Source organism: Epargyreus clarus, unplaced genomic scaffold (assembly GCF_041222505.1).
Source record: "Epargyreus clarus isolate Ecla_fem2 unplaced genomic scaffold, WU_Ecla_fem_2.2 ptg000017l, whole genome shotgun sequence".
Lineage (NCBI taxonomy): Eukaryota > Metazoa > Arthropoda > Insecta > Lepidoptera > Hesperiidae > Epargyreus > Epargyreus clarus.
The window spans coordinates 9,584,324-9,728,502 of NW_027332225.1; the positions used below are offsets into that span (position 1 = coordinate 9,584,324).

A 144,179-nucleotide genomic window follows, 5' to 3' on the forward strand; every position below is an offset into this window, starting at 1 on the left:
AACACTTATTTCCTACAATACTGACCGGTACCGAATCCAACAATGTAATGTCCCATTCATTTACACAAACAAACAAACGGTTATAACTGTGTGCGTGGCCGCTGAATCGCATGCGCGCAGCATCTGTGTTTCTTCCCCTATCTATACGTCACGGAGCGGAACGTCACAACTACAGAACTTGGCTTCGACTTTACGCGCTAAACGCAAACGGGTGAAAATCGTTAGTAGCTTCGTACGAGAGAAGCTTTACCATGAAACGGTATGGCAATAAGCTTACAGGACTCTGATTTTTTAGATGTCTCTCGTTCGCGCGGAGGCTGGCACGTATCTCGCGGTCCGTCGGTATTACGTGACGATAACTGCAACTGGCCGAAGTGTTGACGAAATTATTGGGAATAGTGTGTTCTGTGTGAGTGATATACCGGCTTATTAGTGAATGTTGAGACATGTTCTGGAATTTTATAGCGCGTTCAAAGTAAGTTTTACAACTTTGTTTATTTTTTCTGGAGATAAAATTTGGAAGGTGTTATTCCAAACATTAATTAAGGAAATTTTCAAATGTAAATGTGTTTTATCAACAATATATTTTCAGTATTTTATATACATTTTTGAACATATAGAAAAAACTATTGTTAAAAATTTTCGATCAAATAATTATAACGTTACAAATATAAATGTTAAGCACTTTTATATTTTTATAAAGAAAAATTGCGGGTAGTTTAAAAAATTGTGGAAAAAGTAGTAACCAAAAAAAGGTATTCTATATAACATTGGAGACAATGCCAACTTTATAAAATGGTTTGGGGTGTTCCAGCGAAGGCGCTAAACGCAATTATTTAAATAAGAATCAAATAAAATGACATACAGTGTTAGTGTTGCATAGTTTATGGAAAAAATCTAGTATTATTAGTTTTTCGTACTTACTTTTAGTAGTTTAGTAGTACTTAGTTAGGTACTATTTTTTTCATTTATAAGAAGAGATATTTTTAAAGTTATCACCTGCTAAAATTAAATAATAGTGATGGTGAGTGACAGAAAATATATATTTTAGTTACAGATGTCCATCGGTGGTAGTGACACGATGGACTGCATGGTTATTTACTATATCATAAAAAATCGATAAATTTAATTCAAATGTAAGCCAAATTTTATGTAAAAGAAGTATTTTAAAACGCTTATTATTAAATCTAATTTTGGTTGTCCTTGTTTTAAAAATATTACAAATTGAAGTGAATAAATGTAAACTTTCTTCGTTTTTAATTGTGAAGTTTTTCTCTACAATTAAACCAATTTCTAGTATTCGCTTAGCAGTCCAATCAAATTAGTGGACCTTTTATAAAATCTCAACTTTTTTCCGAACATTTAATGAGGTAGTCGACTTCTATTTCTCCTCAAGAAAATATGAAGACTTATTTCTTCAGTGTTGAAAGTTTTTGGACATTGAATATGTGTGTAACTTTATACTTGTGTGCATGTAGTGATGAGCTCAGTATGAATATGGAGATTCAGTGGTTCAGGGATCGAATTCCAGGAACATCTAATTGTATTTATTTGAAGCGATACGTACTTAGTATTAATTATTTTTTGCCATAACAGGGAAGAACAATATCATAAGGATATCAATACGATTAAGATTTTTTCATAATGACTTCACCAGTACGCATTTAGATAGCGTGATGGTTGTGCGCCAGGTTTGTGGGGCGAAAGTAAGATTTGCAGTCATAATGCTTAATTAAGACTTTTATTGTTGTAAAGTACCACCTTGGTTGTTTGGCCTCGGTGGAAGAGTGTGGATGCTCTTGCGTAAAGTACTTCCTTCATTTTACTAGAAGGGTGACTTATCGTCGTCAACCACTACTGTACTGGGCACGGGTCTCCTCTCAGAATGTGAAGGATTCGGCCATAGTCCACCGCGCTGGCCAAGTACTAATTGGTGACTTATCGGCTGACTTATACAAGAGGCGACCGTCTTGGTCCTCAGGAGTTCAACACTCAGGAGGCCTCAGGAGTGGCCACGTGTCACCGGACGGATTGCAAGTATTTGTTACTTCGATCAAAAAAAATTATATTTCCAACCAAGCTTTCAATTTTTATATTAACAACCTCATATACATAGCTACGATAAATTGGATGATATTCGCTTCAAAGCCGAAACAAACGCAAAGAATGCTTCATCCATCAGTAGGTATTTGTTCCTTAAAAAGAGCAATCGAAAATCTAATCAGCGCAAGCAAACAAGTTCTTGAAGCCCACATCGGGCTGTTTTCATTTCAATCCCCCGAGAATCGGTATTGGTTGGTAGAGATTGTTTATGGCACAGATCGTTCGATGAATAAAACTGTTCAAAACCAAGTGCAGATTGCGAGTTTCTTCGTGAATATTCCTTGCTGGTAGTTTCTGGAATTGGAATTTTTATGAGGCTGATTGTTCTTCGCGATTCAGGCTTCGAACATCTTCAATGTTGTGTTCGTGTTTCAAGAATGTTTTATTTGATTCGTCTAGTTGTGTCTACTTGTAGTTAATTGGATGCTGGTAAATAGACATAGAAAACAGGCAGTCAGATGTTATTCAGTAGTACCTGCCGTTTATGTGACATTTCCTAATAATATATCTGATCATATTATGTCTTTTAGACTAGGACGCACTTTTATTTGAAGAATGTGAAGAATTTGAATGACTTTATACAGATTTTTACCTACTTAAGATTTTTCGTAATCGGATTAGGTATATACTTCATTATTTTTATAAATGAAAAAAATGTTTATTTTTTTAAGTTTACGTTCTTATTCGCCTATATTAAGTTCGTTGAATATAACTGTAGTTCAAAACCAAATGCAGATTGCGAGTATCTTCGCCGTGAATTTTTATACGGGTGATTGTTCTTAGCGAAATTCAGGCTTCAAACAATTTCAATGTTTTCGCGTTTTAAGACGTATGTTTTATTTGATTGGTTTAGTTGTGTCTTCTTGGTGTTAATAGGATAAGCAATTAAATTAAAAAAAAAACAGACGTACATTCAAATCTATATTTGGTTGTAACTGCAGGTAAAAACTGTTTTTTAATAAAAAAATACATGTTGGAAGTCATCAATATCTACAATTTTAAGTCAACAATATCTTTAATTTTACAAAATGCATAAACTACAAAACTGATCAAAGTATACAAAACTATATTATTTTTTCCATTAAATTAGAACATGCATTAGAACTGCATTTCGCAATTCTAATAGACAATTTCTAATTTTCAAATTGACAACTAAAATGACATGAATAATTTCAGTTGGTTTAAAAATTATTGACCAAATAAAAAGAAACAAGTATTACAACCAATCAATTTTCATTTTCTATGAATCTCATTATGTTATGTATAAAGCGTCGATATTGCAGAATGTCAATACATTGAGCGTGGCTTTCCTTCGAAAATAACTGTTAAATTGTGCCACACAAACAAAATATGGCATGCATCTTATTAATTTTTACAACTTTAGAGTTAAATTTAAAATATGGAGTAATATACTTGTCTATATAAAAGCTATGCAAACCATAATTTCTCCGGTTTCATATGTTTATTGAAGGTGGTAGAATCCTCTATAGTTCGACTCCAGCGGCACCACCGCCACACCTATTTCTGCTTTATAACATCAATGTTAAGCAATGATACTCCTCAGTCGGATAAAGGAGGATAGGGAGTTTTAGGCAACAGCCCACCGCGCTGTCTAAGTGTAATTCCCTCTCGATTTTTTTTCATCGTTTAAGTGAATGATAATTAATTTTAAAAACGCACATAACTTTGAAAAATCTGATGTGCCTTTGAACGTCGGACTCTCCGAACGGGAATCTGAGTTTCTAAACACTATTCCACCTCTGCTTTATTAAACTGAATTTTTAGTTATTATAATTAAATTACGTTTAATTACTTGATTAATACGAAAAGTCATTCAATTTGTTAAAATATTTAACATTGTCGCACACAATGAAGTAATATCCGTTGGGTTCAAATGATCCTTGTTAATCCGATTATGATTATCATTTTATATAGCTGTTGTGAAATCAAATAATAGATTCAGAGTAATAGGAATATAGTAATACTACGTAATAACACGTCCAAATGGCTATAGCAGTAAATAGTAACGGTTTTTGTTCCGCCATTAGCTGTTCTGTAAATACCTTTGGGACTTTTAAGCTTAAAATAATATGAAAATTGAACACCGAATTCACTCATTATTGTTATATGGAGCATTGGAGCATTGTAGTTTTATACAAAAAATAATATACAAATTAAGTATGAAATTTGAATACTGAATTCATTATTATTACTGTTATATGGAGCATTATAGCTTTATTTTGAAATATATATTTTTTAAGTAAATACATTTTTCACTCAAAATGATCGAATAATCCGAAATTCGTAATGGAATTTGTACCATTTTCGTGCGATCTGAAACAATTAATAACATGTCACAAACATGCACACAACACAAATACAAACACTCACGCATACACACACATTCAAACAATTTCCTTCCTTCAATTTATACTGAGTAAAATTCCGAACTAAATTGCATCTAAACATAGTATTCAGGTTTCTCATTGTAAGTAACAATGTACTGTTCTTCTGAGTATGTCATATGAGACATATTTTGAAGGTGGTAGAACCCTCTGAGGCTTGACTCCGGCGGCACCACCGCCACGCCTATTTCTGCCTCATAACAGCAGTGTTAAAGGCTGCAGTGTTCTGGTTTGAAAGTTGTGGTAATAGAGATATACTTTACCGAGGCGTTCCAGCTTAGGAGTAGCAGCTCCTCAGGAGTAGCGGCACATTCGTGGCCGACCTCAGGTAGGATATCTAATCCTATCTGAGATTGATTACAGATATCCATGGGCGGCAGTAGCCACTTACCATCAGGTGAACTGTATGGTCGTCTGCTACTCCTATATTATAAAAAAAAAACATTATGAAGCCGAAACCGAAACCAAAAGACAAAACCATAATCAAAACTTACATTTCTCAGTCTTTTATTTTAATATCCCACTGTTGGGCAAAGTGCCACTAAAGTGTGGAAATGCTAGAAACATGGAGAGCGCTATTTTATAATAAAAATTAATGAAGAAGAATTGATGAGGACCCCGAATTAAGAAGATTAATCATTTGTGATTAATATATTGGACAGGTCGGCCGTTTGGTGGGTTGACGTCGCCATGCCTAATTAGTATGAAAATATAATAATATATTCAAAACTTTCATATTCTCGTTTGTAGAGTTGTAAGATAGGTATAACATGAAGCGTTCTAAGTAAAATCAACAGTAACGGCGAGGTAATTATGATTAAACTCAAATTGGATTCAGGGACTCTCCTGCACCAACACTGCTACCGACAACATAATACGAGTAGCAGATGGGCCACCTTAGGTCTCAGAGAAGTAGTAGGTATCTATGTGACTAATCCTGGCTTCTATTTCTCTTGAAATTGACATTGACATTCAAACACTACGAGTTCGACTGACCACAATATTTTACCAGTTAACCTGAAATGGTGAAGGTGAACAATGACCGGTGAACGTGACTCTGAAACACATTTTTTTTATTGGAAATATAAATGTTATGCTAGTTAGAAAATTGATTGTCGTAGGAATGTTTGAAAAAATCCCTTTTAGGTTACTTTTTAATATTTTTTTGGATAAATCGAAATTTAATGCATTAATTAATTTAATAATAAATTATGTAATTAAACAAGGTATTTTTTTTAATTATACAACATTATTTTGTTGGCAATAACTGAACAAAATCAAAATAGGAAGATAAAAAATACAGTAAATATAGGAATGGCCTATTTTGTCTGCTAGTATACACTATTATACTCAGTATACAAAACTATGTCTCACATATCTTTGAACGTATCCGAAAATTCCGTATCAAGAGAATTCAAAGAACAAAAAAAGGAAAGGATAGTAACACGATCACTTCCCGGGATTGAAAATTTCCGACTAAGCACTCCGTTTGGCTATCCCGCGTCCCGTCAGAAGTTAAAAGGTGAACCTTCGTTCACACTCAGCATTTTTCCATCCCACAATGGGTTATATCCGATGTTTTGTGTGTGTAAAAGTGTTTGACCTGAATGGCTTTTATGTATTAAAGTTGCAAATAGGGCACGAATAGAGAAAGGTGGTAGAGCATAGTTCAACAGGGGAGATACCATCGCCATTAGTTATTTCCAGCGTGAAATAGTTTTGCGTTAGGGTGTGGATATCGATTGTGTCTACCTGATGGTGAGTGTCAACCTTCGAATAGAGACCTGTCTGAAGTCCTATTTGGCGTAGGTGTTTTACTACCCTTGAGAACTAAGTTGCAATGCCAGTACATAAGTATCTCTTAACACACTTTTCAAACCAGTACGACAACAAACATTGCTGCTGCTGTGCAGAAATAGATTTTATTTGGTACTTCTTAACACTAAGACATAACGTCACATACTGTAATTCTAAAACGCTTGATATAAAAATATGACATGACAAAGACTGCTTATAATATTATTACGAATTTGCTATAGAATTTATAACATAATGCATAAACCGGTCCAGTTTATCGCTCGTATACATCACCGCGATGCAATAAGCGATACAGCGACACGCCACTTTGATGACCGACACCGCCGCAATGCGCTGCCCATAATAATTGTTATTCACAGTTACACACAATGCATGTATTGATTGGCTGCATGCTTACGTCACGTAAGGTCCCTTTGAAAGCCATGTACCTGTATGTTGTGAAAATCAGACATCAACCGGGTCAAGAATGATGATATAAATTCATCCTTTTAATCACTCGGGGATTGAAACTAGAACTGTCTATTGACACGTGAGCTTTGACAGCCGACTGACAAGCGACAAAGACATCATCAATAGGACGTCAGTTTTCCTGGGGATTTAATCTACAACTGTTTTCGCAGAGCAAAATGGCCACGTGAGCTATCTTAGCAGACTAACAAGCGATAGACACATACATATTGAACTTCAGAATAAATAGTCGATCGTAATGGGCTACCTTCGGTCTTTGTTACGTTTTCGTCGCTAAAAGCACTCCGATATCTTAAAAGAGTTGTTACAACACTTGTTTTTGTTTCACCTGACATAATATTTTGCTAGGAAGAATGATATTTGCAGCTCTGTATTATATATTTAGACGTGGATACGGCAGCTGCAATCTACAAAAAAATTACAATTGACAATTTAGCAAAAAAATGACACACAGCGAACCCCAAATAACTTTGCCGCGATATCTAAAAGGTGTCGTAAGATTATTACTCAAGAAGCATTTCTTACTTCTCAACGGCATACGCATCTTGAAATGACACCCTATAGAATATCTGTCCTATTTTTGGTACACAGCTGTTCTGAGCGGTAGTAACCACTTGACATCACGTGTCACATTATTGTGACACGTGATGTCAAGTGATGTCAAGATAAGGATTATTCCTTATCTTATCTTTCCTACTCCTATTATATAAAAAGTAAGGACTTCGATAAAATTTAATATTGACTGCACAATGTCCTTTCTGAATTTGTTACAATTCTCCTATTCCTAACTCTTTTATTTGTGATATTTAAGAATATTGGTGCTATAAGTTCTAATAATAACTTAAGAAGAAATAGGTGCGACAGTGGTGCCCCCATCGGATTATGAAGACTTCTACTAAATTTAACGTATAACTTTTGATAGTTATGACTAAAGCCAGCCAAACTACTATAATTACGATTATAAACGACAAACACGTTCAAGTTTATACATTAAACGTGATAAAATACAGTAATTTACGACACGAGACAGTCATGAGTGTTTGGCGCGACCAGTTAACCCGTGTCAGAACTTTTTCAATTATGTTACCACGATAACATACGGCTAATGCCAGAAAACATATTTATTATAGAAGTTCGTTACCGGAACTTGTTCAAGTCTTGTTAAATGATCGCGATGGTACAAGAAAAGAACTACACACATGTTCTGAGGGATTCTGTTACTTTTGAGTACAGCATAGCGTTGTTTGTTTGTTTTGCTCTTGTCTTTATTAACAATGATGACTTTTTCAATTATATTATGTGTATAGATTCAATTTTTGTGTCTGACGGTAAATAGGTTTCAAGGATTTTTTTCAATGACATTTAGTATGGTTTTCAATAACTTGTAAGATATGACTAGAGCTAGGGAACAAAGTTAATTTGGATGAGAACAAGAAATTGATACTATTTAAGCATCTTCTTTATCATCTTGCAATTTCTTGAAGACTTTTTAAGTTTATTTTAATTTTAATCACGAGTGCCCCTCCACTCAAATGGGGAGACTTTGGGTCATTCTTCTTTTCACCTTGCACCTTACACTAAGATTTGGTTAGAAAAAAAAATCTTCGCGAAAGGTTAAAAGTTTAATTTGTAGATTTTTTATCATAGTTGAAAATAAGTTTTGTAAGTTGTTGTTTTTTTCTTTTTAATGAAATTTGGACAAAAGCACATACAGTATTTTGCTTAAAAATAAATTATAACACTTACTGTATACATACATCGAACGTCACACGGTATCCTAATAAAACCTATCCCATTAATGTTCAAAGTTACACAAGCATTAAATTATCCATTTCCATCCGGTCTATTATCAAACCTACACGTAATTACCGAAACGATGTTAGCTCGGTACACAGTGGAAATTACTCACAATTACAACCACATGTCTTCTCTCATATGACAGCGAGATACGAGGATATGACGGCTTTTGTTCCCTCGCTAATTACTCACGCACATTCGTTATCATGCATTAGGTTTAAGAATTTCAGCTTTTACCTTCATTAGGATTCTAGGCTGAAATATTAGATTCGGTGTTATTACGAGTTTCATATACGGTTGGTTATGTTATCTTTGTGTTGGCGATATCTACATTATGTGTGGGAGAATGCATAAATGTAATTTGTTTGTCTGTCTTTTCTATGTTATATAGTTTTTATTGTAGGCTATAATATGGAGGATTTGTGTGCTAAACATAAAATAACGGTCCTCATTACGTCCTCATAACTCTTTAAACATATGTTTATGGCTACTGTAATATGAAAAGTCAAACATTTTTTGATAAGATTTTCAATGATAACCACTTGAAAAAATGTGTACGTTACACGGTATCCTAATTAAACCCATCCCGTAATGTGCAAAGTTACAGAAGCATTAAATTATCCATTTTCATCCGGTCTATTATCAAACCTACACGTAATTACCGAAACGATGTTAGCTCGGTACACAGTGGAAATTACTCACAATTACAACCACATGTCTTCTCTCATATGACAGCGAGATACGAGGATATGACGGCTTTTGTTCCCTCGCTAATTACTCACGCACATTCGTTATCATGCATTAGGTTTAAGAATTTCAGCTTTTACCTTCATTAGGATTCTAGGCTGAAATATTAGATTCGGTGTTATTACGAGTTTCATATACGGTTGGTTATGTTATCTTTGTGTTGGCGATATCTACATTATGAATAAATGTAATTTGTTTGTCTGTCTTTTCTATGTTATATAGTTTTTATTGTACGCTATAATATGGAGGATTTGTGTGCTAAACATAAAATAATGGTCCTCATTAGGTCCTCATAACTCTTTAAACATATGTTTATGGCTACTGTAATATTAAAAGTTGAACGTTTTAGACAATATTTTCTTTGAAAACCACTTGAAAAAACGTGTACGTCACACGGTATCCTAATAAAACCCATCCCGTTAGTGTTCAAAGTTACACAAGCATTAAATTATCCATTTCCATCCGGTCTATTATCAAACCTACACGTAATTACCGAAACGATGTTAGCTCGGTACACAGTGGAAATTACTCACAATTACAACCACATGTCTTCTCTTATATGACAGCGAGATACGAGGATATGACGGCTTTTGTTCCCTCGCTAATTACTCACGCATTTGTTATCATGCATTAGGTTTAAGAATTTCAGCTTTTACCTTCATTAGGATTCTAGGCTGAAATATTACATTCGGTGTTATTACAGGCTTGGTATAGGATTGGTTCTGTTGCCTTGACGTACTAGAAACTTCATTACGACTAAATGTAATTTATCTGTCTGCCTGTATTTTTATAGTGCGTTATATGGTATGGTGATTTTTAGGGTAAGTTACTCAAAGGGTAAATACGGAACTTTGTTACTAAGCCTGCGCTGTCCGTCCGTCTGTCACAGGGCTGTATCTCGTGCATAGGTAGATACTTGAAATTTTTACACAGTATGTATAACGCTATAATATTATATCCTATTTTTTATACGTTTTTGATGGAAATACGATATAGTTGTCGAAACACTTGAAAAAATGTGTATGGGGTATTCCCATACGATAACATTGTCATTTTCCTGCCAAGAAAACTTAAGATTGTCACAGTAAAGAGAGTTGTTTTCCCAAAGTTTTCCATATATTTGCATATCTGTATTTGTATGGGTAGTGTATTGTGATAATACTTTTTCTGCCAAGTAAATTAGAAATTCTCATAGAAACAGTTGTTTTCCCGGAGTGTCCCCGTATATTTGCATATCGATATCTGTACAGGAACTGTAATATTCAAAGTTGAACCGTTTTACAAGGGTTTAGTTTGAAAGTTTTGACATAGTTGTTGGTAAATTTGGAAACATGTCACGGGGCCGTTAGCGATTTGAGCCGCGTACCGTCATAGGATAACATTATCATTTTCGAACCAAGAAAACTTACTAGAGGTACTGTCGCACCGCACTGTCCAAGTGCGCGGTAGATTTCACACACGTTTGACAACTATTTTTTTTAAATAAAATTTTATGCAATATAAATCCTATATAATAAAAAATAAATTTAATTAAGATTATAATGTACGTATATTTCGTTTCCATAACATTAAATAAGGCTCACGAAGGCTAAATTTAATAAAACGTCTAATTTAATTTATATCAGAATAATCAGAAGAGAAAGTATGTCTTTGTTAAAGTAAAGGGTGCAAAATTAATTAGGCAGGAAAGAGGGGGATGAGTATAAAGACGGCGTACTCGTGATAAGAATTTTAAATAGTCTACTTCATTCGTGACTTGAAGCTTTTGCTTGATCAACTACAAATCTCACCATGTTAATTAAAAAAAGTTTTATGAGGGTACTTGGGATAAGCTCGTTGGTATGAGAACAACGATTGATATTGTTACGTGATAGAATTCGTGATGACGAAATCCGTTAGAAAATATTGTCTTTAAATAGTTTTTAGGGAGGGAACAGAAGCGACATAAACGATAGTTTGTATCGGCGATCGTTGCCGAAGTTGTTGGCACTTGCTGGGGACTGTGTGGTATGGAAGACATACTTTTCCGAAGCATTCCAGCTTAGTCCTCAGGTGTAGCGGCGCATTTGTGCCCGACTTCACGTAGGAAACTTAACTTATCTGGGGTTGATTACAGATGGGCGGCAGTGGAGTTTCCATCAGGTGGACTGCATGCTTGTCTGCTACTCCTATATTATAAAAAAGATTAACCAACCACGGCTGTCGACTTCAAGCGTCAGGGAGTTATCGGCGTGGGCTAGTGTAGTGTGAGCTCATAGATGTAAAATGGACAAGTAACGGAATCTTTGAACCCGATTTCTATTCCCATTAAACGTTCAGTTTCATTCAAGTTTAGTTCAAAATTTTTAAGAATTATCAAAAACCGATGACAATACACGATTTTAAAAATTTTGTACCATTGTCCTTATCAACATCCTCAGGATTAACGATTTTATCGAATCAATTAAGGAACAGTAAATAGTATAATTGTGGAAAAAGTGTGGAGCGCTTTTCCAAAACTGATAAATGGAGCACCGCACGCTTTTTCCACAATTATACTATTTACTGTTCCTTAATTGATTCCTAGATTGAAAATTATTTTCCACTTTTTAGTTGATTTTATCATAAAAGCGTGTTTTTAAGTTTTATGAACTATATTTATTTATAAGTGAATACTGCAACTACAGATGTTACTTCTTACTTCTTCTTACTGTTTCCTTACTATTATCTACAGCACGTCAGTTTTGAAGCCTTACGTAATATTTGTCATAAGCAAAAACATTATAACGCTTATTAATAAAAAATCACTCAACTTGAATTTGCTTTCGCGACCAACGCGTGGGTTTCGACTAAAACAAAGTTTTGTCCGCAAATAATTTCGAACCAGCCTGTAACCCTGATATTATTAATTAACTGCGGAATCGTCACAATTAGCGACCTCATTTTCATCCGGGCTTCGTTAAATAACCAACTGATATTGATTGAATATTTCTCGGTAATTACATATTTTGCGTAAATATTGGTTTATAGGGAGGCTTGGTATTTCTTGTTAGGGAAATAGTTTTTTTTTTACTTTTAGGCGAAGTTTTACTGGTTTGGTAAGAGATGTGTGGCACTGTAACTTAATTTCCTCGAATAGAAATGCATCTATGTCTAATCCTTCGTACATAAGATAGAACATATATGGTTTGAAACTTTTTTTGATAGATGAAATAGAAATTTGGACAGATATTCATGGGCAGTGAGACTTACATTAGGTTGATTGCTTGATTGGCCCTTAAATTTCATAAAAAATGTACATTATTATACTTTTAAACACACTTTCACAAGGAGTTCCAACTTAGTCATCAGTTATTACATGGGCTCTTCAAAAAAGGTGCAAAAAGAGCTCTCATATAAAGCCGGCGATGCATTGGCGACTCCTCTGGTGTTGCAAATGTCCATAGGCGGCGTTGTCTACTTTCCATCAGGTAGCACGTCTGCCTAATCCGTAGGTTAAACTATAAAAAATAATAATAATAAAAAAAGTTATCAAGCCTTTCTTAAAAACTTTCGTCCCGCCTCACAATCTCCGATTAATTGACGCGTGACGTATATTTCAGAACTATCTACAACCAATTAGTAATAAGAAGTGGATTTAAATATAGTTAAATGGCCAATATATAACAAACATGATACCTCTAAAATCCTATCAGATTTTACTAGCAGATTTAATTATGGAGATTTTATATTACTTCATATCGGAAAAATATCCTTAGGGAGGTTTGAGTAATTTTGCCAAATTTTACGACTCTGTCGGCATTTTATTGACACGTCTCCCAAGGGATTCTGTATGAATTATTTATGAACTACGACATAATGGTACCTTCGTCGATTGGTATTATATCCTATTATTACGGTTTGGTGATAAAAATTAACTGAATGGAAAATGTTTGCTTTTGTTTGCATTTTTTTAGCTTTGAGATTTAAAAGTTTTAGGACTCTGTGTTGTTCGAAAGAACTAATATTAAACCTTTCTAACGGCTTTACAAAGGGAAGTTCGTAATGTTTTCCCGAGAACAGAGAGAGAGTTCCTGGTTTGATCCCCAGTCAGGTAGATTTTTGTTCTGCATGTAGATTTTTTTTATAATATAGGAGTAGCAGACGAGCATGCAATCCACCTGATGGTGAGTGGCTAATGGCGCCCATGGACATCTGTAATCAACCTCAGATAGGATGAGATATTCCTACCTACTCGTAAGGTCGGCCACAGATGCGCCGCTACCCCTGAGGACTAAGCTGGAACGCCGCGGAAAAGTCTGTCTCCCTTATGATGTTTTTTGTTTATCTACGTATGTCTATTATAGAACCTACGTCACAGGAATTATATTGTAATATTTTAGTAAACAAAGCGTCATAAAAGGTATGAAAGTCGTATGTCTTTCTTCTAAGCAAATTCTCTTTTATACCTTTAACTTAACTTAACTTTATAATTAACTTAAGACCCCGCAAGTCAGCACAGACTTACAGTTAATATTGTTGACTAAATTTGCCACGCTTTCACAAAGGGCTAAATTTGCTTACACGCATTTCCGTATCACCACTAAAGGCAGGAAGCGTAGAATTTGCAATATTTATCAGCTAAAGACCATATATTTGGGTTTAACCACTTCCCCGAACACCCACTAAGTAATTAGCTCCATAAGGCGGAACCAATTTAATAATTTACTTTGTTGTGCGTGTCAATGGCGTCTAACTAATAATTAACTAGTATTCCCCGCAGCTTTGATTGCGTCGTTATATTGATAAATAATACGTATCGAAAATAGACAGCGTCTAAGAAACCGTTTGTTAGATTAAAGTGTCTCAGTAAGATATTGCGTATGTATAATTTGAAAGTTATGTAATTATAGCATCATTTACAAAGTTCAGTAGCACTACCATGAGTTGGCATAGAAACGCCACTATAGAAATGGTAAATAGAAAACTATTGTCATTTTGCTAGTGAATAACATAACTACTATCGTTACGGTATTTCTTGACAACGTCTGTCAAATTAATGACTCATGGGACCGAATTTGTATGGCAATAGATCATAATGACATTCGCTAGCGATTTGATTTCGATAGGTTTTTTACGTATCGAGTTACGTCACTACGGATTTTAGTTCTACGAGTAACCACCAGAGGCGCTGTACAATTTTTCATACATTTATTTTACGCAGTCGCTAGCGAGTAATACTTTTGTAAACTCATGGTAGTCCTACTGGTGTTGATAAGCGTTGTACTGTATTAGGTATCAATTATTGCTCATAAAAAGTGTCCCTTCAAAATGTGTGTATTTTGCTACTGAAAATATACTTAAGTCTTATTATAAAAATAAAAAATTGACTGCTTTAAAATTCAGCGACACCATTAAAATCCGTCAAACCTTTGTAAGGCGTCCCAAAAATGAGACATAGGTACGTACATACACTCAAAAAACATTACCCTCCGCGGGTAAAAAATGGATAGGTCGAGATTTTTTTATAATATAGGAATAGCAGACGAACATGCACTCCACCTGATGGTAAGTGACTACTGCCGCCCATGAACATCTGTAATTAACCCCAGAGAGGATTAGATATTCCTACCTGAGGTCGGCCACAGACGCGCCGCTACCCCTGATGACTAAGTTGAAGCCTCGGAAAACTATGTCTCCCTTACCATACACTTCAAACCAGAACACAACACCGTTTAACGCTGCTGTTATAAGGCGGAAATAGGTGTGGCGGTGGTGCCGAAGTCGAACCAGAAAAGGTTCTACCACCTTGAAAATCAATATTATTCTATTCGAGATAAATCCACACAAACTCCTGTACAACCAGCAGCGGTAGTTTATAACATGACTAGTAAAGAAATATTAGTGTTCCGGGTCTATTTTTGTCATTACTCGCCTCACATCAAAGAATCTGATGGTTTTATGTTTAAGATTTGTGTGCGCCAAAGTCGCAGCCATTAAGATTAGTAAACTGTTCCAATTAGGGATGCAACGATGTAAACAAATTTTCATAATATCGAAAATTTCGTATCGATATTTAGGCATATTTAAACTGCCGTGCATTAAAACAATTAAAAAAAGAAATATCGATATCGAAACTTTTTTCGCCGTCCTAGGTAGGCGAAAATAATAGGATAGGCAAAAAATTATCGTGAATGTTAACATTTTTTAAATTAAAAAGCAAGGTCTTCGTACTTGAGTATTTAATGAATTATCGATACTTATATCGAAAATATCGCTTACAATTGTTAATACTATCGATTAACGGTATTTTGGCAACATCGATATAAACATAGATATTTATATCAATAGATACATTGGAGATATTTTCAAAAATGCGCAACCCTATTTCTAATTCTACTGCATACTCTTGTAAACAAAGCGTAATTTTGTTCCGCTATTCAGGTCGCCTGTTAGTTCTTAATCATAAGGCGAGATGAATGTATCGTGTTTTGAGATGCGTTGGCACATTCAAAATGAGACCATTTGTATATCCGTTTTCGTTTTATGGAAGATGGAAAAATGGTGAAATATTTTGAAAAACGATTATCGATCTTAGAAAGAGTACTTTGTGCCTGCGACTTCATACATGCTGGTTATAAAATATGTACTATGGAATGTTACAATCTACAACATTTGAATAACATGAAAATAACGTCCTAAACTAATCTTTACCTAAACAATGTTCATCATGTTAAGTAATTATATTTTTTGTGAAAGTAAATACCAAAAATTGAGTAAAAAATGAGTTTGTTGCAATTCTAACTAATTTAACATGTAGTCAAATCTCACAAAATTTTCTGGCGATATCAGTACGCTCAGTAGTGGGAGAGGAATAGGATAACGAATAATATGAAGTATTCATTTACTTATTCAATACATACTATGCTTAGTCCTTCCTATACCAAGACACAAAGGCAGAAGGAATAGTAAATTAGCACGAGATCCGGTTGCTAAAACGTAAGCTCCTCTTTTAATTTGCAAATGGGAATGCACTCGCTAATTTCTGTTCCGGACTGTTTGTGTAATTTTGCCTGCACGCCACTTAAAAGTTAATGTTATTTAGAGTGTTTGTCTAAACAAGATAGCTAAGGAATTAAATTTATTTCCCTTTGCCACTATCTTGCGAATAATTGTGTTTACACTCGGCACTGTTTATATTCGTGGTGAAATAAATTTTGTGGGGGAATCTTGGGAATCGTGTGCGGAGGTATTCACATAGTTTTGCTTGGACGGCTTTGCGTAACTAGGCTTTACTAATGTTAATTGAACTAAGGATCGCTTTCTTATCAAGTGGGTTTGGGACTGATTGCAGTTTTGGTCCACATGCGTGCACCTTGAATTCTATCGTGTCATGTTATTTTTTTGTCATTTTTTGACGAATTTTTATTTTATAGGTTATTTTTTATCATTGTCTGTATTCACACTCATGTAGGCAGCAAAAAGAGTGCATCGAGTTAAATCACGCATGCAATTGGGACACACACGCGGACATAATCTTGCGTGACAAAAAGAATATGCGTGACTAAAGATAGTTGATATCTTTGTGGTTTAACTAAAACGATATAACCATCAATATCGTTTTACAAAATGGGTATTTATGCAGATTTTTAATTTAAAAAAATTACATTTGACTGCCAAGCAATTTACTTGTCACAGTCACGACTAAATAACTTTGTAATGAAGTAAATACAAATTTTACATTTTTTTTACGTCTGAACCAGACTTCATACAATGGATTATCCTGGCTGAAACCTTTGGATTTCAACTCCTGCCTTTGTTGGTAGCCCATGTGCAACACTAGAAGTCATTTTCTAAAAAAAAACATTTAAAATATAAGTAGGAACTGGGAATAAAGAGATTATGAATAATTTATTTTCCCGGATTGTGTGACCATTACGATAAGGAATAAATTATTATTCGGAATAAATTCCTTTAAAGATTTGTCCAGACAGAGTGAGAGAAGAGATGGGACGAGGCGTTTGGAAAATTTGCTTTCGTAACTTTATTAGGATAAATTGTTTTGAAATATGGTTAATAATAATTTTAAATGAGTATTATATACATAGTATGTTTTTTGAATATCAATTCAGAAAATGGTAGAGCCAGCATGGTTCGACCGGCGGGGTATCACCGTCACTCCTATTTCTACGTGAAGAGGTTTTTGCGTTACGGTGGAAGGTGGCTGACTTATATAAGAGAACTGTGAAGGTAATCCTGAGATAACGATAAAACCATTACTAAGAAGGTGGTAACAGTTGTCCATGTTAGTTACCACTATCAATTAAGTGAACTTTTCAAAGATGTAGAACTCTCGACACATCTCTCGGCGACACCACCGCCACACCTATTTCTACCTAATAACAGCAACGGTAAAAGCAGTGCTGCTGTGTTGTGCTGCATACTTTTTCCATTGCAGCTTAGTCCTCAGGAGTAGCGGTGCTGCGGTCGACCTCGGGTAAGAATCTAACCTTATCAGGGATTGATTACAGATGTTCATGAGCGGCAATAGCCACTTACCAGCAGGTGGACTGCATGCTCGTCTGTAACCCTAATACTAAAAGTACATGCTGCTGTATAAATAACATTAGCTTGCGAATTACAAGCGATTTGCTTGATTAAGTACAGAGCGCGGTCGACCCTTAATTGGCTTGATTTTAATCTGCGAAGTATAATATCTACTGAAATCCGCGAAGGTACGGGTGGAACAAATTAATAAACAAAAGTTTTAAGGAACTCTTCTTAGTTTTATACCAGAAACAATAGTCATATCTATTTCTGTATTATAACAGCAATGTTAAGGGCTGCTGTGTTTTGGTATTAAGGGTATTTTAAGGGAGGTACACTTACATGAGAATCGGCTACTATCTATTTTTCATAATCCTAAGTGATAGTTTATATGACAAGACAATGTTTGCCGGGTCAGCTAGTGATAATATAAAACAATGGTATATCGACTGAAAGAAAGAACATATTAATAAAACTAATTAAAAAATAACTCGTTCTGTAAATATTTTCAAACATATCTATAAATCTCATTCCTAAATTCCATTCAAAGATGTTTTCATTTCACTACGTGCCGTGTTTAAAAGTTCTAAAAATAAAATCTGAATACAAAATTAAATGTTTCTAAACGAATCGTCGCAAATGTCTGCAGTTTTGTACCGTTACACTATCTGCTCTTTACGACTACATTTCGTGTAAATTAACATTAGTTCGTTTGTTATCCTGAGTATCTTTAACGATATATTAAATACGTGACTCGTGTACAAGTAAACAAACTGCGAATTGACGAATGCAAACTTAATTCGAATTAAAGAAGTATTCAGTCGTGAATACAGTCCAGTAGTAAGTAAGTTGTCAATGCGTAACATCAAAAATCCACCCCAAATTGGATTGATGCTCTACCTACATCATCCACATGTGTGTCGCTACCTCTAAAGACTAATTTAGAACGCCTGATATTCTTTATGATATTGAAAAAACAAACAGGCTTGCTGTTCACCTGATGGTAATTTGTCACCTTATAAATTTGCTATCAACCTCAAATAGGTAACAAAGAATCTGTAGATGACCTCATCTACCTGTTAGGACTAATTCAGAACGCTTGATGAAACGTATCATCTTTCAAATAGCTATTGACTTGTAATATTTACTTACTATCACTACCACTACTACTTTTTACTATTTACTTGTAATAAAAATCTGGAAACAAAATTAAATGTTTCTAAACAAATCGTCGCAAATGTCTGCAGTTTTGTACCGTTACACTATCTGTTCTTTACGACTACATTCCGTGTAAATTAACTTTAGTTCGTTTGTTATCCTGAGTAACTTTAACGATATATTAAATACGTGACTCGTGTACTAGTAGATAAACTACAAATTGACGAATGAGTAAGGATTGAAACCAACCTTAATTAATTCGACTTGGAGACGTATGCAGTCAATATTGCAGTCCATCTGATAGTAAATTTTCACTGCTTAATGATTGAAATCAATATCAAATTGAATTGATGTTCTAACAGACGTCACGCACGGATGTGTTTGCACCTCTGAAGATTAATTTAGAATGCCTGATATATTTGCAATCAACCCCAAATATCTATATTCTACCTGAGGTCGTATACAGTATCTGTGACTGTTTTGGTATTTGTTTACGTATTTGGCCATACAAATTCCAATCAGCGCCGCTAGTGGATTGTATCAGAACTATAGTGTCAGTAACGTAACATTAAATGTCTAAATTGATAAAATGGCGCTTTATGTGTTGTCTCTCTTTTTTGCGAACATGTGAGGCAGCAAAAAGACTTGAGCACTTACTTATTGTTACGTTCACTCACTCTACTGAAGCAAACGGAACAGAATAATGGATTGAGTAAACGTAACGTAAAATTGTGGGATGTTTTGAAAACAGATGCGTTGCTGCCACTGAGGACTAATTTAGAAATCCTGATGAGACGTATTTTCTTACAAGCAATTATTCATTATTTGTTCACATACTTTACTTTTACAATATACAGGCACGATTACATTTTATAACATATAAATATTTTAATATGCTACAAACGTATGTCATTTGTAGAAGTAGTCGAATAAAGAATTCAGGTAACTGGAATTTTTATAAATCTCCAAGACTTACTCACACCTTTAATTAAAAGTTTACACCCTGAACACTTGTTGGCTATAAAAATTCAAGCTAGGTCTGTTGAGTTATGTAGTTTGACGTCATAACTTTTTATATCTTTACTTAAGTAGAAAGTTATTTCTTAATTTCACAAAGGCAAAAAGTTATTCGTTAAATTTCGTGTTAGTAATAGTGAGTGAAATAGTAGTGAAGTTTTCGTCTCGTGTTCTCGAATATTTTATCGGTATTTAAGATAAAAATACTTAATAGAAATTTACCTCTCTCCCTTATTGGATAATAATTAAATTTGGTTATAACAAAATAGTTTCTACCAAAATATGACTGCGCAAGGACTGTAAATAGGACGGAAAATAAGATTTATGATTCATGACGAAATTTAGTATTGTTTTATTTCAATTACAAATAAATAAGACATAAACAGCCCTAACGTAGCGGGTATAAACCGGACAACGTTTACTTTACAATACACGTATCAGTAACATTCAATTCAATTCGAATCTTATTGCATACAGTTAAAGTCGTAGTGATGCGTCATCGTGAGATGAAGCAGATCCAGGGTGTCGTAAACAGATGTCCCCGACATTAAAGAGTTAATTATATATCTAAGAATATCCCAGGAATGGCTCCCTAGGGAATCGCAGGCGGTTCTCCGGTTTCCTTTATTTTGGTACGTTGAAACATGGCGACGAAGACGTGTTAGAAACGTGATATGGCTTATGTTTTATAGTTTAGTTCGTTAGTAATTTGTTTGATATATTTTTCATTACTTTCAATTTTGGGTTAGATGAATCATTTTTGAGATGTTAAGTTTTATTTTCGTTTTTTATTTAGTAATATTGCTTAACATTGTATTTGATTACTCGTGTATGTTGATTACATTTTTGTGCATAACTAAGATTAATTGATGTGTATAGATCGCCTTTTGTGCAAAAGCGGCCAACACATAGCCTGCTTTGAATCGGAATTATTTTTACACCTTTTTAGAAGAATTAGCTTAAAATGATACGTTTCAAATAATTTTAATTCACCGTACTTACAATATCTGTTCGCATACTTTATTAAATTTTTCTTTAGTTTAAGTGTAGAAAGTGTAGAAAGAACAAAAAAAAAACAAAAATAACCTTACTATTCGACTATTACAGTATTTTATTTTGGTAACGATTGTACCTTATTTTAAAAATTCAATTCTGATCTCCACGGATGCTGACGGCTGGCCTCAGATTATTCTCACGTATCAGGAGATCCCTTGATAATGGCCACAGCACATGTTCGTCTTGCCACGTGGTATAAGGGTGGAATTTCAATAAAAATCCAACTAAGTACTTACTTGAATGCCAATAAAAAATTCTTAATGGGTTTTTCAATTAACAAGTTAATTTTTTATAACACTTATCGTTTTGGAGTTACAAAATTTGTGTAGTATTTTAAAATACAGTAATTATAATGTACCATTGACATTCCTTTATATCTATCTTTTATTTTTTATCTACTATATACATTTATATAATACTAGCTCACCCGACAAAGGTTGTGTTGCCATATAAATGAAAAAATGTTATGGGTACAACTCTCATCACTTAGGAGTATGAAATATACATAGTAGCCGATTCTCAGACCTACTGAATATGCATATAAAATTTGGTGAAAATCGGTAAAGCCGTTTCGGAGGAGTACGGTAACTAACATTGTAACGCAAGAATTTTATATATAAGATATAAAATACTTTCATAGCTCTACATTAAAACTCCCTATATCATGGGTGTTATTGAACCGCACTAAAACAAAGATGCAAAGACCCAGATCTAGAACATTATTGCGTCTGCTTCATCATGGATCGAACCCCGAACCCTCTGCACATCACCGTAACGTCATCATTTATAATTTGATATAAATAGAAAAAACCAATATTTTCAAGCTTGTAAGAAATAATATTGCAGCAAGAACATTTTTGCATACATACAGTAAAGTCGGCATTACGTTGCGTCACACTCAGGGTGCTCACATGTGCTCCCTTCCTTATCCGTTTACGTATACATGACTGAGGGTTGGTATATATATTGTATCCGTGTTTTAGGAAACCAGCTGTTACTTGCCAACCCTGTTAGATTGGATTTGCCTAAGATGGAATTCCTACATATTCAGCACGGTTTCTTACATATTCAGAATAGTCGCAGGAACGCATAGCTTGACTGGCATATATTTTGTAAGACTATGTTTTTTAATGATGATAATGACTTTCATATTAGGCGACCGTCTCCTTCGCTATTTCAATCCTATAAAAAATAAGAAATTTGTAATTTGTCGATTTGAACTTCGTAAATTAATGTAAATTGTAAGGTAAGTTTGTTTTTTTATATAATATAGGAGTAGCAGACGAGCATGCAGTCCATCTGATGGTAAGTGCCTACTGCCGCCCATCGACATCTGTAATCAACCCCAGATAGGATTAGATATTCCTACCTGAGGTCGGCCACAGATGTGCCGCTACCACTGAGGACTAAGCTGGAACGCCTCGGAAAAGTCTGCCTCCCTTGCCACACTCTTCAAACCGGAATACAGCAGCGCCTAGCACCGCTGTTATTAGGTAGAAATAGGTAGTTAAGGGCTTATTTGACAATACTTAACCCGCGTGGAGGAGAGGTCACTATACTGGTCTTATGCGCAACGGGTTCCGAGTTCGATTCCGGGCCAGATAGACATCTGAATGATGAATTTGGATATTTGTTTTGGGTTTGGGTGTTTGTGTATTCGTCTTTATGTGTCCATGGCACCTTCGACACAGGGAATCTAAGTGTGGGGCTGTGTTTTCCAATACTTAACCGCAAGAACTTAACAGTCCTCAAGGATAAATCATTATCTGCGCTTGGCCTTAGCTCTGGTCCTATTTAGAATAGTAATATAAAGCATATACATTTAATACTTGATATACTATATTTTAATTACTGGAAGCAAAATTAATAAAACTAAAATAAGGTCAGATTGCAACTAACATCGATACGAAAATAACTCGCGTAAATATTTTTATGACTGAGTTCGAATTTTTTCGTAATGTTTATTGAAACGATATTTAATATAAAACGGAATGGATTTGTTATATTTTATTTGAATTCTGCTTGACTATTTTACTAGTTTTGCAGAACAAGTCATGTTTTCTATGTATAGTGCCATTAAAATTTATGTTGTCGTGGATGTAACACACATAATGTAACACATACAAAACAATTTCTGTTGTCGTGGAAGTAACACTCATATGTAACACATACAAATATGGGTATGTGCGGGCCTCATAATGGAGTGGTCACCATACTGACCTGACCCCCAAAGGGTTTAGGGTTCAATCCCCGGTTATCTAAATACCTAATATCATTAAAATATGTATTTTTGTTTGTTTCAGATAACCCGAAAGTGCCAATGAATGAAGAAATAATTTTAATGTAAAGATGTTTATTTAAAACATTACATGATTTTATAATTAAATTATACCGAATTAAATTAGGTGTAACTAAAATATATTACAAAAGTTATTAAAAAAACCTTTTTGTCAATGACTTGATGGCAATATACAAATTATTATAATTTTGCAATTTTACCGAAAAATGATCGTGTTATTCGCCAGAAGCAATAAATTTGCAATCAACAATTAATAATCAGTTAAATTAATTTAATTAGTGTCCATATTTCCATGTTGTATCCGTGGTGTAGCCAAATTGGGATTTCATTTTACAAATTATTGACAAAAAATATGTCGAACAAATTCAAAAGCTGAACCACATAATACAACACAACAATATCCAATCAAACAAGTATATAATATTATTTATATAATATTATTTATAAACAGTATATAACTCTAAGGGTTACCGAGTCAAAATATGCCGGACAAAGTCCACCTATAATACAACACAAAAATGACCAAACTGATACGTTGTTTAAACATTTAAGGGTTACCTATAGAAGTTTATTAAGGGTTACTAAGTCCTATAGTGTAGTAACTTGGTTACCAGGGACAATGTAATGTTGCGCGTTACACTCCACGGGTTTGTCCAAAGCAGCGATGGAGCTCCGTAGATTCCACTACTCCAAGATGCTGCTGGCTGTCTACCTCACGCTGCTTCTTTGGATGATTGACTGCGTTGTGGAGAGCACTAAAGGTAAGGACTCAGTATCTCTAAAGTTTTAAGATCTGCTGTAAAAAGTAGTAGGTAAACGTTTTCATCAGTATCTTTAAGCCGGCTACAGACTAACAGACTCACGCCAGAAGTCTCGCCGAAAAATCTATAGTGTGTGAGCCTGTAACCGGGGTTAAAGTTTTGGTTAAAATGTCGTGCTTAGTCGACAGCTAAAATTATTTTTGGTACAAGATGAAAACGCTTATATGAACGTTATAATATCTCTACAATTATAATACATATTATACTGTATTCGATTTCCTGAAAACATTATAATAACTGCTAGGTGTATTTTTACGTTGCTTCAGTGCGGATTGATAAAAGGTAGTCCAATTCATATCGGATTTCAAACCACTTGTATCTTCCTCCGATAAGATTAGATCGATGATTGTTATCAAGCGAGAAAACGTAAGCATATTTTACTCTAACAAGAGAATTAGCTAAAGGAAGGCGTTAATAAGGCTACCGAAACACCCGAGACCAATAATAACATTCAATTACCCAAAAAATAATATTCATAAAGGTAGTTATAGATAGCCAATTGTATCGAAAACCTCACCGCTAATAAGTCCTCCGACACAAACACGTTACAATAACAACCATGACTGACATTAACATTCCTTTAACCTAATTAGTAAGCGGTTTACATAGATTATGGCCGCAGTAATATATAGCACAGCCACTTCTGGTCACTGCGGCATGACCGCAAATACCAGAGGTTATAACACTCAATTAACTTTCAAGCTTTGCTACGTTACAAGTAGTATGAAAACCGAGCATCTATTCCACAGTTAATCAGTATACGATTTTTTGAATTATATAGGTGACAGAACCACATTTTTTACAACACTAATTCGTGGATGACATTGTTGAGAATCAAAGACTAAATGTTTAGTCCAAATAAATTAATGCTCGTTTAAACTTGCCTATTTACACGCTCTAGTTAGTTATTATGAGTTATTATTAAAGTATTTACCTTAAAGTACATAAAATACTAAACACTGCTCTCTTTTAAATCCAGAAACGATTGTATATTTAAATATCGCATTGAACTTACCTCCCATCGCACGCTCCAGTTAGTTATTGCAATTTATAGTTAAAGTAGTTACCATAAAGTGGATAAGAATAGTACTAAACACTGCTTTTATTTTAAATCCAGAAACGATTGTATATTAAAATATCGCATTGAACTTGCCTCTCATCGCACGCTCCAGTTAGTTATTGTGAGTTATTCCCGATTCCCGCTAACTCATCGATTTGCGATCTACGGCGGCGATAAGCAACGCTCTTTTATGCGAACGTCGTTGAGCAGAGACAGCCCATTTGTAATCTGAAAAAAGCTTTATAATGCCGGAAAGTTCACTCTTTAGTTATTTCTTTTGTGCCTGATTGCGAAAGGTTATTTTTTCGAGTGTATTTGTATGTATGTCTAATTCTTTGGCATGCTCTACAGTAAAAACGGCATGACGAATTGTAACATAAGGTGTCGTTAGACTCATTTTAATTGTTAGTTAGATAGTTTTAAGCGTTCGGTTTTTTTTTATAATAACTGCTAGTTGTTCTACGAGTATATAAGTTTTGTTCAATATTTTTGTATGACTCATTTTAACTCGATTTACTACTTAATACAGTTATCCTATAATTAAGCTTTTAAAAAGCTATAATTACTTTATTTTCTTAGATTTTACTAAAATAACTTACGAGATTTACTAAACCACGTAATTATTATAAATATATCTCCGTAAGATATTTTCAATAAATCTATTCTTCTTCTTCACGTGCCTGTTCACTACTCAAGGTTGGCCGTTAGTTTCTTGAACCTCTCTCTGTCCATGGCCAGGCGAAAGAGGTATTGAACAGAGGTGATGCCTGTCCACTCCCTGATGTTTCTTAGCCACGACTGTTTCCGGCGGCAGAGCGCCTCTTCCCTTACCCCTTGCCCATCTAGATGAGTTGTAGCAGATTATACCTATCGTGTCTAAGCACATGGCCAAGGTATTCGATCTTACGCTTCTTGACCATCAAGAATCTTCTTGATGGTACGTGTCAGCTATTGGGTCATGAAGGCGCGCTGGAGAACGATCTCGTGTCTGACTTTCTGTGTCCAACTGATGCCAAGCATGCTACGATAACACCACATCTCGAATGCCTCTAGACGTCTTCGGGTGTCTTCTTATAGTGTCCATGCTCCGCAATCGTACATGACCGTACATAATAAATATATAAATGCACATTATTTATGAACATGCAAAAATGGAAGAATAAAAATACTTGCAAGATTTCGTACAAAAATTACACAATTGGCAACAGAATTCAAATCACAATGCCGTATATTCGACAATTCATATCCTGACTTGCGAAGCCTTATTATTTCCATTCTCATATCCTTATTCGAATTATTTATCCTCATGTTTTGGTGGGAATGTAAAATATACAGGAAGTACGCGTATCGCAAATACATCTTTAACCAATGGCGGTGACACAGAGAGAAAGCAAATGGATGTGGTATTTATAAGAGAAAGATTACATCAAATATTAAAGTTAAGTAGATCGCATTAAACACAAAACTAACCATTTTTTTACGTCGTTTCGTCGTCAATAGTTATAATTGCCATCCATTGCCATTTTCTTCGCTATTGCAAGCCAAAAGAGAATAATTAAATAAGAAAATAGCGTGTTACGTGTACCAATTATCTACATATCGAGCCAACTCCACTTTTTTTTTTATATTTTTTTTAATTTATTTTGATAATAAATAGCGTTGAACGAAATCAAAATAAATTAAAAAAAAAAAACATTTTGACAAAAAGTGGAGTAGGCTGATTTGTGAATTAAGGTATCGATATGTAAAATTAATGAATTTCGGCAAGACATTCGACTAATAAGAAGAGGTAAAGTTTTCTCCAGTAAAAAATAATTGGGTATAGGGAATATTTTTTGGCAATATTAGATATATTGCCAAAAAATATTATTAAAGTATATTTGCACAACCGACATTTTCATTACACCTGAAGTATACTCCAATGTTATCTAAAACTTGTCTTTTTGTATTAGTTTAATTATTTAAATGATTCAAAATTATTTATGTATTTATTTTTCACAAACGTACTATTTTAAAAAATAATGAAGTATGTCAAATGTAAAGAACAATATTTCAATAGAATCTTTTTTGGTCTATACCATGGTAAGACAAGGACACTTCTAGTTACCATCTGTTCTGTGTAAACTATCTTTTATTTATACAAACGCATGTGTTCCGGAAAGCCACAGAATAAAAAATGTCTCGCGCCATCCGTGCAGTCAAATGTGGTGCTTGAAATGGCATTAAACCCTTGTTTGAGTACCAACGAGTGACGAAAAACAGTCAAGGATGAGGTGCACCGTAGCCCCGTATAAAGTTTGCGTTAAAGTTAACTATGACAATAACTTTGACGATAACCAGGGAATGTTACAATTCTGTGTTGCAGCAAGTTATTTGTCATTAACATATTTTGTGACACTCGACGACGTCATTATTGCTGTAATAATTTTAGCTTTATTTATGTAACCGTAGCTTTGAAGACTGGTTAGGCTTTTGTTAACGTTAAAGTTACATGGTGCTGCCAACCCTAAAAATTACAACAAATGTGAAATCACCGCTTATGACAATGTGTTGGTATGCATAATACTAGTTGCGATAATTATATCATGAAATACATTAGTTTAATTCATGATAGTCTAATTAATCATGAAAATAGCAATGCGAATAAGGAAGACCATTATAGTATTTGGATTTATTTGATACTAGTTTTTGCCCGCGGCTTCGTCCGCGTTTAAAAGAAAATAATATAACATACTAACATACATAAAACTGAAATTCGGCACTTGATCAAATGCATAGTTTACGATTCAATCCTTACTAATATCGAATAAAATAATCGATGTTTTGGGTTCAAAAGATCGGTTCTCCGATTAATCGATCTTAGATCGCCATCCCTATTTCCGGGATAAAAACTATCCTATGTCCTTTCTCGGGTCTCAGACTATCTTTGTACAAAATTTCTTTAAAATCGGTTCAGTGGTTTGGGCGTGAAGAAGAGACAACCAGACAGACAGACAGACAGAGTTACTTTCGGATTTATAATATTAGTAAGGATTTAACGTCTGTCAAGTTAAACAATAATTAATATGCAATAATTAGTTTTTGATATGAATGGAAGCCGATTAAATTGATGGCAATATAAATGTATATAGAGGTAAGGAGGTTTAGACTTTACATTACATATTTTCAATAATATAACTGTGCTTTTATTCCATAAGCTTATCTTAATAATCACTCGAATAAAATTATTAAAAGTATCTTATCTTTATTCATCTTTACTTTATACATTTATATTTATATATCTTTACGTTATTAATATTGTATCGCTTACCCTTTGTGTGTAGGCAAAGAGACCGTAGCTGTATGGAAGTCGATGAAATATTAATGTGTATTTACATTTGTGAGTATTTGACGTTACATAATACCATTGTTATTAGTAAATTATGTTTTATTACAACAATTCCATTCTACAACAATTTATCAAACTAAAGTTTTAAAATATACTATTTGTCAGAGTCGGCATAAAATCATATAGACAATATTAATTTACAAAGTGAAAAAAGGTTTTTCTAAATTTAATAATAAATCTTATATATAAAATTCTCGTGTCACAATGTTAGTTACCGTGCTTCTCCGAAACGGCTTTATCGATTTTCACCAAATTTTATACGCATACTCAGTAGGTCTGAGAATCGGCTACTATCTATTTTTCATACCCCTAAGTGATAAGGGTTGTTCACTCTTAACATTTTTTTATTTATATGGCAATACCTCGTTTGCCGGATCAGCTAGTAATTCATAAAAATCATTGATTCAAAAATCAATTGTTCATTTCATGATATATTATATCTCCACTAATAAAAAGACGTTGTAAATGTGTTGTAAACCTTAAATTGCGTTTACAGATTACTTATATTAAGGCAGGCGTTGGGTTGTCGTAAAGAGAGGGTTAACTTCTACACGATTCCAGCGAAACACCAACCTTGGCCTTACAAAAAACAATAAACACGTTTATCGTGTTACGTGGAACGTAAACCCGGTTTTTGCAAATAGAAATGTTACAAAATACGCGATACTTTCGCCGAGGAAAGTACTCAGTTATATGGCTGTAACTCTGCGGAGTTCTGTCTCGGTGCGGCATGTAAATTGTAAGTAAAGGTGACGTTCTTATGACTACTGTTTGACATGATAAAACGACGAACTCGCTTGACTTTGTGTAACTTTAAGGGAAAATCTTGCTTACTCTAGAAGAGCAGAAATGGGGATAGTAGTATTTTTTATATAGTTAAACTAAACAATAAGGTAGATGAGCTACCTGATGAAAATCTGGCTTTGTTATCTACCTGCAAAATTGCTTACACATAGCCAGTTTAACCAGTTTATGAATGAAATTATCTAGACAATATTGATTTATTAAGTAAACGAAATATTATTTTTGTAATTAATGAATCATCTACCTAAACATCAAACATCCATTTCAGGATATATTTTATCTTTACTAACAAGAAAGCGTCAAAAAATAAGAGAATAAAAAACACCAACCTTAGCTTTACAAAAAACAATGAACACGTTTATCGTTTACGTTGAACGTAAACCCGTTTTTTGCAAATAGAAATGTTACAAAATACGCGATACTTTTGCTGAGGAAAGTGCTTAGTTATATGGCTATAACTCTGCGGAGTTCTGTCTGAGTGCGGCATGTAAACTGTAAGTAAAGGTGACGTTCTTATGACTACTCCTTTGTCATAATAAAATGTCTCGCCCTGCTTAGTTTTGTGGAACCGACAAGAATCGCGAATTCAATATAAAAACTTGGCTTGATCGCCTAAAAGACATGTGGATGGTGAATATTTGTTTTTATTTAGCGTAGGTGTTTATATATTTTACTTGTGTGCAACCATGGATGATATATATACAATTGGATGGAGCTAAGCCGGTAGAAAGAATTATTAAAAGATTCGTCCAAAAAATGTTCGTTTCACGATTTAAGTAACGAGAAAATAGATGTATAAATATACACCATACATAACTTTTGAACAATTTAAAGCATATAAAGTCAAATCAACTGTTCAAGGATATAAAATCAAGAAAAATGTATGACGATGTATCAACTTGACGTTTCCCCCGCAAAAGGTGTCTCACCGTAACGCACCGTGGTCGGTTGACTAGTGGCTACAAATCAGAATTGTGACGCGGGTGTAAAACATTCATGCCTCCGACGTACGCCCGGGGGAGTCGCAAAACGTAACGAACCGGACCCGCCCTATGTCCGGGACACGTACCCAACAGACTAGGGACTTCTCCAGATAGATTATTTATGTTGTCTCACCACGTCCTTTGTAACGAAACGGTATGATTGCGCCCAACCCCTGTCAACCGGAAAAAATGCAATTACCCTAAGACTAAACATGACCCTTGGCTAAGAATTGGATTCTGCAAGATTAATGTTCAATATACTGTCAGGATTGCATAAAACATTATTTATCTATAACATTACTCATACCGACTTCGCTGTATTGAAAAGGCGCTTATTTTTCTTGAGCACTAGCGCTTCCATTCATCACTTCATTCATATTTCATTTATATCACAGATTCCGTATCTTCAATCGAAATACGGGCACAAAAACGTATATGAAAAGGAAATCAAACATAAATATTGACTGGATGTACGTTTATTTGCTACTCAATCACGCTTTATCGGATCATCGGATCCGAACACAGCTTTCCACACAATATAGGCCAGGACGCGGCTATAAAACTTTCTAAATTATGGCCAATAGTTCGAATTATTCCTGTACAGTGAAACATTTCGACTTCGGTCACAAACTTTGCCGTCAGCTCTGGGTTTGGCGAAAAATTGGAATGGAAAAAGTAGACGTCTTTCCCGCAAATCGTTTAAGCGGGGACCGTTAAATCAATCACGTTTTCAATAAAACGGGAATTAGAATTTAAAAGAATGGTTTGCTTACCTACGATTGAAAAATCAGTCTGTGGGCAAAGCTTTTTACTAATTCTGAATTTAAATGCATGAGATCGGATAGGTCGGGGCGCGCGGATCGCGTCGAACTCTTCGATTTCGAGTGCTTATGTATTTAGGAGAAAAATGGAACTTCAGATGGTACTTTAATACTTATGAAAGATGCTTACAAAGGGGCGCCATCAAAAGAATAAGGGAGATTTACGTGATATCCGACGCGATACCATTTTGTTTGAATAAAATTTAAGGGGCCTGAAGTATTACAAAATGTATACTTTTTATAATCAACTTAGACGGAAGCTTTTTCTTTTTTGTTTATGTTAGACAAAACAAACCATTTGCATTTGCAAGGGTATGTATTGCATTGCTTATGGAGTTCCTTTCGCTTCTTCTCCATAGCGAAACACCTTCCAAAGCGGTGGTAGTTTTTTGACGCTCAAAAAGAGTTATATATGAATCTATTAGGAATACCTAAATGAGATTTGAATTTGAATTATTATCATGAAATTACTTAGTAACCTTAGCTTTGGAAGCAAAAATACATATACAATTAAAGTTTGCTGTTGTGTTCCGCTTTAAGGGTGGGGTAAAGACATATGACATATGAAGACCCGCGTGGCGCAGCGGTCACCATACCGGTCTGAAGCGCAGAGGGTTCCGGGTTCGATCCCCGGCCAGACAGATATCTAAATTATATATTCAGATTTGCTTCTGGGTCTGGGTGTTTGTTTTTTGTGTATGTGTGTGTCCATGGCACCCACGACACAGGGAATCCTAGTGTGGGGCTGTGAGTGTAGAAAGCGTTTAATTTCAATTTATTCGAGGCATTTCAACTTAGTTCTCCGGGAGGACTGCATGGTTATTTGCTGCTTAAATATTATTACAATCTTGTTAAAACGACTCAAATGCAATGCGAATGATTACAATTAATTATAATTTTCTGCAACTCTTATATTATTTAATGTCTAAGGTCAAATATTGAAATCGACTCAACACATACAAATCACATTTATAACCATATAATAATACTATACAAATACGCAGACATGAATACAAAAAATACATCGCACAACTCAACAACAATACTGTGCTTTCATTATGGTTATTACAGTGTGATTTATCCGCGGTGTGAAAGTAACAGATGTGTAGTGCAGTAGAATGGGTTCAGCAGTGTTTAAATGGAACTGTCGTTGTCATAAAGTGCTATTGTGCGAGCCCCAGGGAACGCAAAAAAGCTCCATCTAATTGTTTGCACATTTCATGTTCCCTTACGTAGGGAGATACCGCTCAATAACTTGCTGTGCTGTAATTATTTTCTCACAATCTTTATATTAATGACCGATGACACGCGACTTTGTTGACAGTCATTGTGTAAAAAATGAAGTGGCGACTCTAAACGGTAAATAAGAATGGACGAGTATCAAATCTAAGAGCTTAACAAATATGTTTTGTTACGAACGGCATGCAGTTGTTTACGTTGCGAAATAATGCTACTGTGTGGTTTTAGACGGTTTGCTTTTTGTTTAAAAATTCCATTAGCATGGATCAATATTTTCGATAACCCTTCCATCACCGGACTAACAAAGAGCGTGCTTGTCAAACCGCAGCTTTGTTTTCAAATCGTGTTGTCGGCCAGAGGGGTTAGTTTTGAGCCATTTTTTCCCAAACCCTAATGGCTTCCCCTCCGAGGATTAAGTTGCAAGCAAGGAAATTGCTTTTTACGAGCTTCGCTCTACGCTCTTAAATTATAAACGAGTGCTTGTTCGTTTCTCGGGATGTTGATCAAATAGATTCTGTTTACAGATTTACCTCAGCTCCCCTTACGTACTAATACTTAACGTGTCCCAGTTTCCCCTACCTACCCACCAAAAAACGAACCACATTTTTTGTGCGCGCACAGAATATGAAAAATAGCTCAGAAAGGATTAGATTGCGATGAAAATGCTACCGTCCATTCATCATAAAATTCCATTTTAAAAACGAATTCAGCGCGAGAATTTCCTTTTCCACTCAAAATACGTTTTATCCCGGTAATTCAAAGCATACGCCGCCGGTCCTAAAACACAAAAAGATTTGACAAAGTGTAAAATATGGGGGCCTATTTCAAACAGTTACAATGGGGTCCCCGAAAGCTATCAGCGCCGATATAGGGAATCTGCACCACGAGGCAATCCGTTTAAGGTGTAATAAATCACCTTGTCCCTCCCTTGCACTGTATCGGGGCTATTATCAAGGGTATTCGTGCGTATTGTCTGAGTCGCACCCCTCTGGGCCGGCGCAGATGTCCTAGGGAGACAATTTGATTATGTCATTACACTGACGACGATGCCGACCCCGCTTGCAGACTATTGTATCACAAACTGCATCGTTAAAAGCGCAAGTCATAACACGTTTCTGTACCCTTACCATGAGTTTTTAGGTTTTGACAAATATGACTGTTTTGGTATTTGTTTATGTATTTGCCCATACAATTTCCAATCAGCGCCCCTAGCTGATTGTATCAGAACTATAGTGTCAGTAACGTAACATTAAATGTCTAAATTGACAAAATGGCGCTTTATGTTTTGTCTCTCTTTCTTGCGAACATGTGAGGTAGACAAAGAGACTTGAGCACTTACTTATTGTTACGTTTACTCAGTCTACTAAGCAAACGGAACAGAATAATGGATCGAGTAAACGTAACGTAAAATTGTGGGATGTTTTGAAAACTCATGGTAAGGGTACTGTTCGTAATTTTTATGAAAATTAAGTTGTAAATGAGCAGTCGGCCCGGAGTTGATTAGCATCTGTAATCGCTATTTATACGTTCGTGTATCTTAATTTCTTTGTGTCCTGATAGCAGCATACTGGCAATTGTAGAGTTTAATCTTAAATAATGGACAAATAGCGAAATATAACCTTCATAATTTCGTCGTTAATTAATACCACCGGTATTATTCCGTGGTTTCGGGTATTACAAATTGTCTTAATGGTTGTTCTTTTTGACGTGATTAAAGATTTTTTACTGAATAAATATGGTTCAAAAAACTAAAAAACACACTTTTATGATAAAATCAACTAAAAAGTAGAAAATTATTCTATTTCATTATTTCATACATGCAGGGTAAGATAAGAAATTATGTTGATCTCTTTCTACTGAAAAACGGAGTTACTCACTGACAAATATACAAGTGAAGCTAATATATAGCGTGTAAAAAATAGTATGCATTAATGGTTTGAGTACTGTCATTAAGTAAAAAAAAATACTTCAATATGACAGGTAATCGATACTTATTAATTATGATACTACAAGTAATTGACGTGGACAGATTCATGTGAATGTTTTCATTAAGATCTGAACATATTTATATATTAGTGGTGCCCGTGGCTTCGCCCGCATTTTATAGAAATAATATGACATACATAAAACGGAAAATTTGTCTTACCGACCCCCAAACCCTCGTGGGCTCTTGGACAACAACTTTGCTAAAGATCATCACTTGATCAAATGCATCGTTTCCGATTATATAACTACTTACGAAAAACCTTTTCCCACGGACTAAATTGTGAATCTAAACCATTCTCAAGTCCCCTTGAACACACACAACAAATTTCATCAAATCAGTCCAGTCTTTTAGGAGGAGTTCAGTGACATACACACGCACATAAGAAATATATATATAAAGATGAACGATTACATAAGACGTAAGTAAAGTTTTTTTGCCTGACGCGGAGGGTAATGTTTATCGATCGCGTGTATATATGTACCTGTATAAGTCTCATTTTTTATATTCCTTGCAGCCCAAACGAATTGACGGATGACATATGAGATGTCGTTTGATTTCTTTGAAAGTGTGTAAGTGACAGGCTGTTTTTTAAGAAACGGGGTTTTCCTTTTTACCACGCTTTACCTGCATAAGCTTGACCTGTATGTATGTATGTAACGGAATCTTTGAACTCGATTTTTACCCACTTTGAACGGTCCGATTAATTTATAATTTTGAACAATTATCAAGATCCGATCACAATCCACAATTTTAATAATTTTATCCCATTCTCCTCATCAGGATTTTCAGGAATCAGGATTAACGATATTCAGGTGGTTTTTAGTTTTTAAACTATAATTATTATTTTAGTTCTATTTATATACTATTTTGACCTACGTGCTTTACACTAAACACTCTTAACACGAGTATAACGACATGAAGAGTCGCAGTACGAAGCAGTATCATGTTCTTTCTTGCCACCCTAATTGGGTCACGAGTTGGGTCTTTCCCAGTATTCTAATGGAGTGTTTTGTGTTTGAAAGATGATATCAGACAGACTTCTAATTAAATACGTGATCCCCTTACCTACATAATGGGTTGTATACGTGATATCTTTAAAATGCCTGCGAGGATTTTGATCTTTATGATACCTTTGATGGATTAATATTTCTATCTCACTTTTGTATATTTTTTATCTCTTACTTTAAGAATATTTTAAATGCCACTATAACGTTTACTTCCCATAAATTTAATTGCATATAGGTAACTATTTGTCTTCTAAAGGTTTATGGAGCATCATCGTCTTTTTCTTTTTACAAGTCTCGGTTAAAATTAACTCATTAACAAGTGAAAACTTTAGATGTAATATTAGGTGTAATATTATAAAATTATATATCTTCGTCATTAACGACACTTGGAATCGTAACGCGGGTCTATGTGTAAAGAAAACGATTACTAACAAGATATTATGAACTTCTTGATACTACTTACTATAGAATTTCTATAATTTTTTAAACCATATTAGCGTCACAACGTAAGAACAAGCCTGATAGATAGAAAGAGAGAGAATACGACACAATCACAAGATTTTTTAAAAATCAAATATATAATTATAAATAATAGACTCTTCTAGTACAATACAACATATGATCGAAAACAAAAAACAGGAAAAGAACAGAACATGACAGACATTAAAAACAGTACGAACAAAACAGCAAAAGCCATTTGAAGCGCGATCAGATGAAAAAACAATAGCAAGCAACGTTGATTATATTTCATCGGGCCGTTATTACTTATGTTAATAAGCTCATTATTGCACGCTTTGTTTTGTAATACAAGAATTATTTATTAATACTTATTACTTACTAGTTTTTGCCCGCGACTTCGCCCGCGTTTAAAAGAAAATAATATAACATACATAAAACTGTAAATTCGTACCTTCAACTTTGCTAAAGATCATCACTTAATCAAATGCATAGTTTACGATTCAATCCTTACTAATATCGATTAAAATAATAGATGTTTTGGGTCCAAAATATCGATTCTCCGATTAATCGATCTTAGATCGCCATCCCCAGTCCCCGTGGGATTTCCAGGATAAAAACTATCCTATGTCCTTTCTCGGGTCTCAGACTATCTTTGTACAAAATTTCATTATAATCGGTTCAGTGGTTTAGGCGTGAAGAACATGCAAACAGGCAGACAGACAGACAGACAGAGTTACTTTCTGATTTATAATATTAGTAAGGATAAAGGATACTTTAGTATTAATACATCATACTATTGTAGGTTTGTGTTATTGATAGTTGTCTACAGTGAAGTAAATATCGGGAATAATATTCTTTGTGCATTTACCATTTTATCATTATATCAGTTAATCCTTTAAAGATATTTCATTTAGTGAAACTATCATATAATAATAATGTAACCAACATTAATAGTATGGAAAATTAAACCGTTACAATTTTTTGTACTTTTTAACATACACACAATCCCTCAAATATTTTAATGATAATATCCAGATAAAAGGCAGGTGGTTCTTTCATTTCAATACCTTATTTTAAAATAACAAATTATTTCATAAATCCCTTTACTAAAGCTACAATATTTGAAGATATTTATGCTAGTATTAGAATATTAAGTTAGATGTTTTTGTATTATTATTATAGTATACGAGTAGCAGACGAGCATGCAGTCCACCTGATGGTAAGTGGCTAGATGGTAGAACCGTTTGTGGTTCGACTCCGGCGGCACCACCGCCACACCTATTTCTACCTAATAACAGCAGTGTTAGGCGCTGCTGTGTTCCGGTTTGAAGGGTGTGGTAAGGGATACAGACTTTTCCGAGGCGTTCCAACTTAGTCCACAGGGGTAGCGGCGCATCTGTGGCCGACCTCAGGTAGGAATATCTAATCCTATCTGGGGTTGATTACAGATGTCCATGGGCAGCAGTAGCCACTTACCATCAGGTGGACTGTATGCTCGTCTGCTACTCCTATACTATAAAAAAAACATACGATAAAGTAAAACTCTTTACAAATAGTAAACACGCGGTCTTATAAACTTGTTTTGATCTCGCGAAACAGAATTGGCACTAGAAAACAGTATTTCAAACTGGCCATTGAAGTTTCACAACCAATTGAATTGTAACAGCAAAACAGTTGAAATAAACAAGCCACAAGTGAATCAGCTTTTGTTCAACTGAGCGGTATGAAGCTTTCAAAACTACTATTACTGTCCAAATTTCGCAATAACCAACGCGTGGAAAGATTAATTTGTGTTTGTTCTATGTTCCAAGGATATAAATTTTACATTTTAGAATATTGAATTTATTACTTTGTACATAAATAATAAATTACAACTAGCTGACCCGGAAAACGTTGTGTTGCCATCACTTAGGCGTATGAAAAATAGATAGTAGCCGATTTTCAGACCTACTGAATATGCATATAAAATTTCGTTTCGGAGGAGTACGGTAACTAACACTGTGACACGAGAATTTTATATATAAGATAATTTCATTTGAATGTAACATTGAAAGTGATAGAATTATTTGCAGTTGATAGTCACATCTGTTTCTATTTAATAACAACAGTGTTATACGTTGCTGTGTTCCGCTTTAATGGGTGCAGTAAGGAAGACATACTCATCCGAGGCTTTCCATTTTAGTACTCAGGAGTAGAACATATCTATAGCTAATCTCAGGTAAGACTCTAATTATATTTGAGGTTGATTAGAAATAGTAGCCATTTACCATCTGGTGGACTGTATTCTCGTCTGCTACTTCTATATTATGAAAAAATACGTTTCTTTATAGTTGATCTTTTCATTATTCCCGTAATTCTAATCCTGTTAAGCTGATATATTTGAGTGAAGGATGTGACAAATCGGTGTACTTATACAATTAGGTCAACTTTCAATAATAGAGGAGACCACTTCTTGGTTAGATCCTTTCTTATGCCCTACTGTTGAGCTGACTTGCAAAACTAATTGTAGACGTCATTACCAAGCTGTAACTATTTATAGACGGCCTAGGCGAAGTCGCAATTGGGCTCTTAGTTGTAACATACTATTAATATAGATGTATACCCACAAACCACGATACGTATTCTATAATTGTTTGAACTTAATTAAGACAATCGTAAATTTCATTAATATATTAATTTATCTCTGCTTGCGATATGAAAAGTATGCTTCAGTTGAATAGTAGTAAAAAATTACGCAGAATGGCGTCATTAACAAAAAATATATTAACATTTTGTTACAACAGACATAAAATGGTTAAAAGTCATAAAATGGTATACAAAAATTTTCAGACATCTTCATCAATGTGAGAACGTTGAATATTTCAAAGAAAAATCTAAGAAGTTTATTAATATTACCTAACATTTAAGTGTGGCAGCAAGTTTTTTATAATATAATATTTTTTGCAAAGGAACTTGCGTGGAAAATTATAGAAAGCATCCCTTCAAAGGGAATTTATTTGCATGAAGCCAATTAAAGTGTAATATAAAAATCAAACCATATAGATTGGAAAATTCCAGAAGTATTTACTTACTTCTATTGAGACAAATTATTTATTTAACTTTATACTAAAAAGTACACATGCCTATCATATGAAGTGCTCATAAAAATCTAGACTTAAAAAGAAAATATTTATTTTAGGGACAAACAATTATTCTAGGTTTAGAATACCCACTATTGTTAAGGGTCAAAATAACAAAATCAAAATACACACCATTTCAAATTAAAGTATAAATTATCTGTTAATAAATAATACAACTGTCATTTTATAAAATTACCAGCTTATTAGTGTGATGTTTATTTTTTTTTATTAACGAGGGGAAAACCTTCAAAAGGTACCCGACGACGTGGGAGCGACGCCGAGTTATGTGGGATTCTTACCGCACTAAACCCAGGTGGCCGTCCTCAACGCTTGTTGGAGAACTCCGGGATCTCCGACGGAACGCAGCCGGAGTCCTCCAAGCGCGATGCCCCGATCGGTCTCTGCCCTGGGGGAGCAGTTTTCGCTCCTCCCGCACCATTTGGTGTAGACGACGCTATGCGACTACACATACCGCCGTCCTTCCCGGGATCGCTTACTGGACGGCTAGAGCTCCCACTCTTGCCGCCCGCAACCCCGGAAGCCCCCTTTTAGTCACCTCTTACGACAGACAGAAGTTACCGTAGCCCTATTCTAGTTCCGGAACTACAGGGACATATTAGTGTGATACCTAAATACTTTGTAATATGATTTAGTTTACATCTTACCCAAACTTTTCAAGAATTAACAATATATTTAAACTGAACAATCGTGTACAAATGTACGTGAATGGCATATTATCCGACCTTTATAATATTATCATCTGAATAAAAGCCTTCCTTATACCTGTTACAAGACGTAAGTTTAAGTAGGGCCGTCCCACGCTCATTATGTCCGCTGAAAGCCGCCGTGATATATGGCTCGCTCATCGAGAATAATGGACATTCAACCAAGTTCGGAATTTATTTAGCGCGCTCATTACTACATTGTGTATCTAAGCGGAAGTACATATCGCTCTGATACGCAAAGAGCTCTAGTCGATGTCGAACGAGTCAGATATTTGCAGAATGAATTTGTAGAGAAATTAATGTACCTATTTGTCTACTTAGACATATAATATCTTGTTCAAAATTTTAAGAGATTTGTGTACAAATCATATACAACGTTACGTAAAATCACGCTGCTTTACGTAGTTTACAATATTATATCTACTGAATAAAAGCCTTCCTTATACCTGTTACAAGACGTAAGTTTAGGTGGGGCCGGCCTACGCTCATTACGTCCGCTGAAAGCCGCCGTGATAGATGGCCCGTTCATCGAGAATAATGGGCATTCAACCAACTTCGGAAATTATTTAGCGCGCTCATTACTACATTGTGTATGTAAGCGGAAGTACATATCGCTATGACACGCAAAGGGCTCCAAGTTGGTGTCTGATGTGGCAGATATTCGAAGAATGAATTTGTAGATAAAATTATCTACATATTTGTTTACATAGATATATTACTTATATCTTGTCCAACACTTTAAGACATTTGTGTAAAAACATACACAAGATTATGTAAGTATCCACTGAATAAAATCCTTCCTTATACCTGTTACAAGACGTAAGCTTAGGTGGGGCCGGCCCACGCTCATTATGTCCGCTGAAAGCCGCCGTGATAGATGGCCCGTTCATCGAGAATAATGGGCATTCAACCAACTTCGGAAATTATTTAGCGCGCTCATTACTACATTGTGTATGTAAGCGGAAGTACATATCGCTATGACACGCAAAGGGCTCCAAGTTGGTGTCTGATGTGGCAGATATTCGAAGAATGAATTTGTAGATAAAATTATCTACATATTTGTTTACATAGATATATTACTTATATCTTGTCCAACACTTTAAGACATTTGTGTAAAAACATACACAAGATTATGTAAGTATCCACTGAATAAAATCCTTCCTTATACCTGTTACAAGACGTAAGCTTAGGTGGGGCCGGCCCACGCTCATTATGTCCGCTGAAAGCCGCCGTGATAGATGGCCCGTTCATCGAGAATAATGGGCATTCAACCAACTTCGGAAATTATTTAGCGCGCTCATTACTACATTGTGTATCTAAGCGGAAGTACCTGTATAATGTATATATAAATTATTTAACGAGTTTACCACATAACACGCGTAGCATAAGGTCTTACACCATTATGGGTATTGGGTTCAAACCCTGTACAAAAGTTTGGCTGATGGACTTAGATATCCTATCTATCTGGGTATTTTTGTATGTGTTCGTGTGTCATAAGAAAATATTATATATTTATTATGCACCTAAACCTTGCCATAATATAAATGGTTCAATTAATTTTTCATAGTTTGAAAGCCCTACTTTCTTTGTGTAGAAGAAATTTAAAATTAGCAACTTTTAAAATGTCATAGTTACATAATTAACTTTACGTTACTTTCTCGTCTGACGTAGTCAACGTATAAAGAAAATTAGTAAACAAGTAATTTAATTAAAAAATCAAAAATCCCACTGCACTAAAAAAGCTGACGTAGAATTTCCAAAAATAGGCGTTTCATTATTTTTATCCTGAAAACCCAATTAGCGGAATTTCTGATTTAATAATGTTTTCCAATTTGTTCCCACGTTGTATTGTCATTTTCACTTATGTTTTAATAATCTATTTAGTATTTTAAATCCAACTATTATTTTGAATAAGCGTCTTATCTTAAACGGTATACTTAAGTAAATATTCACAGATTTATATTCCGCTGAAACACATAAAGTACTAGAACCGGCTATTACGGTTAGATAGCTACATCTTACTCGTCTAGGAAACGCTTACACACATTACGCTGAAAGATGCTGAAATAGATGGCTAGCTCGTCGAAAATAATGGCTCATTCACTGCTTCGGAAATAAATAATGGCTCATTCAACCAGCTTCGGATGTAAACCGTTACTTATACTGTTTTTATTCTTCTAGCATATAATTTAATACAAAATATAAATCAAGTAATGCTCAATGTTTTCTACTTTGTACAACTGTTTTAAAAGTGGTAGAACCATTTGTGGTTCAACTCCGGCAGCACCACCGCCACACCTATTTCTGCCTATTAACAGTAGTGTTAGCACTGTTTTGTTCTGGTTTGGAGGGTAAGGTAAGGGAGACATACTTTTCTGTGGTCTTTCAATTTAGCCCTCAGGGGTAGCAGCGTATTAGTGACCGACCTCAGGAAGGTAACTAATCTTATCTGTGGTTGATTATATATGTCCATGGGCGGCAGTAACCACTTACTATCAGATGGACTGCATGCTCGTCTGCTACTCCTACATTATATATATAAAAAAAAAACTGTCATTATTAATGTTGTGTATTGGTCTCCTAGTTTGAAAGTTTTAAGTTATCATTAGTATTATTTTGTATATCATACGTTTTTTATACAAGCAAACAAAAACAGATTTTAGAAATTTGCAAATTTACACTGACGTAAATACGTAGGTGTACCGAAAAGGCCAATGTTTATTTTCTGAAATGTTTCTCATACAAACAAAATTTGTGTATGTTTATCTAGTACAGCCGTAAATACTTTAAATGACGCACACGAGTACATGAATATCTTGACCTAAAACAAATGTTCATTAAGTAAATTAAGTAAATGTCAATAAAATAATTCTTGGTTCTGCTGAGGCGGGAATGAATGTAAGGCTCTCTTACGGCAGATCGGTTTGGCGACAAGTGCATCTGGTAAATAATTTCCTTGCAATTAATTATATATATACTCAGATGCTTATATGTTAATTATTAACAAGCGGAATTTAATATTGCATGTACGTTGCTGATATCAACATAACAGTCCGGAGTGTAGTCTGGTATTCGCTCATTACGTCAGCTGACAACTTCCCGTGATAGATGGCTTGTTCATCGAGAATAATGGCCTATTCACTGAGCGTTGAATGTGTGAGAATATCAGATACTTAACGCGTTTTAGTAGGAAAAGCAATCAAACGATTTAAGCATCGAGAGGCCTGGTTGCGTTGTGAAGCGGATGTCAATTAAGCCTATAGAGAATTCCGGGTACAATCCCTGGTCGTGCTAGTATTTAAATTGTCGGGCTTTTGTGACGGACTTTTAGTGTAGTGAACGTTATTTTGTAAACCTGGCTACAATATTTTTTGTATCCTGCTATCATTTTTAAGACCTAGTCTGGAATTGACTCTTCTCCGTTGCTCCAGTGATTGAGAAAGATTTCAACTAGATGTGTTATATTACACAAAAATCTTGTGACAAAGTTTAATGATGGTTACGAATCCTATCACACCTTAATTCAAAAATATAAAAAGACTACCGTCATATAGGTACTCACACTTTATCCCATATATTATGTGTTATAAAAGTAAGTACATACAGAAATTTGCAAACCCACAAACCCGGAATAGATACATAAATTTACCCTGGATACATTTAGCTTTCCGTGCGCTCAGGAATCAAATTCGGAACCTATATATACTCGTGTATATATACAAGGTTGACAAGAGTAATGTCTATTATGCCACGTGGATACATAGGAAATGCCCATTAATCCAATCTATCTGCTATCGACATAATGTTACTTTATTTCCATTAAACCCGCTGAAAGCTGTCTACGATGAATAGCCTGCTTATCGAAAATAATGGCTCATTCAAACTTTGTACTTTATGGAGCTCGTTCATTAGGTGCGTACGTATCACAAAATACAAAATAGGCTAAGGGTGGATTGCACCGTAGGCCCGTTAAAGTTTGCGTTAAAGTTAACTATAACATTAACTTTAACCATAGCTTTGGAATGTATCAATCCTGTATTGTTATATGTATATTTGTCATTAAAGTCATTTGTGTCACTGTCGCCACGATTTTTGGTCGATTTTGACGGATACGGCAGTTAACAAAAACAATAACTTTGATGGAACGGTAACGTTAGTTAGTTATGATGTCATGTTAGTTATACTAAAATTATGCAACAGGAATGAATACTTACGTTGATTTGACTGCTGGTAAGGGTTTGGTTAACGTTAAAGTAACATGGTGCAACCCTAAACATTTCAGAAATATGTTCCAATTTTGTTGATAACAATGTTATTATGCGTGAAAACTTGTATCTGACAGCTCGTTAAGCTGAATATAATAAACAATAACGTTGCCAAATATTTCGTGACATCGAAATAAGTGACCCCAATCTACGTAGAAAGAACGACAATTATTGTTTTGCGTTGTATTTACGAGTATTCGTTGCGTAATTAATAGTAATTGATGTAAGTTATATATAAATATAATTAAGTATTTATTCAATTATATTTTAAACTCTTGTTTTTGAAAACATTAATTGGAAGAAAAATATATTTAACATTTATTCGATTTCAATAAATTACTTATTATATTTATACGTCATGTTTTTTTTTATAATTGTCATATTAATTATTAATTACATACTTATTGAATTTGGGGCCGTCTGCATCCAGGCCCAAGACCGGTCGGAGTGGCGCAGACTAGGGGAGGCCTATGTCCAGCAGAAGACTAGTAAAGGCTGATGGATGGATGATATTGAATTTAATGCAGATGTCACTTGACAGTAGAAGCTACTTAACATCAAGTGGACTGCAGTGTATGTATAAAAAGAAAAAGAATATATCCAATTACCTCTACGTTAGTATAACCTATGTATTAAATAAACCTGTCGTATTTATCTAGTCAGTAAAATCCATGCTTAACATCGAAACCACAGACCTTACAAAACAAATACAGGTCTGTGATCGAGGCTAATATTATGAAAAATATATTTTGAGATGATTTTACATACTGCCTAAGCAAATATGATCCAGGTATGATGTATAAAATATAAGAATAATAAACGTTTGATCTCGATTTAAGCAAAAACTAAATATGATATACGGCGCCTCACATTGATCCACTTAAGATAAAGGAAAAACTATTGTTTATACACAGCCTTCCAACTTGACAAAATGTGGTACACGTATCGTATATCAAGTATTCGTAGTTTTTTCAATATTCCCATTTCAATATGTGCCAAGCTCCGATTTATGGCCGGACTGGTTTTTATCCGAAGTTTCGTTGGATCATAGTCTTGGTGATTTGATAACTCAGTATCAAATCTAGATGATCAATACAAATGATCATAACTACATAAAAAATCTATCACTTCATAGTGAAAACTAATTCTTGAAGTCGACACTTGAAAACGACTATTTCCACAACTTCATAACTCTCTGCTAAAAAAGCTAAGTAAATTAATTTCGTAAGTATTTTTTTCTTATTCTTTCTAAGAAGTACTTAAACTTTTTAACTCAAACGTGCTAAAAAGGTACTTTACAAAGTAGACTACTTTTCCTTAAAAAAACAAATTAATTGCAAAAGGGATTTGTACAACCCAAAGCGCTAGAGAGAACGAATCTGGTTGACACAGCTCAAAGGATTAAACGCCCGCGCCGCTCAGCCTGTCATTACGCTGAGTGAAATTTTAATCGTGAGATTCCAAAGTTTTACTTCGTGCTAGACAGTAATTTTAGCTCAGAAGTTTCGACTTTACCATCTGGACAACTGATTTCAAGTACAGGGCAAATTTTTTTACGTTAAATTTCGAAAAAACACTAGCACAAAAACAAATAAACTGTAATTGTACTACTTCAACCAACATATATAATGATCAAGTACATGATTGCAAGTGCAATGAAATAAAGAAACGATATAAAGCTATTATTTTCTTAAATTATAATTAACTTAACAAATAATTGTTACACCGTCTGAAATGCTGGAAGGAACGAAACCGGTTGACACAGCTCAAAGGATTAAACGGCCGCGTCGCTCAGCCTGTTATTACGCTGAGTGAAATTTTAATCGTGAGATTTGAAACTTTTCCTTCGTGACAAGCAGTGATTGCAACTTAGTATGAATGTGGCCCTTCCAAGCTAGAGAACAGGATTTAAATATAAGGCTGATCCTTTGTAATTAGAGGTAAAGTTCAAACAAACATTTGCACAAATACAAATATAGTTTAATTGTGGCTTAAACAGCTCAATTAGAAAGTTATTCTACAAACTACTATTCTTAAAAAAGGTACATAAAGAGTTACATAATCTGAAGCGCTTGAGAGGACAAATCTGGTTGACACAGCTCAGAGGATTAATGCCCGCGCAGCTCAGCCTGTCATTAAGCTGAGTGAAATTTTAATCATGAGATTCGAAAGTTTCACTTCGTGACAAGCTTGATAGCCCAGTAGTATGAACCTAAATAACTTTGCAATTTTTTTAAACATAAACATATAAGTTTAAACATAATTCAGTTAAGGATTGATCGAAGTTTCTACACTTCGATTGCGACCTATCACCACTACACATTCATTTTAATCTAACGCTATGCTACGTTTATGTACACAAAAGGATGATTGAAACGATGATAAAAACAAACATTTGTAAAAATGCTCAGCTCTATTATAGGCACAAATGCCCAGTATCGAGTTGGATAGCCAAGCGGTTGAAAAAACCTAATTATGCCTTCAAATCAGATATGTTTAAAGTTAATTTATTTGACCCTTAATTTGTATACCCTATACCACTGTTTTCCAATTCGAAAAGGTCACAGATATAATTGTCAAGCAGCTCTTAGGGACCAGTTGGCCCAGTTCAAATCTATGGCCATTACATTGATTGATGTAGGTTCGAACTCAGAAATAAATGTACGTGTTTTGTTTACTAACGACATTTTCGAAACGAATGTGCAAATAAAAATAATGATAAACGAGCTATGCAAACCATATGTCAGTACTAAAACTCTTGTTCTGGGTGCAGTACCCTTAGTATGAGTTTTTACGTTTTAATAAAAATGACTGCTTTTGTATTTGTTTACGTATTTGCCCATACATTTCCAATCAGCGCCCCTAGTGAATCATATCAGAACTGATTGGTAGACTTCACACAACTTTGATTTTTTTAACATAAATCTCTCAGATGTGCAGGTTTCCTCGCGATGTTTTCCTTCGCCGTTAAACCAAGTGATAATTGATTTCTAATACGCACATTTTGTTAAATAGAAGTAACAAATGATGATATTCCACCTGATGGCAAGAAGTAACTGCCGATCATGGACGTCTATTCAACATATTGGAGGGGAGCACTGATGTATTGATAACTCTCAGAGTTATTCTTAGTTAGTCTCTTGAGATCTTGTAAAAATGTCTGCCGTACCACACTTTCAAACCCAAGCACAATAGCTTCTAACACGTTTTAAGTCCGAAATAGCAACGCAGTAATCCATGGTCTTCAATCTTCTTTCTTTCTACCGCTTATCTTTTTCGTATTAAGAGACAGTCGGACAGTAATGCCTTAACGATGAGCTTAATTATAAACTCTCATATAGATAATATTCTGAAACCAATCAATCAAAGATCAATTACCGTTCCCATCAGAAGTAAACGTAATTTGATCCCTTTAACTTCATCAATTAAGAAGTATCATCAAACTGGTATTAAAGACACTTGTGGGCCTCATCTTGTAATATCCAGACTAACTTAAGTTATAATTAAGTAAGTATATTAATTGGTTATCAAGCCATAATAAAGCGTCAGTTACAGAAGTGAAGTTATTAGCAAATATAAGATTTTTTCACAAGAAATATATTAAAAAATATTCATAGCATTATATGATTTTAGACTAATATTAGTTTTCTCGGAAATGACATTTTAATATGTTCTCACGATACGTTTTTGATTTTTTTATTGCCGATATTTCTACCCAGTTGCATGGATAGTGGCCACGTCGGTCAGGGAGTTCATAGCATGCATTGTTAATCGCTGCTGTGTTATTGTTTGAAGAATGTGGTAACATAGGAATATAAAATATGACGTCATAGTGCATTTATGTCTACAGTACCCTTATCATGAGTTTTTACATTTTGACAAATATTACTGTTTTGGTAAAGGGTACTGATATCATACGTGTCAGACACGGTCCGTGGCAAAACAAAATCATGTCGTTTTATACAATTTTTCTGAACGTATTTATATCCATAATATGACCGTACAGACAAGGACCGTGCCCGTCAAAATATTATTTTGTCTGACACCACACGTTCAATGTCTTTAGGTATAAATGGTTCCTCTACTTATATCTTAGCGATACATCTATGACTAATCTCAGGTAGGATTATAATTCAATTCGGGATTGACGGCATTGTTACTTCCAATTCATTATAGTTACGGTTTCCCTTGCGGTTTCCCATGACAACTAACCGATTTGAAATATTACAGAAGACCCGAAGTCGATACTGTAGGTACTTACAACAAATCATACATAGATTTTCACATAACTTAGTAATTTAATACCAATACACCATTATACTTATAAGATGAGAAGGTGGTAGAACCCTTTGTGGTTCGACTCCGGCGGCACCACCGCCACACCTATTTCTACCTAATAACAGCAGTGTTAGGCGCTGCTGTGTTCCGGTTTGAAGAATGTGGTAAGGGAGACAGACTTTTCCGAGGCGTTCCAGCTTAATCCTCAGGGGTAGCGGCGCATCTATGGCCGACCTCAGGTAGGAATATCTAATCCTATCTGGGGTTGATTACAGATGTCCATGGGCGGCAGTAGCCACTTACCATCAGGTGGACTGCATGCTCGTCTGCTACTCCTAGATTATTATAAAAAAAAATACGTGTGGCACTCGGAGACTGCCGCGGTAAAGCTATTGCATAGCATTTTTTATCAACTTATGCAATTACAATTATATATTTATAATAAATCATAATGGCGTTTTGATTTTGTACTGTCAAGTCTGTCAGTTGTAATTGTACGTTTAAAAATTACAAACACTCTTTTACGTTATTTTATTAATCCAGAATTCAACATAGCTTATGTTGATAAAACATATTATTTGGATAATGTGGTAATATAATTTTGAATTTTATAATGGGAGTATAAAATATACTTCACGCAATTTTAAGACTTCCGCACGGATTATAAAAAAATGTGTATTACTGCCATCTGTTTTCAAGTTGACGAATTAAGGTGTTAGCAATTTTCGTTACGGAATTTCTCGATTCGGTCGCCGCGCTTAAAGCCCGCGATAAAAGCTATGCAATAGCTTAAAAAGATGCTGAGTTGTCATAATAGTGCCACCACAGTTGAATTACAAGTAATTTAAAACTGTTTAATATAAATTACAATGAAGAGACGAAAGATACATAACATAGCAACATTTTCAATATGATAATTACCTACTGCGATACTAGAAAATCAAATAACTCCTTATAAGTATAAACCGGCCTATTATTCTCGAGGTATGGTTAAACGACCAAGTTTTGATATATATCACTATTAGGAAACGTTGTGTTAAACGTTACTCTTTATGCGTTGTAGGGTAAAAATACTATTCATTTATTGCATACCCCATAAAACTTATGAAAGCGTAAAAGGAAACGGCAAATGTCTCGTACTTGATGCTCCGGGTTAATGGACTGAAGAGCTGCATTAGGAAAATACTATTTTCCTATGTTAGTTACTTTGTGAATGTAAGGAGAGTAACACACGAGCGATAGCCGCCGTCTATCGCCGTTGACCATGGTTAGTTGTGACCGCTCATAATAGGGGACGACAATTCAAATCAAATCAAATCAAAAATCCTTTATTTAAAGAAGTATGTAGATTACAAGGTTTCGGGACTCTCCTGGTAAGTCTATATAAACCTGTGGTAGGAGACTCCGCACATAGACCTTATTTAAACAACCACAGATAAAAATCTGTGGTCGCCTTTGTTTAAATAAGGTCTATGCACTTTGTTAACCATATATACATACACACACACACACACACACAAACACACACACACACACATATTATATATATATATATATATATATATATATATATATATATATATATATATATATACATAAATACATACAATTATGAATATATACATACGAGCATAATTATACATAAAATACCATTCTCATGTCATTCATTTAATAAGTCTTCTGTTTGTTGGTAGGTTAGGGATTTTAGTAGTTGGGTTAAACTTTTTTTGCATTCAGAGTATATCATTTTGGAAATTTTAAGCTTACTATTTATTTTATTATAAATTTTAATAGATTGAGCTTTAAATTGATTTGAGGCTATTGCTGTTTTAGTTTTTATGTGCGATAATACTGTATAATAACTACGTTTTTTAAAACATTTGGATCAAATGACGATTGGCTGCGTTTGCAGGCGGTCGCTAATGACGGGCGGCGACAGTCGAAGAACGTCAACCGCAGTCAGTAGTCAGCGTGTCTGTCGCTAGTGTGTTATGTCCCTAAGGCATGAACGATACATTTATTTTTTGTGTGTATATTGACGGTACATCTTCACTACATGAGTCTCAAATTCGCAAATAGAGCTCTCCTTTATAAGCGGCTGTAGTACAGTTGACTATTCTGATGCTACGGATGTTGTTATTATATGAACTACTTTTTTTTAGTTAATTAGAAAATTATTATGGGAGCCAAACTGACACTACATCGCCTTTGTGTTTTGTTACCTAAAGCTACTACTACCTATTTCCTATAAAAATAAATAATTAGGTATTAAAGGCTTGTGTCTTTTAACTAATTTTCTTGTCCAGTAGGTACTATTAGGTTAGATTTAGATTCGTTAACAAAAATAAAATCCTAAACAAAAAATCTCCTGAACCTACCAAAAGTAATGATCATTATTCATTATATTCATCATTATTTTCAATAAATCTTGTTATCATTATGCTCGCAATCATTCGCGTATCACTAACGCGTTATGAAGCATAATCACGTATTTTGCCTTTCTGTTGCCAAAATATTGCAGATTTGTTGGCTTGGTTTCAATATGGTTTGTAGTAGTAAAACCCATTAGATTGTGCAGATAAATTTATTTTGTGAGTGCCTTTTTAAGTCCGAATGAATTTGTATGACGAATTAAAAGTTTTTAACAAACTAAATTAACTTACTTATATGAACTACAATCTGTCCATCATCCCAAAATAGCTATTTTATCGCAAGTCGTATAAGTTTTAGTTAAGTCATATAAGTATTAGTTTAAGCTAACGAGCGTAAAGTCTAAGGTAAGTCACTGCCTTCCGTGAAAATCTATAACTATATTTAATTCCATATAAAACTGCTACTTCTACTATCCTACTTTAAACAGATTACGGATGAGTTGCCCCCTTTTTTTTCTTCAACGAGGGGGAAATCTTCAAAAGGTAAAGGTGCCGTGGGAGCGACACAGGGTTATGTGGGACTCTTACCGCACTAAAACCCCCCCAGGCGGCCGTGCTCGGCGCTGCGTAGAGGAATCCGAGATCTCCAACGGAACGCAACCGGAGTCCTCTTAGCGCGGTGCCCCGTCGGGCTCCGCGCAGGTGAGCTTGACGCTCGCCGCATCGTCTGGTGCGTACGACGGCATGCTACCACACATACCGCCGTCCTTCCCGGGGTCGCTGGCCGGGCGATTTGAGCTCTTGCCGTCCGCAACCCCGGAAGCCCCGTTTCAGTCGCCTCTTACGACAGGCAGAGGAGACCGTAGCACTATTCTGGTCCCGGAACTACAGGGACAGCGGATGAGTTGCCCCTACTGAGGAAGTAAGTCAGCCAGCATCTATACATTTCTGCCGAAACAAAATAAATGCTTCTTCCCGTACCTCTCCAAGCGATACTGGTTCTATCTTTTAAAAGTTAAAAAAGTTAGGTTTCTTACATAATTACAAAGGCGCTTCGACTACTTAGATATGATAAGGATACAAATATTATTCTATATCAATATTACATACCCAAAAATACTTTAACATCAGATGTACAAACACAATCTAAAGTTTAATAGTTTTCTATACCAGTATAAAATATATTATATCCCAGTATCAATTCCATCAAGCGTTATTTTCAACGGACTTCATTGGCTACTTTATCCCTACTTTTATTAGGGCAATACATCTAACCAAATTAATAAGGTTCCCCCCGATCCGGATAATGAAATAGCCGGGTGTTATTTCGTATCCACAATTTAACACACAAGTTCAGAGGAGCTGTAATGGCGTCGTAAAAATCGTGAACAACGTATAGCAATCAGAGGTAAGATTAGAAGTGTGAAAAGATACAACATGAAAACATCTTGAAGGTGAACCCTATTTGGTTCGACTCCACTACCTATTTCTGACTGATAACAGCTGGGTTAAGCGCTACTGTGTTCTGGTTTGAAGGGTGTGGTAAAGGAGACATACTTTCCCGAGGCGTTCCACCTTCGTCCTCAGGGGTAGCGGCGCATCTGTGGCCGACCTCAGGTAGGGATATCTAATCCTATCTGGGGTTGATTACAAATGTCCATGAGCGGCAGTAGCCACTTACCATCAGGTGGACTGCATGCTCGTCTGCTACTCCTATTTTATAAAAAAAAAAATACCATCAGGTGGATTGCATGCTCACTGCTACTATTATAAAAAAAAAACATACGTTTTCCGCAAAATCTTTTCAGTGCTTTCCGAACGATTGCGATAAAAAGGGTCAACAATTTATAAAAAGAAAGGAACCGGTTGACTGGCGCTAAATTCTTTTCCCGCCCATTAAATTTGTTATGACGTCGTCACTGAAGGATTTAAACCCTGGCGAATGCAGATAAAAAATAATGCTACTTTGAATCGGTTTACGAGGGGCTTAAATTTTTTGCCGCGATTTTTCATCGAATACTGAACTTTCTACTTTTGCTTCGGTAAGTTGTGTAAACACTTTGTAGATTTTTTGTTTCCAATAAGTTTGTAGGAAGTCTTCGTTTAAAGATTAAAGCCCTACTTTTAACGGATTTTTTTTATTTAAAAAATCACCCTTTTTACATTGATAATCCTATCGATTTTTTTCTGTATCAAACGCACCATGGACACAAAGACGAATGCAAAATTACTCCGACACAAAAAAGAATTCTGAAGCCGTCATCTAGATCTGTCTGACTGGGGATCGAACCCAGAACGGCATGGTAACCTATGTCGTTTGATGATTAATTGAATGATGACAAATATTCACGACAAAATTAATATCAACACACCGAAATAAACATTTCTACTAAAACAATCAAAAAATATCGGATCAACTCTTCCAATTTCAAACTTGAAACCCAATTATTAACTCAACTATTCCACAAAAATTATTAACCCAACTATTCCACAAAAATATTTTTCGGGCAACATATATCTAACTCAGTACATAGAACTTTTAGAAGCTAAAAATGCTGAATAGTACAATGTGCGAACATTTAAATAATGAGAGGATTAATCTTACATTAATTTGCAAGAGGGTTCCCTACTTTGTTAAAGTAATTTTGTTTTGCCGTGCTAAGTTTCTAAGCTAATACAACTCGTAGTATAATTAAACTTTTTGTCGGCTGTGAGGGAGAGTAATGTGTTTTTCGTGACTACATTGTAATGTATTTTAGTGTACCTATACTTGATTTAGTTTTATAGGATGATTTTACGTATAGTGTAATAAATGTAACCTTGTGATTTGTGGAGATCATAACTAATCTTTGAAGTTTAGTTTCGCAATCATTTTGAAGGTGGAGGAAGGTGAATGAAGAACCCCCCTTTTTTTTTTGAAACCTTCAAAAGGTACCCGGCGCCGTGGGAGCGACGCAGGGTTATGTGGGATTTTTACCGCACTAAAACCCCCCCGGTGGCCGTCCTCGGCGCTGCGTAGAGGGCTCCGGGATCTCCAAAGGAACGCAACCGGAGTCCTCTTAGCGCGTTGCCCCGTCGGGCTCTGCCCAGGTGAGCTTGACGCTCGCCACACCGTCTGGTGCGTACGACGGTATGCGACCACACATACCGCCGCCCTTCCCGGGGTCGCTTACCGGGCGGTTCGAGCTACCCACTCTTGCCGCCCGCAATCCCGGAAGCCCCCTTTTAGTCGCCTCTTACGACAGGCAGGGGATACCGTAGCCCTATTCTTGTCCCGAAACTACAGGGACAAGAAGGAAGAACCCCCTGTGGTTCGACCCTAATGGGCACACCGGCACACCAATTTCTGCCTACTAAACGGAATGATCTATATTCTCCTTTTCAATGTACATGTAACTAATGTAAATAATAAAATTTTAAAAATTCCTTTCATTTAAACCCTTGGGAATTAATGGGTTAACAACAGTGTTCACCGCTGCTGTATTCTGGTTATAAAAATGTGGCAGGGGAGACGTACTTATCCCAGGCTTTTAACTTGTCTTCAGGGAGCACGAATCTATCGCACATCTCAGGTAGGATTCTTATCTTATCGGGGATTTATTTTATGGAAGGCCACTTACCATCAAAAGGACTGCGCATTTGTTACTTCAATGTTATTAAAAATATAAGCGAAGCGGCTGGATCCTTGAGTATTAATGAGTAAATTTTATGTAGTTGTTGGTCCCACTTCGTTATTATTGTATAGTCATTTTAAAACCTTGTCGAAGACCTTTCATGGACGGCTTAAGTTTGTCTGACGTAGGTTAGGCACCATCTTCCACTAATCCGCCTTGAAGAAAAGTGAAGTAGGTTACTGCTCTCTCCAAGTAATGAGGAGACGTATGTAGTCCTCTAAAGAACAAAAAAGTACCTTGCCGTAAATCGGATTTAGGTTTAAAGTTATAAGGGTTCTTTAAAATTGCTAAAGGTATTATATAAAGACCTTAAAGGTATTATATACTAGAGAAATATCATGTGAAAGAAAGCAATCTTGATCGCTTCAAAAGACTACCTACTTTCATGACCAACTTTAGTTAATCGTCTAGTTAGACGCACCCACCGCATCATTTTCAATCTATCTAGACGAACGCTCATTTGTCTCTTTATTCCAATAGGAACTATGAATAGGAAATCACGGTAAGACCGACTCAAGCCCTCGTTATTTCTTATCGCAATGCGCTTCATTGATGCAGAAAATAACAAGACAGCAATACGAACCTCCAATTTTCAATATTGTAATAGTGCATACTTTGTACAACATTTTAATAAATTTTAGTAATAAGATAGGTTTCTCTGTTTAGGTAGGTAAGATCGATCGTAAACTAATACAAGAGCAATACAATCTCTGATATTTATTGTACATGTGTCTTTTACTACGATTTTTTTTTGTACACGTGTCCGTTTACGTCTTGTTTCTTTTTATAAGTTAACTAGCTGACCCGGCAAACGTTGTGTTACCATATACATAAAAATATGTTAAGGTTGAACAACTCTTATCACTTAGGGCTATGAAAAATAGATAGCAGCCGATTCTCGGACCTCCTGAATATGCATATAAAATTTGGTGAAAATCGAAAGCCGATTCGGAGGAGTACGGTAACTAAAATTGTGACACGTGAATTTTATATATAAGATATTTTGTATACTATCGGTAAAAACTTTTTGTTGGCCTTTATGTATTTAGCTGTAAATTTCAAAAATTGTAGAAATAAAATAGAATAACAGCGTCAGCCGGCGCTGACCCTAGCAGTAGTTAACGACAAGTGGCGAGAGTTGATAGCAGTCGGTGGCGATCGCTGACGACGACTCACAACACTGCAACCTTTTGCGACGGGTGTCGGCTGTCGCAACGTTATCAGAGGCTACGGGCGAATATGGTCGACTGTTGCTAGCGACTGTAGGCGACTACTCTCAACTATCGCCGCCGGTCGTTACCTACTACCGCGGACAGTCGCCGGCGCGATCTCTTAAATATTTGGTACAAGAAATATTCACGGACTCTTTAAACACTATTATCTTAGATTACGGTTGATTAACGAAATCAAAATCAATTAATTTTGATTTCGCTAATCAACCACCTGATGGTAAGTGATATTTGAAGCCGCCCAAAGATATTTGTAATCAACCCCAGATAAGTCTATATTTCTTTCGAAGGTTATCCATAGAAACGTCTTCCTTGTCTATACAGTCTTCCTTGCTGTTTTTTAATATAAACCCTTTATTATTTGTTACAGTGGTAAAAAGTAGCATGCGGTACCAAACCACGTCGCCACTTAGCCGAGTGGGGCCCACAGCGTCGCTCCGAGACGCCGAGCCCAACTTCGTGGGGCCCATCCAGAACGTGACCATCGCGCTGGGCAGAGAGGCTGTTCTCACCTGTTCTGTATCTGACATTGGAGATTACAAGGTATAGTTATTACTAGTTTTTCATAACAGAGAAGTAGGTAGCAAACTTGCAGTCAGATAAGGGACTACTGCCGTCCATGAACATCTGTAATCAACCCCCGATTAGATTAAATTAGTATCTTACGTTGGTAACTTAAGCGTTGCTAAATCTGAGCACTAAGGTGGAAAGCCTCGGAAAGTATGTTTCCCTCATCATACCCTCCAAACCAAAATACACCAGCGTTTAAAACTGCAGTTATTGGGAAAAAAATATTATATTATATAATACAATAAATATTAGGTGTGGCGGTGGTGCCGCCTCATACCTGTGCTATAACTACTTAAGTCTTAGGATGACAGCAAGACGCGTTACTGACTAAGTGAAGCTCCAAGTTCTGCTGACATATATAACTCACGGTGCTCTTAGATTTCACCCATTCATTGTTTTGAGAACTTGCCTGAGCTATTGTGTGTCTTCATGAAAAAGATTCTACATTTTTTTTTAAATTTAAATAGTGAGATCATGTTCCTCTTCAAAGTTACAAAGACGTCTTAAAACTTTTGTTAAAATGTTAAAATAATTTAATAATCGAAGCTTTAAAAACTATTACCGGCAAGGTTGTCACGTAACCAGGTAATACAAAGAGCATTGGCTACACTCACACATGGACATAAGGAACATACGAGTAACATACACATATACTCGTTTTATGACAGCTAATCGCAAAGTCAAAGGTCTGGTTTATTGGAAAGAAAAGCAGAACAGATAATGGATTGACCGCTTATTTCTGCTGCCTTTTGAAATATGGGCTGTGTCGCTTTTAGTTGCAGAGGATAATGTTTAAGTCAGAGTATTGTAGGATTGTAGTATATTTACTTTCATATTAGTATTTAAGTAAATAAGAATACTCAGTTACTTATTTATCTTACACATAATTTTCTAAATTATGTATAAGGATGTGCTATTGACGGATTTAGTTTCACGTAATCAACCCGCTAATATTAGAACAGGCAAGTTTTCTAAAGATTACACCTATTGTATTGAAATCAAATTATTTTGAAAATTACATAATACGATCTACATAATATATGCATGCACAATTTCAATCCAATATGATACCGGGCAATATAGGATAGTCAATGATAGCCTAGTGGTTAAGAAACTCGGCCTCTCGATCGAGAGGTCTGAGGTTCAAATCCCAGGCTACTGATTTTTTCAAAGCTATGTGCGTATTCGAAATTATTTATCATTTGCTAAACGGTGAAGGAAAACATCGTGAGGAAACCTGCATTCCTGAGATTTGTAAAAAAAAACTCAAAGGTATGTGAAGTCTACCAATACGCACTTGGCTAGCGCGGTGGACTATGGCCTGATCCTTCTCATTATGAGAGGAGACCCGTGCCCAGCAGTGGGACAGTAATGGGTTGATGATGATGATGATGATAATGATACCGAGAATTGGAAAAAAAAAACATGAATTAATTATACGTACATTGAAATTTAAATAAGAACTTGTAATATTACATTTGTAACAAAATTTTGTAGTGTATCTTACACAGATTCTAACTAACAACATCTCGACTAAACAACTTTCAACTTAAAATATGTAAGTTAAGAAGCTGACTTGAAGATCGTTACGGTACGCAAAGCCTAACTTAGTTTGCCGTCTAAGATGCTAACGTCGCTTAGTGACCCCGATGCTACATGAATAAACATGACCTATGTAGCTATAAGGTTAATCTACTATCTTTGAAATCTGTGGTGAAAGGGTCGCTTGCTCTGTAGTACGTAATATTTTTAAGTGAAAACTTCTTTACGTGTCGTGTGTTAGGTATTTTTTTTCGGTTGGGAGATAAAATAAAAAAGATAAATACTTTCTTCAGGAAAATTGCAACACACAGTACAATATACAAAATAAATAAACAAACTGCACGGTTATTAAACTAATTGATAATAATAAAGACAATTTAGAAAAGAATCCTTATAATAATTCAGAGAATAAAATACAATACATACCTAAACTTCTTTTTTGTTTATACTTATTAAACTTTATGTTCATATGAAATACTCAAACAGTGTATAATCTTAAGATGTCTGAAATATAGAATTAGCAAACGAGCATATTGTCTACCTGATGGCAAGTAGTTGTCGCCGCTCCTTAACATATTTAACCAACAATAGATAAAATTAGAGTCCCACCTGAGGTTGGCAACATATACGTCACGACCCCTGAGGAAAGTTGGAACACCTCGGTTTAGTATATCTTTCTTAACCACACCCTTCGAACTAGAATACAGCAGCGCTTTTCACTGCTGTTATTAAGGCGAATTAGATTTGGCGATGGTGGATCTAAATCGGACCACATATCGACGGGTCCTACGTAAACTGGTGCAAGTGCGTTTTCATATCTTTACAGTAGAGCGATTTGAATGTTCTGATGCGTGTCACTTTAACATTATTCAACGTACATAGTTAAAATTAATTCTGAAATTAATTCTGAAACTTTGGAAAATAGCTGTACTTGCATTTGTGTAGCTTTTTTTTCTTAAAGTGCTACAACGGGTATACTGGTATAAGTGACACTTACACCAGTTTACACTGTTGCAGGATTTACTTAAAATTATGACTTTAAAATAATAAACCATTACTTGAAATATTTTATTCTTCATCGTGTTAACGTGGTTATGGCCTAAAAATTAGAAACAAAAATATTATTAAATATACTATTTCTTTGAAAATAGAATAAAAATAACGCAAAACTCTTTCCACTTACAGCAGTATGCCATTTTGCTACTTGCACCAGTATACGTAGGACCCGTCGATATAATCGTACTTCCTACTAATTTATTATTCTAAGATCCCCTAAAAGCCAACCAATATCAACTTGCATCTTCGCGTACATAAGCTTAAGTAAGGATGCTATGTACGTAAATGTACACTGTACTGCATCTGGTTTTAACCGGTTTTAAGCGGAACTGGAACCGTCAGCGTTGATCCTTTTAATACCAATGAAGTCTTGATCCGTATTGCACAGAATAATCCGAAGACGAACTGATGTACGTAACAAACTATTTTATATAATGTAACAAACACTATTCTGTAGGAGACGTAGCTTATTTATTAATTAGAGCTTGATATTTCTCTGTTTTCAAAATAATATGATTTTACTAGCAATAAACATCAACCCATTGCTATTGTAATGCTTGTTTTGGGTCTTCCTGGAAAATTACAGTAATAGGATAAAGTCCACCGTGTTAGCCAGTTACGGATTGATAAACTTCATAATTATTTTAAAGAAACTGCCTTGTAGTAAGGGATAATTAATTGGTGAATTTAGGGGTAGTAAATGTAGTAATACTCTAATGGGTGAAAATCAGCCTTTCAATCGGAGGATCTGAGGTTCGAATTCGAAACTTTAATTTTCAAATTCCTTTTTTCCAAAACATCGCAAGGAAATCTACATGTCTGAGAAGGCATTTTTGGCAAGCATTAAAAAAAAATCAAAATTCTCAAGGGTGTAAAATCTACCAATTCACACTTAGGCAGCTCTATGTACCAGCCTAAGTCCTTTTTACTCCGATAACAATAATGGGTTGACGATCACGATCCATTTGGCGATAGGTTCAAAAGATACAAAGGGTAAAAAAACACAAACACTGTCAAACAAGTCTTACGCAACATACTACATACATCGGAAGGTGGTAGAACCCTTTGTGCTTCGACTCCGGCGGCACCACCACCACACCAGTTTCTACCTAATAACAGCAGTGTTAAGCGCTGCTATATTCCGGTTTGAAGGGTGTGGTAAGGGAGACAAACTTTTCCGAGGCGTTCCAGCTTAGTCCTCAGGGGTAGCGGCGCATCTGTGGCCGACCTCACGTAGGAATACGGCAGTAGCCACTTACCATCAGATGGACTGCATGCTCGTCTGTTACTCCTATATTATATAAAAAAAACATCAATCATACACACAAAAGTATATTGTTTATGTACTAGTTTGATAACTACGTATCTATTTCCAAAGCTGCCAAAGTCCTTACGGGAAAAACTATTCCCCGTAACAGTATTTGCAACAATATTTTATTCCGGACAAATTGAATCTGACAGCGCCATCCCGCGCAAACAAGAGACGTTAGAGGTCCCATTGCTAATACATAAATTCATGTGACGTTATTTAAAGGTAATATAGAAACGAGGTATGGCTCCGGTTCTTCCTGTTTTTTGGTCGAAGTTTGATAAAAATATACATATTTTTAATACGCTTTTATTAGCTTCAGACGTATGTATGTTGGTATGTTAGTATGTAACGGAATCTTTGAACATGATTTTAACCCCCTTCAAAACGTCGGATTAACTTGAAATTTGGCATACTTATTAAGGACCGATGAAAATTCAATATTTTAAACATTCTGACCCGTTATCCTTACTAGGATAATCAGGATCAGCGATTTTTGTTTTCCTGAGACCCGGAAGGTCTGCGTTAAGACCAATAAAGGAATCTACCAGGCGCGCCGATCACCTAACCTAACCTAACCTGACATGACCTGACCTGACCTGACCTGATCAGACCTGACATGACCTGACCTGACCTGCTGATTTCTTGCTGCCAAATGTAAAGGCATATATGATTTCAGCTCATCGTCATAGTCACAACTTATATTATTAACTCGAGCTGTAAAATTTATTAAACTACTAACAGTTTTAAAATCTCTGCAGGCAGCAGCAACGCAAAGAGAAGAAATTCTAGAATTATTTTTGATATTAACATCATCATGCTGTAATATTAAATCGATGATTGGACGACGTCCTTTTGAAATGGCTAGATGTAAAGCAGTTGACCGTTTTCCTCTTGAGTATTGCCATCAGCGCCTGTTTTTAAAAGATGCTCTATCATCCTTTTTCCGTGATTACTTTTATCCAAGATAGAGGACCTGGGATATGGTATAAATTATGAAAGAAAGCAGTTAGCATTGGCAATTCGGATGTCATTCAACAACTCCTCTGGGATTTTCACGTTAACAATAAAAATAAACACCAATGTAAAACACCACTTCATACAGCTGTGTTAAACAATGACCCAATATTCATTTTTGCACTGCTAAGCAAAGGTGCTGATGCTGATTCGAAAGATAAACTTGATAATACGCTACGTAATAATCGTTAAAATAATCGCTAAAATAATCACTAAAAAATGAAAAATAAATAATAGTTAAAAAAAACTAAAAAATACGCTTTTATAAAAAATTCGACCAAAAAATGAAAAATAAATAATAGTTAAAAAGAACTAAAAAAACACACTTTTTATAGAAAATCCAACTAAAAAATAGAAAATATTTTTTTTTAAATTTGAATTAAGAATAGTGTAAATAAGATAAAAATATTTTTTATTGTAAAAAAAGCGTGGGGTGATTTTTAAGATATTATCAAAATGATAATCCTTCTATTCAATATCTATCCATAAAATATTTATAACTATTGACACCATGCACCCCACGCTTTTTTTACAATAAAAAATATTTTTATCTTATTTACACTATTCTTAATTCAAATTTAAAAAAAAATATTTTCTATTTTTTAGTTGGATTTTCTATAAAAAGTGTGTTTTTTTAGTTCTTTTTAACTATTATTTATTTTTCATTTTTTGGTCGAATTTTTTATAAAAGCGTATTTTTTAGTTTTTTTTAACTATTATTTATTATGATCATAAAATTATTAAGTATCATGTAAGAACAAGGCACCTCTATTCATTTCGAATGGTTTGAACGAAAAGATATATAATTCATACATTATTTCTTTTTTTTTTCTTTAAAAAAATGTCAAAATATTGACTTTCCTATACAAGTTTTCTCAAAATATATTCAGTGTATAATTATAATAAGTTTTTTTTACCACGCTTTTATAAGATTGGGTTGTATCTATGTATGTGTGTATGTAACGGAATCTTTGAACTTGATTTTTACTGACTTTGAAGGGTCTGATTAATTTAAAATTTTGAATAATTATCAATAACCGATGACAATACACGATTTTAATAATTTTATCCCATTATCTTCATCAGGATCTTCAGGAATCAGGATTAACGATTTTCCTTGTGCGATTTTAGCGTGGTTGTTAGTTTTTTAAAATTTGTTTGGTTTGAGTACAAAAAACATTTTTGAAAATAAATTTGATATATGTAGATTTAACAAAGACACAATAATAATGCGAACATGTTTACATGTCCTAAATTTATTAAGGATCTTAAAATAGTACAATATCGTCCGACAATATCACAGTAAATAAGTTTCAGTTTTCTCCGGAGTGCAATTTGAATCTCATAAGTCTCAGTTGGCAAACAAAATTATTTATTAACATAACCCCATCATGAGCGTTTAAGCGATAAGCGATGTTCAGCTAGAGACAGGAATGTAAGCACGCATTGATATCTCTATAAAAGTTGCTTAAATAGCAGTTTAATGGTGTCAAACATCTCTTCTCTTTTACCAATAGAATAATGAAAGCTCTCATAAATGACATTTTTATCTGTTTATCTGAGGTAAGTAGTAGCTACCGTTCTGGTTACATCTATGATTAATTTTATCCTTGATAGGTCCGTTCGAGTGTCCGTTCGTGAGAGTATAGGCAGTGATAGCCTAGTGGTTAAGAAACTCGGCCTCTCAATCGAGTGGCCCGAGGTTCAAATCCTCTGATTTTTTCAAAGTTATGTGCGTATAAGAAAAGAATGGAGCCTCTGGATTCGAACCAGCTTATCCCGCCACCATATGAAGTGAAACATATTCCTAAAGGTCCTGATTATGTCATTTTAAGCGGTTTAAACCTAACGTTTTGGTCTCAAAACTTGTTTGAAATATGCTTACGTGAAACTTTACAGTTCGTAAGTTGGAATTTAATTTACTTCAGTTGTTGATTTAGGTGAGTCCAACGTTAATACGCTTTTGAAAGATAGTAAATTACTATCCAGAACTGTGGAACTTTTCGGCACATTTACTAGTAATATGAGTGTTTTAGTTTTAAGTAACTTATTGTAATGGGTGTGCGTGTGGTCAGGTTGTTCTAATATTAAACGAGTTTTGATAGAGGTTTTTTAAACGTTTTCTACCCTTAGACCACCATTAGGATTTCTTGTGCCGTGGTTGGCATTGACACACAATGGTGAGAACACAAAGCCAGCCAGATGAGCTCAGTGACGTCATTCTAAATTCATTATGGCGGAATCCCCTCCCATCCCCAAGATGGTAGATCGATTATCTTATGCATCCCATGATAATATGGGTATCAAATAGAATTGAATGGAAATTATGAGAATAATTGGAAAAACGAAATTGTGTTACCGAGTAATAATCTAAAAAGTTGGTTTTTATGAAACGTTTTTCTTATATTTTTTAAATACTAAATATAGATAATACATTTTAAACGTAAAACACAGTTACTGAAAGTTGCATGTAATTCAATATAATACAAATTAGGTTGTCTATCCGTCCGCGGTTCTCAAGAAACTCTCCATATATGTTAATGTCGGTATTGTTTGCAGAGGAAATATATTTCATCCATTATGTTAAACAGAGTCTAGTACTCTACAAGGAATAGTTTGTGTCTAGCTAAATTTATGGTAACGCCGAAACTGTGTATCTTTTATCTTAAGAACAATGGAGATATACTGATAATGGTTAGCAACCGTTTTAAATCATAAATACACCACATTAGAAGTGTTCTATAAAAGATAATACTCGTACATAAGCTAAGGAAAATAAATAGAGCCGAATATAATACCTCCTTTTTTGTACGTTAACTAGCAAGTAACAAGGAAAACCTAAAAATATTGTTCCGAATTGAGTGTAGCATGTTGTATTACTATATTACATCAGATTCCGACGACTCGCGTGGTTCAATCCCCGGCCAGACTGATATCTAAATAATGAATTTAGATTTCTGTTCCTGGGTCTGGGTGTTTGTGTATTTGTCTATGTGTGTGTCCATGGCATCCACGACACAGGGAATCCTAGTGTGAGGCTGTGAGTGTAGAAAGCGTTTATTCATTTAGATTATATTTGTGAGTAAATTGTGATGTTTTCACCGATTAAGATGATGATTTTTTGAGATACCCAATCTTAGGAAGTTAATACACGAGCGACTAACCCTTGCCGCCGACTAACGCAGACAGTCGCTGCTTGTCTTCAGTGACCACTACCATCGTCTGTCGCCAACTAACTTTAGCGACAGCCGGCGGTGAACGCCGACATGAACTAACGCTCCTTTGTATATTGGGTCACTATCGTTAGTTTGTTACTAGCCTTACTTATAGACAACGAGCTTTGGCCCGCGGCTTCGTTCGCGTTACGAAGTGATATTTTCATCCCCTATTTTATCCCTTGGGGGTAAAATTGATCAAAATCCTTTCTTAACATCTACTTGCTTGCCAAATTTCAGCCCGAATCACTATGTCAGTCAGTCACCTTTGAGTTATGTATATTTAGATTATAGTGTATGCAACAGATATAGCACCGTTGTATACCAAGTTAATATCAGTGAGGTTTGCAGTTGCTATCTTGACAATAGCTTCCAATAAGTGACAGCTATCCCTTTCAGGTAACTAACAATATTGTTAGTTACGAGTATGTTTAGTATAACGCTATGTTAGGTGTGTTTGGTAATCTTAGATCCGATTGCATGATTTCGGTTTATATCTACACTCAACGTGTGAATCACGGGCCGTGGCAAACAAAGTCATGTTTTTATCTATATTTTAATATTTTGACAGGCCCATGTCTGCTGCTGTGTTATGGTAATTAATAGGTACACGTTGTTCACAACAATTTATATATTGTTATATTTATTGATATATTAAGATTACATAATATGTGTAAATTTGTTAATGTATATATTTAGTTATTTATATGTATACATATATATGTATATATAATAAGTATTTGTATATATTTTTCGCAATATATATATTTTCATTTCCCTTTTTTTGCATTGTTTTTTTTCATTGTTTTTAACGTAACACCCACCACAACATTTCTCCATCAACAAGGGTTAACTGGTGGAGAATGCGACTAGGCATTAAGTTCGCCTTTTGTAACCACTAGGTTTACAATAAAGTTTAAATAAATAAAAAATAATAAAAAAAACAATTATTTTTTGTCTGCTACACTCTACGGTACGCGTCTGACACACTCTATGTCTGTAGATTTAAAGGAACCCTTATGTATTATGTACCCTATGCCTTTTTATTGAAAGTTCTTTATTAATTAAGAATTATTAATAAATATGCCGGGAAGCTTGACAAAATATCTTATAACAATAGTAACAAACGCTGATGGCATAACGATAACCGAAGCAGCCGCAAAAAAATCAAAAAAGAATATACAAAGCAAAGAAAAACGAGAAAAAAGCCATTTATTTCTCACCACTGGGGAAACGGTTGCAATAAGGCAAAGTCCCGCAGACGAGCCGGCCGCGGCCGCGAAGAAAACAAAATTAATGATCTTTCAATGCGAAACTCCGGCAAACATTTTATCTGTTGGATTTACTCTTTTCACGTGTTTTTGCAGGCCTGAGTGGAAAGTGGTCCGTAAATAACCCTCGTTTATAGAGGATCCATTTAGTGTCCTCCTCCATGACAAACGAGCTCCCTTCCTTTCGGGGATCGATCACTCTAATGACATTTAAACAGTGTTTTACCGATGATCCCGATGACTTGCCAATCGCTATGACGAGGTCTTCGAGAGTCCTTCTTGGAAACTTAATGAATCTTATTTTTCTATACCTATGTATACACAGTTTTAACTCGAGGAATGATAGTTAATTTTTCGAATTAGGGATAATTTACAACTTATTTATGTTAAAGAATAATATAAACTGGAATGCGATAAATATTTTCTAAAACGGTTGAAGTGTAGCAACTTGTATGATAATTAGTATGATTAAGGCTGGACTTGGACACCCTTTTACTACTATCGAATCAACGATAGCTGTTGTGTGAGCTACCATAAGCTACTGAGCAGTTGTTATGATAATTAGTATGATTAAGGCTCATCGCCCGTGATCTACTATCGAGTCAACGATAGTTGTTTCGTGAGCTACCATGCTTAAGCTACAAAGCAGTTATTAAGCCGCTACTGCTTGGACATTCAAATTGTGATTTGAGCGACTGACGAGCTGTGCAATTTACAATCAATTGTCTAAGCAATGTATAAGCTACTAAATAATCGAAGTACAGTTTAACAGCTGTTTTAACAATGGTACTAATCACTACTTAACGCTAAAATTACCAGTTGCTCAAGCAGTAGTAGCTAAAGCCACAAAACAGGCAAAGTAGTAAATAGGTAGTCAGTCATCCGCTGGTATGACAAAAAATAATTTGGAAGTAACTGTCATATTGTATAACAAAAAGAAAAGAAAATAGGGAAAATGCGATCAGTCACGGCAGATTTAGGAAGGATAACGCCAAGCGATTCCTTTAAGATATTAAACTAGGAATAGGAAAGGAATCTTTTCCTGTCGCATATAATATGAAATGGAAGAGTAAGATAAATCAAAAACTTGATGGCGGAAAAACGGAAAATATTACCCTGGACATAAGAAATATGCGATTTCTTAGTTACGAAGATTTGAAATATTTTCTTCATTATTTTGATGAAAAGATCGAGATTAGTTAGTCAGTTTTAAGACCACTTTTTATTTTTAAAAATAGTTAGTTTATATAAGTCGTTTATAAGTTTTTTAACATTAAAGTACCAAATAAGCAAGGAATCCCAGGTGGAGTGGTGGTAATATCACTGCCTAACTGCACCTTACCCTTCCACCGAGACGCAGAACTATTTCACGCTAAAATATATGGTGGTACCTCCCTCGTTACCTATTTATTTTTACGTTACGTTACTCATTTCCTATTTAGTAATTTTTCAATTAGTATTTCAATCGGCATTTAATTACACATTTTTTCTTGTCTGGAAATATTAGCGGAAAGTGATTTTTATTTACTAAGTTAAGTAAAGTATCATTAAATAGAATGCACCGCCGAGTGCAAGAATTATTAATGGCAGTATACTGTCATATCGCGGCTCGAAGGACCATAGCAAACTAATTTCTTATCCAGCAAAAATGCAATTTACAGGAGTACCTAAGAGAAAAGAAGACACTAAATAAATTAACATCGCCGCGTCTACGAGAAAACGAGCTGTTCTTAAACCGAGTATAAAAAATTACAACTACATTTTTCCTTGCAACGTAGCAGTGTATTTCTCGTTGAAGCGACGGAAGTAAGCGTCCTTCGCGCCATTAGCTTTTGTAACAAAAAATTAGCTCGCTCCGATATTTTTTACCGTCTTCGGGACGAATTTAATGCGTTTTATTAAAGCTCTCACTGAGAAATTCAAATAGGATTATGATGTTGAAACGACACTCGCAGGACACAAATTGTTCGCGGCAAATGAATGACACTTGGCCTTCATAAATTAATACTTATCTTTTTGCTCTGGACCCAACGATTTGTTTTTGTGACGCGGGATTAGAGTCTGGCTTGTAATGGGTATGATCACAGTCCAAGTAAATAAATAGAGTCCTAACGCTAGACTTGCATTTTCTCTAAAGATCATAAATAGGTATATGGCGCTCTAAGTCGAACTAGTCAGCTTGCAGTCATTTAGCCCTAAAACTTTTTTTTTTTTAATTACTACGAATTTGGAGTCAGATTGGTAACTGTGCCGTTATCGATTAGGATTACGACATTTTCTTTAAACTTTACATTATAAAATGGTTTCGTTGAAAAAACGAACTGGAATAATCTGCTCTAAAAACTAAAAAAATAATTTAAAAATTTATACATTTGCCGCACCTATACTTTCCTCTGGGCAATAAACTGGAAAGGAAAACCAGAAGCTAATAGGCAGAGACAGGCAGAGCCAAAAGGATATTTATGTGAATTTCATGGACAACTTGTAACAGTAATTCCCAAATGGTAGGAAAAGTAGGCACTATCTCATACCTCATAACTTGAAAAACACGTAAAATATTTTTCACATCCTGAGTTATGGCTTCTGAGAACTCTAGCGTGACCTTATCACGTTCCTTGTTCTTTATGCTTTTGTAACTTGTTCAAACTTTTGAAGAATTGCGGAACAACTTTGGGGTAGTTTGGTTGAGAAGCGAAAATTGAGACACATCCATTTGTGGTATTGAGACTTTTTGGTTATAAAAAATAGATTTTAATAAAATTTCTAAGCAAAATTACATAATAATTACCAATTTTCTAAAGAACTCAACAACTGTGGTGGAATAGAGTACCACAATAAAAGAATAAAATGTTTAAAGTTGTGATAATAATTGTGTTGTAATAGCATAAAAGCGGAAAAATATTGCTAAAATTTTGTTACATTAAAAGAGAAGGCAGTTTCCTGTTAAGTGTGAGAAGCAAAACAGGAAATGAATCAGATGGTATGCGGCATTTCATACATAATCAAAGGAGAACTACCTGGATACTACTATATAACTGGAGATACAGAAAACAGCTATTTAAAGAAGATACAATAAAATGAGAGAATCGGAAGGTGCGGATTCATCGTTATACTCAGCTGCTGTGTAAATAATAAATGTAAGTAAAACGGTGATTTGTAAATCGAGTCGGAATGTATTTTCTTAAATGAGCGTACAAATTCCGGCGTCTACTCCAATTTATTCCCAATCCGTCGAGCCAGCTCGCGCTGTCCGTCGAACCGTCAAATTCATTTGCATTTCATCGGGACGTTATCTCATTACGATTTGCCGTTTCCTTCCCTATTCTTCACTAAATCTACAATATTTCGTCTGTCACTTACAAGCTTGGCCCGCTGTCATCTCTGCTAATATACTTTGATTCGTCACAATTGATTTTTCTCGGTATGAGGAAAATGTGTTACGTCGAGGCAAACGAATGTTATGTAAGTATGTATAAAAGTATACCTTCATTATAGATAACAATCTCACCAATACTAATGATGATTTCACTGTTATAAACAAAGATTGTAATTTCACCAAAAGCAAACAGCAAATTGCAAGACTAAAGATATACAGATAGGTCAACTATTGAAGTCAATGGCATTTACATCAAAGGTATTCAAATGCATAGTAGTATCAAAAGGAGTATCACTATTTGATTCCCATTGAAATCAATACCTCAACTTATGATGAAATAACTTTGATTACGTCATAAGTTGACAATCTAGGAAAACGTAGAACTTCGTATCTGGAATTTGCATTCGATATGCGCGAAGCATAATGCGCTCGAACGATTTGTTCAAAGTATAAGTAAACTGTGGGAGCATGCAAATTTTCTCTTTTCAATTTACCCTCATCTACATTAATGATTGAGCTTCCAATCTACTCTGCGAAACTAGCTTGGTACTCTCCACTTACAGCCATTAAAACTAGTATGAACTCTTTATTGAATTTCTGCCGCAGTATGAATTTAGAGCTTATTTAACGATCCTCGGTATTAAGGATTGCATTATAAAGGTACCAACTCGGTAATGGATTTTGCTGATAGTAACTTTTTGGTAAACTACATTTAAGTGACAAAGTGAATTGTAGTACCTGTTCAAACTATGTTAGGTTATTGTAGAGTATTTTACAGTGGGTTTTACTTTTATATGTCTAAGCTTATTTTTAATATAAAAACTATAAAAAGTTTTACTATAAAAAGTGAATGTATTATTTTGATTTTATGAAATCTGTGCCAATTTCATCATATCGTGGGAAAACTCTGAGTGGTGATGGTTTAAGAGTGAGAACATATTTTAGAATAGACGATACGTTGACATCGTCATCAGGCATAATTATGCGTCTATATGCAGTCGATTATTATGCACCTTAATTAATAGGGCGGTGACCATCACGAGACCTTTTTTTTGTTTACGAGGGGAAAAACTTCAAAATAGCAGTTTTCGCTCCTTCCACACCATCTAGTGTTTACGATGATATGCGATCACAGATACCGCCATCCTTCCCGGGATCGCTTGCTGGACGGTTCGAACTGCCACTCTTGCCGCCCGCAACCACGGAAGCCCTCTTTTAGTCGCCTCTTACGACAGGCAGGGTATATCGTAGCTCTATTCCCAGGACTACCGAGACAGACCATCAGGAGACCCACAAACCTATTTGTTTCTCTACTTTTTATAATTTCACGGTCTATTAAACCGAGTACTCTCAGTAAAATCCTATCTGTAACACAAGCAGGCATGGTAACAACAAACAATTCATTCTATTTTTCCCGGCGCTTGCAATTTTCATCTAGTACAACGGCGACGTTAACCTACAGTTGAATATTAAAAGAGAACTATTATTTACAGTTTCTGCATTGAGCGTATAAAATACAACTGCAGTCTCATCTAATGAAAGAAGTAACAGCTGTTGTCTGGAACAAGGTTGCCGCAAAAGTGTATTTATTTTAAGCTTTACGAAATATTCTAGGATGAAATTTATAGCTGCTATTTCAGATATAAAGGAATGGAGCTGATGGTTTAAAGCATCTGTCTTCTTCTTTCTGTTTTCTATATTAACCGCTAGCTATTCTTATGTTTTATCAGCATAATAAAACGTAAAGTCAGAAAACGCTAACCTTAACCCAATGGGTTTAGCTCCATTAAATTTTGCATGTTTGTTCCTTATATTTCTGCCTCATAACATCAGTGTTAAGCGCTGATGTGTTACGTTTTGAACATGGGTAAGTTTTTCTTATTTACCCTAACCGGTAAATAAGGCAAACTTATCCTATTCCTGCTTAGTTTTCAGGAGTAACAAGTAGCAACGCACTTATAGCCAGCCTCAGATATTAATGTAATCTTATCTGGAGTTGATTACCACGCATAGATGTCCATACACGGCAGTAGGGTATTATGAAGTCGGTTAAAAAGCTATTTATAAATCGCGTGGTAACTAGTTGGTGAATATGTATATGAATAGTTTGTACTATGTGACCAAATTTAAATAATCTAACTTAAATACTAACTTATTTATCTTACCTAATTAGAATCCTAAAATCCAGCCTAAACAGGTAGTATAAGAAGTCATGATGAAATAAAACAAAAAGCAATTTGGATAAGCCGTCCAATATTAAATCGTATTCATGCCTAGTCAGAAGTGTAATGAAACCGTATTACTGTAAATTTCGCGAATTTGTATAAAAGAAAAGGAAAATCTCTTATAACATCTCTTGTATTTCTTCAGCTCAATTAAATTAAATTAAAGGACAATGCCCATGAAAGTATGGACCGCCGTCCAGAGTTGCATCAAATTGAAACTTGTTGTGGACGATGTATAATTAACCAAATACTACCACCAATAATTATTTTTTTGATCAGCACCCGGGTTCTGAAGTTATTTACCGAAATGTTACATAACCTCAAAATCGAAAATATCCGACGATAGATCGGTTAGTCGGTTTTAACTGATAGTAGGTACCTATAATGTAGTTCGATTAACATATTCCATTTACTTTTAAAGGTAGTAGGTAAAAAAACCTAAAATAATCCTAAAAACCTAAAATAGTGAATTCCGAGTATAAAATACCGCCATTTTAATTTTTAAGAATAACAATCAACATTTCGTCTTATTTTATCTTAAATGGAATCCCATGTTCAAAGAAACTATTCTGATCGACAAACTAAGTAAAAAAATCAAAAAATAATTTTAATATTACTTTCATTTTGACCCATGAGAAAAATCATTAGTCAAAACACTAATAGATCTTATTGAATTCCGAGTATAAAATACCACCATTTTAATTTTTAAGAATAACAATCAACATTTCGTCTTATTTTATCTTAAATGGAATCTCCTGTTCAAAGAAACTATTCTGATCGACAAATTATCTAAAAAAATCAAAAAATAATTTTAATATTACTTTTATTTTGACGCATGAGAAAAATCAGTACCAAGAATGGGCATTCTCCTTTGTTTTTCTAAAATTTGGTATTTAGAAGTTAGGAGAATTTCGGTGAAATGTGTTCAATGGCTTAAAATTCAATTGTATAGAAAAGAATAGAAGGTTCAATGCTTAGAAAAGAATAGAAGATAAAAGCGAAAGATAGACATTTCAGGGTTTAACTCTAGAGGAATGAGCCACATCTATTTACGCCAAATAAAAACAATTAAGCGCTGTCATATTCTGGTTTCAAAGGTATATAGACACCAAGCGTTCCAACTTAAGTTCTCATGGGTAACTATGTATTAAAAGTCTTATTTTAAATTGATTTTCATTGGCGTTTAAATAATTTACCCTCTGTAGGATGATGTGTTTGGTACTTCAAATATAAAAATAGAAAATCTTGGGGTTAGTTAATTTATTTGTGTCTTTTCTTCTCAAAGGTGGCGTGGATCAGAGCGGATGACCAGACTATCCTCACTCTGCACACTCGCCTAGTGACGCACAGCTCACGTTACGCTGTCACCAACGACTCCCCAGGGTCCTGGCAGCTCCACATCCGACCCCTCAAGGTTGAGGACCGAGGATGCTACATGTGTCAAATAAATACCAGCACGATGAAGAAGCAGATCGGATGTGTCGATGTTTTGGGTGAGTTTCTTTACTATTTTTGCAACTGCGCATAATAGCTTTTGTTTTACTTACACATAAATATATTCAGCTGAACGAGCAATGGTCGCTTAGAAGTTTAGAACACGAGTCTCTCATTCTGGAGGTTCCGGGTTTGAGACCAGGCTCTGATTTTTTAAAGTTCTTAATTTTTTAATTAGAAGTTTATTACGTCATCCTTGAAAAGTAAAGGAAGAAATGAATTCTTCACTACTTTAAGAACATAAAAACTAACTGTAAAGAAATTAAACTTCTCAGATGAACTAGTTAAGTGAATTTAACTGATATTGTAGTGGTGTTAGTGACCTAAGTCCATATCTTTTTTAAACAAAATTAAACACAAATTCTCAGTATCTATTTCTTAACAATAGACACCACAAACGAATAATTTATCTGTATTGATCCCAGGCGTTATTTAATTAAGAAGTTCAGAAGCTTTATTACAGAACTGAGATTTATGGTTGACAACAAAGTGATTTAGAATAGAAACGGTTTATTTATTCGCTAATACAAGAAAAGTTGTTTTAAAGTATTGTAAACGGCGGTCGGCGAAATTAAATTCTGGGCTGAGACTTATTGACACTCTATTTTAAATGAGATCTTAGTTGTAAATGGAGATGAAAGGAATAGGGTTACCAACTACTAGTTTTGCATTATAATAGCAAGGTAAAGTTGTCTTGTTTGAAGGGTAGGGTAAACCAGAAATACTAATGAAGGACGCTCCAAATTAGGAAGATTATCCACGGGCGACAATGTCGACCATCTCCGTCAGTCGCCGCTTATTGACAGTAACTGTCGTCAGTTGCCATTATCGACTGTCGTCAGTTACCGTTGTCTACTGTCACCATATATCGTTGTAAACTGTCGTCAGTCACCGTGCCGACTATCGTCAGTGATCGTCACCGACTGACGCCGCCTGTAACCACCGACTTTTGCCACTTGTTGTTAGTGTATTTGCTTACTGTCGATCATACGTTACGTTCCTTGATGATCAGAGCTAGTAACATATTTTATTATCCATCTTCAGTACAACTTATGCCATATTAAAGGCACTTAACAAAAGGAATAACGTAATCGTTACCAGATTTTCTCTTGAAAAATAAAGAGAAAAAAATAATAGATTCTAACTTTAGTACATCTATATATGTAGGTAAGAGTGTAATTGAGGTTCTTATTGAAGTTAATAAATCAAAAATTTCAAAGGACGTTTCGCCGTCGGTGTTAGGCACGTGCGTAGTACAAATCTTCGCGAAAACTATTTCTGCTTCCTTCCGGCACGCAACAAAGATATTTTAACTTTATATTCTGGTCTCGCCCTTCGTGGTGCAAACAGTTAATGTTTACTACGACTCTATAATGTATTTTCTTATATAATTCACGTAAAAAGTATATTTGTTATCAACACTAAATTGAAGTTGGTACGATCGTTCGAAGTTTGCTTCGGGAAGCCCCATCGACTGATTGACGACTGTTGATATTTCTCATTTAAAAGGTGTAACAAAGAGACATATTAATAGGAAGCGTTTCAATATCAATTATTACTATACAATTATTTTTTACAATATAGGCATCTGTGAAAAGGAATCCTAACTGGATTTGTTTTTGTAGATTGTAGATAATAGAGTTTAGTAATAATTGATGTTAATAAATAATATTAGATTAACTGAAAATTAATTTGAACTGATAAGTACAATATTAAATTCCCACGTCAAAAGGGCAAGTGAACTACGCTAAAACATGAAACGGAACACCGTGGATATGCAGATAGGCATTCAAATTAATAGTCGTTCTATCGCGTCCGGGTTAGTTCCGACTATCTCCGCTGATTTACCGCCGGCACTTTCTGAGGTTTGAACTAGCACTCGAAATTATGTTTTACGGTTTTTCGACTGAAAATTCGCTTTCCTTCTTTCCTAATACTTTTCTTTCTGAAAATGTTGAATTTCAAAATGATTCCAGCAAATGTAGGTGACAATATGACAATTGTAAACTTTTTATTAAACTTGTAAGTTATTGTTTTAGAAGCCTTATAATAATTATTGCTATATTTGTTTTTATTTTTTATTTTTGTTTAATTATTAATTTCATTCAATTAGTGTTCAAATTAATAAGCATAAAAATTGCCATTCAAATTAATAGTCGTTCTCCCGCGTCCGGGTTAGTTCCGACTATCTCCGCTGATTTACCGCCGGCATTTTAGTCTGAGGTTTAAAATAGCACTCGAACTTATGTTTTTACTGATTTTTCCAACTACAAATGTCCTATTTTTCTTTCTGAATATAACTAACTCCGCGTTGGGATAAGTAGGTAAAAGTCTGAATTTCGTAATAGTAAACTATTATTTAAGCTTGTAAGTTATTGTTTAAGAGGTCTTATAATTATAATCACTATATAAATTGTTTATTCTAATTTAATTATTAATGTCATCGAATCAGTATTCAAACTAATAAGTATAAAAATTAGCCATTCAAATTAATAGTCGTTCTCTCGCGTCCGGGTTAGTTCCGACTATCTCCGCTGATTTACCGCCGGCACTTTGGTCTGAGGTTTGAACCAGCACTCGAAATCATGTTTTACTGTTTTTTAGACTGAAAATTCCCTTTCCTTCATTCCTAATACTTTTCTTTCTGAAAATATTGAATTTCAAAATGATTCCAGTAAATGTAGGTGACAATATGACAATTGTAAACTTTTTATTGAACTTGTAAATTATTGTTTTAGAAGCCTTATAATAATTATTGCTATATTTGTATTTTTTTTATTTTGGTTTAATTATTAATTTCATTCAATCAGTGTTCAAATTAATAAGCATAAAAAATTGCCATTCAAATTAATTAGTCGTTCTCTCGCGTCCGTGTTAGTTCCGACTATCTCCGGTGATTTACCGAGAATACCAAATTACCAATTGCAATTTTTTTATTAAATTTGTAAGATATCGTTTTAAGGGTCGTATATTATTTCTTAATATTTTTTTTATTTTACTGATTTATTTCAATAAATAAGCATTACAACATAGGTTCGTATTAATAGTCGTTCTCTCGCGTCCGGGTTAGTTCCGACTATCTCCGCTGATTTACCGCCGGCACTTCAGTCTGAGGTTAGGACTACGAGTAGCACTTGAAATGACTGTTTTTACTGATTATTGTAAGTGTATGGTGTGGTCTCTTGGTCGCCCCGTGGAACCCCTGCCCACCAGTAGGACATAAAACGGCTTGTGACTAATCTTTAAACTTTAATTACTAACCGTACTTATTTGAACAAGGGCTTACTAGGTGCCAATTACCTTATATTGGTTTCCCCGTAGCGAATAGCCGATTTAGAATTTGCTGCAGAAACCGTAAGAGCAGCAATTTATAACTCTATTACATTTAAGTGTACTACACTTAAGTCGACTTCTATCTTAGAGAAAATAACAAACTTACAGTTAATCCCGGCATAGTGTTCTGTATAGAACCTATTGTAAATAAAAAAATGATTAAAATACCATACACACATCATTTGAAGATGGTAGAACTCTCTGTACATCTAGCCGATTTAAAATTTGCTGAAGAGATTGTAAGAGCAGAAATTAATCTATAAGTCCATTACATGTAAGTGTGCTACATAAGTCGACTTCCTTCCTAACAAATCTACGGTTAATCCCTCCATATACCATTTGAACGTGGTAGAACCCAGGAGGCACCACCGCTATACACATTTTTCCTAATAAATTATTATTGTTGTATGAGGTAGTATTGGTGCTGTTGTGTTCCGCTTTAAAGCATGTGTTAAGAGAGACAAACTTACCCGAGACGTTTCAGTTTACTCCTAAGTACCAACGCATCTGTGGTCGATCTGCGGTAAGAGTGTAACCTTATCTGAGGTTGACTACAGATGTCCATGGTTAGCAGTAGCCACACATTACACAGTTACATTCAGATGGACTGCATAATCGTTTGCTACTCCAATAATATTTAAAAAAAAATGACTTGAGCAGAGCTTGACTTGACTTGAAGGAATATTTTTTTAGTTTAACAGGCTATGTTTAGTGGAAGGCTATAATAAGGCTAAAGCTGCTATCTTATGAAACATGTTTATAAACAAACAACTGAAATCACGTCCACTTGTAAGTCGCTTACATGTAAGTGTACATATAAGTCAACTCCTCTCCTAGAGATGTTCAAATCTAGAGTTAGTGCCTCTATTGCTCCCTGTTCGGCACTCACGGACGAAATGTCTGTACGATAAATCGTGCGCTATCCGGAACAAATAGCCGATGTGCCGTAGAGACGGACGTGAGAGCTGCTATTAATTCTGTACCACTATTTTGTCGGATGCTTTTTGAGTGACAAAGGATCTTAATGTCTTCCGGTATCGCTACTCTTAGGTCCCATTTATGTCTACTTCACAAATCTCATTTTTACCATTTTTTTTTATTAGCTTGACCTGTATGCATGTATGTAACGGAATCTTTGAACTCGTTTTTTACCCACTTTTAACGGTCAGATTAATTTAAAATTTTCAACAATTATCAAGAATCGATGACAATACACGATTTAAATAATTTTATCCCATTCACCTCATCAGGATCGTCAGGAATCAGGATTAACAATTTTCCTTGTGCGATTTTAGCGTGGTTTTTAGTTATAAAACTATAATAATTATTACATAGTCTGGAGATGTAATTTAGCCCTTAATAATAAAACTCACAGTCAATGGATATAAGTCCTATTATTAAGGGAACGGCTGAACTTCTAACTTCTGAAACGAACATTACCATAATACAACACGAATACAATTATGATTGAAATAGACGCGAAGCGGTTTTTCATGTTTAAAAAAACCCGAGGAGGTAATTAAACGCTTTCTACACTCACAGCCCCACACTAGGATTCCCTGTGTTGTGGGTGCCATGGACACACACATAGACAAATAGAAAAACACCCAGACCCAGAAACAGAAATCTAAATTCATCTTTTAGATATCTGTCTGTCCGGGGATCGAACCCGGGACCCTTTGCGCGTCAGACCGGTGTGGTGACCGCTCTGCCACGCGGGTCGTCAATGTTCTTTCCTCCTTTCTCTTTCCTTTCCTCTCATATGAAATTCGATCATAATTATATTGTCATTAAAATTGCAACTCTATACTAACGTAATATCAGCTCATGTTAACAATATCATATTTGTCGCTAATTATTCCGCGTACAGCTAGGAATGGCGATCTGTGACTGATTAATCGAAGAATAGATCAGACAACCAAAAAAATTACTACTTAGATCGATGGAGATCGATTTACTGAATCGATCCAGTACTGTCCAGTAATCTCCAGTAAATCAATATTTCATCTTAAGAAAGTGAAATTCGATTTTTCGATAGGTTTTTTCTGCTGACGGATACGTATTTCAGAGAAGTTAGATCCTGACGAACTTTTTTCACTAGCTGCGCCCCTAAATAGATAGAAGATCGATTTTTGGAAAATCGATATTTTTTTTTGAATCGATTTATCACACTTCGATTCGAATCGATTCAAGAATCGATTTTTTTCGGAAAGAATCGCCATCCCTGACCTAGCTTGTCTCGCAAGCTTCTCAAGAATTTCGCGACAAAACTGCGATGCTTTTTCAGGCGTTGCGTTACTCTGAACACCTTAAATTGGATATTGATCGGAGTAAACAACGTTCATTACGGAACGCAAACCAAAAATCTCGTTTTCATACAATTCCATTAATTAATTTAAATCAGCCCATAAATATTTATCAAAAGATCCGTATCGTAAGATTTATGTAGGTACAATTTCGCCCAATGAACGGAGAAAAAAGTGAGCAAAAAAGTAAATTTTTGGTGAAAATTTATTCCCTTAGCGGGGAATAACAATTCTATGACGTATAAATTACGGCTGTTCCCGGCATTCACCATTGTTTTAATACCAACGCAATTCAACTGGAAAAGAATTAAGTATTATAAAGCCTCATTTTAATCTACCAAATATCGCGTGTTATATAAATCATATTTCAGTGACCCATTGCTGGTTTTTTCATTGCAACTGTGGAATTTAAATGAGATCGTTATTTTATGAGGGCCTTTTAAAGATTGTAGGATATTCCAAACTGCGATCAAGTCAGGTGGGTCTATTCGGAAAAGAAGTATTACTTTTTAATATAGTAATAGAAGACGAGCATACAGTACATCTGAGGGTAAGTGACCCATGGATACATGGATTTGTAATCAACCCCAGATAAGATCAGATTCCTATCTGAGGTCGATCACAGATACGCCGTCACCCCTCAGTACTAAGCTGGAATGCCTCGGTAAAAAGTATTTCGCCCTTACCACACCCTTCAAACCACAACACAGCAGCGATTGACACTGTTATTATTAAGCAGAAATAAGTGAAGCGGTGGTGTGCCGTTGACGAAAAAATGGGCAGCAGCATCTGTGAAGCTATAGTGTAAGCTATCTATGGATATGCGGTTCTATCTCGGGGGGTTAAGCTGAAGTAAAAATGTCTCTGCCTTCAAATTAACAGAGTGGTTCTTGACTATTGACTATTGATGAAATCCTTATTTACGGATTGCTACAAATGGACTGCAGTAATTATTTAATACCAGAACTATTTGTTAGTTTCATTAGGAAATATCCCATCTGTAATAAAACCTGTAATGTTAATTATAAAACCTCTTCCTTATTTTGTTTCAATGATTATGATATACTTATTGAAGCTTTTTTTCAACAGTGCCTCCGAATATAGTTGACGAGGGTACCAGTGGGGATCTAGTGGCGAGAGAAGGAACCAACGTCAGCATTTCCTGTAAAGCTGACGGGCGTCCCTTACCACGGATCCTTTGGAGACGGGAAGACGGGACTAACATACAACTGAGGAACGCACAAGGCGATCTTCATAAAGGTAAGTAGTTGATAACATTCAATTCAATTTAATTCAAATTTCATTTATTAAGAATTGATTCATATAAAACACTTTTTGAAAGTCAACAAACTACCCCCACTTCGGTGTTTCGTTACGAAGAAGAATCGGCGACAGGAACATTACTCGCAAGGGTATCGTCAGGGAGATAATCGTTGATTTTTTATAATATAGAAGTGGCGAACAAACCTGCAGCCCACCTAATGGTGTGTGAAGCTATCAACTTAGAAGAACAGTGAAAATTTACGCAGCGGTTTTAAGTTAAGCCAAACACTGTTGTTCAGGAAATAAAGGAAGTGACTTATTTACGATTTGTTGAAAGACACGTAAGGGCAATCTAAAATTTCCACGTCCTAATTTAGGTACTATTTGTTGAGGAACGTATAAGGAAAGTCAGAATGGGCAACCTAAAATTTCTAAAGAATACTTTCAGAACATAACCTAGGAGAGCCTTAATGAGGATTGCGTAGTAAAAAGAAGATCAAAGTTGACTGGTATTATGCGTTTTTATAAGAGCTTCCAAACCTTAATGTCAGCCATTTTCATTAGTACAACATTATCCCAACGAACTTTTAATTACTATACTTCGTAAAATATTCAAACGTTGGCTGTGGATGCTTCTTTGAGACTTGGTTAAAAATATTGTGTAAATTTTATTATTAGCTTTCTTTACATTGCAAAAATCTGATCACATTTTAAAACTCAAAGGAAGACTGAATATTCTAAAAATATAAGAACTAATTAAAAGTGATGTTACGAGCAATTATGTGATATACACGGATCAATGCGAACACAAGATTTTTCTATTGTAACGTAAGGAAATATATTTATTATAATACCTATATTTTACAAACATAATCCTCTAATTTATAAAGGTGAAAATACCTTAAACATCAAAGAATTACTTCAACCAATTCACAGATGAATTTAAAATGAATGCGAAATGTTTATATATTACATTAGCTTATAGGAAAATGTGAGCCTTGATTTTAATTGTCCTCCTAATTGCTTTCCTAAAGGAATGACGAGTGGAATGGGAAGGTCCTTTAAAACTCTTAGCGAAATTCCATCTAAGGTTAGCGAGATCAATAAGGGTTATGTCTACTTGGTACCGAATAATAAGCCCTAATAGTTAAACACTAACCATCTATTTCAGCCTTTGGAGATCTAAAATTGAATAGTCTTGCATAATAAGCGCCTCTTAAGGTGCTAGAATCCTTTGTCGTCCGACACCGGATACACTACCGCCACACCTGTTTCTGCCTAATAATAGCAATGTTCAGCACTGCTGTCTGAAGGTGGTAAGGGAGACATACCGACGCGTTCCAATTTAGTCCCAAGTTTTAGCTAAGCATCTGTTTCTGTTGACCTGAAATAAGGTTCTTATCTTAATTGGAGTTGATTACTGATGCTCATTGGGTGCAGTAGCCACATAGCAGCAGATGGAATGCATGCTAGGCTATTTCTACATTTTTCTCTGTAGTCTCGGGACTAGAATAGGGCTACGGTATGCCCTGCCTGTCGTAAGAGGCGACTAAAAGAGGGCTTCCGGGGTTGCGGGCGACAAGAGTGGGAGCTCGAACCGCTCAGCCAGCGGCCCCGGGAATGACGACGGTATGTGTGGTCGCATATCGTCGTGCATACCAGACGATGTGGCGAGCGTCAAACTCACCTGGGCGGAGCCCGACGGGGCAACGCGCTAAGAGGACTCCGGTTGCGTTGCTTTGGAGATCCCGGAGCCCTCTACGCAGCGCAGAGGACGGCCACTGGACGGGTTTTAGTGCGGTGAGAATCCCACATAATTCTGTGTCGCTCCCACGGCACGGTTTCCCAATCGATAACAAAAAAAAAGCTACTTCCAATCGATAACAAAAAAAAGGCATTATAAAAAAGCCTAAATGAGAGATAGCTATTACACCTATTACAAATAAATAATTAGTTGAAGCCTTGTGGAGGGATCCATAACGGACCTTCTAAAACTTATAGGATTGTTATGGTTTAGGTACTCATCTCTAAGGAAATGTTACAGAAACCTACAGACTGTAAACGTTTGTTAATTTAAATAAAATATCAAAAGATCGTATGAGCACAGAAAACATTTATTCATCCGGCACTCCTGTCATTAAATCTCATTAATTTAATTACGTTAGACGTCGCTTGTCGTTTCAAAGTCTTTGTATCGCGGTAAAGCATTTCGAGTTTGCCCTCAAATACTCCAGTTACAAAGTTGAAGCCTCTTATTCTTTATAAGGCCTATTACCTTTACCTTTATACGATTAAACGAGATAATGTTTATTTCATGGAATAAACGTTCCTATGATATATTCTTCATATACGCTCGTTGGCGCTGCCTTGGCGTGACTTATGATGTATTGAAATTTCCTTTGAAAGAAACGTACGAAAACGTAATGTTTGTTTTACGTTACTGTAACCTACTTGATTTATTGACTGTCTACAAAAGTAATTACAAGTAAGTTATGAAGGTGGTAGAAACCTTTGTGGTTCGACTCCGGCGGCACCACCGCCACACCTATTTCTACCTAATAACAGCAGTGTTAGGTGCTGCTGTGTTCCGGTTTGAAGGGTGTGGTAAGGGAGACAGACTATTCTGAGGCGTTCCAGCTTAGTCCTCAGGGGTAGCGGCGCATCTGTGGCCGACCTCAGGTAGGAATATCTGATCCTATCTGGGGTTGATTACAGATGTCCATGGGCGACAGTAGCCACTTACCATCAGGTGGACTGCATGCTCGTCTGCTACTCTTATATTATAAAAAAAAAGTAGCTCCCATGCTCTATACATTTCGCACATCCCTTTTTGACGCATTAGAATCCATTTACCTATAGGTATATACTGGCATTTAGCATGTCAGACACTGACCGTATAAGTAGGGCCTTATTATCGCACTGCTAGAGACGAACTCGCACTCTTTTAGAGTTGACATTTTTGGGAACTTTTTTAAAAACTCTCAGGTATGCGGATTTATCACGATATTCACTTCACGATTTCGGTAACAGTGGCTGAATTTTGAAATTATTTACCTTTCTTACTGCTCAGACTCAGCGCTTAGAACTCAAGATTTTATGCTTTATCTTTTTCGTGGGAAAGTCCATCATGGATGGACATGGATTCTGTCATAGAGGAAGTTTATGCCGTACTCCTACCAGCCAAAACCCAACGGTGGTAGGTACATTACGCCGAATGTAGGGGCTTTGGGCAAGCCTTCGTATTCTAGCTCTGTCTCGTCGGCGTTGGGCGCTATTAATATCTCTTCTTTCAGATAGAGCTATGCTTTAAGACCCTATGTGTTTGTCAATCAGTCAGTGTTTAGTAGAAGTAAAGTAGTTTAGTAGGTAGATTTGGTTAAGCGATTCTTTAATTTCTATTTGTTACGTTGAAAATATATTCTGACTGGGTATCATTTCTCACATATTCAATTAGGCCCTACTTACAATGAGCTTACTAAGCTTACATGAAACCTAAATACACACCAGTAGCACTACCATGAGTTGGCATAGAAACGCCACTATAGAAATTGTAAATAGAAAACTATTGTCATTTTGCTAGTGAATAACATAACTACTATCGTTACGGTATTTCTTGACAACGTCTGTCAAAGTAATGACTCATGGGACCGAATTTGTATGGCAATAGATCATAATGACATTCGCTAGCGATTTGATTTCGATAAGTTTTTTACGTTACGAGTGGCTCACACTACGGAATTTAGTTCTACGAGTAACCACCAGAGGCGCTGTACAATTTTTCATACATTTATTTTACGCAGTCGCTAGCGAGTAATACTTTTGTAAACTCATGGTAGTGCTACAGAAAGACAAACGTTGTAACTCGCTTAGTCGTAAAATAAAGAGATTATGAACTTCATACTGATTCTGTCGTCACTTTTTACCCGACTACGGATGGTAATTTTGATAGTGGTAATTTTTTATGGTGTTTTTTGATAGTGTGTATGTCAAAAAGACTTTCGACACGTGATTGAGTGGGTTGTGAAACCCACAATAGGATTCCCTGTGTCGTGGGTGCCGAGGACACGCATAAAGACGAATACACAAATACCCAGTTCCAGAACAGTTATCCAAATTCATGGTTCAGATGATTATCTGGTGTATCTGGCTGCTTATCTGGCTGGTTCTAGCTCGGAACCCTTTGCGCTTCAGACCGGCTTGGTTTCCATTGTACCACGTAGATCTTCAAATGTATGTTTGTTTTGTATTTATTATTGTAATGTATGTTATTTTATGAGACAAACATACAAATGACATGAAATGAACATTCCTTCGTACGCTGTAAAGCTCGAACTGCTTGATTGAATTATATTGAATTATATATGTGAAGCATCGTTAATTTGTCTAAATTGTAACCTTTATATTCTAACGACATTGTGTATTGGGAGAATGACGTGCCTACATTTTTAAGCAGTGGTTTTTGTATAATAAATCTCGTTTAAATATTTTCACAAAAATATTTCTATTCGCTTTATATTATACCCAATTGAGTCTTTAAAGGCTGTACTAAAATGTAAATAATGCGTTCGCTAGTGGAATATTGGCAAACTTATTTGATTTTCATAAAAAAATATTAAATCCATTTGAGAGTTTAATTAAGGCTTAAGTGGAATTGCCTACAAACTTTTCAATTAGATTAAGGTTTTGTTTCAATCCCATTATTCATGAAAGTCAATTTAAAAGTTATATGTGACCCTAGATTATATTACACTTAGTGATCCCGAGTCGTTAATTAATTTACCATCCTTAGAAATTTAATATGGAACCGAGCTGGGTCTGGCCCTAATCAACGCTTTATTCTAGTAATTGCGCTAAAATCTAATAATATTGTAATATTTTAAACTTTGATTTAATATTAAATTAAAATTATTTTTAGTGCAATTGGTACTCAGTATAATTATTCAAACCGCTAATGAACTAAGAACTTTAAAGCCGGCTACAGACTCACGCGAGAAGTTCCGCCGAGAAATTGTGCGAGAATGGAGAAGACATATACACACATACGACCTTCTCATTCGCATTCTCAACCGTTATCAAGAACGGACGACAGTGTAGCGGCTCTACCTACCCAACAACATTCAACGTTAAGCCAGCTACAGACTCACGCGAGAAGTCTCGCCGAGAAATAGTGCGAGAATCGAGAAGGCATCTACACTTATGCGATCTTTTCATTCGCATTATCGACCGTTATCCAGAACAGACGTCAGTGTAGCGACTCTACCTACACAACAATATACAATGTCATGGTTGCATTGGGACTGAAGAAGAATGTGATATCGTTCTCTTTTCTCACCCGAGAAACCCTTTGAAGCGGGCAAATAAACGGCACCGATGGGAGAACAGGCGAGCGCGAGAACGAGAAGGCAAGAAAGCTATCATATTCACGCTTCTCAGGTGTTCTCGGGGGTTCTCGGCGTGAGTCTGTAGCCGGGGTAAAAATTAAACAATTGTGGTATCGATCTAGCACAACTCCTTCTATTCCCTTGGATGTTATATGAGGCGACAGGAGGGTTAAGTCTGAAACTTTCATTTCAAATAACATTTTGTTGTAACGTATTATGACACCAGTAGACTAGCATCGTCCACCTATAGCGAAAAAGCGGGTTTTTGCAACTGTATTAATGCTACATTGCGTATTTCATCAGTTCAGTTACTACATCGAGCTTCATAAAAAAAGTTATATCGTCACCGATTCTGTAAACACAAAAATATATAAAGCCCTGATATACACTGTGATATAAAACAGAAATTAGATGAGATGTCTACACACGTAAATCGAAGATTTTACCTTTTTATTTTTTACAGTGGACATGTTCATGGGCCCGTCGCTGAACCTGTCGAAGGTGGAGCGTCGGCAGATGGGAGCGTACCTCTGCATAGCCTCGAACGACGTGCCGCCCTCCGTCAGCAAACGGATCATGCTTAGTGTTAATTGTAAGTATCTACACTTTACGCTTTTTATTAGATAAGATTAAATGTTATGTGGTATGAAATTCCGTTACTCAACGTTGGGATCGAGGTTCGAATCTTGGCTGATTGTTTAAGGAAGTTAGTTAGAAGATATTATATGTATTAGAAACTTATGTGGAAACAATAAACTTTGCTTCTTAATTGGAGGGTCTGATGTTTAGTCTTCGGTTTTTTTAATGATGTACGTGTAAAAATGAATAAATAACACTTGCTTTAACGGTAAAGGAAAACGGCGAGGAACTTCGATCTGGTGCCTACATCACCCTTCCTTCATCGTACCATTCGCTGATGGATGAAGTTCCATCCATATCAACTTGACGGTGTACGTGCAAAATGTGGAATGAACTTCCTCCTGAGGTATTCCCTCAGAAATATGACATGGGGCTCTTCAAGAGGAGTGTAAAAAGAGCTCTCCTTCAAATCCGGCGACGCATTGGCGAGTCCTCTGGTGTTGCAAATGTCCATAGGCGACGGTGACTGCTTTCCATCAGGTAGCCCGTTTGCCTTATCGTTAGGTTAAATATAAAAAAAATCTAAAAACGACGTTCTCAAGAGTATGTGAAATCTACCAATCTGCATTTGGCTAGCGGGGTAGATTATGACTCGAGCCTGTCTCTCTCTGGAAGGAGATCCTTGTCGAACAGTGGGTTCACAGTTGGGTGTCGAACATTATTTAAGGTTGATCACCATGTCCATGGGCGCCAATCGCCACTTACCATCAGGGGGACTCGTTTGCTACTTCTATCTGTATTTTATATTACAAAATCCTATATTTTAGAAATAAAGCTCTAAAGAAGAAATCTTTTAGAACACATTCGTAGAACAATGTAGAGACACGTCTCACAGTCATTTATTACAGAAATGTAGCATTTATCCGATACTAGAGCAGACGCGGATATAATTTATTAACTTTTATACTTAATAGCTGTATTATGACATCTCTAGTACTATAAATCTTCAGCTATGTCACTGAATACATTTAAATTAAACTCATGCAGTGATAAAGCGATTATTTCGAAAGGATTTTTTTATAAGATTTAATCTGTAAATGCGTATATAGACCTTCTTAAGCTAAGTGGTCACAGCCATCGATAAACATCTTTAAGCATTTTTTTTATAATATAGGAGTAGCAGACGAGCATGCAGTCCACTTGATAGTAAGTGGATGGACATCTGTAATTAACTCCAGATAGGATAAGATATTCCTATCTGAGCTCGAACACGTATGCGCCGCTACCCCTGAGGACTAAGCTGGAATGCCTCAGAAAAGTATGTCTCCCTTACCACACCCTTCAAAACGGAACACAGTAGCGCCTAATACTGCTGTTAATAGGCAGAAATAGGTGTGGCGGTGGTGCCGCCTGAGTCGAGCCACAAAGGACTCCACCACGACCTGTAAAATATGTATGTGGTGTAGCAATACTTCTGAGTTTATTACGGTTATGTTCTCTATCGTATTAATGACGCATTGTAACTATTTAGCAAAAAGCGCTGCATTCGAGTCAACAAAACGTAAACGCTAACATAGCGACAATTTATAAACATTGCCTTAAGTGCTCTTACTGAAAGCGCTGCCGATTTTTCCAGCGATATTGGTACATTTCAAGGTATAACAGTAAAAAGGGTAAAGCGTGGGTGCTTTCACAACATTGAACTTTTTTCGTCACAATATGACCTGGATTTCAAGATTTTATGACTTTTTTGCTTATACAAAATGAGGGTCAACAATATTTTTACATATACTTTCCCTTTTAATTTTTTGTTGCCAATATTAAGCTTGTTCAGTATACAGTATTGTAGTGGGTTGTTTATTTTCATAAGTGATATTAGTAGTTCTATATTTTTACGAAATTAAGGTGCATTCATACTTTGAAGACGGCAAATATAAAATGAAGCAGTGATAGTCTAGTGGTTAAGAAACTCGGCCTCTCAATCGAGGGATCCGAGGTTCAAATCCCAGGCACCTCTGATTTTGCAAAGTTATGTGCGTATTAGAAATTAATTATCACTTGCTAAACGGCGAAGGAAAACATCGTGAGGAAACCTGCATACCTGAGAGATTTATAAAAAAAAATCTCAAAGGATGTGAAATCTACCAATACACACTTGGCCAGCGCGATGGACTATGGCCTAATTCTTCTCATTCTGAGAGGAGACCCGTGCCCAGCAGTAGTACAGTAATGGGTTGTTGATGATGAAATGTAAAACGATAAAGGTATATAAGTACTGTTCTCTGTTTTCTACTTTTTTTAAAAAATACTAATAATCAAGGACATCTTCATCTGAGTTTGGATTAAAAGTTGATAATGGGTGACAGCTGCCACTTCAAGAAAACTGTTTGCGAGTCTGCTATATCTTGAAAACTGGTACTTTGTAATTCATATTTTTTTTTTAAGATAGAGTTTAACCCATTTTGTTACGTACATTTATCTTTTGTGTATCTGCATTGAGTCCTATGCTATGCTTATACTTGTATTACCACATTTTTAGAAGGTGGTAGAACCCTTTGTGGTTCGACTCCGGCGGTACCACAGCCACACACCTATTTCTGCCTCATAATGGTAGTGATAAGCGCTGCTGTGTTCTGGTTTGAAGGGTGTGGTAAGGGAGACATATAAGTATGTTCCGAGGCGTTCCAGTTTAGTTCTCAGGGGTAGCGGCGCATCTGTGGCCAACCTCAGGTAGGAATATCTAATCCTATCTGGGGTTGATTACGGATGTTCAAGAGCGGCAGTAGCCACTTACCATCAGGTGGACTGCATGCTCATCTGCTACTTCTATATTATAATAAACATAAAAAAAATAAAGTGCTAATTATATTATTATTCCAACAGTTGCACCTTCGATTCTAATAGCATCGAAGGTGATAGGCGTACCCACCGGATCGCAGACTAACCTCGAATGTCTGGTGGAAGCGTACCCTCCCGCCATCAACTACTGGCTGAAAAGTGGAGAGGAAATGATTTTATCAGGGTAAGTTTTTACATTTAATTTGACATATTGTCCGTCTGATGTGTTACTGATTATCCCTTTAGATGACCTATTCAGTTATTACCTTAGGATTCAATAAAAATAAGCACACGCAAACACACATTCATATTATGATTACCATTCTTTATTTAAAACTAAATTAAATGCCGAACTACTCGTAAATTGTATTTAAACATATTATTTAGGTTGGTCATAAGTAACAATAAATATGTCTAATGGAATATAAACGAACATTTCTGATTACAACAGGGTAAATCCGCTTTATTCCGGGTTCGATCTTAAATAGTGACCGGGCATCTAAATGATGCATATAAATTTATAAAAATAAGAATTTCATCTTAGTAAAATAAGGCATGTCATACACTCATGTCATACAAACATACGTAAAAATACAATAAAATTGTTATAGTTAATGCATGATGTAATGAGTGTACAATATATTGTTACACAAAATAAAATTGTAATGTTAAAATATTGGGAACTGCCTACCCCTGCATATTTGCTACTTCATGCATAGTCATGCATATATTATGTAAATTATAATGAAAACACTATAAAATATTAATTATTATTACGCTCTATAACTCGCGATATAGTTAGTAATACCTTTTGTGTGTTCATTATTGGATTTTATTTTAATTTTCACGCCCATTCAGCGAAACGACATTTCCAATGATTTTAAAATAAAGAACTTTTAACAATACATTACTATACTCATTATTTTTTCATCTTCAATCATTATTTATTATCAGATTCATCAATACTTTATTATAATCATTATTTACGATTGTTGTGTGCACAAATTGTAACCTAAATAAAATAAACAAAATACTTCTTATATAATTAACAACCACTAACCAATAACCATCATATTTTAATTTTATTAAGGCGGTTGATTAATTCTATTTTCTCATCACAAACAGATTTTTTCAATCTACTTAATTTGTCCTCATTCTTATAGTTTAATTTCTTGTCGCCTTAGAGACAGTTGTCATGGCTGCCTTGTCCTATTAAGCTACTGAGCAGTTTCTTAAGCCACCACCGTTAAGGCAAAATTTGTTATTTAAGTGCCGAGCACATGTTTTATTTTATAACAAGATCTGTTTATAGTCAATTATTCTAAAACGCTATTACTAAACAGTCGCCAAACAATTTCTAGTCACTCACGTTAACCACTACTTAATCGTTTAAGTTTCCCAAGCGACGAAAACTAATGACCAGTCAGCCTAAGTCATAGAAATTTAATTTTTATCCGACTGCGTAAGGTATGTTTCCGAGCGTAAGTCCAAACTGCTTGATGAATTTTAACATAATATGAGGTATCGTTGGATTCGTCTACTTTGTGGAAGTATCACAACCAACATTTTTAGGAGGATTTTTAGATTTTAAGGAGTTTTTTGTAAACCATATAAATATTTGTAAAAGCGCAGGTAACGCACTACGTAAAATCTCTACCGAATTCCATTTCGGTAGAAATATTTTAAAGGACGATTTCGAATGGTTGGGACAACCTTTTAGTTGGCAGAGGCGTTTTAAATCCGTCCCAAAGCGAAATCCAACATGGTTGTACTGTACTGAAAAACAAGCTCTATAGATTGGCAATCCGTTTCGAATATTTAGCCACGTGTCTCATGAGGATTGAGTAAGCGATATACGAATAAATTTAATGCTAACGTAAATTACGCAGCATGGCTACGTAGTAGAGAGGGAAAGGCATATTTTTCCACACAATCTGAAATTCACGGTTCATGTGTGTTTCGAATCATTGAGTTTTCTTACAGGAGAATAATTTTTGTCTGCCAGGCTTGGGTCCTGGGTAAAAATGTAAATGAATGTACGGAAGTTTGTAATTAGAGCCTCTTCGCAAAGAATATTCTTGCATATAGCCAAGAAGAACAATTCTATCTATTTGCAATATCGCCGATAAAGTGCGAATAGCATTTCATTCTTATATTAAAAGTTCATTTTTATATTTTTGTTTTTCTTTTTTGTATATACGTACATTTTGTGAATACGTTTGCATTAGTATATAGTTTAATTTAATTTATTTTAATTAGTATATAATTTAATGTTTTTTAAAATACATTGTTAATAATATCAAACAATATTTCTTTGAAGTGTATTTTAATATTCTCGCACCGTCTTCTTTACTCGTCCCTCGCTATCAGTGAAACATAAGTTTTATACAGCGCTATGTCGATACCGCACAGGTTTTGGCAACTAACGATAACGAATGCGAAATCTTTTGGCTTCAACGAATAGTGCATATTTCTCTCATATCACTTGGCAAAGAACTGTTCAATATCCAACAGTTAATACACCGATAGACTCGCTATCTACTTTTATGAACCAAAAAAATATTGAAGTAACGGAAAAATGAAACTTTCATTTGGTTGTTAATTCAATCGAAACATGAAAGATATTATGTACATGTTATGTCAGAAAGTTTTACTTGCAAATTCATTTCGTTTAAGTTGCTCAAGCGACGATAACCAATGGGCAGTCAGCATAAGTCATAGAAATCCAATTTTTATCCGACTGCGTGAGGTAAGCAATAAAAATTCTTAGGGTAGAAACAATTTCAAAATTATTTTATATGCGAATTTATAGCACCAATTACCGACGTATGTTGATAAGAAGAAAATTAGCGAAAATACAAGTTCTTACTGCTTTTGGTAAAGATTTTCAAATATTTGCACTTTGCTTTTTGTTCAAACTGGTTCATTTCAAATTTTATGTATGATGAAAGCAGTATAGTTAAAATATTTAAAAGCCATAAAGGTACAAATATCCGATAACGTGGACAGTAGAAGGTATTTTATTTTTTATTCAGGCTGCTTACTTTTCTGCATCCTTTGCTGTACAATAAAATTAATTATTCTTTATTACGGATAAATTTCGATTTAACATGTAAGAATCTATTAAATGTATAAAAACATTTTAAGCAATTAAAATTAGGTAGCAACGTAATAATTAGTCAAAAAAATGACATTCTAATCAAAACGTTTGCAAGCAAAAACGAAATATCTACTTCGTAATAGATGTTTTTTGTTCCAAGATAAAAGAGATATATACAGATAGATAAAAGAGTTCCAATATTTTCGTGCATTAAAGAACCAAAATCTACCGATTTATTACATTTGTATAGATACCGAATTCAGATAATATCAGAAGTGCATCCATATGAACGCTCCATCCATTCGGTGGCAGCCAGCCAGTACGGTTTGGTGTTACACACATTACGACGCTTAACCTTTGGGAATGGCTCGATGAATAATGCATTCGATTTTCGTACGATCTGGTTCATTTTAAATTTGGCAAGTCCAAAAGTAAAAGATAGATAAATTCCATACCATAGATCATAGTATTTTATGTTTTCATCGGATTTAATATGGACGTTTTCAATATTTCAACTTTGGAAATCGAATCGTCAATTGGATTTTTGCTCCCGTCATGTCGGAGGGGCTATGATCATCAATCAAATACATAAAAATAGTGCAAATGGAATGTTTAAATTTTTTTATAGTTTTTGAGTTATCAATTTAGTAGTCAAGGCAGACGGAAAGTTAGTTATAAATATAGTTAGTTATAAATATTTTAGTTATAAATATTTTTAATAAAGATTAAAATCCAAGGTGGTGACATTTCTATTTTTACTTCGCTCGTTCTTTGTAATGTGCGAATGAAAATAATTTAAATAACACATATACGTATTTATGCATAAATATATTAGTAAATTTCTCCTTCCATTTATAGGTTTATTTTAATTTTATTAATAATATATTATTTAAATCAATAATATCTTCTTTAGATATAAGAGTTCTTTCTACTTGTTGTTCTGATATTTCATAACTTTAATATAACCTAAAAAGGTATAAAATAATGCAGACATGCATTTCATCCAGGACTCATATGACCGACGCGATCTCAAATTAACTATAATACTATAACAAAATCATCCTTTGTTGCAGAAGCAAGCATGAAATCCAAGAAGTTCGTATCTCAGCGTATCAGATCCGAACGATACTTACCGTGTCGGAGTTTAATGGCGACGACACAGGCACATATACATGTGTTTCAACTAACACGATCGGTAAAGCGGAGGGGACTTTGAGGCTATACGGTAAATATGCTAAGCATTATGTTACGCTCTAAAGCCGCGTACCCACTCGCGAGCTGTAATTGTAACCGTTGGTGTTGCTGTAACTAAAACGTATAGTGTGTACGCGGTTTCATATGAGCCGATGATTGAGTAGTAATGACTACGGAAAGCGCAACGCTGGTGCAATGAATGTGAAATAAGCCCGTTAATAATATTAATTTATCTATTGTTTCCTCTACCAAATTTAATTGACCAAATTGAATAGATTGATTTTATTAATAACAGACGATAGTCGGTTCTTGGTTACAATTACACCGATATGGACATCTGTGAACATTAGAACCACGTTATTGTTACTACTCTGTTGCAATAACGATTCGCTAGGTTACTAGGCGACTGTCCCTGTAGTTCCCGGACCAGAATAGGGCTACGGTATCCTCTGCCTGTCATAAGAGGCGACTAAAAGGGGGCTTCCGGGGTTGCAGGCGGCAAGAGTGGGAGCTCGAACCGCCCGGCCAGCAACCCCGGGATGGACGGCGGTATGTGTGGTCGCATACCGTCGTGAACACCAGATGGTGTGGTGAGTTTTAAGCTCACCTGGGCGGAGACCGACGGGGCAACGCGCAAAGTGGAATCCGGTTGCGTTGTGTCCTGAGTCCTCTACGCAGCGCCGAGGACGGCCACCAGGGGGGTTTTAGTGCGGTAAGAATCCCACATAACCCCGTACCGCTCCCAAGGCATAGGGTACCTTTTGAAGGATTCCCCCTCGTCAACAAATAAAAAAAAGGTTACTATGCACATTACAAATGTGAGTACCGTTACAGTTCGCTTATGAGTACCCCGCCTAAGATTGTATACTGTGCATGTATTAAATTAACTAGAAAAAATATCTTACATTTTCAGTATCCGCTGCGCGTAAAGCAATTATTATTAATTAAAGGAAAATATTACATGTACATACTTAGGAATAATACCTAAAATTTTCAAAGTCTTCGTAGCAAAAGGAGGAATCTGATTTAATTACAATGTAGCGTCTTCCCGCTACTTGTCAAGAGTGCCATGCCTATAGACATATAGATAGAGTGCATACAGCAGTGCCATGCTGTATCACGCTATCGAACCACTTTGGCAAAGGGAGATCTCCCGCCGGGCTAGGTGATCATGCCCGTGTCCCTGTAGTTCCGGGACTAGAATAGGGCTACGGTATCCCCTGCCTGTCGTAGGAGGCGACTAAAAGGGGGCTTCCGGGGGTGGCAAGAGTGGGAGCTCGAACCGTCCAGCAAGCGACCCCGGGAAGGACGGCGGTGTGTGTTGTTGCATACCGTCGTAAACACTACATGGTGTGGGAGGAGCGAAAACCGCTAGGGGCGCTGATTGGAAATTGTATGGGCAAATACGTAAACAAATACCAAAGCAGTCATATGTCACAACGTAAAATCTCATGGTAAGGGTACAGGACACGAAAAAAGTCGCGCTTAAACAGATCGCAATAGAAAGTTAAAAAATTACGTTTTTTAAATCAGTCACTGAAAAACGTCACTATTGCGTGCACTTGTATAGAAAGAAATGTGTTACAATTTTTTGCGGTTTCAGACTTGCGATTACACGCATGCGTTTAATCATAGTGCGTGCTAAGCCTTAAGAGTGGTAAATGATGTTTTTGATTTTCAACAGAAATAAAAATTACGACAACGACAACTACAACTACAACGACAACGACGACAACTACAACAACAACTACAACGCCTCCGACGACTACAACAGAGTATACAACACCACATCGTAAGTGCATAATTATTTTAGGAAACAATTTAATTATTCAATTATTTGTTGATTTTTACGAAAGAGCATAGATTGGTAAAGATACTTCGCCGCCTTGAAATTGAGTGAAGCCACAAACGGCTTATTAGTAAGTTCTTTTTTTGAATTCTTGAAAAATAAAAACATTTTTAGAGAAAATTTACGAATAAATAACTAATACTGCATAATTCAAATAATAAATAAATAATTATTTCAAATATTTTAGGGGCATTTTAGCACGGAGACGTGGCAAAACTTTTTTACGCAACTATTTCAATTCTCAAAACTGGGTACATTTTTTTGTTAGGAGTGAGTAATCTTTACTAATCTATGCGAAAGAGAATTAAGTATTATTCTCACAACATGATGTAATAGGTATCTTATTATTTCAGATTTTGTGGTACCTCTCCAACCAGCAGAGCAAAAGTTCTTCACGCCTGACGTAACTACATATGGTAGGCTATAGAAATAATCTTTAAAAAAAAAATTTAAAAAACCTTTTACTTATGTCGATTTTATTTTCATCTAGATACAATGCAAAACGTGATAGAACAGTCCGTTCTCGACAACCACTGGCTGCCGACTGCGGAGTCCACGGGTTCGCGGGCACATCTAGCCTTGCCTCTCCCCACCCTTGCACTTATATCAGTGTTGCCACATCTAAACTATTACATAAGACTTTCTATGAAAATACTACACTTTTTATTAGCCAACAAAAATAATTGTTACTTACAAAATACAAGATGATAAGTTTTAAACAATAAATATTCAGAGTCAATTTAATATTTAATATAAATAAACATAAGACGCTGTTTACATCTAGTAGACTTTAGAACAATAAGAATTTGTAATTTTAAATTTGATTTTGTGTGATAAATTGTAAAAAGTATTGTAATATTTTGCCGAAACGTAAATAAGTGCCAATATTCAGTAGATTTAGTTCAGTAATACCTATTGCAGCTATGTAAGAAATATAACAAGTACTTGTAACTTATAGATAGTTCTAGATACAAAACAATTGTCTTCCTATCGATACAGCATATCTGGTATCTTAATATCTAAAAAAACACTATTCCATTAAAAATACACCGCTTTTACTCCTTGCATTGATTTTAAATATTTCACTCACGTTTTTACGATTATGTAATACATTTTTTTGTTTATTTCACTCACTAATACTGTATCCAATCTTCAAATATTATCTCCACGCTAAATATTGTCTGATAAATAATAAGATTGACGTCACAAAAAATAGAATAAGAAAATATTGAATCTAGGTCTAGTCAAGGTCTATTCAAAAACGTAATCAACTTGCTCGTCGCGTTTCTATAGAATGGCTCTGGCCACAGCAAACAGGCGCGTCTTTTGTTATTGGAATGAAAAAGAAAAATAAAAAATACGAACTGAAACCGGAGTTCCAAATTTGAACGAGTTCGTAACGCATGGTAGAGATGAGCTTTGCTCGTGAATTGACCGCGCGTTTACGGATGAAGTTCCACAGATAAAACAGAATACATATTTTTTTTATTTTGCTGCAGCAAAGCTATACAAAAATATAAGGCCATAATGTTTATTATTATTTAAACTTAAAACTACGTAATATTATTTATTTTTAATCTCGTTAGACTTATTACTGGTTTTAAAATATTACTTTACAATAAAATTAACATCACCTACTTTAAAAGCACAAAAAATATATTACCCGCTATGTATAATATGGAGTATATAATCAGCTTTGAGCTTTATACATGATTAATCACTGTTCAATTCCTTTCTTTTTTTCAATGCTAAGATAGAACAAAGCTACTTTCTCAACTACTTACAATCGTGTAGAAATATTCTTCCCTCTCCAATCTGTTATTAAATAACGGAATGTAAAAGTTTGTAAATATATTTTACATAATAGTTTAAGTAGCTTCGTTATCATTAAAATTGTGATAGAATACGATATTATAATCGACACTGCTTATAGTTAACTATCATCAAGACGTACTTTACTTATCAAGTATTTTTTTTTAATATTCTCATTCAAAAATCTGCATATTTAGGTCTGTATTATTTTTTGAAATTTGATTTAAGTTTTTATCTAGAAAAACCAGAAATATATTTAATTTTACTGCGTTTTTGTTTTGTTAAATGTATTTTTAATATTGTTATTCGACGATTAAGGTCGAGATACATAATCCAGACAGGTATAGTCCGCGTAAAACTGCTAGTCCACTCTGAATATAGAAATGAATCTCGCAAATTGTATGACTACACCTGCTCGCAACAACTTCAGAGCGGACTAGCAGTTTGGGGCGGACTATACATAAAATTAAGATATCTATCATAAATCCATAAATGAATAATTAATCTATAGATATGAATAATCTATTTTTCTTAACTGTAAATGGCTTTATGTTGCTTACTAATATTAAAATGTTTTACGTATTCAAGCTTTTTGCGGATAGTATAAAATTGAAATTTTCAAAAATTATCTATCTATGTACAAATAACTAATTTTACCGAAGCATATCAATAATCTGTATAAAATTGTAAATATTAAGAGTAAATTGTATTTTAATACTAGATAATAATATAAGTTTTCTTTCGCCTTCTAACAATTCATTAAATTGTCATTATGCGATTTTCTAGTTATTTATTTTGGTTTAAAAACTGTTTATTTTATAATCAGATATGATGAAACTCATTTTGTGCTGATGCATATAAAAAAGCGAAAAATGAATACTAATGTACATTTAATCTTATTAAATGACACCACCTTTACTACCGATGAGCCGAGATTCAAAGGTTCGATCTATTATAGAACTAAGAGAGATATTTTATGTAAAGGCCATAGATTAGTAAACATACAAGTACTTCGCCGCCTTGTAATTGAATGAAGCCACAAACGGCTTATTTTAGTAAGTTCTTTTTTCGAATTCTTGACAAATAAAAACATTTTTAGAGAAAATTTACGAATAAATCACTAGTACAGTCAGTATTAGTCATTTATTCGTAAATTTAATAAATAAATAATTATTTCAAATATTCTAGTAACATTTCAGCATAGAGACGTGGCAAAACTTCTTTACGCAACTATTTCAATACTCAAAACTGGGTACATTTTCTTGTTAGGAGTGAGTAATCCTTACTAATCTATGGTAAAGGCATTGAGAATAGTAAAATATTATAAATAAATAATAAAGTATAACATGGATATACTATGTTGCTACTTATACAAAATAGTCTCATGACGTATAGGACCCTAGCAGACATGCCACTTTCATCAGAGATCGAAAGTTGGTTTTTGACAAGAACAACAACAATGTCTGGTTTTTGATGCGAGATGCAACAATCAAATACTACATCTCGCTAAATTCCCCAGTTTAAAAGTCCGATGCATCATTAATGCAGTCGTTAATCGTGTGTTTTTGGTACTGCGACAAAACGCAAGTCACTGAAACATATGCTAAATCGCAGGATTGATGCAATCACCAAAACTTGAATCGTCAATACTAAAAGTAGCATGTGTGCTAGCGCCGTTACATAGAATGTTGTGCCAAAAATAAATCCTCGTGGTAACTCGAACCTAAAATACATATTATTTTATTTCCTCTAAATCAAATTCGATAAATTTCTTTACCGTAAGCGTTATTTAGTTTTAGGGAAATGTTATGTAAATATTGTTAGTAATAAGCTATCATAAGCCTATATTATCCTGGTAGATGAAACATTGGTGTATAAATTACTTGCTACGATTAAGTATAGTAATTGTTGTAAATAAACCAAATATCAATAAATTGTTTATAAATATGTTGTTATTTTATTTTGTCACCTGCAAATGCGTACAAACTTAGTTAGAAATAATTAAAAAGATTGAATTTAGTAACATAATTATTAATTACATAGAGTCGTTGGAAGATGGTAGAACCATCTATGGTTTGACTCCGGCGGTACCACCGCCACATCTATTTCTGCCCAATAACAGCAGTATTAAATGCTGTTGTGTTCTGGTTGAAGTGGGTGATAAAGAAGAAATACATTTTTCGAGGCGTTCCAGCTTAGTCCTCACGGATAGTGACCCATTTATAGCCTTATCTCAGGTAGGAATCTAATCTTATCTGGGGTTGATTACAGTAATCCAAGGGCGGCGGTAGCCACTTACCATCAGTTGGACTGCAAACTCGTCTGCTAGTCGTATATTTAATTATATAAAAGACTATGAGCGCAGAGTTTACAAACAATTATTATTTTTACGAGAGTAAACGTTTCACAACGCATTTTACACTTTATTAATATTAAAATATTATAGTACATAATAGCTATAAAATAATTCAACGATATAAGCAATATTTTCAATTTATTAATAATATTGGAATTTGATATTTTATTTTTATACCGTCTATCCACTATAAACATTAACAAGCTGCTTGAACAATGTAACTTTATTCACCAAGAATTATGTATATTGATAGATAATATACCGAAGAGAAGGTACCAATATTAGAAAATAATCAATAATATTTTAAACGAATAGAAATAGTATAATATCTACTAGTACTAATAATAAAAAAAATATAGTACGATATTCTTTTATAAGCTATAAAGTTTATTAATTGGATTTCCTTAAGACTTCCAGAACAACGTAGATACGACTTTTTAAATAGTAATAACAAAGAAAAAAAGAAAAACTATTAAATATGGAAGTAAAATTAAAAGCAAGCTCCCAACTCCGTCTTAACTACTGATGCACAAAAGAAAAAATATAAGTAGTAAAAATGCTCTTAAAATTCAGAACACCGCTAAGTAAGTTGACCTAATTAAAACTGTGATGACGCCCTGCGGTCAAAATATACCGGATTGGAAAGTTCTAACAAGCAATTTGAATATTGCGACGCAATTAGCTTATTCTTCTAATATTCATGAGATAGTTATGATAAATTATGAACGCTCTTTGTAATCGAGTTTAGTTATTTTAATCCAGCTTATGACAGTGACGTGAAAAACTAAATTTGAAAGTATGAGTGGTTTGTGTGCATAAATTAATGTATGTCCATCTGTATATTTATCTTTCATGCATTAGTATACTGATCTCCACGGAACTTTAGGAAATTGTTGAGTACCGAGGAAGAGGGAAGGAGGACTTAGGGACAGTACTCATATTCCACGACGAAATTATAATGGAATTTAAACCAATAAATGTATATTGTGGGACTGTTTCTGATTCATTAGAGCTTAAAACATGGCAACTATATATAATTGGGAATTCTTTATAATAACTTAAACTGCTCAAAGGCAAAGTCACATTCAAGAAATATTGTAATAGTCTTCAGAGAGAGTCTTCTAATGTAGGTGTAACCGTAATCCTATTTGCAATTGATTATAAATAATAGAATGGAATCACCATTTAATATCAGTCACACAACATATACATCACTTGATAACAGAATTACGTAAAATGCAATATACCTTATCTCTAACAGCGTAGAAGATCAAATCAAGCGCAAGCAAGTATCTAGTTCGCAAAATTGTTCCCCCAGGGAGCCACGGATACAAATTAGGGGCGTGATATATGAATCACGGGCCTGACCCTGCATAAGAAACCAAGTCATATAAATGTAAATGTAAAGCAAGTTAAAGACGGTGACCCTACGCCCTAATTTATTGTCCACTCTCAGAAAACCGCTCTTTGTGATGTAAATACGCAGAAAACAATTTAAATGTTAATTTATTTAGCTGCGCATAAATGTACGGAATTTATCTGACCATGTAAACGCATGTTTCGCAAAATTTTGTTTTTCACGCGAATGAACCTTTAAATAAATATTTGATCTTTTAATTTGAATAACACGTATCAATAAAATATTGTCAGCTCGAAAGTTTATTTTTTATGCCTGTAAGTATAATACTCGTAAATTAAAAAATCAAATTTTAAAAACTCAGTATGTTGAGTCTGAGTTCTGTAAATGTAATACGTATGTGTAAAATTACATACTTAGTATAGTCCGCGCCAAACTGCTAGTCCGCTCTGAAGTTGTTGCGAGCAGGTGCAGTCATACAATCTGCTATGGCGACGTGATGCATTTCTATATATGGAGGGGACTAGCAGTTTCTTATTTGTACAAACATCTTAATTGCCCTAAGGGTTTAAATTGAGTTAGAGAAGATAGAGTCAAGAATATTTTAAAAAATATATCGTAATTTACTAGTACAAATTGACACATTCGTTGCATACAAAATAATGTGCGAAATTCGTGTCTAAACCTTACAAGTTGACGTCATTACATACTGACGTCATTTTTTCGTAAAAGCAGGGTGCACGTAGATGCACTCAGGATTAGAGAGGTTATAGTTAAGAATGCTTAAAAAAATAATGTGTCGTAATTATCTAATACAAATTAACACATTAGCTGCGTAAAAAATAATCTCAAAAAGCTTACAAATTGTTCAAGATGTTATATATAAAGATTTATAATATCGATAAACCCTGCAGATGTAATACCTATTACCGTTATCGACACCTGTTCGATACAGGAAGGTTTAAACCCCTATCTAATATATTTTAGTCATATCGTAAATATTACGCCCGACACAGGCAGTTTCGCTCCAATACTTTACTATGTGTTTATATAAATAAAATTCGAATTTTAGTGTGCTTTTATTGTAAATAGATGTCCAATGATAATGAATATGGTCAGTAGGTAACCCTATTTTTGCCATTGGTTTCCGTTTAATTACAAGAATTAATTAAACGGAAAAATAAAACATAATTAAAAATAAAAACACCCTCGTCCACTGCACTCATGGCAGCAACTGGCATAAAATCTCGAAATACGATTATTGCTTTGAAATTCTGTTTACATGGACGCAATAAAATATTCCACGCGAGGCAATTATCGCCCAAGACAACAAGCGAGAAAAGTGAATGTTTAGATGGATAAATACTTTATATTCCTTCGATAATCGTATCTTTGAGACGAGAAACTTCGTCCATGTGCAAATGGCATTATGGATAGAAATCAGGGATATCTGCAACTCATTTTATAGAGAAAAGGTATTTCTCTATAAAATGAGTTGCAGATATCCCTGGATAGCAGTGACTTACCATCACATGGATTGCATGCTCATATTATTAAGCTCTAAGATTATCTTTCTCAAGATATTTACGTCATTAAAATTGTTACTACCGCAGAACTCGAATGTATGTCTCGTATTCAAATACTCATATACAGATACTTCTCTGAGGCGTTCCAACTTAGTCCTCAGGGGTAGCGGCACATCTGCGGCCGACCTTAGGTAGGAATCTAATTCTATCTGGCGTTGATTACATGGGCGCAGTTACCATCAAGTGGACAGCATGCTCGTCTACTCCTGTATTATAAAAAAATCAAGGAAATTGAAAGATTTTCACACCACTGATCCAAGAGCAAAACTAGTACACCTACAGAAAACAGATCCAACTTGCTAGTCAGCAAACGTATCTAAAACTCAAGGGATCAATGACTAAGCTGACTCGGTTACTCCTCGAGCCTTGAAATGGAAAAAATAGATAAAGTCACGATTACTTAGCCGAACCAGACCCTATAGGGCAATATAATCTGGTAGTAAAAGTGAATTGTTTGCCCTCATTTGCCTAATCCGGGCCGACGTTCGTTCTTCGATTATTAATCTCCTAATACTAAACTTACCAAGTTGTCTCACCGCAATGAGATGAAAGATGAACCACCGCGAAAAAGACACCCTCAAAATAAAAACCGTCTTATTAGAAATCAAGATATGAATTGGAATGATTAAATCAGAGACGTTTTATCGGATTTTTATACAATAATTAGGTAAAATTTTAAGAGCCTATTTTTTACAAATTCGGACACATAATCGAGCATCTAATGTCCTCCTTCATTATGTACAGTCTTTTACCATTCATCCTGTATATTATAGAAGAATAGACCGGGCATGCGGAGGAAAAGTGTCACCTACGACTTATTACCAATTAATAATATGTTGTTTTAAGATCTATGTCAAACGTCAATCAATCCGAGATGGCGTCAGCGTGAAGGATGCTTTTTTTTGTATAAGAAATGCCATTGGCCGTTCTATAGTTCTGTGTAGTTAATCTTATTGCCTTAAATAGATAGGACAAAAAGTTAATGGAATCTCTATATAAATACTATGTGATAGTCGACACTTAAAATAAGGTAGTACGCGTAGTAATCTAAATACACACCCGTTCATTATGGATCATTATAAATATAATAATAATAATAAAACATTTTATTGCCTTAAAAATTACAACAACATAATCGAAACTTAAAATTAAACATGTTTTTTCTTTAAATATAACATAATAAAAATACACAAAAGAGATAAAAACAAAGGTATAATAATAATTGCTTACTACTTGTGGTTATAATCTAGGCAAAAGGAAGTGCCTCAGCTATTGCTACCACAGGATTACGATCCCATGGAGCGCTGTTTTTCAGCCACTCCCTCCTCCCTGAGTTGTTATGCGGGAATTCAGGACTTGGCTCCCCTACCTCGGTCAATTCGTTCTTTTTCAAACAAAAATGAAAATAAATACTAAATAATATATTTTGGGATATAAAAACAGTATTTCATATCTAAAGGTGGTGAAAGTCCTTATCCTGAGGCAATAAGATCTGATTGATATTGGAGTTCTAATCAATCTTTTTGTTACAGCTCAGAGGCCTTGAAGGGCGTATAAAATTTCAGTCCTTTAACTGTTTGAGATGAGCTCGAAATTATTATAATATCTGAAAGATTTAGTACCTGGTTTTATGATTATAAGTTTTATCAATATTCGGCCTAGGTAGACATTTTTATAATTTACGAGCTTCACCTTACATCCCTGTGGACGATTTTTCAATTTTTCGAGATAAAGCTGGTGTTTTTCTGGGTAAAAAAGGCTATATCGCTCCTTATGAAATTGTGTTTTATGTTTTAGCGGAAATTTGGTAGAATTCATTGTACCTACCGGTTTCATTATCAGTGCAGACAAACACACAAAAATGAATAATTGGATTATCTCATGGTCATTTAGAGAAAAATTAAAATTTAGAGAAAAATCAAAAATTACTTATTTTAAAATTATAGATGATTTATTTGTATAATATAGAAGAAACCATGCATATAATACACCTGATGGTAAACGACAACTGTTATCAAACCTAGATAGGATTAGTATTCTACTTGAGGTCCGCCAATACATACCCTTGAGAACTGAGTTTGAACGCTTCAGATAAGAGTATGTTTCCCTTAGCATACTTTTCAAAACAGAATGCAGCAGCGCTTAACATTGCTGGTATAGCAGAAATAGGTGTGGAAGTGTTCCGGAGTCCAACAAAGGTTCTACCACCTTCTAAATGAAAATACTTTAATATCTACTTAGCCGGGAGTAAATAATTAAATTTCATAACAATCTAAACCCCGATCATTTCCTAGTACGTATCGAGATAATCCGATTTAACCAATTAGCTTGTAATACATCATGCATTCTAGATATTAGTAACGCCAGATTGTAATGCTCAATATCAAATGTCAGAATACCTAGTTCAGATCTAACTACGCTGCATTCGCGTTACGCATTTCTGATCTTCTCCAATTAGGGTTCAATTTCTCTCTGGAATTAGATAATTAATACCATAGATGAGTATTATACCGCTTAGTAAAGATCAGTTGAAGTAATTTTACCACAAATACAGTATTATACCGTTTAATACGGAAGTACGCTTGCCTCTGTCTTAACAACCGTGTTAAGTGATGTTGTTTTGTTTTCCAAAAAGTATAGTATAGGAGTGGTGGTACTTTGTGGTGCGACTACTGATACACCTATTTTAACCATATAACTACAATGTAAATATAACACAGCATTATAGTCTAGGCTCTTGTAAGACGAAGACACTATACTAAAAAAATCAACATATATTGTCTCAAATATTTACTGGTCTTATCGATTTGAATAAGGAACTTACTTAAAATAGTTTTATTTTCACGTCGCTAAGTACGTTTCAAAGACTCCATCCACTATCCAAAAGCGAATAAAATAAACAACAAACGCCGCATAACAACAGTAAAGGAAAATCCCGATTCAGAACTGTTTATTTCAAACCAGCTAGATTTAATTTCATTAATAGGCAGGGAAATTATACCGTTTGTTTTATTGCAAATTAACTTCCATATAGCTATTTGTAAACAAGGGCTTTAAATTTAGATAATTACGAGTGGGTCCGGAACCGCCTTCGATCATGTTGGAGTGACCTCCCGGATTATATTTCCAGTTATATTAGAATTTCATTAAACCCCGTTCGGTTGTTACTTGCGGTAAGTAAATTTTGAGGTTTGAGTTTCCGATGTCTTGCTTTGCTAATTTGACGCGTGCTTTAATTTTGTTATTTTAGTTACATTAATTTTATTATGAGACTTATAAAATCTTAGTTATCTTGTATTTTTAAAATAGTATGAATGTTTACTGTACTGATAAGATTTATTTTTGTATGTTTTTTTCCTATAAAAATATGTAAGAGTATTGTATTATATATCTATAAGTTTTTACTTGTACAAAAATACTCGTATTCCAAGATTCATAATAAAAGTGTTATTATTGTTTTTAATACATGCTTATTTATCACTGCTTTCGTAGATGTAAAAAAATAAAACATTTAATTTATTAAGATAATAATCTTCAGTATCCTTAAAAATGATTTGTTTCAATATTTTATGTAGTTTTTTCCGGTAATCGAATTTATAGTCCTTCTAGAGTCAAACAACAAAGCAACTAGCCTCAGCCGTGATCCTCTTAGTTTACGAGTTCATGTTTCCTCATTTCCCAAGAGTTATAGCTACAATCTGGGGCTAAGACCAGAGTAAATAGGCTATTTCTAAGCAAGCGCGGAGACTCCAATGATACATTGTCACGTTACGTCAGGTGGCGGCATGATCGAAGAGAAATCACGGAATTGTGACGTCATGTTATAGTCTGATGCCTGAATTAGCCATTTAATAAAAATAAATCTGATAATTAAGTATAAATGTAACAAAATTAAAACACGCATTAAATTCGTAAAGCAAAACATCGGAACCTCAAACCTCAGAATTTACTTACCGAAAGTAACAACGGGGTTCCAATGAAATTGTAATATAACTGGAAATATAATCCGGGAGGTCACTCCAACATGACCGCGGGCGGTTCCGGACCGCTCGTAATTATCTAAATTTAAAGCCCTTGTTTACAAATAGCTATATGGAAGTTAATTTATATAAAACAAACGGTATAATTTCACTGCCTATTAATGAAATTAAATCTAGCTGGTTTGAAACAAACAATTTTGAATCGGGATTTTCCTTTACTGCTGTTATGCGGCGTTTGTTTTCATTTGCTTTTCGATAATAGATGAAGTTTTTGAAACGTACCTACTTAAAATATCCGATATGAAAATAAAGTTGCTATTTTAAGAAAATCATCATCATCAACCCATTACTGTCCCACTGCTGGGCACGGGTCTCCTCTCAGAATGAAAAGGCTTAGGCCATAGTCCACCGCGCTGGCCATGTGCGTATTGGTAGACTTCACATACCTTTAAGATTTTTTTTATAAATCTGACAGGTATGCAGGTTTCCTCACGATGTTTTCCTTCACCGTTTAAACAAGTGATAATTAATTTCTAATACGCACATAAATTTGAAAATCAGAGGTGCGTGCCTGGGATTTGAACCTCAGACCCCTCGATCGAGAGGTCGCGTTTCTTAACCACTAGGCTATCACTGCTTATAGGGCTAAGAAAATACCTTAATGAAATTAATGAGATTAGTAAAGTTAATTGTTTACTGTATCTTGCAAGAGCTTATACTAGAATGCTGTGTTATTCTTACTGTAGTTGTATGGTTGAAGTAGGTGTAACAGTAGCGGTGGTGTAAGAGTAGTTGAGCCACAAGTTCTACCACCCTAAAAGTTGTTAACTAAAAGCAAATTTAAATAATTTGGACAACAAACGATGTATAGGTACATTCACAGCCTCGCATTAAGACTCCTCAGTAAAGAGACGAATACAATAACACCCATACCGCGAACAGAAATCTAAATTCAACATTAATATGTCTGGCTGGCCGAGGATCGAACCCAGAACCCTTTTCATGTCTAACTCAGTGACCGCCACGTCACGCAATTCCTCAATACATAACAAAATAAATTCTTAATATTTTTATGTTAACGTAACACCCACCACAACAATTCTTCATCAACAAGGGTTAACTGGTGAAGAATGCCACTAGTCATTAAGTTCACCCTTTGCAGCCACTAACCACTAGGTTTACAATAAAGTTTAAATAAATAAATAAAATAAAATATATTCTAAATTTTGTTAAATCCGAGTATTTCTGTACATACATATTTTGAGAAACAAATAAAGGTATAGAAACAAAATATTCTGCAATCTTAGCACGATATACATTTACCCCCAGGCAACATGACTCACTGTTCAGACAAGGAACATATCATAGAATTTATCCGTCAAGGCTAAAGAGGCCTTATATACCTACAGACATTGATATAAACTAAAGATGAGTTACTAGCGGGCAAAACTTGAAACATACAAAATACACCAATTGGTGTACGTCGACTCCAGTCGCTCTCGCGCGGCGTAGTAATTGACACGTATGTCACTGTACACGTTAACAGTCATTATTTTAGTATTCGTCTCAAAATGCTTTCTTATGAATAGCGTAAATGTACAAATTATGCAAAACAAAAAACAACCTTCATGGAATCATAAGTAAATGAGGTGAAATTATTATATTTTGATTAAGTATTTTCGGGTTTGGTCCGTCCTGATTATGTAACTTTCAAGAAAGAGACAATGCAATCCTTCTACAAGTAAAGTGACAGAGACGCAAAATTTACGTCGAAACTTGAAACGCAATGTCAGACACAACTTGTATTTTTATGATATTATTCCAATAGCTCTGTCCTTTATAGAATATTTGTCTATGTAGTAGTATGTAAATGAAAAATCTGTTTATGTGTGTCAATGTGTATGCGCTCGCGGTTCGCTCACTTTGTGTTGTTCAGTAGACAGGTAACATATCTTTAGTTTTAAATATCACCTACAGGCAGGTTGTGAAGTAAATATATCAATGTTATGATAAAATCTTGAGTTATAAGTTGTATTACCGAGAAGCAATCATTCTTGCATGACCGAATATTTGGGTACACACCAATTTGCCCGCATTTTGCTTTACAAAGTAAATATAAAAGTATAATTTAGGTAATAAACATACTATTTGTACGTTTGTCGTGATTGTATGACTCAATGTTACCAACGACTAAATATTTGAAGCTCTCTGTACGAAATACGAGTATGTAGTATTTCGAAAGACGATATAGTAGGGAGTTATTTAAATTATCCTGAAATTCTGTAAGATTTCGGTTTAACTATTTCGTTTAAGTCCTGCATACTCCTAGTCCTGCTACTCCTAGACACTTTGAATGTTAGTCTTAATATACCTTACCTTATATACCTTTGAGTAAATTTTCAAATGAGTCCTCATCATTAACCCATTACTGTCCCACATCTATGCACATATCTATTCTCATAATGACAAGGATTAGACCATAGCCCACCGCGCTGACCAAGTGCGAATTGGTGAATTTCACATACGTTTGTAAGGCCTCCTAGACGTTTAGGTTTCATTCGGTTATAATAGATAGCTAGATAATTAATCATAGCTGGCCTGGGATTCGACCCCCAGCCGGAGAGGCCGAGCTTGAGACAAGGAATCCTCGTGTTGGGCTGTGAGTGTAGAAAATAGTAGAAATCGTCTATTACGATAACGTACACATGTGAATGCATATAAATATTTTAAATTTACTTGCACTGTAAATTACATGGTACAGTACACAAATGAAGTAATACATACAAACATTTTGAAGGTGGTAGAACCCTTTGTGGTTCGACTCCGGCGGCACCACCGCCACACCTATTTCTGCCTTATAACAGCAGTGTTAGGCTGCTGTGTTCCGGTTTGAAGGGTGTGGTAAGGGAGACAAACTTTTCCGAGGCGTTCCAGCTTAGTCCTCAGGGGTAGCGGCGCATCTGTGGCCGACTTCACGTAGGGGTATCTAATCCTGTCTAGGGTTGATTACAGATGTCCATGGGCGGTAGTAGCCACTTACCATCTGGTGGACTGCATGCTCGTCTGCTACTTCTATATTATAAAAAAAAAAAAAAAAAAAAAACATCCTACTACTACATTATGCCACTATACTTATACCCCATATGACGTAAGAGTAAATAACCCTTATAAAAGGTCTGTCGAGATTTAAGATGCATACACTGTGTACATGAGGATGAAGAGGATGTACAAATGAAGTTATACATCCTGCAATCCGGGCACGATTTTATAACATTTGTCCAAGTCCCGCATGACGACCTACTTAGACAGAAACAAAGTGTAAATTGTATTTCATCTTCACGAAAGGTTATGGGGATTATTCTGTGTACAATTGTAATAAGTAGGTGCTTTGTAAGGTACAATTCTCTTGGTAAGTTTAACTTGTAGAACTGTATGAATAATTAATTTTGTGAATTAAATAAATAAAAAAAAAAAAAAAAATAAATGCCTGAATGCATACATTGCGACCCGCAGCGTAGTGGTAACCATTTGACACACAGAGCGGGTTCGATTCCACGGTAGACCACTAAAACTAAAACTCTATATACACAATCCACTTTTATAACGTCGTTCTATATTCTGAAATTCTATCATGAAAATGAGATTGTTTTATTTTATAAATACTTAACAACATGAACACTGGCTTTATTATGCTTTAAGAGTAAGAAACAAACTAAATTAACTAAATAGTTTCATCTAAAACTAAATTAATTCCATTGTTCTGAATACATTAAAGTTAATGACATCATTCTAAGTAATTTTCATATTATTAGCTTAACAATACTAATTTATTACAAAATTACATAGATAAGTAAAGATTACTCACTCCTAACAAGAAAATGTACCCAGTTTTGAGAATTGAAGTAGTTGCGTAAAAAAGTTTTGCCACGTCTCCGTGCTAAAATGTCCCTAAAATATTTGAAATTATTATTATAAATTATTTATTTATTATGTAAATTACGCAGTATTAATTATTTATTCGTAAATTTTCTCTAAAAATGTTTTTATTTGTCAAGAATTCAAAAAAAGAACTTACTATAATAAGCTGTTTGTGGCTTCATACAATTTCAAGGCGGCGAAGTATCTTTACTAATCTATGCAAAATTAACTATAAATTCATTTAATTTTTCGGCAATTTACAGCAAATGATTTATTTCAACAAATTTATTTCAATTGTAGGTAATGAAATCAAATATTTCATAGTGTTCATGATTAACTGATAAGTGTTACTGTTGTAAACAAACAATTCGTATTATTAGTACACGCAAAACCACAAACAGATTTCAATTATGTGCATTGCATTTCACTTATGAAGCTGTTATTACCATAACGAAATATATTTAAAAGCTAATTACCTATTTCATACAATGAGCCCATTCAGATCACAGTTACAAAATAGGTTCAGAATATGAATTCATTCATCATTCATCATCAACCCATTACTGTCCCACTGCTGGGCACGGGTCTCCTCTCAGAATGAGAAGGATTAGGCCATAGTCCACCGCGCTGGTCAAGTGCGTATTGGTAGACTTCACATACCTTTGAAAACTTTAAGGATTCTCAGGTATGCAGGTTTCCTCACGATGTTTTCCTTCACCGTTTAAACAAGTGATAATTAACTTCTAATACGCACATAACTTTGAAGAATCAAAGGTGCGTGCCTGGAATTTGAACCTCGAACCCCTCGATCAAGAGGCCGCGTTTCTTAACCACTAGGCTATCACTGTTTTTTGAATCAGAATCAGAATATGAATGCTTATTATAAGTATATTTCTGATTTAGATTTCCACCTTTACGAATCGAATTTAGAAGTTCTGAACAGCAGAATGGTTCCTTGATCCATCTTTAGCACAGTGTTTCAAACAGAACATAGGTCTATTAATATGGTTATTAATCGATGAATGTATAAAACTTTGAGTGACCAACATAAAAACCGTAGGCCATATAGTCAATTAAATAAGACGAATTTACTGACTGGCTAACCAGCTCAAATGTGTAACTTGTATTTATCACAATCATGATCGTTAACAAATGCAAAATGTTTATCATGGTATTAACATATCCTAAAAGATTTTCATACAGCGACTTCCACTGCGTCCAAATATCGTATTTAAGCGAGCTCATTCTATATTCATGGTTCTGGCCCCGATTGGCCGGAATGCCAAATGAAATGACGGACTCGACTGACGACGGTGAGTTACTGCCCCGTGCACTCTTCAGTGCCTTACGGGCTCACCTTTTGTCGTCAATAATAAAAGCACGTCCACGCTCGAGTTTAATGGACTTAAAGTTTGTTTCTGTGTAAGCCCATTTCATTTTAATAAGCCACTACTAATATTAACTCATCCATTAGTAAAGATTAATCACTCCTAACAAAAAAAATATAACCAGTTATCACAAAAAAATTGTCACTGTCATCTATTTCCGTGTTTGAAAAATATAAAAAAAATGTAGTTTTTAGGTCACTTACGAAAGAAACGGTATTTCTCCGCACTTTTTCTCAGATTTCGTGTTATTGCACCACTTAATTGCGCATGTCGACATTGTTCCGCATAAATTACACCATGACAGCCATTAAATGGCTGACATAGTTGTCAGCCATTTAAGCCATTTAGTGGCTTCCTTCGATTACAAGGCGGTGAGATATCTATACTTATATATGTATTAACTATTTAAGTTATATTTAGAGGTTTCTGGAATGGACGATACACACCGGAATCCCTCTTAGCGCGGTGCCCCTCTCGAACTCTGTTTGAAGGGAGTAAGGTAAACTAACTTCCATACGGTGTTTCAAATTAGTCCGGCTTAATGGAAATCCAATTGGAATATCGAGGGTCGATCGGTACTAGCGAGCACCTCATTTATTCATCAGTTCAAAAATTATCTTTCCTAAGTACTTAGCCTCACAGGTTGACCTTTTTGCGTCAATAATATATACACGTCCACCGCAAAGGGCTGCATAATTGTTCTATTTGTCGGGACTGGGTTGAGGAGGGTCCATGGCTTGCTCCTAATTTATTTATTCCGCGGTACACAGCGACATCCACGGACCCAGTATAAGTGACACCTGATTAGACCTCGCTAACGTCGAGCCATTTATTTTTATACGTTTCACATTCATTATACGTGATAACACACTGAATACATATCACGTTTGAAATGAGATATACTAATGAGAATAACGAAGCACTGTGAAGTAACTTGAATAATTTTGAATACATTTCATGATGTGTCAAGTATGAATAAAAGTAGGTTTTTGTGCGTGTTATTTTTGGGTGTGTAATTTTAATTCCAACGTAGGCGTTTGCTTGGAATTTTTCGAGAAACCGAGGTTTGAAAATGTTTTGACAGGTATAAAGTAAACTCATATTTTCTGTCTGTTTGTGAAGAGTGAGAACGGAGTGTGAAATGCAGGAAGCACGTTGAACAATCCAGGGCCGGATCTAGAGGCCTTGGGGCAAGGAGTGGAGGCCCCCTGGCCCCAAATTATTTTCCGAATAAAATGAACAATTTTTTTTGTTGAGTTTTTCAATAAATATTTTATTGTGGAACGCAGGTAGATTCTTCTAGTATTCGTGTTTGTACAAAGTACTGTAGATAAAGGTAAAACAACGAAAAAAAATATCAAAGGAAAAGATATATATATATATATATATATATATATATATATATATATATATATATATATATATATTTACTAGTGTTTACTAATTGGAATTTAAAAAAAAACCGACGTCTCTTTTGTGGAGGCCCAAGGGCTGGCGCCCCAGTTGCCCTCCCTTAAATCCGGCCCTGGAACAATCCGAGTACCACGTTACTGCTCTATTTTGGAAGCACTCTGACACTGTAAATAAACTAACCCAGCGGTTAGTTTATTGTGATAGTATCAACTTTAGATTTGGTAAGCATACCGAAATAATCTGTATTATAACAAAAAGAGTTATGTTATAGCTTAACATATTGTCATGTTATATAAATTTAACAGATTTTTATACCTTATTCCGTATACATAGGTAAATAATAATGCCGAAAGATAACCCTATAATTTTCAATTTCATTTCTAAACGTTACCTAAAGTTACCAATATATTAAGGACTTTTTCAATACGTGTAATTTTATCTACACTAATATTATAAAGAGGAAATCTTTGTTTGGTTGTAACGAATAGGCTCAAAAACTACTGGACCGATTTTAAAAATTCTTTCACCATTCAAAAGCTACATTATCTACGAGTAACATAGGCTTTACTTTATATGAAATATATTTGATAAATAGATTTTGAGGCGGTACAAAGTTTGCCGGGTCAGCTAGTTTTATATAAAAATAAAAAAAATATTTTTATTTCATGCGTGAGTGAACAATATTTTGGTTACTATTATAGTTATAATTTTTTTTGTTATAATTAGGATTCAAACATATTTTTTTAATAATTACGAGTATATAATTGACATATATTCGTTTTGAACAAAAGTAATTTTATCTTTATTGTTTTAAGCCACTCTGCATAAAAATACTTTTAAAAATCGTATCATACAACACTGCAGACTATAGTCATGAAGCGAGCACATATGCATAATGAAATTATCAGTATCAGTGTTAAGTTATAAATATGCATAGAACAAAACATCGTGATTGCTCGCCATACTGCAATATACTCGTAAGCACATGATTATATCAATGCTAAGTTATATAATTATATTGTTATACAGACTAACATTTTTAATTAGCCAAGTTGTCAGAGCATTTGACAGTGGTAGAACCCTTTGTTCGACTCCAGCGGCACCACCGCCACACCTATTTCTACCTCATAACAGCAGTGTTAAGCGCTGCTTTGTTCTAGTTTTGAAGGGAGACATAATTATTCGAGGCGTTCCAGCTTTGTCCTTAGAGGTAGCGGTGAATCTCTGGCCGACCTCAGGTAGGAATCTCATCCTATCTGGGGTTGATTACACATGTCCGGCGGCAGTAGCCACTTACCATCAGGTGGACTGCATGCTCGTCTGCTACTCCTATACTATACAGAAATCATCGCAACATTAATGCTTTTGTCCGACTAATACAAATCTTTGGCATTTATATCTGCAAGATAGCCGCATGAAGCCACTGCGATATTGCAATATCATTTAGTCCCCGAAGAGGCGAAGTTTTTCCCACGGCACAGATGCATGTGATAAACGACTCGAGCTCGCAAGAGAAATGGCACTTTGATTTTCTCACATTTTATTAACTAAACCGAGCTTATATGAGATTTTATTTTAACATTTTAATCTTGGTTTTATTTTATCGTGCTTATGTTGGACGATTTATGTAAAGACAAATTAACGGCGTTATAACGCACATCATTATAACATAATCATGGACACACACATAGACAAATACACAAACACTCAGACCCAGAAACAGAAATCTAAATTCATCATTTAGATATCAGTCTGGCCGGGGATCGAACCCGGGACCCTTTGCGCGTCAGACCGGTATGGTGACCACTCCGCCACGCGGGTCGTCTAGTACTAATAATAATAAGTTATGAGTTTTAAGATTGAGACGTTTTTAGTTTGTCTTATTTTTAAATTACTTTCTAACTTATTTGAAAAAAATAATATATTGTGGCAAAGTATACTTATGGCCTTATTAGCCTCGTAGTATACTTTTAGCCTTCTCTAGTTGTAGGAAACCTGGTATTAATTCCTACACTGATTGCTGTCAAAATAGAAATTAATTAAAATGTTAATCAACAGAGTTAATAAGAAACGAGTAACTACAACTTTATCGATACCCTTTAACGATATAAAAACTACTTCGATTATATTATTAAAGGATCTTATATTTGAAATCATTTTCCAATATTGAAGCTTCTAATAGCATCGCTGAACGTGACTTGACTTTGTTAACGAATATCTGAAGATAAACATTTGTCTAGATACAAGTTGCCAAAATAAACTTGTTTTTATTTTAATTAAAGATAAAATTTTATCGGACTGAATTCTAAGTATTTTTAAATGAGCTTAGCATAGAAGGGATACAGATAAAAGTGATTTAGGGTCATTATACAGTCTATCCAATATTTTGCTTTCCAAAGATCGACATTTATCATTTTTCTATCTTTGGTGATTAAAACTTGGATAGATTGATTATTAGCAACTGATGTGAGAAAGTAATGAAAATTGTCTATAGGAATTTGCAATACCAGAGGAGTCGCCAATTAATCGTCCACTTTCAAGTAGAATTTTTAGCAATTTGTCGAAGAGCTCTTTGTCATCGCATTCCTGGAATACATTAGGACGAAGTGCGTTCTACAACCTACACGTAGTAAGTATGAAAGCGCAAACGGAATCCTGAAGGACCACCACGTGTTCAATTTATGGATGGAACCTCACTAAGCGGCGCAGATTCCATGGAGGAGGAGACGTGAAGATCAGGTCAAATTGGTTGATAGTTATATTCTCATCATCAAGATTTGCTCTTCATAAGCATAACTTTAATGTAATCAATACAAGCGTCTTCATAATTGCAATGTCACAAATTGTAGTACATCTCGTACTACGTATTGTGACATTGCAACTAACCTAATAAACGCCTCTCTTATCTGTCACAATTTCCTATCTAAACTCAATTGGTCATAAGAAAAATAATTAATAATAGGATTCTGTGATTGACTTTACAATTCAGGCTATTCATGTATTTCACAAAATCTAGTGTTCAAATATCAAATAAATCAAATATCTATGATTGGCTTCATAAGTCTGACTGTTCACGTACGTCACAAAATCATACCATTATATATATTAGGTATTCCGAATTTCATCAGAACTTGCAAACCGCTCGAGTTGTAATAAAAGGATGAGATTTCCATCGCAATCAATACCCTCACAAACGAAGTCACAAACTACGAAGAAAGTAATCCTGTAAAAAATTCCAAGTCCTTCAATATTCCAAAGCCAGTTCACTGAAGAACTCTTAATCCTCCCGAATCAGGTAGGAATTAAGGCGATCCCGAACTTCAGTTCCAAGCCGATAAGGCGAGGGCGACAGAACCCTTTGTCAGCTGCAGATTTCGGCCCAAAAAGTCTTTTTCATTAACCATTCAATTGCTCTTTGATCCAAGATTACAGCTTAATGGATCACGTGTTAATAGGTCTGGTGATTAATGTATTCGATAATTAACATAATTCGCTACCTTAAAACAAAAGGGCCACAAATCAAAAATTTTCAAAATCCTTTTTATTGTAAATACTCAAATTTTGTCGGTTATATTTTCATAATTTAAAAAGACTCCCTTGAATTTTACACTTTAAGCAATAAAAATACTACTGACGTCTTTTTTGTATTTTCGAATTTATGCTGCAAAATTTGTGCAAAGCCGCCATTTTGTTAGTTGCGGCCCGGAAGTCGACGAGAGCGTACGTTTGTTTGGTGCTAAAGGGCCATAACGCAAAAAAAACCTCTTGATTAAGCTTTTATTATTTAAACAAAAGTGCCGTATTTTGAAAAATGCCCGTTTTGCATATAATGTTCATGTAAGTATCACATATTTTACTTAATCAAAAGGACCATATTACAAAAAAGCCTGTTTTGCTCATAACACTTTATGGGAGTTGTAATAAAAATTTAAAAACAAAAGTACCATATTTTGTAATAAGTATGTTTTGCATAGAAAATGCATTTAGGAGATAATAATTACGTTGTTTCAAAAGGGACATGTTAGGAATACGTCCGTTTTGCTGGTGGTTTTTTCTAGGTTATAGTAAATATTAATGAATAAAAGTTTTTATTTTGATATACATTTGTATTGTATAGTTATTTTTTAAAGTAAAATCATATTATTTTATGAATTCAATGGTCTATTTTTGCTTGTTATTTTATTGTAAGTTTTTTATTAAGGTAAAGGTTTAGTTTATACTATTATAAACTAAATCTTTACCTGGTTTATTTTATATATTATAGTTATATTTATATAGAATGAATAACAGAGCGCATAGGATACTCAACATGTTAAAGTACAAAAACCAAATCAAACTAAATGACAATGATGAAACTTTATTTAAAAACAACGACGTTAAAAGTGATCCCTGTATTAAGATGAATAACGCACCAGCATTAGATGACTCCTCGGACAGTGATTCCATTCCTGATAGTCAATATAATTTCAGTTTATCTCTAAACAGCGAACCGAAGTTGGAACCAGGTTATAGAAATAATAGGCCAAACGTAGATATTGAAGATACCGATTATGATAGTGAAATTTCTGATTCAAGTTCAAGCAATGGTGATTTTTCATCCGACGACAGTGTCCAGGATCCAGATTTTCAAATTAGAGACGACTTGCGGTTATCTGATTCTAGCTCAGATGACGATAATAACATCAAAGATCATCAATTTTTGCCTAAACCTGGAACTTCTGGTTTGAATAACGAGTCAGCATCAGTTCTTAAACCTGATGAGGTCTTATTGAGACCACCTTCTAAAACGGTTTTTATTCAGTCATCGAGTTTCGATTTTACAGCACCAAATAATGACGATATTCAGATTCCTAGCGTTGATACAATATCAAGTGTTAATACGCCATCTCCTTTTCTTTTTTTTTTTATAATATGAGAGTAGCAGACGAGCATGCAGTCCACCTGATGGTAAGTGTCTACTGCCGCCCATGGACATCTGTAATCAACCCCAGATAGGATTAGATATTCCTACCTGAGGTCGGCCACAGATGCGCCGCTACCCCTGAGGACTAAGCTGGAACGCCTCGGACAAGTCTATCTCCCTTACCACACCCTTCAAACCGGAATACAGCAGCGCCTAACACTGCTGTTATTAGGTAGAAATAGGTGTGGCGGTGGTGCCGCCGGAGTCGAACCACAAAGGGTTCTACCACCTTCAAAACCTTGTGTTAACAATGAGAATATTCAAAGAAAGAGTAGTAAAAGGTAAGCGAATTCACAATTATGGTGAAGAAACATGCATATACGTCCATTGTCGAAAACTAATAATTTTGGTTCTGTAATTATGATTATGTTATTACTCTATTTTGTAAGGTTAATTATTTTTCATTTTTTTTTGAGATTGGTTTTATACATGGCTAAAGTCTAGTTTTCATACTATTATTATTTTGAAGTTGATCACTGAAGTTATAAACTTCAGTTACGTAGGTAATAGCATTACTTACTTTTGTATTTTAATTGTTTTTCAGTAAGTACAATTTCATTTTGAGATTAATTTTATAACTATTTTTTTTTAAGTTACCTAATAAGTTAAAACTTCTTCTACTACTACTTCTTTGTAGTTATTTATTGATTTTTTATTTGTTTATGTTTGTTTGCCAAGTAAGTATTTTTAGTAGCATTTCTTTATATTTTACAAAAGCAAAAAGTTATTTTAGTAATTATTTTTATGTGACATAGTCACTTTCTTTGGTTTATAATATATTTTTTCTAATTTGTGTAAGCTAGTGGCACAAAAATAACCATGAATACATATTATTTTTAAAAATTGTGACTGTTTTATTAAATTTTCCCCATAATTTAAACAATATATTTATATACAAAAGAGACTTATCTGCTCATGACTTTTTTTTTACAAAAAAATACACATATCCGAATTCACCATTAAAAGCAGAATAAAAATATCTTTCTAACGATGTATAACACCTATTTATCAGTTTTAAAATTACAGAGCAATTATACAAAAACTGATTTTGAAAACTTTAAATGCCTCTCCTGTAAAATTAGGTCTATTCGCTTTGTGGCACTTTTGTTTTGAAGTAGCGATTATATTCATAATAATTATACAGCTAATTCTATTCCAAAGTTATGTGCAGGTCTTCTCTCAGAGAGTTTAGGCCAAAGTCCACTACGATACCCATTGCTTTATAAATTTTTGAGCCCTTTTTACTTAGCTTTCAGATACATAGATTTCCACACAATCTGTGCAGCTAAACCAAGAGTCTAGTTTCTAGAACGCAAAAACTTCGAAGTCAAAAACTTGAGATTCCAGCATTGGACTCACAGCTTCAGTGACCAAATTTAAAATCTTCCTGCTTTTTATGTAAAACAAACGAAATCGCAATTAAAACAAATCTCACCGCAAATGTAATGGGAACGCGATGTTGGTGGTTAATTTATTTCCGCGATACGTGAAAGCACGGCGGCCCAGCGCTCGTTTATCTTATTCACTTTACACAAGGGCGGCGGTCGAGTTGCACGTTTTAATTTGGCTCGTGGCTTAATATTATGTTAGGGAATTGCTTTTTTTCTGTAAATCATACAGAAATAGCCCTATTTTACTACAATGCCCGAACTCAATATTGTCCTTCTACTGAATATGGGTTTCATATCATAATAAGAAGGCTTAGACCATACTATTCCAACACGCTAAACGAGTGCATATTGGAAACCTTTGAGATTTTTTCAGAGAATTTTAGGCATGCACATTTTATAATGAGTTTTTTCTTCCCCGTTAAAGCAAGTGATAATTGATTTCCAAAAAAAAGTTACCCGGGGTTTGACCACCAAAGTAACCAAATATCACGCCTTTAGGCAATCACTGCTATTAATTTAAAACAAACGAAACCCCAATTAAAACAAATCTCATCGCAAATGTAATCGGAACGCGATGTTGGTGGTTAATTTACTTCCGCGATACGTGAAAGCACGGCGGCCCAGCGCTCGTTTATCTTATTCACTTTACACAAGGGCGGCGGTCGAGTTGCACGTTTTAATTTGGCTCGTGGCTTAATATTATGAGGGAATTGCTTTTTTTCTGTAAATCATAAAGAAATAGCCCCATTTTACTACAATGCCCGAACTCAATATTGTCCTACTACTGAATATGGGTTTCATATCATAATAAGAAGGCTTAGACCATACTATTCTACCACGCTGAATAAGTGCATATTGGAAACCTTTGAGATTTTTTCAGAGAATTTTAGGCATGCAGATTTAATCACGAGTTTTTTTATTCCCCGTTAAAAACAAAGTGATAATTGATTTCCAAAAAAAGTTTCCCGGGGTTTGACCACCAGAGTAACCAAAATATCATGCCTTTAGGCAATCACTGCTATTAATTTAAAACAAACGAAACCCCAATTAAAACAAATCTCATCGCAAACGTAATCGGAACGCGATGTTGGTGGTTAATTTATTTCCGCGATACGTGAAAGCACGGCGGCCCAGCGCTCGTTTATCTTATTCACTTTACACAAGGGCGGCGGTCGAGTTGCACGTTTTAATTTGGCTCATGGCTTAATATTATGTTAGGGAATTGTGCCTACTCCTCACTTGATTTTTTTTAGGGAATGGAATGGAGCTACTGGGGTTTGAAGTTGTAGGAAGCTGCGTGTTCTTTAAAAGTTCTCACAGGTGAGTCAAGTATACCAATTCGCACTTGACCAATTCGGTGGACTGTTGATTAAATACCTCTCATTCGGAGACGGGACCCGTGCCCAGCAATGGGACAGTAATGTATTGACGACAACAACGAAGAGTATTCACTTTTTTAACTTCATTAAAACGTATCAATAATGGTTAAAAATTTGATAGGTTCCAAAAATAAAATCTAAAATTTGAGTTGACAGAATAAAGGTTACATAAAGAAAGATTCTAACTAAGATACTTGCTTTTACATTGTTAAGTACGTTGCTGTCTTTTTCATTATTTTGCTTTACATGAAGCCATAGCGTTAAGGCAGGATAGTATGATTATGTTATTAAACCAAAGCTGGCTTCTTTCATATTCTCAGAATTGTGTAGACAACTAGCATTATACTGAGCCAAGAAAATATGCTAGTATGAAGCTGAATTTTCTTGACTTACTATAAACTGGTTTTTATAAGTTTTTTAAAGTACCAACGAGCAGTTCACCTTAATATAAGTGGTCACTGCGGATCATGGACATATAAAGCCAAGGACAGATAAAGTCAAGGTCTGAAGATGGTAGAACCCTTTATGGTTCGACTCCGGCGGCACCACCGCCACACCTATTTCTACCTAATTACAGCAGTGTTAGGCGCTGCTGTGTTCCGTTATGAAGGGTGTGGTAAGGGAGACAGACTTTTCCGAGGCGTTCCAGCTTAGTCTTCAAGGATAGCGGAGCATCTGTGGCCAACCTCAGGTAGGAATATCTAATCCTATCTGGGATTGATTACAGATGTCAATGGGCGGCAGTAGCCACTTAGCATCAGGAGGACTGCATGCTCGTCTGCTACTCCTATGCTATAAAAAAAAACAACTCCATATAGAAATGATTTTACCTGAAACCGATCGTGGATGTGTTGCCGCTCCAGACTAGTAGGATGGCCTCATGGTGGATGCCGGCTAATCAACGTATTTGCCGCCATCTTCACATTTTCCCTTAAACCCAGAACTGCTTTAGCTTTTAAATTCTCCGATGAAATCATACTAATGCTACTGTTTTGTAACTTAAATTAATCTTGTGGCATTGTTAGTTACCGTACTCCTTCGAAACGGCTTGACCGATTTTCACCAAATTTTATATGCATATTCAGTAGGTCTGAGAATCGGCTACTATCTATTTTTCACACCCCTAAGTGATAAGGGTTGTTCACCCTTAACATTAAAATCGGGTTAGCTAGTATATTTACATTATTCAATTACACCGAAAAACATATGTTTTTAATTTTTTTTTCTTTTTTTAAAAAATATTTACAATTACAATTAAACTTACAGAAAATTATAAGAAATAAATTAAACTATAAATGTAACTTATTTACAAAATTTACATATATACAAAAATGAAAAACAAAAATATGAAAACACACCACTACCATAAACACTACCATAAAAAATTGTCACCACTGTCTTTGGGCAAGTCTATATTTTTTTCAATAAATATATTTTGGTAGCGATGCCTGTAGAAAGATCACTAAAGATTACTTTTGTTAGTAAAAATAATATAATCACAACAAAAAATGAATGATGTTGTGTAATTTATGTCGCAAACCGTGAATGGTGACAACGGCCGTGTATCTTATTCACTTTACAAGGGCGAGGCGGCCGAGTTGCAAGTTTTAATTTGGCCCGAGGTTTCATATGTTAGGGAATCTTCTGAATACTGATGAGAGTTTTAATGAAAAGTAAGACACACAATAAGTGAATTTATGACCTTCATATGATATTTTTTACGAAAAATGTTATAAATCTTTTCATGTCACTTTTTGATGATATACAACCGTCGTAACACACCTGCTAAGTCTCAACTTATTTGATATCAATTGTATCTAACTACTATACAGCTGAAAACACTCAGTATCATAAAATATCTTAAATATAAAAAATACTTAAACGTGGCTCACTTTTGCCCAAAATATCTTAGAATAATACAAAGATATTTCACTGAATTGCATGAGAACATGTAACATGTTTTAATCACCACGCTTACCAGTAAAATAAATATTTTAAACATTTTTAAAACAAAATCTTTACATAAAAACCATTTTCTGTTGAGAAAAGTAACATAATATAGTTTTTTAGCATCTAAGATCCCAAGCTTGTACAATATAAAATGGTTTAAACGTTGCAATCAAGTAATTTACTAAACGGCACTTGCGAGCCCGCATTACCCCAGTAAAGGTAAGTCTAACGACTCCAAGTTGCTCAGATCTGAACGAAGCCGCTGTCTCGGGTCAATTTCATGTTACTCTCTAAAACTGTTTGAATAAAAACTGTGTTTCTCCTGATATAAGTAATATAATGCAGTTTGTAGCATCTAAGAACTCGTACAGTATTAAATGGTTTAAACGTTGCAATCAAGTAATTTACTAAACGGCACTTGCGAGCCCGCATTACCCCAGTCAAGGTAAGTTTAACGACTCCAAGTTGGTCAGATCTGAACGAAGCCGCTGTTTCGGGTTAATTTCATGTTAGTCTTGAGCATACTGGCGCAAGCTTGTATTTAGAGCAGGCTACATAGTTTTTTATAAATAATATTGAACCTTATATAAGGAAAAGTCGGTTAAAAAGGAATAAGTTAACCGTTACAGTAAATAAAAAAGTACAAATTTAAAGAAATTATTTGTGATCAAAATTTATAACATATCTATGGGTTACAGTAACGATGAGGGGGACTGCACTCTTGTTTACGAGTTCAATTTTATAAACAGGAAAATTGGGCAAAGATATATTTGTAACTCTTTAAAAACTTGTAGAAACACAACTGTTTTAATAAAAACTTTATTTCTCCTGATAAAAGTAATATAATGCAGTTTGTAGCATTTAAGAACTCGTACAGTATTAAATGGTTTAAACGTAGCAATCAAGCAATTTACTAAACGGCACTTGCGAGCCCGCATTACCCCAGTAAAGGTAAGTTTAACGACTCCAAGTTGCTGAGATCTGAACGAAGCCGCTGTTTCGGGTTAATTTCACGTTAGTCTTGAGCATACTGGCGCAAGCTTGTATTTATAGCAGGCTAATTAGTTTTTTGTAAAGAATATTGAACCTTATATAAGGAAAAGGAATAAGTTAACCGTTACAGTAAATAAAAAATACAAATTTAAAGAAATGATTTATGATCAAAATTTATAACATATCTATAGGTTACAGTAACGACGAGGGGGACTGCAAGCTTGTTTATGAGTTCAATTTTATAAACACGAAAATTGGGCAAAAATATATTTCTAACTCTTTAAAAACTTGTTTAAACACAACTGTTTTAATAAAAACTGTGTTTCTCCTGATAAAAGTAATATAATGCAGTTTGTAGCATCTAAGAACTCGTACAGTATTAAATGGTTTAAACGTTGCAATCAAGTAATTTACTAAACGGCACTTGCGAGCCCGCATTACCCCAGTCAAGGTAAGTTTAACGACTCCAAGTTGGTCAGATCTGAACGAAGCCGCTGTTTCGGGTTAATTTCATGTTAGTCTTGAGCATACTGGCGCAAGCTTGTATTTAGAGCAGGCTACATAGTTTTTTATAAATAATATTGAACCTTATATAAGGAAAAGTCGGTTAAAAAGGAATAAGTTAACCGTTACAGTAAATAAAAAAGTACAAATTTAAAGAAATTATTTGTGATCAAAATTTATAACATATCTATGGGTTACAGTAACGATGAGGGGGACTGCACTCTTGTTTACGAGTTCAATTTTATAAACAGGAAAATTGGGCAAAGATATATTTGTAACTCTTTAAAAACTTGTATAAAAACAACTGTTTTAATAAAAACTTTATTTCTCCTGATAAAAGTAATATAATGCAGTTTGTAGCATTTAAGAACTCGTACAGTATTAAATAGTTTAAACGTAGCAATCAAGCAATTTACTAAACGGCACTTGCGAGCCCGCATTACCCCAGTAAAGGTAAGTTTAACGACTCCAAGTTGCTGAGATCTGAACGAAGCCGCTGTTTCGGGTTAATTTCACGTTAGTCTTGAGCATACTGGCGCAAGCTTGTATTTATAGCAGGCTAATTAGTATTTTGTAAAGAATATTGAACCTTATATAAGGAAAAGGAATAAGTTAACCGTTACAGTAAATAAAAAATACAAATTTAAAGAAATGATTTATGATCAAAATTTATAACATATCTATAGGTTACAGTAACGATGAGGGGGACTGCAAGCTTGTTTATGAGTTCAATTTTATAAACACGAAAATTGGGCAAAAATATATTTCTAACTCTTTAAAAACTTGTTTAAACACAACTGTTTTAATAAAAACTGTGTTTCTCCTGATAAAAGTAATATAATGCAGTTTGTAGCATCTAAGAACTCGTACAGTATTAAATGGTTTAAACGTTGCAATCAAGCAATTTACTAAACGGCACTTGCGAGCCCGTATTACCCCAGTAAAGGTAAGTTTAACGACTCCAAGTTGCTCAGATCTGAACGAAGCCGCTGTTTCGGGTTAATTTCACGTTAGTCTTGAGCATACTGGCGCAAGCTTGTATTTATAGCAGGCTAATGAGTTTTGTGTGAGGAATATTGACCACTTCGTAAACGTAGGTATTTTAAGGTGGTAGAGCCTTTTGTTGTTCGACTCCGAAGGCACCTGCGCAACACGTATTGCTGCTTAAAAGTAGTAATGTTAAGAGCTACTATGTCCCAATATTAAGATTGTGGTAAGATATCCGAGGAGTTCCACCTTAATCTTCACGGGTAGCATCTCAGTCGGCCTCAGATTGACGGGTCTTATCTGGAATCAAAAATTGCAAACAAAAATAACATGCATGATTAGTTAATTAAACAGCCCATAATAATGTAATCTATAAGTGAAACGAATTACAATACTTGCGTCACCCCACGCTACCCAGTAAAGGTAAGTTTAACGAGTGTAGTTGTTCCGATGAGGCGGTGTAGTTCCGGGTTAATTTCACGTTAGTCTAAGCGGTTACTAGCGCAAACTTGTGTTTACGAGTGTAGCCGACTCTAATGAGTTTTGTATCACGCTGACGCTCACCAGCTGAAATAAATAAAAGTATGTATGTATAAAAGTAACAAAGGTTATGTGTTTTTTTACGACTGGTTGCTGCCATTGAAATATTATAAATGTATTCGGTGATATCATAATAACATGAAGTATATAAATACTAACGATAATGTCTATCTTGGGGCTTCCTAGGGATTATTTTATAATTGTTATGATAATAATAAAATAATGACCATGATAATAATATGTCGATTCAATATGAAATTTGGGTTTTATTCACTTCCTTAATTATTATAAACAAAATTTTAATTGGTTATTTACAGTTAAAACAGTCCATAATAATGTAATCTACAAGTGAAACGAATTACAATACTTGCGTCACCCCCCGCTACCCAGTAAAGGTAGGTTTAACGAGTGTAGTTGTTCTGATGAGGCGGTGTAGTTCTGGCTTAATTTCACGTTAGCACAGTATAAGGATATACAGTATTTTATCTTCATACAAACGCACGAAACGCAAGCCACGCCTACTCGCCTCGAGGTAAGTAAACACTCGGTACACGCAGTGTCGTGAATGTGCCACGGTGACGAGCGGGTTATGTGACGGTTTTGTAAGATATTTTGTTGTTTCAAGAATAATATGGCGAAGAAAAGTTATAGATTATATTGTGTTGTTTTTGGTTGCTTCAATTCGTCAATAACACATCCAGATATAACATTTTTTAAACTGCCTGGAAACTCCGAAAGGTAAGACAATTACAATGATTTTTATGTTAATACTAGGTACTTAATCTACTAGGTACTACTACTACTAAATTAGATTAGTTTTTAATTAATACAATTTGATATTTTAAAAAAATACGTATGATTGTTGTAATTTTGGTTCAGTAGACAGGTGTCAGAGCTTGTTATTTGAGGTTATCCCTCTTCTGAATTAATAGAATAAAACTATTTCTTCGACCAATTTACAACTTTTATTATTCCCGCGCAAAATAAAACTCGAAACTGTTGATAAACGAAGGGCTTGCTTGCACAACGCACGCGTCGTATTTATTCGTCGTCGCGCGGCGCAACAAAGGCTGAGGGCGTGGCTTAGCGGCCTTTCGGCACCCGTTTGTTCGCGCGATATGCCGCCGAGGGACTATTCTGAATGAGGTAATATAAATATTAGAAAATGAGAATTGATCTTAATTTATTTAGATCAATATTTTATTATTGTTGTATTATTTTAAGATCGTCAAAAATAAGAAACTACCATTTGAAAGGTATTTTCTTGATAGGTCAACACCTTTGTTTACGTTTTGGACACCCAATTATGAATCGGAGTATAGATTATAATTAGAGATGCGCCGAATATTCGTTTGGTATTCGGTTTTCGGCGTATTCGGCATCTTTTTTGGTATTTGTATTCGGCCGAATTATTCGGTTTTGGTGCCGAATATATTCGGTTCGAGTAGGTATGTCTACTTTCGTGTATACACGACACGGTACATAACTAAAACACAAAACTTCTTATGTAAGATTTATGTTATATTTTAAGTCAAAGAAATCCTATGATAATTTAATAACATAAAGCAATTAAACTTCAAATCAACATTTATTTTGAAACCTTAAAAGAACATATTTATTACTTACGAGCTGTGCCCCGCGGTTTCACCCGCGTTAAAAGTGTAAATACTCTGAAGTTTTCATGGGATTTAACTTTTTTGCGCTTATCCCTAATTCTTTTTCCAAAATTAATGTAGCCTATGTTATTGTCTATAACATCAGCTAATTGCCAGTGAAAGTCCCATCAAAATCAGTACAGCCATTTAAAGATTAGCCGGAACAAACCAAATTTGAAATAATTTTTTTTTTCGTTAAAAGTACCGTATGTACCGTATATTTTATATTTTCCTTTTATGTTATATGGTCTTAGTAAAATGTTGTTATTTTGACATTACAAACAGACACTTAAATTTTAATTATTTGTATAGAAAGTTAGTATAGTTAACATTTATTTTAAACCTCAAATCAGTATTTCTTTTTACAACTTAAATCAAAGTTTTAATGAACACAGGTAACTGGCAAATTGACAATAATGGACACTATAAAAGAAATATTAGAACCTGTTTACGCGGCAAAACAATGAATTGGTAAACCGAATCATTCGGCCGAATATCCAGTTCGGTGAAAGTTAAACCGAATAATATTCGGTATTCGGTTATTCGGTGAAACCACTATTCGGCGCATCTCTAATTAAAATTATTATTAAATATTGTATTAAATATTTAAACTAAATTTTGCATAATTTATGTTAATTTATAAGCTATCATGTTGAACATATTTCATATTTTATTGTTGTAACTGTCAAGTACCCAATTATAAGAATAGTTTTTATTACGTAATATATACATATTAAAAAACATAACATGCATTTTCATTCAACACTTTCTATATAATTAACTGTAGCATTCATTTGTATAAATAAAAAAATACAACATTTACAATCAAAAAATTAAAAAGAAAGTCAAGTATGCAGATGTAATTAAAAAACTGTAGGCAGGCAGCCCTAACGCGTTACCGTGCCCAGCGCAACCGTAGGTATCTAATTCAAGGACAGGGCCGAGTTAAATTACTGTATATCCTTATACTGTGACGTTAGTCTAAGCGGTTACTTGCGCAAACTTGTGTTTACGAGTGTAGCCGACTCTAATGAGTTTTGTATCACACTGACGCTCACCAGCTGAAATACACTTATAATAAGTATTTTTTAAGTCTAATGTTGTCATTGAAATACTATAAATGTGGTAAGATTATAATAATATTAATAACAGAAATCTATCTTGGGGTTACTGAAGGATGTTATATATATATATTATGATAATAATAAAATAATAATCTGGTAAATAAATGTAATATGTATTAATGATCCTTTTTCCTATAAATAAAACTACCTCTTTAATTTCTTATAGTTAAAATAGTTCATAATAAAATACAAACTTGCGTCACCCCCCGCTACTCCAGTAAAGGTAAGTTTAACGAGTGTAGTTGTTCCGATGAGGCGGTGTAGTTCCGGGTTAATTTCACGTTAGTCTAAGCGGTTACTAGCGCAAACTTGTGTTTACGAGTGTAGTCGACTCTAATGAGTTTTGTATCACACTAACGCTCACCCACTGAACAAGACTTACAATAAGTCGTTTTTAGTGTGAACGTCGTTATTGGAATTTTACTAATAATAATTTGATCCAAATATATAAATCAGATAGATTGGAATCATTTCAATAATTATTAATTATCCCGCAATTTAAACGGATTATTATAATTTTAAGATGATGAAATTAAATTTACAAAAGTTTGTTTCCGGATACAGTTGACTGCTTACTTGGGATGTTTCAAGTTTTTGATCCTACGACAGAAGTTTTGGATTTGATCGGAGGCAAAATTTCATATAAGCAGACTTCAGACTTCATAGAAATTACAGACATTTAGCAGTCAAATGACAAATATCATTCATTTGATGACCCGGTGGACTCGCCGTCGATTCTGGTTCTATCCTCATCCAGATAAGTATCCAAATAATTATTCAGAAAGCGTTGTTCTATGTAGGTCAAAGTTCGTCCGAAAATAGTTCTGAAGTAGGATATACTTGAAGATACTTGCTTCGGATGAAGCTATGGATTTCCTGCCAACAGAGTACACCTACAGCATCTCAATCTATAAGGTTCGGCTCCAATAATAGGCATGGGAAAATTTCTTAATCTTAAATCAGTAATCATTAAACATTTGGAGTTTCTCCCATTGAAGACCCGCGTGGCGGAGTGGTCACCATACCGGTCTGACGCGCAGAGGGTTCCCCGTTCCCGGGTTCGATCCCCAGCAAGACAGATATCTAAGTGATGAATTTAGATTTCTGTTTGTGGGTCTGGGTGTTTGTGTATTTATCTATGTGTGTGTCCATGGCACTCACGACACAGGTAATCCTAGTGTGCGGCTGTGAGTGTAGAAAGCGTTTTTTTTCTCTCTTAACGTCAATGACCACTAAAAATAATTTACAAAAAAACATTTCCAGAATTACTTAAATAGTGAATGAAAGCCTATTAAAATAAACGAGATACAAAATAAAACAATTGTATGTATTTGGTCCATTGCCAATATTCTGAGCACAATTCCAATTCGACATGTAAGCAACGGTACAAACTAGCCGAATAAATATGTACATGTTTATACTGGCCGCAAATGATGTGCCGAGTCGGCCATTTTTGATATTCGAGTACTTTAGTACTCATATAAAAAAGAATCGAGTTAGTACTCGAGTCCAAAGTATTCACAAAGTACTCGAATACTTTGCACAACATACAGTCCAATAGCACGGAAGAGCAAAAAAAAAAATCGCCACTCACTACACAAAATTAAACAAGTTTTTACTTGTACGAGTAGTAGTTGTAGTGTACGAGTATCGTCTGTATTCGAGTATTACTGGTACTCGAGTATCACTATTGGTACTCGAGTATGCGAGTTTATGTAAGTACTCGAGTACTGACTCGAGTCGACCTGACTCGGCACATCTCTACTGGCCGCCCACTTCTAGATAAGCATGTAGTACATACATACATTTGTATGGGAATCAATAAACAATTGCTTCTACGTATTTATTCCTGTGTGTAGAATATTTTATATTTGTAGTACAAAATAATTATCAATTGTTTTAACTGTAAAGGAAAACATGATGAGGAAACCAAAGAGTTTCGTGGTAAAATCCTTTGTGGTTCGACTCCGATGGCACCACTCCCACACCTTTCTGCCTCATAACAGCAGCGTTAAGCGCATGTTCTGGTTTGAAGGGTGTGGTAAAGAACATACTTCTCCCAGGCGTTCTAGCTTAGTCCTCAGCGGCACGTGTATGGCCGACCTCAGGTAGGAATATCTAATCCTATCTGGTGTTGATAACAGATGTCCATGTGCGGCAGTAGGCACTAACCATCAGGTGGACTGCATGCTCGTCTACTACTCCTATATTATATTAAAAAGATAATTATATACTATTAAAAAGATCTTAAAAGCGTTATCAAAAGGTATGAGATTGTGAAGTCTACTACTTCATACTTGACCAGCGCGATGGACTATGGCTCGTCATTCTCATTCTGAGAAGAGACCTGCAGTGGTACCCAGTTGTGGGACAATAGATTCATGACGACGATGATACTACCACACAATCATCATCAACCCATTATTGTCCCACTGCTGGGCACGGGTCTCCTCTCGCAATGAGAAGGATTAGGCCATAGTCCACCGCGCTGGCCAAGTGCGTATTGGTAGACTTCACATACCTTTGAGATTTTTTTTTGTTATAAATCTCTCAGGTATGCAGGTTTCCTCACGATGTTTTCCTTCACCGTTTAGCAAGTGATAAATAATTTCTTATACGCACATAACTTTGAAAAATCAGAGGTGCGTGCTTGGGACTTCCACACAATACATTTGAGTTATCACACTACATAAATATGGTTCTTTTATTTTGACGACCTGCGTGGTGGAACGGTCACAATACCGGTCTGATGCGCGGGTCTCAGGTTCAATCCTTGACCGGACAAATATCTAAATGATGAATTTAGATTTCTGTGTCTGGGTGTTTGTGTATTTCCCTATTTGTGTGTCCATGGCACCCACGATAATGAGAATCCTAGTATGAGTGTAAAAATATTTCTATAAAACATAACAACCAGTAAAATCATACAGTAACCATTTCAAGATGATTTTACGAAAAACAATTGTTAACATGGAAAAACAATATCGGAGCTGTGTAACAGGCTTTGATAAATAAAACCGAAAGATACTTCACCGCTGTGAAAATGAATGACGCCACAAAAGAATGGTTTTATCAGTTATTTTTTGAATTCTTGACAAATCAAAACATTTTTAGAGAAAATTTACGTATAAATAACAAATACCAATAATAATTATTAAATAAGTATTTCAAACATTTTCGGGATATCTTATAACGGAGACGTGGCAAAAGTTTCAATACTGGTTACACTTCCTTGTTAGGATTGATCAATCTATGTATTTTACTCATCTAAGATAACAGGCATAAAAAGATAGGTTTATTCATAAACTCATTATATTTTCTTTGCAAGAATCTCATACGGCCTCGATTTCTAAGTACAATAATAACTCATCTTCGATTCAGTGCGCTCGTTAAGGAGATTATAATAAACGTACAAGGAAAGTATTATTTTTTTGTGAAATAAGTAGATACAAAAGTAACAGAGTAGGTAGTTGTTAAAAATATAATTATTTATGGTGGCAAAGTAGTCACCGTCACCTTCTCTTTTTTGTTAACGAGAGGGAAACCTTCAAAAGTTACCCGGTGCCGTGGAAGCGACACAGGGTTATATGGGAATCTTAGCGCACTAAAACCCCCCCAGTGGGGTCTCGGCGCTGAGTAAATAACTGCGGGATCTCCAAAGGAACGCAACCGGAATTCTCTTAGCACGTTGCTCCGTCGGGCTCCGCCCAGGTGAGCATGACGCTTGGCACGTCGTCTGGTGTACACGACGGTATGCGACCACACATACCGCCGTCCTTCCCAGGTCGCTGGCCGGGAAATTCAGGCTCCCACTCTTGCCGTCCGCAAGCCTGGAAGCCCAGTTTTAGTCGCCTCTTACGACAGGCAGGAGATACGTGGGTCCCGGAACTACAGGGACAAGTCATCGTCACCTACGTTCATTTACACCACTCCATCATTTTAGAAGAGCTCTCTGCACCTTTTCATAACTATTCAAGGCATTGATATTGCCATATTGAAAAAAAAAAACAATCAAAAACTAAAACAAGTATAATAATTCTCAATTTATTTAATCCGTCAGCCTGACTTTGCTTAACATTACGAATGCGGTCGTAAATTCTCCATACATTACGTAGAGTGGACTCTCTGTTATTTTTCTATTCTATGACATTCTTCTTGTTATAAATGGGGATCAAGATTGTGTATCTTATTTTACCTTCGCGGTGTAATGTGTTCTGACGTTTTATTTTTTTATTTATTACTCGGCCTACATTGGGCTCTTTTTTATAGGGACGTGACGACACGACACGGCACGACATCGATATTGTCAAACCTTCTGTCAGCTCTGTCATATCTGACCAAAGAAACGTCTATGATAGAACTGAGAACAGAGGAGTAGAACCCTATTTCTCTAATAACTATCAGTTTGAGATAAATTAATTGAAGAATCGGTTAAAAAACTAAACCAAGAACTTTACTACTTGTTATGTATAAATACATACATCTATATTGTCGCCTCCGCACGCTGGACGTTTGCCGCAAACTCTAAACAAACGTTTGTCTTAATAAAACCTATGCTAAAAAAGCAAACAAGCTACAAATACCAAGTCAAACGCTCTATCTATACATTTCAACTTGTGATGGTTTGGCAAACATGCGGCAAAAGAGTTTCGCTGTCCGTTTTGATACGCTCTTGCGGGGTTTAGTTAGATGTTACGGCTGTGTATCGTAGCCGCGCATGTCGTGTCGTCCCAATAAAGAAGACTCCATTCTATCTATGAACAATAATTTTATACGGCCAATATGTGTACATAATTTTCTTCGGAAACTCCCTTGATTTCTGAGCATGAAAGGAAAGGTCCATTTAAATTTCCTGTTTAATATTTCTTTTTTTTGTCCATTACTAATTCCTTCCGGAAAAATGTTTTACAGTCCAAGATGTAGATATTATATGGTTTTAAAGGATTTCCCTAGAATCTTTGCTTTGTGCAAGATATTCTAGGAAATTTAAACCCTACAATTTTTAATTATATGGCATAACGGACTTATGACTAAGTAAGTTTTAAAGCTATCAAGATGATTATAGGTTTACGTTTTGGTTTCTGAGTGTTGGGTGCTATGGACACACCAGGGATATACGCAACCACCCAGCCATGCCAGCATATACTCGTCAAAACTAGAATCGAACCTAGTACCCACTGACAGACCATATAACGAACGTAGTGTTATGCAAGTCGTCGAAATAAAATCCACCCACCACTCTACTGTTCAGGAGAAAGAGCCCTGTGACAGGCAGACAAGCGGACAGGCGGACAGCCGGACGGACGAACAGACGAACAGACGAACAGACGGCCAAACGTATAGACTGACAGACAGCGGACACTTAACAGAGTTCCGTTTTTACGCTTTGTGTACAGTACCCTAAATAGTACATAATATCCAATATTATCCATACCTATGGATCAAACGTAAATCTACTGTAACACTCATCAATACATATTTTATGACGTACTGGAATATTAATAAATCGCCCGGACATTGCGTGGGGGTTGGGATATAATCCAAACTATAATTCATAGTCGTATCCTAAGAATTTGCATACTAAATATAATGGAAAAACCCATACGAATTCGGGTCGCTATGGCGTATGAAATATATCGCTGATTTATTTCAGTCGTATTTATGATATTCTAATTTGTTTCCTGATTTTTTTACTAAAAGACTGTAATAACAGAGTCAAAGTAATATATTATATTTTCCATTTCTTGTTTATGTTCGCTTGTTTACAGAAATAAATACCGACTTTTAAATCTTATCTTTGCGCAAGTACAAACATGTTAGACGTGATGATTTTAGTACGAACTAGAACTAGAACTAGAACATAAATTTCGTTTATAGAAGATACGAATCTTCTATAAACGAAATTTATGTTTACAAAATAATTGCTACATAATACTGTGGAGACTTATATATCATATAGGAGTAGCAGACGAGCATGCAGTCCATTTGATGGTAAGTGGCTACGGCCGCTCATGGAAATTTATAATCAAACCCAGATAAGATTAGATTACTCCTGAGGTCGGCCACATACGCATCGCAAAAGTGGCCGACCTCCGAAGTAATCTGTAATGTCTGTAACACCCGTCAGGTGAAATGTCTCCTTTATAACACCCGTCTAACCAAAACACAGCAGCACTTAATACTACTGTTAAGAGGCAGAAATGGGTGCGACGATTGTGCATCTGAATTTGAACCACAAAGTGATTTACCACCTTAAAAGTTTAAGTGTACTCAATATAATTAATAACTTAAATTATCTTTAACATTTTAAACGCTTTCGTATATTTTTATTCTGGAGTTAAAATCGAAATATGAGTGAAGATATCAGAAAAAACTGAAGCAGTCAGTTTATCGAAGTATCACTTTAAACTGATTTTACGTCTGAACAGTTACTTCAACTCCGTATGTTATATGATAACTGAAGTTTAAAAATTAAAACTGATTTCGCTACCGATGTATTTTCTTTTCAACGTTCGTTATAATCAATTGAGAGGTATTAAGTTTATTCATATGTGAATTGCAAAAAAAGCATTTTATTCCATTGACTAGAGCGAGAAATATATTCCTGTAGGATATAAATATAATTATAGCCATTTGAATGAACATTGAACTAAATAAGCAGGTAATTTACACATACACACAAGCACACGCACACGCACACGCACTCGAACAAGAACACGCAAACGCATTGACGCGATAAGTACCGAACCACCCACTAAACAGTGGGGTTGGTCCTTTTTTCATACTTGTTCGTTATATTATAATGTTTTAAATAACATTATACTATTATGAATAAATATTAAAAATCCAGGGGGCATTTGACCACCTGAGAATCTGCCAGGGCAAAGAGGGTACCCTCGAGACCCGAAATTCCTGCCCACCGCCCTTATGTTGACATTGCCGCAATATATGTGCGCCCGGAGACGCAGACGCAGACGTACACACACATGCACGCACGCAAGTAAGCACACAAACACAGACACACATACACATATACACATACACAAATGATCATTATAGACTAAGAAGAGTTTTCCGTTCCGGTTCTTTGATCCTTACTACAATCTTCAAATTAAAACATGACCCTTAAAACTGTTAAGGCAGAAATACGTGTATTACCACAATAAAGGTTTTTCATACATACGTATTAAAGTTGTCCACTGGTGTTTCTGTTGAACAGACAATAATTTTAGGCAAAGTGGAGTTGTTTCTTCCTTTTTGAAACGCGAAACTCATTATGTAACACTAAACAATGAGGTCGGACACTGAAGCGTTGCTATTCCTGAGGACTAAATTGGAACACCTTGTATAAGTGTCCCTCCATTACCACGCCTTTCATTTAAGAATACATCAGTGCTTAACACTTTATCGGACAGTTGTCAATGCGTTATAGTTCCACACACACACACACATGCACCGTAGAACACCACAACACAGCGCTTAAAACTGTTTTCTTTAGGCAAAATATTTATACGTGTGTGCTCGCGAGATATATTTTTATAAGTATGTATGTATGAGAGCTGTCAATGAGTTGGTGTTTCTATTAAGCAAACAATTACACACACAATAGTCATTTTAGGCAAACCGGAGTTGTTCCTTCCGTTCTGAAACGCGAAACTCATTATGTAACACCGAACGCGTTTCAACTTCACTAAGGAACCGGCAAATGTGGCTATTGTCTACGTTCAAAATTAATTAATATTTCCTGGCACCTATTGTAACTTGCATTCCACGAAACACTAAGTGTTGTAAACAAATTACTTAGGTATTATTGTATATCCAGTAACTACTGGTTTAAGTAATACAAGTAGTTGATTGAAGCGTTTCAAAATAAATAAAAATATGTTCATTTTTTATGATATTAAGGCCCATGGAGATATGTTACCAACGTTACTCTATTAATAACAAGGGTTGTATAGTCCACGCGAAACTGCTAGCCCACTCTGAAGTTGTTGCGAGCAGGTGTAGTCATACAATTTGCTATGGCGACGCGATTCATTTCTATATTCAGAGCGGACTAGGATTTTCGCGTGGTTTATATCTAAAGTCCTAAAGACACAGATGCGACGTCACGCATAGGTTTAAATGGTCGGCTCATGTAAGTCAGTTGGCATCCATAACTTAACATCAAAATGCACACTGCTTCACGCAGAAATAGGTGTGGTGATGATACTTCCTGGATCGCACCATACTGGTTTTACCATCAATAAGTTGATTGAAAGACCTCTTTTGTTTACTTGTTACCTAAAATCATTTACACCAGCAGACAGCAACCCGCGGCGGCCCGTGGGTTGTAATTGTAGGTAATAAGGTTGTAATTGTAATAACTTGTAATTGCGGCCCGCGGACCTAATATCTCGTTTTTCGCCATTAAATTTCCAAGACTATTTCTATTTCTACTTGACGATTTTTTCGTTATCTAAATTTCAGACTTCACTCGTGTGAGGCCCACACTACCCCATGTGACTACTATACCAAAAGGGTTTTCCAAGACTATTTATATTTCAACTTGAGGACTTTTTTGTCGTCCAATTTTCAGACTCCTTTCGAATGCGGCCCGCCATTACCTTGTAGCTAAAATAAAAAGGTTGCTGACCGTTTACCCAGTTCAACCACAACCATCCTGGAACTAATAACAATAACTAACTGTTTACATAACACGTATCCAATCAAATCACAAGTAGTGTTCGCTGCGGTTAACCAGAGATGAGAGGTATGCAGGGAATTGAGTGGTTTGTCTTGTATATCTCGAGTATAACAACAGTTATATAATTTAGTTGTGTTACAAATAACAGTGTTATATTGGAATATGAATGTTGTTGGTATCTGACGTATTGGAAAACCGCCGTTCTTACCGCGCGTTCGCAATTGAGACCGCGTAAGGTGGTAGAATCCTTTGTGGTTCGACTCCGGTGGCACTTCCGCCACACCTATTTCTACCTAATAACAGCAGTGTTAGGCGCTGCTGTGTTTTGTAAGGGAGACATACTTATCCGAGGCGTTCCAGCTTAGTCCTCAGGGGTAGCGGCGCATCTGTGGCCGAGCTCAGGTAGGAATATCTAATCCTATCTGGGGTTGATTACAGATGTCGATAGGCGGCAGTAGCCACTTACCTACCATCTGGTGGACTGCATGCTCGTCTGCCACTCCTATATTATAAAAAAAAATTGACTCATTGTCAGCCGCAGTTTTGAAAACGAGCTGTTATTGTACCTATACTTTCTGAAAAATCTTATGCCGATAGAAGTATTATCAAAATCGATCCCGCCATTTCCAATGTAAGTGTGTTCACTGTACAAATAAGAACGAGATGAAATGCTATACTTACATAGTACATATATTGTTTTTAGAATTGAAGCATCTTCTACAAAAGCAAAGATTTAGATAGATTTAAAAGTGTCGTTGTTGTTTAAAAGTTGTTTAAAAGTTATTTAAAAGTTATTTCTTTGTTACTACAAGACTTTTTGGAATTTCGAAATTCAGATGTAGGCGTTGTAAAGACAAAATCTCCCAAACACGTGAAATGCAGTTACAATGTAAAGCGTTGGAGGAAATAAATAAAATGGGTTGGTATCGATATATTTATTGAAATCGGTCCAATGACTTTTAAGTTACAGAGACAATGGCATTATTACCATACCGCACTTTAGCGTGGGGTATTTTGGAATTAATAGGTGTTTATGTATCGACATACATATGTATAAAAGTAGAAAAAGTTGATAAGCGGCATCTTAATTGAAGGTTCCGATATCCGAAGTTTAAAATACTAGACACGCACGTCTAATTTAAAAGTTGTTAAAAATTAATTAGTAGAAGTACTTATGTGCGCTCGTTCTACTTCTTTGATATAATTACTCAATATTACTAATAATATTAATATTACTATTCAAACAAGTGAGAAAACGACCAATAGTAAATTATGTGTTACAACTTTGTATTACGCAAAAAAACACATCCAGTCTATTTTTCCAAATTCGTCAAAAGGAGTATTACTAAGACATTTTCCTTTTTGAACTCATCAGTTAAACATCTCATCTCATTTAGGTAAACAAAGAAAACATTAATATCTAAACTTGTCCCGACAAATAAGTAATCGAGTTAATTCAACTATTCGCAACTTTTGTTCAATAACCGCATGGATGTACGGGAAGTTACCGGATCTCATACTCGTGCTGTAACTGAGAACAACTACTAACTCGGTTATATCGAGACTACTTGTAACTATAATACTTGCAACTATTTTGACGGAGTCTTCTAAGAAGATATTTGAAGGATCCCGTACCTCGAAATAGCTTACACTAAAACTGTGTATTTGAGACTTTATAATCTACCACATGTCCAAACTGGTGGAATTTCAGTTAACTTGATTAAAATATACTTACGTTATGGACAATTCTTAAGTAGTTACATTTTCTTACGATTTCACCAAAATAATTACATACTCTATAAATATAACGAAACAGACAATGTTCTAGAAATAAAGACTAGATTATGTTTGAACTGAGAAACAAAATTAGTTGATTTGGGCTTGAAGACAGATCTAGACAAAAAAAATCTGATGTGACTGTCCCTTTAACACAGACAAAAATAAGATATTGTATTAAAATAATATCATTGTATATAATACTTCTGAGAGAAAGATTAGGTGAAATAGGAAGGTGGTGATACTGGGCGTTTTGCCAATTTTATATCCGACGCCATTTTAATATTAGCATTCACAATTTTGCGCCTTTCTGCTTCAAGAAATGCACAATATCTTTAAGGTACCGTTTGTTTTATCACAGCCGATCTTAGTAACTATAATCATGTATACATTACAAAATATTGTATACACTTAATAACGCGACAAGTATTTATAAGACAAAATAAATTAGAAAAAGGAAAAACTTGTTTTAAAATTATATTACTTTATCTTCGTGTATTTAAATCATAACGATTTAAGTTTAAACATGATAGTTTCGCTGTTCGTGATCGAATCAAACGAATTAATTGAAGAAAAAAACTGATTTTATTATGCCGTTATATAATGTCGTAAGATCAAAACATAATAAATTATCAAATTTTGTATCTGTGGGTTTTAACAATACAATCTATAATTTACGAATGAAATATTTAAACACATATACCTAATCATGTATTCTTTATTCATATTAATAAACTCTTTTGTGCCTGAGAAAGCTGCTTAAACCGAGGCGTCCCAGCTTAGTCCTCAGGGGTAGCGGCGCATCTGAGGCCGACCTCAGGTAGTAATATGTAATCCTGTCTGGGGTTACAGATTCATAGACGGCAATAGCCACTTGTCATCGGGTGGCATGCTCGTCTTCTACTCCAATATTATAAAAACGCGTTTGCTTTTAAATATCGCGAGTACTATATCGTGTTTCGAGGTTCCATAAATCGCTACTATGCCAACATTCAGAGCACTTTTTGAAGGAGGTAGAACCCGTCACACCTATTTCTGCCTAATAACAGCAGTGTTAAGTGCTGCTGTGTTCTGGTTTGACGAGTGTGGTAAGGGAGACAGACTTTTCCAAGGCGTTCCAGTTTAGTCCTCATGGGTAGTGGCGCATCTGTGGCCGACTTCAGGTTAGAATCTAATAATACCGTATATTCTATCGTCTTCTACTCCAATATTATAAAAAAATGTTTACTTTTAAAGAGCGCGAGGACTATATTGTGTTCCGAGGTTCCAGCTAAAGAGGAGGCTGATAAATAACGGGCCTCCCTAAGTCGCTACATGCAGGCACTCTGCCAACACTCAGTGCACCCGCTTTATTATTTGCATTTACAAATTTGCGCTTTTCCACACCAACTACTCCCAGTCAGGTGTCCCACATTCACGATAAAGTGTTTTGAAGTGAACTTTGTGAAAATATGCGTTTTACGATTCAGTTGCTTTGTGAAGGAATGATTGAGCTGTGGGTGCCTACTATTGTACTGACTTCACTTATGCTATTGTGCCCACTGCTCTACTGCTGGGCTTAGGTAACTAACGATTTTATAATTAAACTTTTGTGACGAGCATGCAGTCCTCCTAATGCTTAATGATCATTGTCGGCCATGGACAGCTGTAACCAACCGTCCATTCATCCCTGCATGCAAACTCTTCCTAAAAAGCTAACTTCACCTAAACGAAAGAATTGCATAATGTAAAATTATAATTATCCAGTGTTATAGATAATTTTAAGAAGTATTGTGCATATATTTACCTTCAATGCAATGCCTAGAAATTCTCTCAATCGAGGAAATAGGAATTGAATTCCACTTCTGATTTTTCAAAGTTATGGCAAATAAAATATTGTGAGGAAACCTGTACATCTAAAACCTCTTTAAAAAAATCTCAAGGGTGTATGAAGTCTATCTATCCGCACTAAACGATGGACTATTGTCCAAAACATTTTCGCTATATGGCTATGAAGTAGACCGGAGCCCAGCGGTGGCACAGTAGATTGATGACGAAAACCTAAGTAATGCGATTATGCGCTATTGTCCTAACAAAACACGCATTGGCAGACGAGGCATTGTTTAATCGTCTATTAGCATTATAACAACATTTGTATTTGCATAGACCCGCTTGGTTTAACATAGAAGGTCGGCCACAGATTTAAGTCGTTAGAAGCGGCCTTAGGTAATAAATAACGCGTATTACTAGAGGGTTTCATGAGGTTATAGAAAATGTTATTGCTATGATTACAATGGGCAAATACTAAGACGTTATAAGCAATCTAGAACAATAGCCAATATTCATCATTTATGTTTCTCTTAACGCGGATTGAACCTAGAATCTTCTGCGTGTTGAACGGGTCTGATCACCAAGTGGATCAATTTGTAGAAAAAAACAATTTTATTTTATTACTAATACAATTTTATTAATTTTATACTTTTTAATTCTTATATAGGAGTAACAGTCGAGCACGTACTCTGTCTGATGGTAAGGGGGTGCCGGCCATGGACATTTAATCGGCCCCAAATAGGATTAGATTCCTACCTGAGGTCGGCCACAGATGCGCCGCTACCCCTGAGGACTAAGCTGGCACGCTTCGGATAAATATGTCTCTCTTACCGCACCCTTTAAACCATAACACAGTAGCGCTTATCACTGCTATTATTAAGTAGAAATAGGTGTGGCGGTGGTGCCGTCGGAGTCGAACCACAAAGGTTTCTAACGTTTAACCTTTGTGAACATAAAACTACATAATTAAGTACGAATCAGAGTACTAATACGAGTAATTATGTGTATTATCTCGCAATTTAATTCTATGAGTTGTCAAATTAGATTAAACTATGTTGATATTACTGGACAACGGTTAATATTCTATTTTGAAATTCTATCAGATTTGGTTTGCTTTGGTTCTGTTTATCGAGTTTAAATAGATGACGGGATGTGCAATGGAATTAATGATTTGACTTCAGTTGATTAGGTCTATTGATGTTAAAGTACATGTTTGAATTACATTTAAATGTTAGTTGTAGTTAAGTTGATCAGGATTAATGTGACGTTAAGTGGTCATTGGCAATCATAGACATATTTGACATCAAAAATAGGCTTAAGAATACTGGTGGCAAGTCAGTTAAGCTAATTTGTTTTAGAAGTGTTCAGTTGTCGACTCTCAAATATCTAACATGTTAATTTTTGGCAGGATAATCTATTTAAATACATTAAAATAGCCGTGATAGCCTAGTGGTTAAGAAACTCGGCCTCTCGATCGAGGGTTTCGAGGTTCAAATCCCAGGCACGCACCTCTGATTTGTCAAAGTTATGTGCGTAGGTACTAGAAATTAATTATCACTGGCTAAACGGTGAAGGAAAACATCGTGAGGAAACCTGCATACCTGAGAGATTTATAAAAAAAAAATCTCAAAGGTATGTGAAGTCTACCAATACGCACTTGGCCAGCGCGTTGGACTATGGCCTGATCCATCTCATTACGAGAGGAGACCCGTGCCCAGCAGTGGGACAATAATGGGTTGATGGTGGATATCAATCAAAATATAATTTATAACCGAAATAAAGTCTACTCCAGTTGTATATGGGCGGCAGTGATCTATTAAAATAAACCACGGCGAAAGATACTTTCATCCTTCTTCTAACGATATTATGAAAGATATTCTGTGCTAAGCACAATATTAACCAGTATACTATAACAAGAGTTATTAACTCCTGTATACTATGCACAAGAACAGATAAATTAGAAATGACGCGGTTGTATCTTGTACTGTAAGTCGTGTCGTAATGGTCGTCACGGCATATCTGTAGTCTGTACATTACATTCGGTTAGAACCCTTAAGCCTGCGTAGGGACATAGGTTCCCTGTGTGTGTTCTACCGGCTTTACAATGGTGTGTGTTCTGAGGAACTGTTCGATCTGGTGCCTACATCACCCTTCCTTCATCGCACCACCCGCCGAAGGATGAGGTTCCATCCACATCAGCTTGACCCGTGGCGGTCCTCCACGGTTCGGTTTGCACGGTCATTTTTACCGCGTACGTGCAAAATGTGGAATGAACTTCCTCCTGAGGTATTCCCTCAGGACTATGATATGGGGTTCTTCAAGAGGGGTGTAAAAAGAGCTCTCCTTCAAAGCCGGCGATGCATTGGCGACTCCTCTGGTGTTGCAAATGTCCATAGGCGACGGTGACTGCTTTCCATCAGGTAGCCCGTCTGCCTTATCGTTAGGTTAAATATATAAAAAAAAAACATTACATTACATGTCAATAAATTCTAAATTCTGTAAAAGGAACCAAAGCATCCATTTCAAAAAATGAATAATCCCAAAATAACGTTTATGAAACTCATATGCACAATGTTGATTAGAAACATGTTAACTTTGAAAACGATTAAAACAATTTTATTAATTAAAACACACATATTATCCTATGACATACCTAAAATGCGTTCTCCTGGAAAATATTACCGATTAATTATGTAAAATATTCCATCATTCCGAAAATTCGCATTACCTGCGAATTCCTAATTTTCAGTCATGACAGTTATTTAATAATTGGTCAAATGAATTTCCAGCTCACACAAACAGGGTTCCGTGCCATCACATTTTCATTTATTTTTATTTTTAGTATTAGTTATCAATTTATCATAGTATCCAAAGAATTAAATACAATGTGAGAATTTGAACTGTCTACCTACTACTATTGAATAGATAAAGCGAAAAACGCCGAAAAATTACGATTTCTTGTATGGCGACCCCCGTTCATTTTTATTTTATTTTATTTTATTTGAGTACTTCTTGTTATATCGGTCACCGTTATACATACTCTGTAAACATTTCAGTGTCTGACTATTACGGATCAAGAGACAGACGAACAGAAGAAGAGACAACAGAGGCTTAGTAAAAGGTTTACGTTTTTACGCTTTAGGTACGGAACTCAAAAAATCGATCAAAATAACTATTCCACTCATAATTCCCGACGCAATTATTAAAGTAACATCCAATTTCTACATAATAACTTCTAAGAAATTATCCCAAACGTGATAACAACCTAATTAGAAACCTAAGGGTCCTACAAACGACTCAAGAGCGTGGAGACAGCGAAGGGCCACTAGCGACATCTTTAGAGCCCTTCCGCGAACTTTGAGGGTACTTCTCTCGAAGGACTCCCGATATAGGTTTGTAATTACATCGCTTCGTATATCGAATTTCATAAGGATTGTAGGTCCTTATAAGAATTGGAGGTTTTTGTCACCTGAAGCATCTCAGTGATGTCAAGGGATACTTCAGACACAAAGGTTTTATTGTCATGTCTTGCTTTGGACTTATGATATCGTATCCTGATCGCCCTTTGACTATCGCTGGAGCAACTTGTAGCTTCGTTTCAGTATAAGTTAATCTATTAAAAGTTTCTCGTCGACTATTTAGTAGCTTAAATCCATTATCACACCCTTTTATGTTGTCTTTTTCGTGTAAAATTGTTAGAAAAAAGTTGTTAAATGAAATAAAATGAAATGAAATATAAATTGTCAGTTACAATATTTTCTTATACTACTACCGGATCGGAACGCGACCTCTACTGAGAAGATCCGGTAAGAAATCCGGTAAGAGATCCGGTAAAGAATATTTGTTCCCAAATTTTAAACTACTTTCGTAAAATCGATACTTAAAACGATTTGAACTCCTTTATCAAGATGGCGACCGAAGGAAAAAAAGGTGTGAACCCACAAACTTGGTTTTATCTTAACCACCTCTTCGTATAAAAAAAGTTAAATTACTTCTACTGCAACCCCAATTGTAATATTTTAATGGACTACTTATTTACCTATCTATATAGACGGAAATACAATCAACTGTTAGATTTTTCAAAGTTGTT

General features: G+C 35.1%; 1 protein-coding gene across 1 annotated transcript; it reads left to right on the forward strand.

Moving 5' to 3' along the window:
- The first annotated feature begins 287 nt into the window (after positions 1–287).
- On the forward strand, positions 288–97,333 carry LOC140749133 (lachesin). Its single transcript, XM_073082163.1, has 12 exons — positions 288–475; positions 23,378–23,417; positions 23,988–24,134; positions 55,975–56,147; positions 72,471–72,678; positions 79,408–79,578; positions 85,426–85,554; positions 88,425–88,563; positions 92,553–92,704; positions 94,358–94,465; positions 94,876–94,938; positions 95,013–97,333. The coding sequence occupies exons 3-12, from the start codon at positions 24,038–24,040 to the stop codon at positions 95,228–95,230; spliced, it is 1,458 nt and encodes a 485-aa protein (XP_072938264.1). The 5' UTR covers positions 288–475; positions 23,378–23,417; positions 23,988–24,037; the 3' UTR covers positions 95,231–97,333.
- The last annotated feature ends 46,846 nt before the right edge of the window (positions 97,334–144,179 follow it).

Coding starts and splice junctions, on each gene's coding strand:
- LOC140749133 (XM_073082163.1), top strand. CDS start 24,038: ATGGAGCTCCGTAGATTCCACTACTCCAAGATGCTGCTGGCTGTCTAC. Junction 88,564..92,552: donor GAGGAAATGATTTTATCAGG/GTAAGTTTTTAC, acceptor CCTTTGTTGCAG/AAGCAAGCATGAAATCCAAG. Junction 94,466..94,875: donor AGAGTATACAACACCACATC/GTAAGTGCATAA, acceptor TTATTATTTCAG/ATTTTGTGGTACCTCTCCAA.